Here is a 132,800-nt window from a genome sequence, read left to right as displayed (position 1 = left end):
CTGGGCTATTCAGACAGTTTTTCTGTAGCACGTATTCAGTACGAATCTGATCTTTCAGAATCCTGCAGGTGACCTTTTAATTAAAATAGCTCAGCAAGGGGTTTATGAAAAAACAAGTCCTGAGAACCTATAATTTAATGTCTATTCTGTGGTACCTATGGTCACTATGGTCTATTGAACTTGTTTTCATTCCACTGCAGTGAGACTTCCAAAACCTATCTTCTGTCCTGGGGTCTACATTAATTTTGTTACCTTGTCATTTTGTACTCAGACACAAACTGAAAAGGTCTGACCAGCAGCAGCTTTGAAGCCCACTGTCTAGATGAACTAGTGCTGTACAGTTTTCCAGTACTTGTGGAGCAGCAAACAGTTCTGATAAGTCATTGCCCAGACTATGCCAAGTTCCACGAGAAGATCTGCCCACATATTAAAGGTGGTATCAAACCCAGAACAACAAGAAGGGAGTGGCTAGCAACAGCATCTTTTCTTCCAAAACTTGTTGGACTGAGCTGAAAGAGTACATTGTCGCACCTGCACTAAGAGAAAGCATATCACCAATGCTGGGATAGCTAACAAACAAAAAAGCATCAGTTGTATTTGACAGTGTTTTGCTTAAACTGTAGTTTAATTATGCAGCACCAAAGGTTTAAGCTGCCTGTTCTCCTGTTAGCTATAGTAATAGTTAACAGTATTTCAGCCAGAGGAGTGAAAAATGAAGATAATAGAGAGGTCTCCGCACCTCTCGATACCAACACCAGCCTTTCCAATGTTACTAGCTCCACCAACGCTACTTTCCAGATTGTCACATGGAAATGGAATCATGTGAAGGACCAATACTTATTTGCTCTGTGGATTCTCGTGTGCTGGCTATGCAAATTTGGTAAGTGACTTTGCTTTCCAGTTTTTTTTTTCTCTAGGTGTGATATGCACCTGGTCAGCTATTAATGGGTCATCTCAGAAGGAGCTGATGTGGGACAATAGTGTTGTCGCTTGCAGTTGCCTACAAAAATGAACAGCTGTGAATACAGTGAGTACTAATTCTGTTTTTCAGTTACAATGCAGTTAATCTTAGAAGGTCATTTGGCAGTAACTGTTTCCAGAGCTCTCACTACCACCACACACACTTTAGAATTTCAGATTGTCATTTCCAAGTCTGTGTAGTGCTTTCCTAATGGTTGGAAGTGAGCACCCTATTTCATCAGGTAAAGGAAAACGATCTTTGCCCTGAAAAGAATTTAAAAACACTAGAAATCAGAATTTAGAATCATTGACTTCTATTGTAGCACCGGGTCAATTTGAAAAAGCCACATGTTTGTTTTTCACATCTAGGCAAGCACCTGCGGACACCAGCACACAGGGGAGAAGGAGAAAGTGCAGGCAGACTCCCATTTAAACACCTCACAGGAGGTATCTCCCCCTGCAGGTTCAACACGTCCCTCATTAACAGCACTGTAATCCAGCTAGGCTAGAAAAAACTCTAGTACATAAAGAGTTAAATGTAGGGAATAGGGACAAAAAGTTTCCTAATCATGGCTATCTACCTTCCAGTTTTCAAAGATTTAAGAAAGAACAAAGGGATAGGAAATAAGAAATAAGAGAATCCAAATGAATGAGTGGAGGGTGCCTAGTTCATCATGGATTTGTTTAGATTTTAGAAACTTATACCTGTACATCACAAAACATTGTCCCAGTGATAGTCTCAGTGTAGTCTAGACCAGTGGTTCTCAAACTTTTTGGACCAAGTACCACCCCTAATCCAACCAAAGCATCCAAGTACCACCTACAAGTCATCATCTCATAGGAACCCCAGAAATTCTCAATGACCAACATGAGCGTGTGTGTGCGCACACAATCACACACACACACATATAATAAATATTATAATAATAAACTTTATTTGATATAGCGCCTTTAAAGGTGGCTTCTCAAAGTGTTTTACAGGAAAAAAAAAACATTAACAACAACTAATAAAACAGCACCATTTCAGTGAGAGGGGTGAGCCTGTTTAGTTGAGCAAAGCAGAGGTGAATTAATTTTTCGAGCCTTGATACAATTTTTCGAGTCTAACAGATATTAAATCGTCAGGCATTTTCTTGACGGGAAAGGTCTCGCGGTGGATGTTGTAATGCGTACATTAATTTCTGGAGCAACCTCTCTAATTCGTGCAACTACACCGTTATGTCGGCTTGTCATTGCTCTAGCACCGTCTGTACAAACTCAGACGCATTTTATCCAGTCGAGGCCATTCTCTTCGATAAATTTATTCAGAAGCTGAAATATGTGCTCTCCTGTAGTTCCTGTTGGTAGCGGTTTACAGAACAGAAAGTCTTCATGGGACGTACCCTCAAACTCGTATCTAACGTAAACGAGCAAATTGACCAAATCGACTACAGACTCATCTAATTGCAGTGAAAAACATCTGCTCATCTTAACGCGCTCTATCGGTGTACGTTTGATATAATCCTTCATTTCAATAATTCTATGAATGACTGTGTCTTTCACGGGGAGGGGGGCAGCAGGTCGAGCTGTTTAGCAGCTTTTTCTCCAAACTTAATACGTGTCAGCTCTTTTGCCAACGGTAAATAAGGTTCTTGAAAATAGTGTAGCTTACCTGCTTTAGCAATCCGCAAGCTTGCATTTTTCCGCGTTTCCGTTTTTATTTCCGTATTTATTTAAAGTTTTTATTTCATGCGCATGGGAGCGAAACACAGAGACACTCGGTGTATTTTTCTCAAATTAGAACAGTTATTAAATATTTTTCTGGTATCACGCTTTCGTGTGCTCACAAGATTACCTGCGTTCGTAGCACGTATTTCTATGCATTCCTGTGTTTACAACGTTGGCATTGTTCCAAAATCACGCACATTCTCCTTTCTCCCTATTTGCTGGAGATACAGTAGCTTTTTTTAAATACAATTGGTCACTTGCATCCGTAGCACGCATTCCTATAGAGTGGTATAGAATTAGAGAGTTTCTCTTGTGTCCACTGAAGTATTAGCACGCAATGTATCGTAGTACATAGGCTGCGTATTCGACACGTATTAAAATACAAAATATGAAAACCCATCCCGATTTTTCAGCGCACACAACACAGTTCCAGGGTCATTTGGCATACCACCGGGCGGCACGCCACGTACCACTGCCGGTACGCGTACCACAGTTTGAGAACCACTGGTCTAGACTACTGTAGTCTCAGAAACCGTAGCTATTTGTGTGAAAAAGTCAGAGCTAAGATTGTATTATTAACATTGTATTATGTAAGTTTGACCTAGGACCTTTCATATGAAGGAACAAAGGCTTATACAGTATAATATTATCTAATATTTTTAGCTGTACCACAGCACATTGTAAGCTACAGTATCAGACACTAGAAAATAGTTATCTTTAGAGGTCAGGGACAAGCTATTTATTATCAGCATGGTGTTTTTGTTTAAAAAAACAGAAACTGAAATCTTTGTTTCAGGTCATCTTGTCTTTTTTAACTCTTCCTTAATAGAGTTTTATCTATTATTTAACCATACAGTTATGGTGTTACTGCACATTATTAAGATGAATGGATGATAGAACTTAAGAAAAAGGACTAATTACAACAGATGCACAAAAACATGAAAGAGAGGAGATCTTGGAAGAAAGACAAAAGAAAGACGAATTTAGGAAAGGGACCTCCTTAAACAAATTCTGAAGGCACGAAAAAGCACCTGACCAGGCTGTCACAGCGTAAACACTACTAAAATGTGAACTCACTAACATGTTCTGCAATTGGAATGTGCAATTGTAAAATGGATTAGTCAGTGTGCTAGATTTTAAGAGGAAGAGACCATCATGAGATAACATAATGTTAACATGAGAAGTACTGTAGAAGTGCTGTAAATGATAAAATACAAGTTAACATTAAAAAAGTTAAAACTAAATGAAGACAAGCCACACAAACCTGAAGATTGACTCCAAACAAAGCACTGCTATAATTAAACACTTGCAGGAAACTCAGAATTGTAGAGCAATCAATTTCTAAGTGATCATATAATAAACAAATGAAAGCAGAATTCAGCACTAACTGGAAAGAGGGAGTAATATGGCAATATACAGTACTGCAAATAACCATATGTTTAGAGGGGCATGTTAAAGGATACCTACTGTAGAGAGAACATGCCTGCAGATGACATTTAATCAGGACATAGTAGAGGACTCTCTTATACTATATATACACAGAATGTATCTTGTATTAAAGGAAGCACATACAGTACTGCAGTCCTTACTAACACGGCTGAATAGACCAGATGATCTAATCTGGATGTCCAAGTCTTGTTCAGATATACAGTAAGAATTATTTTCATTTTATTCCTGTCAAACAATTTGTTTTATGAATACTGTTAGTTTCAAAGATACTGTATATTGTTATGTTAAAAGAGTGCAGCTGAATGTCAGGTTGTACTGCATTACAACACAAAAAGCATTCAAAGTATTCATCCATCCATTTCCTAACAGCTGTATCCCATTCAGGGTCTGTCACGAAGCGTTTTTCAGGACCCTATGCAGACGATAGAATCAGGAAGGGAGTGCAACAAACACGGGGAAAGAAGACTAGGACAGGGCTGGTAGACGAACAGGGGGGTGTGTTGACGGTGCACTGGTGCTCGGGGGGGCATGGTCCAGGCAAAAGCATAGTTTTTAGGGGCTTATGATAGTGACAGGGTCATGGGAGAGCAGGCTCCTCTCTCAGCAATTAGTCAGCACAAAGCAGGATACACTCTGGACAGGACAGCAGCCCATTGCAGGGCACACATACAGACCCAAACACATAATAGTAATAGTGCACTACTGAGGTGGGACTCATTGTGTGTTCAAGGAACAGGAGAGAGCACAGCGGCAGGGACAGGAGCAGCCGAATTGGGCTTCCCAGCTGGCTGCAGGACCACCCCGTGCCTGTGAGGGTTGGGTTCCAGAGCTCCATATTTCTGAGACCGGGTGAGATGGAGAACATGCTCTTGGTGCGCGTGTAGGGAGAGTGGCAGGCCGTCGGCAGCCAATGGGAGTGCTGAGCATCTACACAAACAGACGTAGCACCAAGTCCAGCCAGGGAACTACGGAAGCTTGGCCAAAGTGTGGGACATAATCCAAGGTTCATAGAGAGTACAGAGCCGGGTAGACAAAGGGAGGTGATTCCTTAGGGAATCTGGAAGATAAGAGAACACCAAGCTGCAGGGAATCCGAGAGACGAGAGAATCTTAAGATGTAGGGAATCAGAGAGATGAGCGAATACCCAGCCATGGGGAATCTGAGAGACAAGAAGCTGCAAAGCAAGCAGAGGTTAGAGGACCAACAAGTGTAACTAGGGTGCAAGCCAGGGAAACACAGAAACCAAACTCGAGGGGCTCGGAGTCAAACACACTTACAGAGTCCTGAGCTCTGTCAGATCCAAGTATTTATTGTTCAAAGCACCAGGCACAGGCATGGGCATAAACCGCTTCCAGGTGCTCCCAGGCCCCAGTGGGTCCATTTCCGTGGCAACCAGTGCAGGGAGGCAGGAAGGTGATGGCGTAACCTGATGACGCAACACAGCTCGCTTGAACAACAGCCTGGGCAAACATTACACACACACTTTTTTCCCAGCAGCCAATAAACCTACCAGAATGTGTTTGAACTGTGGGAGGAAACCGGAGCACCTGGAGGAAACATACGAACTCCACACAGATAGCACCCTAGGAATTGAACCCAGGGCACCAGCATTGTGAGGCAGCCACACTAACCACTGTTCCACCATGCCATCCTTCACAGTATACAATTACTGAATTTTGAGTAGCATCATCTCATTAAAAAACACATGGAACTCAAGACTAATCAAACCATTAGATGCAGTGCATTATAACATACTCCCTAAAGGTTACAAAAAGTGTACAACTGTTGCATTAAAAATGTAAGGACAACATAACTCTTGCTGCAGTCTTTTTCATATATACTGTAAACATGTTTAAAGTTACATGTTTTAGGTTCACTATATGCTTTGACAAGGCCACAAACAGATATTTAGGAGAAATGGTCATGGACAAAATCTGCTGAGGTAACAGAGATATAAGCTGATACAGTTCCCACACTCCATGTGAGTATCCCTGCCCTCCTATTTAGACTCAATTATTTTGGGTAATGACTGTTATGTAAATATTTGGGGTTATTTTTTCAATACAGTTCAATGTTTTGATGCATTAAACCTTTGGGGAGTATATACAAATATTTTGGATACAAAGACAGATTCAAACAGAGACAATCCAAGGTCACAGATGAACAACTTGCAGTTCTCAGAAGAGACAACAACTACTATGTATTTTTTAAATTTATGGCTTAAACAAACTTCAAAAGTTAAACACCCTTTTTAGTGCCTTTCAGTTTGTACAACATTGGCAGGGTGCCTGAGGTGTAATGACAACAGGGTGGCCACTTGAGGTCTCCTGGGAGAAGGTGTCAAAGGCTAGACCTGGAAATCATTCCCTTTTTCTGACCAACAGATTGATTGGATTATTAATTGTTTGGAGGGTGGGGTTCGTACTAGGTGTTTGTCTTTGTGTAGAAGAGAAGGTTGAGTCAGTAGGGTGAACAAGAATAAAAGGAAGGTTATTGTGTTAGGTGCTGTAGTGTGTTTAGTAAGCAACAGAAGAAACCTAAACCACTCTTCCCTCTGACCCAGAATTCCCAATCCAATGCCAGTGTGGTGACTGTGATATTCAATTATGTATTTATTTTTTTTACTGTTTAAGTTTTTCTGTTTATTTGTGTGCTGAACCATTGGAATAAAAGCTGTAGCCTCCTCAACCTTTGGTTAATTATCACAGGTTATGGATCAGTCTGGTATCTAAGTAATAATTAGAAAGGTTACTAACAACTGTAGGCCATTTGACCCATCTGGCCCATTTGGCAGTAAGTAGCTAATTGTTCCAAGGATCCCATCCAGCTGTTCCTCTAATTTAACCAAAATATCAGCTGCACCACAAGGCTTGGTAGCTTGTTCCACACTCCCATAACCATTTGAGTAAAAACAATGCCTCCTATGTTTGTTTTAAATGCATTTTTTACTTCACATAGTTTCCACTTTAAAATTGTACACTATTATGAGGCCTAACTAGTGTATTGTACAAATCCAGCATAATATCCCTTGATGTGAATGATGCATTTTTGACTGTATAGCCTGACATTGATGGTCTTATACCTTATTGTCTTTTCTTTTGTTTTTTATTGCTTCTCCACATTGTCTGAAAGATGAAAGTGATAGGTCAACATAAACACCATCCCCATAAATTATCTTAAAGTTTCTTAGACAGCATACACTGTTAAAATCTGTGAACAGGGAAAGTAATTGCAAATAATTCTTTCTGTCTGGAGAATTAGTGACTACAATGTGGCCACTAAATGCCTTGCTTGGAAAGATAAATAGCCCTATCGATCATATGCTTCAGAATATCATTCTAAAAGGGTTCATAGCCTGCTGCTAATGCTGGAGCCTCAGGCCTCTGCCCAGTAGCACCCTGGGGATGTTCAAATATTTTAAGAGCTACATTTGACAGCTGTGCCACTACTTTCTTGCCTGATCAGAAGCTGAGCAGGGCTGGGCTTGCCATTCCGGGGATGGGAGAGACCCATTTCTGGGAAGGAAAACATGGGTTATGCTTTAGGTTGTACTAGTGGACCAGTAGGTGGCACTCTTTCCTTTGACCCAGAATTTCCAAACCAATGCCAGCATGATGACTGGGATATTAATTTGACTTTTTTTACTGTTTACTTTTTATCTGCTGCTGCTCAATATCTGACACATGTCAACCGGATGGGTGCTGTACTTCAGTGGTGAATTAAGTGTGTCCCTTTCTACTTGTAAATCACTTTGAAATACTTTCGGATGGAATGATCTATACAAATGCAGGCCTTATAATTATCCTTCTTATTTGTTCACAGGTGACTGAGAAAATTATTGGTTTTGTGGTGTTATTTAGTTGATGTAGTTCCCTGTTTCCTTTTTTGGACTGAAAATAACATTTCGGCAACACCACGCGTAGAATAGCAGCTGCCAGAAAATCATGGATAGTCGTGACAGTCTGGACATCTTGGTAGTCCTGGTTTTCTGTTATAAACTTCGCAAGCACACATCTTCCTCTCCTGCTCTCAGCTCTATTGATGATGTTGACCTCCCTTTCTCTACAATCATCACTTGTGCAAGAAAGAATCTAGGAACAGATTGGTCACTAGGTTGAGTATTACAGTACATCTATCGAGTCTTATGACATCTTAAAAGAACATATGAGAAAACCTTTTTTCAAAGTCGTTGAAGTAGAACACATATGGAAGCCCGTTTCCGCCAGGGAGTAAAAAAAAAACGCGCTATGGTATCTCAGAATTCCGACTTAGTAACTCAGAATTCCTACTTTATATCTCGTAATTGCAACTTTATATCTCACATTTGCGACTTTGATATAGCCCACATTTCATTGTCTGTCCTTTTGTTATTGTAACGGATTCGGGTTCTAGGGCTTGTGCCCTCTCCGCTCCCACCGTAGTTCGTGCCTCACTGCATTGGCTCGAACCCAGGTCTTGCCAGCTGAGATAAAGAAGACCTTCTTTTTTAAGTAAAAAAGGACAAACAATGGAAATATGTAAAAAGTATAAGTTTCAATAACAATAACAAAAGGACAGACAATGAAATGTGGGCTATTTCGAAGTCGCAAATGTGAAATAAAAAGTCGCAATTGCGAGATATAAAGTCGCAATTCTGAGTTTTTAAGTCGCAATTCTGAGATATAAAGTCGAAATTGCGAGATATCATAGGGCATTTTTTTTTTTTTACTCCCTGGGGGAAACGGGCTTCAATAAATAGCTGTTCTTCCCTGCTTCACACAAAAACTATGCTCAAAACTTTGCTGAAAGCAGTCAGGGAGTTTAAACAATCAAAAACTCAGGAATGCGAAACTCACAAAAATGGGAGAAACATGCAGACTCAAACCATGAACCGAACCAACAAGCTATAATCTGTGAGGGAGTTGCACTAACTCCAGCCTAAAATATAAATTAATATTATGTCTATTCAAAAAGTGGACATAAACATAAATTACATTATAACGCTTCTATAATGAAAAAAGAAAACACGAACTGCACCAATATTGCTTTGAGATATATTATGTTGATTTTCAGTTGAAAAATATATCTAAAAACTTTTTACAATGTCACCAGAAACAATGAGCATTAAACTATTCTGGATGAATGATTCAAGGTGCCCCTGACAGATTCCTACCTTGCTAGCATTTGTAAAAAAAAACATGTAAATCATTAAATATAGTTTCTGCATATTAAACTACAGCTAAAAATGTGTTCTATTTTAAATGCAGAACAGGACTGCGAGACTGCATATCATTAAGCACTCTATAAAACCATTTCTAATATTACTAAACCTATAACGTTTACTAAGACATATACTAAGAAACTACTGTATGGTTCTTGTGTGTTTGGTTTAATGTCGGGTACAATAATAACCAATCATGAAGTTTTGGGTATGACAATGTGAAATTCGTTTTATTTGTAATTATTTTTATGATATAATTTAAAGAAACATCGTTTGTGTGTAATATTAGCTCAATATGAAACCGGTTGATGAGCTGAATGATGAGGAAAGCAATGGCAGTGATGTTTTTTGTTACAGAATTTTGATATTTGACTTGTGTCCCTTAATCAGTTTTTTGTGTCCCTCAAACATTTTTTTTTATTGCGGTACAGAATGGACGAAATGGAAATTTGGACGTGCGGGAATGAAACCTAGTACAGTATTGTGTGGGAGGTCGTTACTTCAAAGTACTAACGGGGGAGCCTCCGGTGTCATAACCGGTACAAATTCCTAAGCAAAGAATAGGACACATTCTGGAGTTAGCCTAGCACACTGCGTTTCGTATTAACTTAAAACGGAAAGCCGACCTCTATACTTCAGGTGTTTAGCTTATTAAGTATAATCCAATACTTCAACATTATTGTACAATTCCTTTTGTTGTATACGGTAGATGCGATCCACAAATAAGACATTGTTAATTTATTTCACAGTTTATGTTGAGATTTAAAAAACAATACACCGGTCGGATGGAAAAGTCGACATACCTGACAATAGCATACTGTACGTAAGGCGTCAATCCTGAAATTCATACTGTATGGTGGTTACTAAAGCCACCTTTTCATTTTTCATTAAAAAGAACATTATTCGGAAAGCTCGTGTAACGCACTGTAAATAAGATTAAAAGTAACCTAAAAAATCCAGGTACCTCCGTCCCTACACCAACATTAACAACCATAAGATTAGAATCCTCACCTGCATCTTCTGTAATTACCAAACGCAAACCGATCTCTCGCTCTATAAGAACTTCTAACACTGGATCCAGTGTCTGGGCGTGGGTGAGGACTGAGACTCAACAGGAGCTATAGGAAACAGCGACAACTCAGATTAATTGTTTTGTCTGACGTACAGTACGATTTGTGTGCAATAATACCGCTATGCATCTTTATATTTTAGGTGAAAAACGGAAAATATCACATATCTATACCAGTCATTGGTGACATACGGGTGACCCTGTAAGGTACAGCATAACTAAAATCTTGCGGCGTACAATTTAGTTCGAAAAGGAGATATTCTAAATTCTGCACGAGTCGCTACACTTTTCCAAGCGTAAAAAATAAAGATGTGCAGGCATTCCAATTAATATTATTTGTTTTAATAATAGCTCTGTTCTTTTAAATCATATTCTCAAAACAAGCGCAGCACATGAATGAAGTCTGGTCCCCGTTTTACGATCCTGTCTTTCTTTTTGCTGTTAAGTCCCGCCTTCACCTCGAAGTTAGCATAAATAGCACTTTTGCAATATGCTTGTCCAACTAGCAGCATTGGTGCTCTCATCTGAATCAAACAGACCTGGCGGGCTTAACCTAGGGAGAGTAAAAGGCGAAGAAACTCCACTCCAAGTGCAAATTATTTATTCGTTTTAGCTGAAGAAAAGCTTAAAACTTAAACTTGGCAAACTAATGAAAGGCATAAACCACTGAAATAAAGAATGTGGGACCGAAGAGGGTAAAAGCAAAGTTATTTTGTGCTGTGGATTTGAAAGGCAGTTTAACATGCAGTGTAGCAAGTGGAATGTTTTTTTGGTGATACTTGTATTTGTGGTGCTAGCCATCCGTGGTTGTGGTGCACTAGTGGACAGGTCAAGACTGGAAGCCAGGGGAGTGAACCATAGCTCCGATGGACATCGCACATACCATGAGCCTGTGCTTTCTGGCTCCAATGCCAATGACACTGGAGCAGCCAGGCATTCTGCTGACGGTTTCCAGATTGTATCCTTCAAGTGGGATCATATTATGGTTCCCTACACCATTGTTCTCTGGATTCTGGTGGCTGCTATTGCCAAAATGGGTACGTAATGTTGATTTTTACAATGAGGTGAGATTTTTAAAAACCTTTTTATGCTGTTTTGTTTATAGTATATTCATTTTGTTATTAACCTTTCCCCCCATAGAAAGTATGTTGCTATATTTAAAAATGTTCAACTCATGCAATACCTGATATGGAGATCTTTGAAATCAGCTAATTTCTAAAATGCTTATGCATTTATACTTTATGTCTACACTTCCAGTTTTTTTGAGCAGTACTGATAGAAAGAGACAGTTACGTGAGAACTGCAATGTAAGAAAACGCTCTAAATGCAAGGAAGGCAAGGGAGTTCAGATACAGCCAACAAAAGCTGTTGAGGCCTTTGGTTTTGTCCTCATCAAGGAGGAGCCAAATGTTTCTCTAATGGGGACTGTGAGTGAGGATGTCACCTACAATATCTAAAGAAACATTCTCTCAATGCAACCAGCACTCCAAGAAGGTGGAAAGCCTTTATCCCATCAGAGAGACAATCAGGAGCAGTGTTGTGGGATTCGGGATGTGCTGCATTTGTATGCCTGCAATTGACTGCTACTGTATGTACTGTTACCAGTTTGGATAAACCAAGTGTGCTGGAGTGCTTTCATTGCCTGGTATCATAACACCCATTTTTGTAAAAACATACTATACATCCTCTTCTAAGTTGTCAATGCACTTCTTCCAGTTCTGATGAAGTCCCCTGGTTTGATTTTGTTCAACCCTTTGAGGATTTTGACTATTGAATCAGGCCCTCCTCTTGGTTTCTCCATTCAGGACTGAAAACATTCGATTGTATTAGCCTGTATGAGTAATGCATTTATGACCAGGGATTTTCCAGGTTACTCTTTTTATAAGTTGATTCCAGAGCAACAATATTTCATTTGTCATGTGGTGATTAAAATGATACAAAGTGTTCTAAATGATGTCTTACTAATGTATTGTACATTTTTAACAAACATTCCTTGATTTAAATTATATTAAACAAAATTGCACTGAAATCTGAGAATGGAATGTGAGAACTAAAAACAGGTGTCCACAAGCACAGAAGTGTCCAGCTCTGCTAACTGAAGGTTCTAGGAGCAGGTTAGAATGAAATGATTTACTTGCTACAGTATATAAAGTAAGAGAAGTGATCTTAGGTACAGGTCTATTATTAAACCTATTAAAACTATTAATCCTATTTTAGATCTTTAGGCTTCAGATCTAAATTCAACATACTGTATAGATTTGTTTTCAAAGTTACTTTGAAAGGACATCTCCATATTGTATGTAAAGGAAGTACTGTAGCAATGAAAAATAATAATAAAAAATACAGATCAGTCCTTAAATATATAAAAATACTTTATCCATTAATCATTTAACCATATCATGAAGCAATTCCATAACTTAGACTTGTGTGATTATTACTGGTTGATGCACAAGGTCCAATTCCTGGAACTAAAGGAGCAATTGAAACTTCAGTTAAACAATTAACTTAACTGTAGCATGCACGGAAGACATTTTCTAAATATAAATGACAAAAATCTGAGTAGTGGTACATTTGAAGCATCATAAAACAATATCTGCTGCTCGATTTCAATTTTGCCTATTTTTTCAAATCCACTGTTTCCCGTCCAACTAAAACACTGTATATCTAGACGTGATAGCTAGTTTCGATGGGCTGTTATTAATTGTCCTGTTCTTAATGGAGTGACGTCCCACCCAGGAGGAGAGTAATTTTACTTTTGGTTCCACAGTACTAGAGCTTCCAGGACAGAGTCCAGCTTGCAAAGAACCTCTTTAACACAATGGGTTGTTCGGAAAATAATCGCAACCGTGTAAGCTTGTAACATAATTTACTTTTTTACATATTAAACCTATTTTTGTACTTATCGATTTACACTTGTGTGACGCAGTGGCACAGTGGTTAGCCTTGCTGCCTCACAGCACTGGGAACCAGGGTGTAACTCCTGGAGTGCTATCTGAGTGCAGTTTGTATGTTCTCCCCATGTTCACAGGGTTTCCTCCCACAGTCCAAAGACATTCTGGTAGGTTAATTCGCTTCTGGGAAAATGAGCCCTAGTTCGAGTGGGTGTTTGAGTCTTTGTATGCACTGTGTTGGACTGGTGTTACCTGCCTGGCACCTGTTGCTTCCCTGCCACCCTGTACTGGATAAAGCTGTTAGAGAATGAATGGATGGATGGACAAATTCCAATTTAAATAAGTCAAAGTCAGATTTGTGTGTTGAACTGTGATTTATAATTTATACCATAAATGGCCACCTTTTGCTTGTAACCTTTTTTTTATTTCCAAATTAATGCAGCTGCATGATACCAGAAGGAAATCACAGTGTGTTGAGCAAAACATTTGATTGTTGACTTATTTGCTTATATAGTGGCTGAAGACTAACCTGAAGTTGGAATGGTCATTTGAGATATGTAAATGGAAAACTACTAAAAAGTAATATCCATCAGTCCAAGTGCATTCCTTGTAACTTTTCATGCAGGATTCTGGTTGATGAGGTGGAACTTTTGCCTCTAGATCATAGTGTCCTATACCTTAGTTTGGTGACAGGTGCCATCTTTGTATTGAGATGTGGAACTGAAGTCCTGTTTATTTGGTCATTTAAAAAATCCAGTTAGAGCTTCTACAGTATATGTTCGGGACTGTTCATTAGAGCTTCTACTGTATATGTAAAGCATTTTAGGTTCCTTTGAGATAAAAGGCACTATGGAAAAGTAAAGAATTACAGTAGTATTATTATTGAGTAGCACCATAATTCCAGCAAGGAACCCATATCACAGGCTAGGAAACAGTTCCCTTTAATAGCTGGACATATGAGAGCAATCCAGTGCATAAAAGACTGAGCGCTGAAGTACAAATTTCTGCAAGACAGGAGAAATGACCAGAACACAAACTTCATGGGACTCACTGCTGGCTTTGTTAATTTAGTTTTAACTACTTTTGTTACAAGACATTAACTTTTACTTGAGGCCTAGCACCTGTTATTGCTGGGCATGAGTTTTGGAACCAGAGAAGGAATTCACATTAGTATTAATGAGTGTACTTTTGTCATAGGTTGTAGAAGTAGAAACACAATCTTTCATGAGGCATCAGTATACAGTATAAAAAGCGTTCCTTATCAGCTAAAATCGATACATTTTTAATTTCTAAAACTTCTGTGTCATTTTTTTCAAGTAGGTAGCTGCGTCAGCATGCGCAGGCTGCCAAGGAACAGGTGAAGGTTTATTCCATGCTGAAAAGAGAAGAAGAGATACACAACGTGTGGGCTGTGAAGCCTTCTTCAGGTGTGAGAGAGGGAGGAAAATCGGCAGTTGACAAAGCAATAGAGAATAAAAGCTGGGAGTGGAGAGGAGGCGGGAGCAGGAGAGGAGCAGAGTCGACACTCAGGTGTGTGAGGTCGGGACAGGTGAAGAGAGGTGTGAAGTCGAATCCTCTCCATTCCATCCTCTCTATTCATTTGCAGGTTTCGACTTCTTCCATCTCTTCATCTCTCTCTACTTCACACCCCCTGAGAGTTGACTCTGCTTCTCTCCTGCTCCTGCCTCGTTCTCCTTCTCCCATGCTTTGTCAGCTGCCGATTCTCCTCTCTCTCTCTCTCACACCCAAAGAAGGCGCCACAGCTGAAACGTTGTGTTTCTTTTCTTCTCTTTTCAGCATGTTTGTCTCTGCCGGTAGAGCAGAAGAGCAGAGTCATGTGGTTCAGCATCTCTTTGTGTCATTTTTTTGCAATCTAAGTGTCAGGTACACAGCTAGGCTTTCATGAAGAATAGACCACACTCCGAGCAGATGGCAAACTGTCCTATCTGCCTTTAGACTGAGAAAAGCTGAGTAAATGCATATAAAGAGATGGTCATAAAATGTAAATGGACAATACTGTTTCCTGTTCATGTGGGCAATATTGTAGAACCATTTATTTGCTTTTAATGTGAAGTATTTAATCCCTGATGACCTGAAATATATTCTTCTTGATATTCATGATACAGTATGTCAATTAACGCTACTGTCCCTGTGAATGAGGTCAAGATCCCGAGGCATTGCCTGCAATTGTACCATGTATACCATGTATAGAGCATGTGGCATCACACAATTTAAAAAAGCAGAAATTTTGCCTCTGGCCTCAGAGGCTGCAACTCACCACGGCTGCAACTCAATGCAACATTCTTTTAGCAGCAGCTTTGGCATTTTAACATTTCCTGAAGATGCTACTGTATATACTGTAAAATCCTGCTGTTAATCTGTGGCTTAGCATATCAGCTATTCCCGATCTTTGTGTTATTTTACTGTACTTACATTTGATAATGTAGAACTGTTTTTGTTTTCTACGTCAGTTTGCAAAGGAAAGACTTTTTACAATTTTAGCCCACTCAATAAAAAGCTAGGAATTGCAAGTTTTGCATTCAACCAAAACTTCCTTCCTGCAGTCAAGATTGGTAAAGTGTTGTTAGTCTCAGATTTAATCATTTCCTTTTGAGAATAAACAAAACGTGCAATAAGGGTGGAAAATACAAAGTGTCTGCGTAAGAGCTAACACAGAAGACGTTAACAAACTTGCCAGTTAATTATACTCCTGGCTGAAGAGTGCCGCTGAAACTGGACACTTCCCGTCCTGAAAACAGTTGATCATTTACTCATTTCATAGCACTGTACGCTGCCACAGCAAATACTGACCCTGTCAGATGTTCCTTTTAGCAGCATTTTCTTTTTGCTGCAGAGCAGAATTTGCTCAAAACGTTTATAGACGTAGAAGGAAGCCAATCATGTTGGTTATAAAATAGAACAAAAAAATAAAAGTAACTTCATACAGATTTTTTTCTCCAATACAGGAGATTGGCAGGCTGACATATTGGAATAGATAGGTCAAACAGATGCAAATACTGTGTCGACGCTTGGTAGGGCTCAGCTATGGGCAAACATAAACTATAAGACTATGGTACTCAAATGAAAGACATTTGATCAAATCTAGCGTTGTAATTTTAGAAGGGGTTGTGGGATTAGAGGTGAATTTTAGACTTTTATCTAAAATGTCCCACTCTTGATGGTCCCAGCTCTAGTTCGATCCGGATCCTTCCTGCCTTTCATCTTTCTGCTCAACCGGCAGAGACATTTAAAGGTGTGAAACTAGCGCCCCTGACAGCAGCTGATTTTAAGATCTCCTTTTGATCTTAAAGTCTAAAATTATAGTCTCACCACGAGGCTTAAATTGTAGTCTGCCGTACCATCTCACCGGAATAGACAATCTCTGATCTCCTTTAACCTCTTTTATAGAGAGAAAACAGCCTGCAGCCACCTGGAGCCATTTTCTCTAATAACACAGGAAAACGCGCTACTAAACTTGATAGCGTTCTCTTGGTCTCTGGAGTATCCCTTTGTCGACCTCTAGCGGTCTAATCCGGTATTAATTTATTCCTCCACAGCCATTTTATGCAATACAGAATTGCGTTGGTGGTGGGGTCTATCCCCCTATTCCCCTAACCGGACAGCAACAGACACTAGAAGAATACCCTTGGATAGGACTCCAGTCCATCCAAGGCCACACACAGACACAAACATGCACACACTTACATCTGGGCTAGTTTTCCCAGAAGCCAATTAACCTACTAGTATGTTTTAGGACTATGGGAGGAAATCAGAGTACCTGGAGGAAAGCCACGTGAACACAGGGTGAATATACAAACTCCATGCAGATAACATTGGACTGCACCAGGCCCCAGTGCTGTGAGACATCATTGCTGAAATAGAACTATGGGGAAACTGCAGAGAGAACTGAGATCAGAGGCGACTTCTTTAGACAAAGAGTTGTGGGAGTCTGGAAAAAGCTACTCCATTATTAAATGTCCATATTCCAGTCTCTCATTATTTATATTGCTTGCTTTTTTAAGATTGAAGAACACATTAAAAAAGCATTGGAAAACTGAACTTTTCATGACATGGAAAAACATAAGATTAAGCAAATTTTCCTAGTGTTAGAAGTGATGACAGAACAGTTACACAGACATGCAGGAAACAGGGATTCCAGTGAAAGTAAAGCAAGTATTTCTTCAAGTTTAGCACATTGATTAATGATTAATCATAAAGAGAAGAGGTTGCAGTGCAGAACTAATAACCCAGCAGAACAAATAGAAAAGGCAATGTGAGAAAATGGTTAGTGGTCTGTCTGTATTGTATAATTTAGGGAATTTTGGCAGATTTGTACCAGAGTTCACGGTGGTATGCACTGTAGACAGGCTTTGAACTGTTGATTCTTTATTCCTGATCACTCCACCTTAAAATGTTTTTAACAGCAACAGCAAAATAATCTTTTAGATTTTAGTAGGTTTCTTGTAGTAATATCTTTGAAATGTGATAATCCCAGAATAAACTGTAAATAAGCACAAGTGATCACCTTCATTTGTTCCATAAGGTCTAGTTACTACAATCAAACTAATGTAGGATCTAATGTCTTTAATCTACTGGTGAACTATGGGTCCTTCACACTTGGTTTAACTTTATTACAGTGTGAGAGGATATGACAGAGACAAATGCGTCACTACCATTCATTTTAAATGCTGTTTAAACAGCTGATGTCATAATCCACTCTTGGCTTACTTAAGAATATTAGAAAGGTCGAGGTAGTCGTTTGGCCCGTCTATTTCACTTAGCTTTTTGTAGCCACTTGATTGAAATGTCTCATTCAGCAGTTTCTTGAAAAAAGGCAAGATATCAACTTCAACTTCAGCTTCTATGTGCATCTCCCTTTATTTTTCACTTCTATCCTCATGCTTGTGGTTCAGGTTTTAACAAAGTCCAATAGATGGATTAAATGCTTGAATCAGGTTCCCTTTTAAGGCATTCTGTGGCATTTCTAACTCGCTATTATATATTGCACATATACACTATATGTAAAAACATGTTTTTTAAAATATTCTGTTGAATTCAATTCCGCTCATCTGTTGTCTCATTAAACAACAGATATGAAAGCACTCTTACTGATGAAAGTGTTGGATCATGATGTTTTTTCCAAAATACAGCCTGGTCTCAACAGCGATCCAACTAGATAAATGGAAGAGGAAGGGGACACAAATTGTTCAGTTCTTAGTGGTGTATCTAGGTCAGGGTGTCTTTACTAAGGGCAGTAAATAATACTGGATACTGTTAGTTTGGGGTGTCAGTTCATTTCAGCCAATGAGTACATAAAAGCCATGTGGTGTCATTGTCATTAATACACATTTCTTGTCTCTCTCTTCCCTTTCAGTTTTAGGATTGAACCACAAAGTGACCAGCATCATCCCAGAGAGTGCCTTGTTAATTCTAATTGGTTTTGCCCTGGGTGGCATTATATGGGCAGCAGACAAAGCTCAGACCTTTACCCTGACTCCTATAGTCTTTTTCTTCTACCTCCTACCCCAAATTATTCTTGATGCTGGGTACTTCATGCCCAACAAGCTGTTCTTTGGAAATCTCGGTGCCATCCTTGTGTTTGCCATCATTGGCACCTGCTGGAATGCTGCCACACTTGGTTTATCACTGTGGGGCATTTACCTGGGTGGTATAATGGGTAAGTTTGTGTTCCTTGATGTATTTTCTTCCTGCCTGCTTAATTTCAGCTTGGCATACATTAAGAGGGTGAGAGAGATCCAAACAGAAACAGATTGGGGTAAATTATGAAAATATGTGGTTACATTTTACAAGCCAGAGGCACAAGAAAAATTCGTATCAGAGCTTAACAAATTGTGGTCTGGAAAATGTTGGCCTCAATAGTTTAGTAGGACACTGAAGAAGACCATGAAGAGAACAGGGATTATTTACACGGTAGAGAATGCAAACGGGAGCAGGATAAGGTAAAACACAGATAATGCTGAGCTGTCAATGCAAGTTGAGAAAGACACGAGATACTGTAGGAAGAAATATAGCTATGTGGGTCAAAACTATAGTCATTAGTTTAGTTATTACAGTATTGTAATAACAACAAGACTAGTAAGGAATAAAACAAAGTGTCTATTATAGACACAAATGGATCTATTATAAAAGAATAAGGAATTAAGTCTTCAGTGATTAGGAGGGGGGGTCTACGTGATTATGTTTCAAACAGTGAAGCAAACAAGCACTTAAATGATAGGAAAAAAAACAGTCCAAAAAGTCATAACTTTAAGGTGTTTAACAAAATAAGAAGTGAGCATTTTCAATAGCAATGAATTGCAAAATCCCAAAGTGAAACATTTCTAGTGAAATCTTACGGCTATGCTGATCAAATACTTGTTTGACTTACTTTTAGAACTAAAGATTTTTAAGGATTTGTCTAACCTCCAGTTTTAGATCTAGGGATTTACAAAAGACTGAGACTTTGTATCAAAGCAGCCAATAGGCTGGAAAGGGGTGTGATGCCCTAATGTCCTGTGGCATACTGTAAGGCTGGCACCCCCTTTTCTCTTCCTCCTTCAAGAGCAGAATCCTTGTTGTAGTAACATTCACAAATAATCAAAAATGCAAGATACTACTTATTAGTTTATCAGGTATTGTGTTTTTACCTTTCTATATTAAGAACCCCTTAATTGTTATCACACAAATCAAAGAGATCAACTAAAAATATCGAATTTAATTTTACTGCTGTCATACTGTTTTCATACTACATGCACTGTGAAGCCCTTTAAACTATGCAACAAATGTCAAAAATATTTACATTGTTCTTAGGTGTCAACTTCAATATCAGTGTGCTGGAGTTTCTCCTCTTTGGAAGCTTGATTTCCGCAGTGGACCCTGTGGCTGTAATAGCTGTCTTTGAAGAAGTTCATGTCAATGAAGTTTTATTCATTCTTGTCTTTGGGGAATCTCTTCTGAATGATGGTGTCACAGTGGTAAGACCTCCTGTCTGATTTCTAGAAGCCAGTACCATCTCAAGCTTTCACTATGGTGAATGTATTGCTGAAAGTTAGCCACAGATTCCAATGGTTCAACATGTCTTTAGATTGGACTATGAGTAAACCATGGAACAGTATACTGTATACTCAACAGACCTGAGAAGTGCTGAGGACTTAGTTTTTTTGTTCTACATTTACTATTGGCAGGGTCTGTGGAGTTTGGAATTAGTGAGTTTACAGTATATATTATACAGGAATACAACTTTGACGATTGTAAATACACAGTAGACAATGGTTGTGGAATATCACATTCACTGACTTTTAAACTAGAGTAGTGCAGTCAGAAAACTGTGACCAAAAGAAGCAAAGACCTGAAGTATACCAACTGGAAATGATTTGTTATTGAAGCAGGAAATGTACTTTGGAATACTCCAAGTTACAGTGTTTTCCTGACAAGAGACTTTTCATTGCATTTTCCAAGTACAACCCCTGTTTCACTCAGACTCAGGTGCTACAGATAGTAAAGACATCCCTCTCATGCTATGACTCTTCCATTCTTTTCTGTTACACAATTTTGCTAATGCCAGTGCCTTGCAAAAGTACTCAACCCCAAATATTGCTGACATTAAGCCTCTTTCAGCCTTAAAAGGGTAAATTTAGAATAATTAAAAAAAACATTCAAAAGATGTTAATCCATCATTTGCAATTCAGCAAAACAGGACATCACTCAGACTGTGTGATTACTTTTGCAAAAATTGTAATTGATCAGTAGAGGGATCGATACAGCAGTTGTACTTGCATTGACGTCATCAGTGATGTCTACAGTGATGTCATTGAGAGACACACTGCTCCTCCAGTAGGTTTTCACTCTCCTGTTAGCAGCTGTGGAGACGATTCATGAAGCTGTCACATGGCTGTATTGGAGGAGTGCATGAACAGGTCCTCATTTCTCTGTGAGGTACAGTAGTTATAACAATAAGCCAAGTAAATTAACAGCTGATGATTCCCAGCCCCATGGGTATTCAAATGGAAAACAATTGCCGATTCTAGGTTTTAAGAGGGGGCGTTTTTTTAATCTTTTTATTTTCCATTCGCACAACAGTTACCTCTCTCTTGAAATGACTGTTTTTTATAATTTATTCTAATTTATTCTTCAGGTGCTGTACAATGTATTTGACTCTTTCGTAACGATAGGAGGAGGTAATATTAATGCTGTGGAAATTGTCAAAGGAGTAGGTGAGAGACAATTTATGAGCACTGTACTTCCTATGCTCTGTTTTGTTTAAAATAAAAAACATGTTTTATTGTTTTATTGTATTTGTAGATATTTACTGTATTTTATGTGCATGAATAATTAACATTTTTAACATTTTAACAATTTTACCAAGAATTCAACAAAAAACCCTGACTGTATATTGAAGCTTGAGTTTACTGAAAGACTCAAACTCAAACTAATATGCAGTGAACAATACTAAACTTTACTTTACAATGCTTAACTATTACATGGAGGGTCACCTACTCCAAGGCAGAATATCTACCTCGTAAGGAAACGGGGACCATTACAATATTCTCTTTGCAAAATATTGGAATGTGATTTATTGCCTTTATTGAAGAGCTTTGAATATCCTACCGTGGTTCAATGATGAATAAGAAGAGTAAAGATAAGGCAAAATCGGACTGGCAAAGTCAATCTAAGTACCCCGTGCTGTTTATACAGTACATGTGTTATAAGAGGGGTAATAAATATGTCAAACACCATCTTTATAGTATCTTTGATGACTCAAACTCCACCATATTTAATATGCTAGTATTATGAATATGTTTTTACTGCACCAGGACCACAAATTGCTTTGCGCATTACTGTAGTACCTACTGTACAAATTATTTTAAAAAATTGTAATGTCCAAAAGTAAATTGAACATGTATTAAGCAATATTAATGCTTTCCTATATATAGTAATCAATTTTAAAATCTAAGATCTTGTGAATGCCAGATTTTTTCTAACCATTGAAAAATGAATTCTTATCTAAACAATGTGTGGAAATGTTATTCTACAGTATTTCAGATCACTTATCACGTTAGAAGGTGACTTTGCTAGCAGCAGTGTAGTGAATGTTTTGTTAATTCTGAAGAGAAGAGAGAGCATACTGTACTCACACAAATGCTGCTCTCTCTTTATTTGCTCAGTGTCTTTTTTAGTTGTGGCTCTTGGAGGAGCCTTAGTGGGAGTTGTTTTTGGAACACTGCTGTCCTTGCTGACCAGGTGGACAAAAAACGTTCAGATAATTGAACCTGGATTCATCTTTGTCATGGGATATCTGTCCTACCTCACTGCTGAAATGCTGTCTGTTTCAGATATCCTGGGGTAAGTATTAAAAATGGAAAATTCTGGCTTTTTATGAGGGTGTATTGTGGCATATTGTGAAAACTGAGTGTTCTACTTGCCATTCTTGGCTGTTCAAGGGTACAGTATCTGTCCCTCTGCCCTTGATTTTACAAAACATTAGCAACATTCTAAAAACAACTATTTTATTCACACCAGATGAAAGTTCTCCCACCAAAATGTTGTGCTCTTTCTTTTTAACTTTCAGAGTAGATCAATACTGTATGTCCTCCACTTGCCCCTTTGTCACACACTTACTGACACAGAAGGGTAATCTTTGCTATAGCTGTCACGGACATCCAAAGGGACTAACCGTGGAGAGCAGGAGAGCAGATAAAGACCCATCTGCATAGCGGCGGATAGGGAAAAAGGCCCGGGCTCGTTAGTGCAAAGAGTTCAGGAGTGCCGTATAGAAACCTATGCCCTCAGGTAGCGGACGTGGGGCGACCTGGTGCTAGGCGGGTCTCAGGACATCCGAACGTCAATGCTGAGCGAGGGCAGAGTGCAAGACCTGGAAATATATAGCCCAAGGGAAAGAGAGGGAGTGGAAGGGCAGCAGGCAGGAAACTAGGGACAGGACAGAGTAGGAGCGCCCTCAGGCTGCAGAGGGCGTGACAATAGCATCTTGCAAGCAACTCATGATGGTCTGTCCAGGCCGAAACAACAACAGGAAATCATTAACAACAGAAACTAATGCACATGAAATGGAAAACATGAAGTTGCATTAAATTCCTTATCTGTTTGTGCCTTTTGTTATTAGATTTCTGTGCTGTAGCAGACATTCATACTTCCTTTCTTAACAGTTAAATATCTTCAGAGATTCTGCCTTTTATTTTTTAGGATCACTTTTTGTGGCATTTGCTGTCAAAAGTATATCAATGCCAACATGGATGAGAGATCAGTTACCACTGTGAGATACACACTGAAGCTGATGGCCAACGGTTCTGAAACCATCATTTTTGTGTTCTTGGGAATCTCTGCAATAGATCCCAATATATGGGTTTGGGATACTGCCTTCATACTCCTCACCCTTGTCTTCATATTAGTCTACAGGTTTATAGGTAAGACAAATGAATAAAAATAAAAATATTTGGAAATTAAATGACTATATCTACCACAAGAAAGGAAAGTAAGTCTATTTAGTGGCCTGTTTAGGATTTTTAATAGAAACAATATCCTGTACATGACCAATCCATGTCAAAATGCACCAGAGAACATCATGGGTATCAGCCAAATCTTTTAATGCCTCTCTTGTAGAAAATGTCTTTTCATTTACTGTACATTGGTGAGACATTAAGTAGACTGGCTGATTATTTCATGGAACATGTCAGAGCAGGAGGATCAGAGATCTCTCCAAGCAAAGTCGTCCTCTATTTCATCACTACTGCCCATGATTGCACTGACCTATCTGCACCCTTTTACCAGGAGTCCAGGATTCCTACTCAAGCAAAACTCAAGATACCACCCATTATCCTTAGACTTGGTGCACACCTTCCAGCAGCTCTCAGTGATTTATATGAAGAGCTCCCAGTTCATTTATTGTATCACCCCCAGTTCTCTCTTTGTTTGGAGACTTTCTCTTCTGTTCTGTCCTTTGTTCCGCTCTTCATAAATTCCCTGCCACCTTCTTCTTGCTCCCTGACGCCTAATGAGGCTCAGCATTTGAAGTGATATGTTTTTCCTTCTTTCTTCTTTTCAGCCTGGAATTAATATCTGATCAATAGGCATTCTCCACTGAAGTTTTTTTAACCAAAGAGCAGTTCTCCAGGCAGTTAAAGACTCTCTTTTATTTATTTTCCTTTTGCGCACCACAGGTGTCTTCGTTTTGACGTGGATTTTAAACCGCCACAGGCTGGTGCCCTTGGGATTCATAGACCAGGTGGTCATGAGTTACGGGGGCTTGCGAGGAGGTGTGACATATGCCTTGGCAGTCATGTTGGATGCGGAAAAAATTCAAGCAAAAAATCTTTTCGTCAGCACCGCTCTCATCGTCGTGTACTTCACTGTCATCATACAGGTGAATGTGGCCTCGAAGAAAGTACTTTGCAAGTGTCTGTCCTAATGCTTCGAAAGCATCACGGAAAATAAGATCTTCTTGGTCAGCCAGCTGCCTTTTTTCTTTTAATTTTGTCTCATGAATGTGAACAACCTGTTGTACTGCACTTTAATACTCCCTACATTTCTTGGAAAGACACGGCCTCTCAAAAAGCTTCCGGGTGGTGCCTCCAAATGCTTAAATGGGTGTGGGAGAGATACTAGAATAACACAATGCCAATCAAGTGTCACGTCCTCTGTAGCCAGAGGGCGCTCCTACTCTGTCCCGTCCCTAGTTTCCTGCTTTGCTGTTCTTCCGGTTTCCCTCTTTCCTTGGGCTATATATTTCTGGGTCACTTATTCTGTCTCGCTCGGCATTGACGTTCGGATGTCCTGAGACCCGCCTAGCACCAGGTCGCCCCACGTCCGCTACCTGAGGGCATAGGTTTCTATACGGCACTCCAGAACTCTTTGCACTGGTGAGCCCGGGCTAACTCCTCGTTCCGCCGCCTCGCATAGGGTCTTTTTCGCTCTCCTGCCTCTCCACGGTTTGTCCCCTCTGACATCCGTGACATCAAGTCCTGCTGTTACCTTAACTGACTGTATCCATGGCATTATTTGTCTTATCAAGTCCTCATTTATGATGATGATCACATAGTACACAAATACAAGAAACCAGAAAGTAAGAGTACAGCAAACAACATACTGTATGTGATAATGAAAGCGTTAAATCACTATCAAGAACAATTATTAAAATGAGTTAAATTGAAAATATAATCAGGGAAAGTTCCTAAATTATTCATTTTTTCAAAAAACGTGCTCTTACCATAGATTTACTGATAGCAGAGTGCATCGGTATTTGGAGGCTGTTCTCTTTTTTAGAAGTGGTGTTGCAGCATTTGGCCAAAAAGTCAATGACCAGCTCCTTTCTTTTTAAAACATTTAAACTGCAATGTTATTTTTACATTTCGGGGTCATAAAGAATTAGCATTGATGAGTGCATATCCAACCACAATAAAAGTAAAATTTACACAGTAACTTGTAAAACCTCCAATTTACAGCACAAAATAAATGAAATTTCCAGGTATGCACAGTGCCATATTCTGCCATTCAGAACGAGGCAACAAAGCTATTTTGGTAGCGATTGCAAATATTTGCAATGATGTCTATGCCAGTGAGGGTTTGGAGTCTAAATTAAAAGCAGGGTCTTAAACCTGTACCTTAACTAAATACTTTAATGCTTTAAATTCATCTTATGTGTGCAGTCTTTGAGGTTTGAAGTCTCCCAAAAGTCAGGACAGCCTTTGTTCTGAGAGCTCTGATCTCTGTTGCAGGGTTTAACAATCAAACCGTTGGTGACCTGGCTGAAAGTGAAAAGGACTGAGCACAAAGATCCTCTGTTAATTGAAAAGCTGCAAAGCAGGGTAAGGCCTTTCACATCCTCTAGTTTAAGGACAACAAAAAACAGAAAATTTGAGTATTCTCTTTTTATTTTGTCCTAGGCCTTTGATCACATCCTTATTGCAATTGAAGATATTTCAGGACAAATTGGGCATAACTTTATGAGGGACAAGTAAGTAGTAAATTTTAAGCTTTTTAGAAAAAAAGATGCAGCAAAACCCGATTATTCTTCACCAATGTTAAAGCATACAGCACAAGAAGCAAAAATAAATTTAAAACAATTATACATTTATGAGGAAAATACAATGAACCTGAATAACTAAAAGGTGTAAATGATGGATGTATTAAAAGATGCAAATACAGTATATAGTGTGGGATAGCCACTATTCTGTAAGTAAACTAATTTAAAAGAGAATTTCTACAGTGTTTCTGCAATTCTATGTGTCTGTGTAGTGACAGATACAAGTATTGCCTGAACTCTCTGAAATCATCACTGCTTTTTGCTTTAACAAATCTCTATTTGACAACCATTAAGAAGATACAATTGATGCAAAAAATGATTTAGGGAATAACATGGATTCAAAAGAAGGGTACCAATACATTTATCTGCAGCTGGCCAAGTACTTAGGACAAGTAAAAGATTCTAAAAGGGCATTGGAAAATGTGAGGCAGGATGGCCCAAAACATCCTACTGAAAGTTGCAGACAGCAGTTTAGAGAATATGGCCCAGGATGAGTAATGACACTAGGGTTTTACTACTGAAGCTACAGCGGAGCCCTAACATTTTAAATAGTGAATTGTTCTTATTTTTGTTACTCAACACATAATAGGCTACAGTACTTATACATTTCAATGGTTATTCACAAAACAACTTGAGGTGTCTGACGGTTTAATGAAGTGGACGAATTTAAAAAGGTGTACCTTTCAGGTGGTTGCAGTTTGATGAGAAGTGGCTGAGCAGGGTACTGATGAAACCCTCTGCACGAAAGTCACAAGATTACATCTTCCACGTCTTCCACCAGCTTAATCTAAAAGATGCGGTCAGCTACGTGTCAGAGGTAAGACTGCAGTGAACAAAGAACAAATTGTGTATTAGAAAGTGAAGTGGATATTATGGCAACCAAATCTAAATATTGTACAGTAATAGTGAGTTGAAATAATTCCAAAGCCTGAAAGTTGCTAATGCTTTATATGGATTTATGACCATTATGTTTGCTAGGAAATAATTCAAGTTGTTTCACTTTGGTTGCACTAAGAAGTGCTTTCTTCTTGCTGGCTATGATTTGGCCTACTGTATATTCAACAATGTGCAAAAATGTTTCAGTGATGCATAGTGGCAGATTTGTAATCTTTTTGATCCAATGAAAAACTCAATTGTTTCTAACTCTTTATGAACTCATGTTAATTTAGTAAATTTGTGTTTGACTGTAGAAGGATAAATGTAAGATAGGTGACTCTTCCCTCACACATGCTTATTCCTGCTTGATTTGCAATTTTACACATTTCCAAGGACTTTCAGAAGAAGAGCAAAATGATTTTGAAGTAATCTTGCTTTTTTTACAGAAAGATTAAATGCTTCTTAGCTTTTCAATTAGCGGGTTAATTTTCATACAATACAAGTCAGTTTCTACGAGGGAGGTGGACAGCCACCCCAAATCTTTGTCTTCAGTGGAAAGAGACTCTCACTCTGCTGTAGTGACTTGCATGTTGATTTTGAGACAGGAACTACTGTCATTCATTTGTGTACTAGAGCAGGAGCTCTCAGTCCTGGGACTGGAGGCTTGTGCACTGCTGACTTCATTACTCAAATGAGGCCTTGAACAAAAAAACTTGCTTGATTGGAACATTTGGATTTTTTTCAAACTCCAAGGTTCAGAATTGTAATACTGGAAATGCAATAGTTAAAAAGCAACCTCTAATATGAGCTGGGAACAATCAGTTCAGATTAATCCTGTTATTACATCAGTTAAGGATTCGGTTATGTAACTAAGGGCCTAGCTGGAACAAAAACCAACAGGTGTGTACGCCTCCAGGACCAGGATTGGGAACCCCTATACAAGATGTATACTATTGCACAAAATGGGATTGCTAGGACACTGTTGTCATAACAGTGCTATTGTGAACCTCTTTACAGGAATAATCACTGCATTTACTGGATTAAGTTTACATCATAGAAGGCAAGTTCCATTGTTTTTCTAGTCAATTAGAAGTTGGTCATGTCCGCTATAGAAAGTGGAGGAATGAAGAGTGAAGAGATGGATTCTTTGTGTTGCCCAGAACATGAATACAGAATGGGCTATTTTACTTTTTATTCCACTAAAAAAGCCTTTTCATGTTTAGTTTGCCACTGCCATCACAATTCGCCCTTTCTCAGAATATTTGCAAAATCCAAGAGCTCGGCTTAATTGAAAGACCGATTTTGCCTTCTGTACATCTGGAAATCAGAGAAATTCTGAAATGAATACTTTTGTGTCTGACTGCACCTTGCTGGTTCACAGAACAAAATGGCCAGTGTCACGGACGTCCAAAGGGACTAACCGTGGGGAGCAGGAGAGCGGAAAAAGACCCATATGCATAGCGGCGAGACGGGAAAAAGGCCCGGGCTCATTGGTGCAAAGAGTTCAGGAATGCCGTATAGAAACCTATGCCCTCGGGGAGCGGACGTGGGGCGCCCTGGTGCTAGGCGGGTCTCAGGACATCCGAACGTCAATGCTGAGCGAGGACAGAGTGCAAGACCCGGAAACATATAGGCCAAGGGAAAGAGAGGGACCGGAAGGACAGCAGGCAGGAAACTAGGGACAGGACAGAGAAGGAGTGCCCTCTGGCTGCAGAGGGCGTGACAGTACCCCCCCCCCTTCATGGGCGGCTCCTGACGCCCATACAAATAAATAGAGACACAGAGAGCAGGGGGGACCAATAAGGAGGGGAAACCAGGAAGAAAAAATCAAAACAAAAGGCAAAAAACAAGAAAAAAAACCACAAAAACCCCGGGGAAAAATACCGCAGACTGGGCAATTGGCACGTTCACATTATAACGCTGATATCGGAGAGAGCAAGACCAGGAAGAGCCAGGCACGAAAACCCGCTCCAGACACAGAAGCTCGGAGTGATATCCAGCAATAAGAATGGAGGAACGGCAGAAAGCTTACCATTCTATCACTGATATCGGAGAGAGCAAGACCAGGAAGAGCCAGGCACGAAAACCCGCTCCAGACACAGAAGCTCGGAGTGATATCCAGTAATAAGAATAGGAAAGCCAGCTCAACATTCAATCACTAATATCGGAAAGAACAACCTGAGGAGAGCAAGGTACGAAAACCCGCTCACAGACACAGATGCTCGGAGAGATATCCAGCGATTAGAATAGAGGAACTGAGAAAAAAAAAAACAGCCCAGAGAACAAGAAAAAACTGCGGAAAAACAAAAAGCGCCGCTCGCGGGGTCGAAAAAAGGGCTCAGCATTCTGTCACGGACGTCCAAAGGGACTAACCGTGGGGAGCAGGAGAGCGGAAAAAGACCCATATGCGTAGCGGCGAGACGGGAAAAAGGCCCGGGCTCATTAGTGCAAAGAGTTCAGGAATGCCGTATAGAAACCTATGCCCTCAGGGAGCGGACGTGGGGCGCCCTGGTGCTAGGCGGGTCTCAGGACATCCGAACGTCAAAGCTGAGCCAGGACAGAGTGCAAGGCCCGGAAATATATAGCCCAAGGGAAAGAGAGGGACAGGAAGGACAGCAGGCAGGAAACTAGGGACAGGACAGAGAAGGAGCGCCCTCTGGCTGCAGAGGGCGTGACAGCCAGTCCCTGCATTCCAAGAGAGCAGCCTTCGGCCTCCTCCTTGTCTCAGTCCTGTGTCTTAAAGCAGGTTTTCCTCTCATGTTTAAGGGTGAGCGTCAAGGGTCACTGGCCTTCCTACGGTCTGAAAATGATGCAAACGTGGATTTTAACAGGAAGCGTCACTCAGCTATGTCAGTGATGGCGCCGGATTTGATCCACGATGATATCCCTGTGTCTGCAATCCTGTGAGTATAGGTTTCGCAATGTTGATAGAAAGGTTTTAGTGTGCTTGTTTCTGAAAAGATGTGTTAGAACAACCATTCCAAACCCAATCACTAGTGAGACCTAACTAAAAAAATAAATAATTTAATAAAATATAATAATAATAATAATAAATAAATAAGTCAAATAAATAAAATAAGTCATTTATTTTACTACATTCAACCCATAGTAGAAGTGAACCAGAAACTCTAATAATTGGGAACAAAGTAACACTTTTAAAAATAAATATTTGTGCTACAGTATCCATGGTAAGGATACTTGCCAGACTTCTTCTTTAACCACTAGATCATACATTTTCTATGCCCTTTTCAAGATTTTTAGAATTGTTTTATTTCAGTGGCTATACAGTGAAAACAAGCACATACTGCACTTTACTGTACTGTAGGTTACGAATCCTTTGAACTGTGCTTAGTTCTATATGAAGCTTCTTTTAATAGTACACTCTGCTGCAGTGGAAGACAAATAGCTATATAATACAGTGGCTCTTGGTTGCTCTTGGAAAAATGTCATGCTTTTCTGATTTTTGTTTTCTTGAAGGCGGAATCATGTCAGCTCCGTCTGTCTTGACATGCAAGCCATCGAGCTGCAGAGGAAGAGTGGCTGGGCCTCAGAGGATGTCAACACCCATCATGTCCTACATCAGCACCTGTACAAGGCCAGGAAGCAGGTAAGCTGTTGAATTGTTGCTTCAGAGAAGCAGCTTTTTTTCTTTTCTAGCTCTAAAACCTAATCCAGTAACTTCAACCACTCTGGCAAATAAACAGTACTTATTAGAAAATGCAGCATCTAACCAGAATCATCTTCCCCATTGGTATTCCTCTGCCTTTAGTTGAAGAGGGTACAGTACATTAGATAGGTTACCTGGTTCATGTGCTTAACTGAAGCAGCACGTTGTCTGATTACTAAAACAGAAACCTGTTTTTCCCTTATACCTGTAGAGATTGATCGGTCTGGCGTGGTTTCCTTTACTTTTTGGATCCTAAAATTGTTGGAAACTGAATATTGCTTATACTTTAGTCTGAGGTAATCAGTCTCAACTGACCTATTTTATTTACAATGCAGAGGTGACCAATTATATCCTACTGAGGTAATTTAAAATACTTAAAATAGTTGTTGTATTAATAAAAAAATGATTAAAATATGGAAAAACTGTTTGGAGGTTAAGGACATAAGGAAGGATGTGAATGAGAAGAAGCCATGTCTGTATTTAATAATTTTCATAGACTCGTACTTCAATAGTATGTTTCTCAAGTATGACCATCATTTTTCTGTTGGCTTTTTGTCCATCTGTTCTCAGTTCACTTGCCTGTTATTTCTGCCTCATTCCGTCATAATCCATCCATCTATTCTCTAACAGCTTTATCCAGTAGAGGGTCACAGGGGTGCCAGAGCCTAACCTAACAAGCAATTGGTGCAAGGCAGAATACGCTTTGGACAGGATGCCAGTACTGTACATTGCAGGGCACACACAGACACAAAAACACACTCACACTAAGACTGATCAATTTCCAGAAACCAGTTCACTTCCCAGTAGCCAGCAGCCATGTCACCCTGTAACTTACAATTGGCAGCCCACTGAAGCTAAGCAGGTGTGAGCCTGCTCAGTACCTGGATGGGAGACATCCTGTGAAAAACTAAGGTTGCTGCTGGAAGAGGTGTTAGTGAGGCCAGCAGGGGGCGCTCACCCTGCGGTCCATGTGGGTCCTAATGCCCCAGTATAGTGACGGGGACACTATGCTGTAAAAAAGCACCGTCTTTCGGATGAGACGTAAAACCGAGGTCCTTGCTCTCTGTGGTCATTAAAAATCCCAGGGTGTTTCTTGAAAAGAGTAGGGGTGTAAAACGGTATCCTGGCCAAATTTCCTATGCCTCCTAATAATCCCCCTCTATGAATTGGCTACATCACTTTGTTCCCCCCCCCCGACGGCAGGCGGAGCGACGCGCTGGTTGGAGTATTCTCGGTCGCATTTAATGGCAACGTCAGCTCAAAGATTTGGTTCAAACCACCAAATGGAGACATGCATGCCGACAAGCAGACCCTGCTGATGTGGGATTAACGCTAGGATGAGAGAGAGTTCACTTCCCAGTATGTCTTTTGGACTGTGAGGAAAAACAGGAGCGCCATGAGGACACCCATGCAAACACAGGAGAACATACAGACTCCATGCAGATTTAAGGATTGAAACTATAGATAAAAAATACAATATTATGCTATAGATATAATATGTCCATTTAATAATTGTCTATAATATTGCTTCAAATAGGGTAGATCAGAAAATAGAAAAAATAGCAATAAAAATAGAGAATTGAGAAAATCAGAAAATGACAGAGCGGATCAATCAATAATTAAAATAAATAATCATAACCCCCGACTTGTATAAATTAAGCCAAGAATATACTGTACCTGAGCGGTGGGTATAATTAGAGGGACATGAGTTCTTTGTTCTCTGGCACAGCTTTGATTAAAAAAGTAATAATTTAGGAACACTGGGTTAAAAAAATTGTTATTAACAATGGCAATACTCGCACTAACCTACACACAACATAAACAATGTACTGTACAAGTTAAGCTATTTACAAATTTACACACAAGGCTTCCAAGAGGCCTGTGTCCTGACCACCCAGAAACCCCCGATCTGCTATCCAGTATTTAAACACTTACTGTATATAAAGCCTACAAAGGACAAAATAATATAATTCTGTCTTCTAAACCAAGGAATATAACCCAAGGTGAAATACCTCTGTCTTTAAACCCAGATGCTACCAAATGAGTGGGAACCTATGTCCCTATTCTAAAAATGCAGCCACTAACCAGAAGAGACCATTTTTAACCGAGAGAGTCTTTCCACAGGAAATCAACAGTCATAACAACAACAGAACAACAAGCTGTCTTAATAAGGTTCAAATACTTAACTCAGATCTGGCCTTGATGATTCTCTTTTGTTTCTACCTGCCTGTTTTATGCTGTCCTCTTGGACTGTTAATCTTTTACCCAGAATTTAATTAAGGTAAACTAAAGCAAACTTTACGATTGTTTTTATCACTGAATCCCTGCATCTCAGCGAACATCTCCTTGCTTTGAAGCTGGAAATGTTGACACTAGCCAGGTGTTACTCATTGTGTCTAGATTCTTAAAGACACTTCATAACAATATAATCACTGCATTATATTATGGACACAATTTTCCAGATTATCTGTCAGATTATATTCTTCTTGTTTGAAAAGATTATAATGATAATAATAATTGAATAATTGCTTACACTTATATAGGGCTGTACAGATAATGGGGACTCCCCTCCACCACCACCAATGTGCAGCATCCACCTGGATGTCAATACAATTATGTCAATACAATTCTTTCCTCACTGGCAGTTTTACCACCAAGGTTAAGAAACAGACATGAAACTATCAATTTTTGCTTCTGGTTTCAGAAGTACTGTACATGATGGGAGGCATACCTAATGAATCCTTTGTGAACCACTGCTAACGATTTTCATCTGTATTTGGTTTAGCAGTCACAATTTCTGAAAAAAAGGTAACTTTATATTCCGTTCATGAGGAATAACAGCAACAAAGAATTAAAAGTATTGGCAAAATATTGAAAAATATTTGTTAAATGTTTATTCAATGTATTATTCATTTGGCTTACCCTGCTTGGCTGTGGGCCAGCCCCCTGACTGTAGGATGACGAAGTCAGGACCCTCCTGCAGAATGAGGAGTGACCAATGGGGAGCTGCACTGGTGGAGATGGGATTGAGGGGGGATGCAAAAGATGAATGAGAAGGAGAGAAGGGGCTTATGTATAGTATTTATAGTTTTTTTTATTTAGGAAATGATAACTTCAATATTTACAATTTAAGGCCACTTAGGAGAATTACACTATGCTCCTGTCATTGTTCCTGAATGTTTGTGATTAAAAAGCTTTTGAGACAAGTGTTTAAGAATAATGAACTGTCCATTTTATAAACCACATCAACTAGCTCCTGACCTTTTATTTGGCACTATACTATACACTGTACAGACATCAAGGTGGGATACTGTATGTTAACACTTTTTCTGTCTGCTTGGTTCAACCACAGCACAGACACCGGTATAGCAGACGTCACATCAGCACTAACAAAGATGAGAACGAAGTCCAAGAGATCTTCCAGCGCACCATGAGGCAGCGTCTTGAGTCCTTTAAGTCTGCCAAGATGGGGGTTGGCCAAAGCAAGAAAATTCAAAAACATCAAAGGAAGGATCACATGCAGAAGGTGAGGTTCAGCCATCCCATGATGCAGTGGTTTTAAGACTTTTTCAGCTTAGTACCTCCTTTGAAATTAGGACCGAATTTGTATTACATATGCACTAGTAAACATGGAATAACTTTCTACTACTAATAATAATAATCTTAACTACTGATTCGATGGGTTGGCCTGCATTTCAGAATTAAGGTTAACAAAGTAAAGTTAATGAAAGACAGTTTAACCCTTAAATCTCTCTCTGTATCCAGCTTTTGTTGATACGTTGTCTCAACTGCTGAGTGCAAAGAAACCAGCCTCACAGAGGAACGCTGTGGCAAAGGGCAAGAATGCTCTCAAGGCTACTGTAGGTTCTATAGGTCTGGGTATTCTTCCATTACTTGTACCCAGAAATCCAGGAGTGGTCTCCTTTTAAGTGTAACTGCAGTCCCCCATCAGACATCAACTCCAGCAGTTTTTCTTGTATCTTGAAATTGCTAAACTTCAGAACTCACTTCAAAAGGCCTAGTCAAAACTTTGCAGAGTGACAGCTAGCAAACTTCTGTGTGCAGGAGAAGCATCCCAATTCTATGCTCAGTTTTGTAAAAATGCCTGAATTCGTTGGGCAACCTTTAATGAAGTTAACTATTTTCACAGATTAATTCAGTACTGACAGGAGTTCTCCTGGCATATTTTAAGAGGCAAGGGCCTCTTGATGAATGCTATAGTGTACCCACGAAAACAGTGGGGCAAACTTCCTGATGTGAGCCTCAAAATCTTTGTTTCCCTGTCATTGACATAGTCCTGTCAGTACAAATTCCCCACACAGTGTTCCCTGTCAATGCTGTTATCTTTTTTGAAAATATCAATTAAATTAAAAATATCTTCTCCTATTGTACGGGTGGGAAGGTGCCAATTGTACCCTTAAATATGTAATAAACGTAAACCAAAAAATATACCAGATTTGCAAACTCTGTTGACTCATTAATTTGTGTTGAGTAAATTTGACACAAGTTGGCAAGTGAAATACTCCCATCTCCATTTTCTTTCGTGCAAAATGGAGGTTACGGAACAGCTTCTTTACAACACAGGTACTCAGTGTTCTAAACTTAATTGCACAGTGTAACAAAATTACACGATTTTCACCATTTCACGATTATCACCAAAACCCAATGTACTCAAGGAAACTAACAAAGGTTATTGTCCCATCCCCTTTCCCTCTTTCTTTGTTAAGTATCTCTCCCTTTGTTTGTTTTTCCTTGTGAGGATCATCCATTGTGACAAAACAGGAGTACCTCCACAATAAACAACCTCTAAGTGCAGTGTCAGTGCTCCATAAGCAGACACTGATATGGTATTTTTTGTGGAGAGACAGTTTGAAGTAATTTGGTATTTACTTTTTCAGCCATTATGGATTTTTTTTCACTCACCCCTACAGCTCAGCTTGCTTAACCCCTGGGGCTAAGAGTACCAAAGTTTGAACACCGCTGCCTTAATACATAGAAAAGAGGTTCAAACAATTGAAATGTTGAGATTGTAGGCTTTTGGTATTAAGAAATGAAATTTTGTTGTGATGCAATATTCCATGTTCCAATTCAATTCATTCATTCAATTCCAAAAATATCACCAGAAAGATCACACACAGAAGGTAAGCCTGGACCATCACTTGGTAATGTATATTTGAAATTAGAAATAAAGTGTTTTAGCTGCACAGATTTGATTTTAGGTTCTTGTCATAATAAAACAAGGTTCTATAATAAGGCCAAGTATGGCTCTGTTTTCTTTATCTTGATTGCCATGTAAGGAGACACTGTGTCACTTCTCATCCTTTCACTGTTCAGAATTAAATTGCTTTACTTTTCAATAAGAAATACAAAAATATATGATTTGTCATTATTTTCACAAATTGCCTAAAATCAAAATAAAGCATTAAGTATATGTATCCTTGCTAATACAGTACTTTTTAAAATGTTAAAGCTAAATAGAACTTAGATCTCAGTTATTGCATAACATATCACACAGAAAGTTAATCATGTAAAGTGCAAGAGATCACGTAATATGCAATGACAGACGCAAGTCAATCTTATTTAGCAATCACCTCAGCAATTAGTGATATGTATTTCAGGCAGATGAAATTTATTTTTAGCAAACATGGCCAAATTTCTCAGTGAGTACCAATTTATTTAGTGAAAGTACTGTACTAATGGGAAAGTTTATTGAAATAAACTATGCCGTTCTTTGTGTAAATTCCGTAGAGTTTCAGAAGAGAGTATTGAACTATCTGAACTTAACTGACCGACATTACCAACTTTAATCAAAAAACTACATAAAAGACACATAAGCATAATCTTTTCTTTCTTTTTTTTCCAGATGCCAAATGGAAAACCTTCAGACGTGTCTGCTGGGTGGTCATTTTCTTCTCAAGATGAAGGTAATGTTCAGTCTGCTATCTGGAAAATAGAATTGTGATCCTATTTGATTGATACCAGAATTGAAATATTAGCTATGACGAGATATCGTCAAATGAGATCTGTAGTTCCAACTATTACCACAAGTGGGAGCCGCAGCCTCCTTCAAAGTTTATGTACAGTAGTTGTTCTTCAGGAAACTGCATGTGCGGAATTAGGAAATGATAGACTTTATGACACGGGGTCTCCCTCATTGTTTAGAAAGGAAATAAAAATAATTAGGCACCCCAGGCCAAAATTAAACCAAGAACCAAATCACTGTGTGGCAACAGCACAAATGGTAATCCTATCCTGCCTCCTAAAGTGACATAATACAAGTAATATGTTACAGAAACAGTACAACTATTGTGTCCTTTCTGGTGAAGGTTTCGATTCCCTTTCCCCAGGAATTGAAAACCCAGCTTTCATGCCAGATGATGAGCTTCCTGCTCCTCTGAGGACTCCACCCTGGATGGCCAATGAAGACACCGTTGTGCCCTCACAGAGTGCCCGTGTGCATCTTCCCTGGACTCCAAATACCTTCCACCGGCTCGCCCCACTGAGGCTCAGCACCAGATCCACAGATTCATTTTTACTTGCAGATGTTCCAGCTGCTGATGAGAATCCTCAATAATTCAGACTTGATGTAGAATGAAAAGTACAAATGTCATGCTGTCTTCCACCAGGAAAACATGAGTTGGTTCTTCCTTGTCAAACCGTGTGGTAAAAACATCTTCCTCCTAATCTGTGAAACTGACTTTAGATTTTTATGTCTTATTCTTTTACATCATTTGCATTTAAGATATTTTTATCTTCTAGATCTCTAGAGCTCTTTCTTTGAGGATAGCAAAGTACATCTTATTATTTTGGTTTTAATAGGTCTTTGTTTGCATTACTTTGCCTTATCAATAATCTTCCTTCACTATGATGTGCAATAATCTCTAGGATATTAAAGAAATATTTTTAAAAATATAGATGAACAAATCCCTGAAAGGGAATTTTGTTACAAAACTATTATTTTTATGAAAAAGAGCTAAACTCTTGTAGGAAATTAATATTTATATTATGTTTTGTACAGACAAAATGGGTAGGTTTAAATATTTCTTATATATTAGTTTATCTACCATAGTCTGTGATCCCAAAATGGTTCCATATTAACTGTAAATCTTGAGAGAGGATAGGCTTAAATGGAAGTAAATTCAAAAGCAATCTGAGCACTAATTATTTGCATGATAACTAGTAAATGATGTTTATTAATCTGTAGAGTATAACAAAAACTGGCACAGAAACAACTACAATCCCAAGTCTGCCAGCTTGCCACCGTAGTTTTTTTTTAAATTTTAAGTGGACTGTCATGTACTGTCACGTACTTTCAGCCTTCCTCCAGGTTCATAATTCCCATGTGTCAGTCCCGTCTTGAGGAACACAGTACAGACTTTCTTTTGTAGGTCCTTCCTTAACTGTACTCACAAATGTTTATCACAATGCACTGTAATATTCAGCTCAATTAACTCTGTCGTCCATTTCTTGATCTTCACCAATGTATTCTATGTTTCCTGGCTGATCCTGTTTGGCCAGGGACTCCTCTCAGTAACAAACACCAACATCCCTGATGCATCAGCAGCCAAGTTTGCCTTTCTCTCACATTTCTCTAAGAGCACCTTCAGTCTGCTGAGGATAAGGTCAAGGGAGCACTCAGGACTCCCTCACCTGGGATGTGGATAGAAGGTATACTGCAACATGCCAGGTACCGCCCCAGTCCTCCAGTGCTAATAACTTCAATCATCCCTGTTCCTTAGCAGCATGCAACATCTCCTCTGGGGAACTGCCACACAGTGCACCTGTCTAGAACTGGAAAGCCCCTAATTCAATCTTCCCTTCCTCTCCCTTTTGATGCTTAGTCATTCAGACTAGCTCTGGTTCATTCTGCAGGTTTTCCTGATTTGCAGGTGCATATCCTTACATACTATTCAATTTTAATGCTGTGTAGTTACACATTTACTACTATAATAATATAATACTATTGTATTTCATGAAGTAAAAATGAAGATTAAAATGATCTTGACTATTTAATATTTGCAGTATCTAGGGCATTACTATACATTTTATAAAAACAAATTTTCTCTCTCTTAAATATTTACTCTCCTAGCTCACACGGTAATGCTGAACAACTGATCAGTTGAATTTTGTGACAAGAATTGAAAAGTACAAATGTTGTATTGTAATTTCTACCTGGGGTGAGGAGGCTGAAAATGCTGATCAGGTACTGTAAAATATGTCACTCAGATTATGTACTATATACTGATTCATATCAAAACAACACCATTAGCTGAAAAGAGGTCAGGAATTTCTAGGAACAAACCCAAGTTTAGTTGAGATATACATTGGCAAGAACTCTTAAAGTCTGCCTTTTTGAGAATGTTTGAACAGAAAAAATGTTGTATTACAAAACAGCTTTTGTTTTGTGTTTAGGATCTGTGGTAATTTATAAAACTGAAGCTGTGATTCTCTTGAGTTCTATACCTGTGAGCAGATGAATAAATTAAGTGTGTTACAGCACATGAAGTTGTCTTGTTTTTGTTCCTGAGTGAAATAAGACATTATTGTCAATATTTGACCAAGACTTCTAGTACTGACCTTGTTCAAATAACCACAGGATAGCCATGTTTGTACAAATGCAAAGCCAGCAGTCATTTGACTAAAATCATCCAGGATCAAACCCACTTGCTAGCCATTTCAGTTTTTAAGAACTGGGCCATGCATTGGGATAATGCATGTAATCTAATCTGAGATCTAATCAATGTAAAAAGACTAGTTTACACAGTCAAAGTAATCTCCCAGTATTGCACAATACAAGTAGTAAAAGAGTATTGACAGAAGTCTCCAGGTCTTGAACAGTGATGACATGCCATGGGGCCAGTAAGGACCAGTATTGGACCAGTTCAGAAGGTGACCATTATTCAGTCATGATTGCATGAATTCAAAATGACAATTTGTTGTCAGTTCAACCCAAAGTGCTTTTAAGGCTTGTTTACAGTAATTTAAACTGTTGTTATTCAGTGATTATTGTACCTTTTAAATGCAGGACAGCTCAGGTGTACAAAACAACAAAAAAACATAAAAAGAAAGGAATATTCCCTGCAGAAAAGATAGAAATTATGTCTTTTGCAGTGCTGCTTAGATTTATATGTCTGTTCATTTATTCATTGCTCAACCAAAAAATAAATATATGTCAAATCACTTCTCAACGTTTACTTGAACAATTTGCTTTCCTGCTTTAACAGATTTTTTGAGGGGAGGGAAGGCTGAATAAAATTAACCTGTTCACAAAATTACAATCCTTAAGTTTTTGGCCACTTTCTATCACAGAGAATCAAAAGTGTTAAAAAAACTAAATGGCACCATCTGCTGCTGGCTTCATAATCGGTATTGGTTAGATGATGAGAGTCATTTTTTAAATCCTTCTGGGATAATATCATGAAGAATAACAGAGTCATTTGTTTTCCGTTCTATATCGCTTGCTTGAATTAATTCTTGTCTTAGTGACTTACTATTAGGGCAGGCATAGTCACACAGTGACTAGCATTGCTTCTTCACAGATCTGGAGCCCTGCAGTAGGTCCTATTTCTGCTCTCTGTTTGGTGTTGGAACTCCCCTGTGACCCTGCATTGGATAAAGCGGTCAGAAAATGAATGGATCGATGATTAAAAAATACTGTGAACATAAAAGTTTTAAGTGCTCTGGCATCACTTTGCCTGGGGGAGTCTTGTGGTTACTCTGGGAGATAGATTTTCAATCTTTTCCAGACTATTTCAGTTTATGTACTGTATGGAAGAGTGGCTGACTATATTTTTGTCACAGTTTGTTATTATTGTCACTTTTTTAAATTGAATTTGTACACCACCACCAATAAAATTGAATTTTATTTTGTTAATGAGTGATAAAAGAAGTAAGGAGAAGACCCGGCTTTCAACAACAATGACAATATGCATTTTTTTAAAAAACTCCAAAGTTCCAAAAACTGAATTTAAGCTACAAAATAATCACAGTAAATTAACCTATTAAAACCATGGTCGTTAGGATAGTTTTAAAAATTCTGAGAGTCATTGAACCAAATAGACTGGGGCCTGATCTTCAGTAGAGTAAGATCTGAATCATTCAGTCACAGATTAATAACTGGTTTATGCTTATGCGGTGTGTTCTGAAGATAACAAGGAGCTAAACCACTCAGTGCCTTAAGCAATTTTCAGATGATGACAATTTAATGCTGATGCCGCGTGGTTTTAGAATGTGAGCTATTATACATTGGACATACTGTACTGAAGTCTATTTTATAAATTAATATTTACTGTGAGCATACAGAAAAATATATACTGTACATCAATGTTTTAGCATCAAATTGACACAACAAGGGCCATAGCCAAGCAATGATACATTGATGAAAAACCCTTTGTGGTATTTCAGTGTTTTTAACCCTGTTGAAGTCCACACAAAGAAGCTAAAACATTGAAAATGAACATACTGTACAAAATCAGCAATGGCCTGGTGTAGCCATAAGAACTTTATTACAACAAAATAACAAAATATATAAAACACGAATATGTGTATCAATTATAATAGTTTACTAGCTGAACATTTCACAGGACAAGTCGTCTGACCTTGATAGATCTAAATATTTCAAATATCAAGTCATTTAACCCTAAAATAGAGTCGTTTAGGAGAAGAAAAATCAGTCTCTAAAATCCCTTTAAGAGATGTTCTTAGATGCATATGTCTTATTAAAGCCCTTCATTTTAGCAGCTCCACATATTGCATCTGATATGTTGCTGATAATACAAGAAAAGCAAGATATATACAGTTTTAGGAGAAGAGGGCTGCATTCAGTATCTGAAAATGAAATATTTTCCTAACAAAACAAATATTATATAAAACTACATAAACCACAATAAAATAATTGTCAATTCAGTAGTCAAATTCTAATTAACAAACCAAGATAACAAATACAAAGACATGTATAATGAATACATTAGTGTTTGATACTTACATGCCTGGCTCAGGTAATGATAGCCCTGGCAGAAGAACTGCTGTGACAACAGGAATGAACTGGGGAGGAAGCTACACTGGTGCAGAGGGGGTGGAATGAGGAGTGCTAGGAGGTAATGGGTACCCAGCTAGTGTTTATACAGTACATACAGTAGGAGAGCTGAAGAATGAGATTTTAATTTGACCTCCTCCTGAACTTCTGTTTTAACAACTCCATTAATAATATAAACGTTATGAAGCAGAATGCATAGTACATAAAATCTGGAGTATTTGTCAATTAAAAAGTAAGTACTACCTGTGAAAATTGTCACATTAACCTTTCATTAACCTTTCAGGATATCAATTTGAGAGTTGCCAAAATAAATTAAACTGTTTTTGTTTATTTCTCCCTTACCAAATACTGTGATAAATGGTAAATGACATAAAGGTTATATTAACACAGCTTGAAAAATCAAAAATAAATATCAGTGGTCCCTGTACATTTATTTCTATGACATTGATATAGTGATACTCAGATTTAGTTTTCTGTGATTTGAAAAGGAGCAGAAAGATTTTCAATAGTTAATGTTTTTTTCCGTTGGGCAGGAACGAATGAGGATGGTCACTGTTAGTGGGAGCATCCGCCATTTGGAAGGAGTCTGTGGATCTTGCGCTGAGCCTCAGGGGGGTGAGGCGACTGAAGGTATTGGGAGACCAGGGAAGGTGAAGACGTGCACTCTGTGAGGGCACCACGGTGTCTTCTCTGGGCACCCAGGGTGGAGGCCTCAGGGAAGTAAGCTGATCTTCATCAGTAATGAACGCTGGGTTTTCAATTCCTGAGTGGTGGAAGAAAAAAATATACAATAAAAATAAATAAAAAATAAAACAATAATATATGACTCCTCCAACTAAGATCAATCTCAAAGCAGCTATATCACCCTTCAACTCACAACTGGCAACCCACTGAAGCTCAGCGGGTATGAGCCTGGACAGTACCTGGATGGGAGACCTGGGAAAACTAAGGTTGCTGCTGGAAGAGGTGCTAGTGGGGCCAGCAGTGGGTGCTCACACTGCGGTCCATGTGGGTCCTAATGCCACAGTATAGTGACGGGAACACTATACTGTAAAAAGGAACCATCCTTCGGATGAGACTTAAAACCAAGGTCCTTACTCTCTATGGTCATTAAAAATCTCAGGGCGTTTCTCGATAAGAGTAGGGGTGTAACCCCGGCGTCCTGACAAAATTTCCCATTGGTCCTTACCAATCATGGCCTCTTAATAATCCCCATCTATGAATTGGATTCATTACTCTGTTCTCCTCCCCACTAATAGCTGATGTGTGGGGAGCGTTCTGGTGCACTATGACGGTCTTACAGCCCTCAAGCACATGCTAGACAAACGCACAGTGCTTGATCCACTTACCCACACTCTAGTGCATCTTGCGGAATTGGTTCTCACACTAAATGCCTTCTCATTTAATAACATTTTTTATCAGCAAGTTAGTGGAGTCGCCATGGGCAACAGGATGGGACATAGCTAGGGCCCTCACCTGGGCCAAAAACAGCCCTTGGATCATCAACTTGACCAGGAACTCCCGGTCTCACAACCGCATTCCTTTGGTGCTTCCCTACCACTCTAACACACTTTCTATCCCCAGGACCATTATTAATAACTACTCCATTTTACAGGGTGATCCCTCCATCAGTACCCTTTTTTCTAACCTCCCAATCATCTCATACCGCCGACCACCCAATCTACGTAAACTTCTGGTTCACAGCTCCCCATCAGGCACTTTCCTCTGCAACAGAACTCGCTGCATCACCTGCAAATACATATCTAACAACACGCTCATTCAGGGCCCCTCAGGTCAATTCCGGATCACCCAGACGACATCCTGTACCTCCAGCAACCTCATTTACTGTATCTCCTGCACAAAATGCCCAGCTATCTATGTAGGGGAAACCAGAAGGAGACTAGGAGACCGCTTCAGAGAACATGTTAGGGCTGTGAAGATTAAAGATTTCTCCAATCCCATAGTTTCACACTGATCTCTCTGTCTCTGTTCTCAAAGAAGGGTTTCTCAACTCCCATAGCAGAAAAACAACAGAAACGAAACTCATCCTGAAACAAGGTTCACACCACCCCCCTTCTCTCAATGACCAACTTATTTTCGTGTAATCTTCTCTATTCTCATGCACGTTTTGACTTCACACCTCTCTTCACCCTTCTCCACTTTGCACTTCCTGAGTGGCCTTTCTGCCCCTCCTGCCTCCTCCCCTCTCCCAGCTTTTGTTCTCCTGTGCTATTTAATCTTTGCTGTCTGCCCTGTCTTTCTCACACCTGAAGAAGGCTTCACAGCTGAAACGTTGTGTATTCTCTTTTCTCTTTTCAGCATGGAATAAACCTATTACTTGTTCCTTTGCAAACTACGCATGCTGACGCAGCTACCCACCTGAAATTCCCAGCCATGGAATTAACACAATTGCAAAACCATGTGCATCCTAAGTAATATATGGAGTTAAACATATCTGCAGAATACACAGTGTTTAGTTTATGTTTGGAATCCCCTTTGTACCACCACGTGCTGCAGCCTTCAGCATAGGGCTATCTATCAATACGCTAGAGAAGTACAGTACCTTGATGCACTGGCAGCAGACAGACAGCAGCCCTGAAGTCAGACCTCTTTACCACAGCAGTGTGGCTTTAGAGCATTTGGAGAAATTACAAACACTTGTATGTTTTCTAATCTGTCACGGAGGTTATGTATTTTCTTTGCTAATGCAATCTACTGTACTATGAAAAGGTGGATTCCTACAGCCTTATTAGCTTCTTTACACTTTTGGTATTCCATTAAGCAAACATGGTACTCTGAAACAAATGGCATTGAACATTTCCCTGAATAAGTGAGTATTTAAGGGGACATCCACAAGGTGATAAAAGATGAGTCTATCTAATGAACTTAAATGATTTTTTTCTTGTCTTTCTGTACTAAGACTGGTATATTCTCCTTTCAACAGTTTGGATAGAACCTAATGGATGTGATAGTGGGATGAATTTATCAGAGTCTTTTTTAGTGTGACTCATTTAGCTGAGAGAACAGCAGCCTTTCCCACCTCACTATTACAAGGAATGAGCCAGGGAGATGCTGCAAGGGTGTACTGTAGATGGGGTTGTGGGAGGGGTGCAAAGGAAGTTCAGAAGCTGAGGTATACTATATAAGGTATATATATATTCTGTATTGTTACTGTTGGAGAGCAGAAGGGGAGATTTGAATCTAAAATTTCTCCTGAACATCTGTTATAAATTCCACAACATGAAACTATTTCATTTTTAGTGCCTCTGAATCTTTCAGTTCATACTAGAGGTCCTTCCTTAAACTTACAGTAACTACTTGTGCCAGGCTGATGATTGAATATTATCAGTTTTGTAGTCAAACTAATGGAAGCAGCAACAAAATAATTTATTAAAGCACTGTTGTCCAGCAATTTAAAAAGATCACAAACATATTATTTACCCCCAGATTCATTTTCTTCCTGAACAGTCCGCAGGGTTCCAGATGCTAAGAAGTGAATGCCACCTCCAGGCTGCTGAGTAACATCCACATTGGGGAAATCAAAATCTGAAAATGAATGAGATTTTCATTTTTTTTTTAGAAAAAGAGACAATGCATGAGATCCTGTTGAAATCCTTTGTCTTATTGTGAAGACACCAATGAGAGCTTCAGAATTATATTAATGAAGAATATTTCTCTGAAAAAGTTACAAAAGATTAAAGGACACAGGAAACCAAATTCAACATATAATACATTAATAAGAAATCATCAGGGAGCAAAATGCACTACATTAGCATCTCATGATAATGCAGCTGGACCACCATTGCAAACAATGATGGCAAAGACACAACCATCCTATCCACCAAGTTAGCTTTCTTCCATTTATTAACCACTTTCTCCAATTCAGGATTGTGAGGGAGCTGGAGCTTATTGACACAGTCACAGACACACACACAATTTCACCTAGGGCCAGTTTTCCTACCATGTTTTTGGTGTTATGTTTTGCCCCAGCATTAATAATCCCTGTGCCACCATGCCCCCAGAATATTTGATATCAATAAAAATATATTTTTATATAAAATATAATAATTCATATTAGATAGATTTTTCTGTCTTTGTAAATACAAGCTTTATCCTATAAAATATTATTTATTTTATATTTAGGTAAAATATTTCTGTTTTATATTGAATATCCCATTACCTTCTTCTTGAAAAGAAAACGAGCGGTTAGGACTCTCCACTGGTGGTGTTCTGATCTGCACCATGAAAAAAAGGAAAAGGTATAATTTGACGTGCTCTCATATGGCAACTAGTGGTAACTGATAGGACACAAAGGGTGCAAGTGGTATTCTAAAGCAAGTCTGGAGAGCCAGAACACTGAGAAGGACTGTTTTTACTTGTGAGAAAATGAGATTATTGAGTATAAGGCAATCTTTTGGTGCTTGGCCATTGTCATCTGTTGGGATTGGATATACAGTACATGTTAAACAAATGTCTGTCCTTGTCCTTACTTTACAAAAATCCCTGCAAGTGTATGAACACATACATATACACAAGTGTATGCAAGTGTACAGTATGTGTTCTAAAGTGCAGACAAATAGACTTTCCTACTGTACAATACAGTTCCTGTGAGGAAGGAGTCTTCAACCCTGGCCCTGGAGATCCAGCAGGTTTTGTAGGCAGTGTTTAAATCATACATTTCTAAAGGTTAGGAACAATTTAACCCATGACCAATTAGACAATTTAGTGATCATTTGGAATAAAAATCTTTCAGCCCTTAAGGATCAGAGTTCCCTTCATTGAAATATTACTTCTTTAATCGATCACTTGCTTAGACTAGTGTTCCTAATCTTTAAATAATAGGCAATTTAGGGTGACCTATAAGAATAACAGGACTGGTGCTCTCTAGGACCTGTGTTGGTGACTCCTTGTCTAATGGAATAAAATAATTTATTCAGACATGGATTATTCACAACTGCATTGTTTAACACCAAAAGCTTAGAATTATGGGATGGCTGAACCTTACTTTCTGCATGTGATCCTTCCTTTGATGTTTTTGAATTTTCTTGCTTTGGCTGACCCCCATCTTGGCAGACTTAAAGGACTCAAGACGTCGCTTCATGGTTCGCTGGAAGATTTCTTGGACTTCGTTCTCATCTTTATTGGGAACACTGTTGCTTCTGCTAAACCTGTTTCTGGGCTGAGGTCAAACAGAAAAGGAAACTATAATAGCACTCAGTATAGACGTTTGAGTCTAATTGCTGAATTAAGTATCCATAATGCATAGTTATAACAAATAGAATGGCCCTATAATTTCTAATGGTTTAATTCTTTTTTCATTTATCAATAAAACTCAAGGAGATTATTGTTTGGTTTTTAATACAGTATCTAGAAGGATGTATTTTGGGGGAAAATCTTTTATATATAAAAACTAGTCTAAAAGGAACACAGACAAAAACATATTACAGTGATGACCCTGAGAAACCATCGTAATAATGTAAACAATGTAAACAATTGTTAGTTTTTTACAATTCAGTGTGGCACAATATTATGTTGAATACAGAACCATATATATTATATTTTGAATAATCAATGGCTTAAACACTTTATGAAATTGTATTGTATTGAAACAATACTCTGGTAGTTGCTCTCTATTAGTTTTCCTTTTACTTGAGAAAGACAGACTGCATAATATTGACACATTAAAACCAAGAGCTCCTCTGTTCTGTTATATTTGAAAACCTGGCATAATCATTTGCTGTAGCTGCTTTTGGAATCTGCCTGTCGAAAGATTATGCTTGTCTGTAGCACAGGAGTGTAGCTGACCTGCTTCCTGGACTTGTAGAGGTGCTGCTGGATAATGTGATGGGTGTCCATGTCCTCTCTGTGACGACCAGTCTTCTGCCAGAGGTCCAAGGCTTGCATGTCCAGGCACACGGAACTGATGTTATCCCGTCTGCAAGAACAGAAAACACTCAGCCTTATTCTTGTCGACATAAAGAAATGCCTGCATGATCAAAAATCACAATACAAGACACTGCATTATTAGCCCTGTTGACAGGTTGTCAACGTAATAGAAAGAAAAGAAGAAAAAGCAAAATTTAGAAGATACAAAAAAAGTCTGTCTTTTTAAAATGTATTCTCTTCTGAAATAAAGCAGCAAACAGTGAATTCCAAGTTGTTAAGTACTGTATATATTTCATTTTCAAAGTGTTATTAGTGAGTTGACAGTGCTCTTAGCTTCTTGGTTACTCCCAAAGGGATCTTAATTGTTTTGCCAAACAATGAAATAAATTGTTTTTATGGCTTTTGGGGGCAACTATTTAAAAGGATTTGTTGCTGGAATGATTAAAAAAATCTTTTTGACAGGAAGTATATCGAATGTTATAACCTGGTACTTACAGAAAAGAAGATACCGATGCATCTTCAGGTGTCATCTTAGATATAATCTCTGAAACCTTTGAACTCAGGTTCTTGTTAAAGTCTACATTTGCATCACTTTCAGACCGTAGGAAGGCCAGTGATCCTTGGTGTTCACCCTTAAACACAAGAGGAAATCTTGCTTTAAGACAGGGTGAAGGAGCGAGGGAAGGTGCACAAGTAATCCGATACAGAAAAACATACTGTATTGCTGCACGATTTTAGATTTCTGTTCTGTTCATAACCCTGTGTCCATCCTTCCTATAGCCACATTTGCTCTAACAACATGAATATTTTCACTTTAAATAAACATTTAACCTACTGTAGACAAGAATACAGAATCAGAAAGCTTAGGGTAAATATCCAAAAGACTAGTGTGTATTTTCTTAACAAAATACTTAGGTTAAGTATTAGTTAGGTCTGGATTCTTGACAAAAGGATTAGCTCTTTGACTGTGGAACATGTGCAGAGTTGAGCCACAATATTTCCCCTCCACATATTATTTCAAGGAGTTTTTGGACTTGGCAAATTGCTCAAATGTGGGCTCCGACTCATGTAATGCCCATATTGTATGAAATCAATACCACCTTGCCTCAGAAACAGTGTATGAAAGACATGTGCATTGATGATTGATTTTGAGATTGATCTTCACACAATTTAAAAAAGCACTACCACAGCCACTCCATACAGGTGATTAGTTTGTACATATTAATCTATAATTCTGATATGGTAGCATAGTACTGTATATCACCTACAGTACAGTACAAAAATATTTTCAGATTACCTACCCTTTTAGATATCTAGAATTTTTCAGGTCATTGCCAGCGCAATTCAGAATGTTATTTTTATTACCTCTGAGACATAGCTGACAGCATCCTGAACATTTAGGTGATGGTACACACTGAAGAGATAATCCCTTGACTTTCGTACAGAAGGTTTTATCAGCAACCAACACAGCCATTTCTCATCGAACTGCGTCCATCTGAAAAGAACAGCCACATGGAGGATTGTGAAAACCTTTGAAGTCTTTAAAACAGTCCAAAAGCTTGAGACGTTCTCATACTGTATGTCATACTGTATGTGCTCACACTCAGTAGAACACTTTTCGAAAGTGTTTTATCTGTCCCAAAACTTTTCAGCTTGATATGGGATTTTATTTTACCCTCATAGCATTTGAAAGATTGTGGATCCTACAGTACTTAGATAGTTCATGTGAGGGCTAAATTGTATATTGTATATTCTGTTGTTTTGTCGGTTTTCCAACTAAGTCTCACAGAGTTTTGAAGTCAGTATCCAGGATTATTCCACCGGTGCGTAATTGGTTTAGGATCCAGCACAAAAGCAGGCTGGACATGAAGTTTGCCCCAGTTTGAAGCAGGACGTCTTGCCATAGTGTTAAGAGTTTAACCTGTGACTACTGTATGCAGTACTGTATTTTGCTTAGAATACAAAAGAAAGACAGTCTTCAATTTAAAAAAACCTCCTGAACGCTTTCTGCTCTTACTTCCTTTATGCTGCTCATTTAGTTGCCTCATAATCTCCTTTAGTCCAACAATCCTGGTTGTGTTCATGTTAATAAGCATTTACTATACAGTATGTCTATAGTAGAACTTAGAAATAAAAAAATACTTAACAATACACTACAATTTCAACATGCAAAAACCAATGAGAAGCTTCAAAAAGTAAGGAAATTTAGCTTAGGTGACTTTAATTGGAAAACAGGCATTATAAATTAATATGTTTGTGGAAGAAGTAAAGCCCTTTTACTTTTTAAAATTTCTTTCAGAGAAGAAATAAAACTTTCAATTGTGTAAGTCACAGAGGATTTGTTTCTGTCACACAATGCTGCAATTATCTTCTTAACAAAGGTAATGCATGTTCTCAACTTTGAAATATTAAAAGTATTTTGTTCTTCAAAACAAAAAGCATTTTAGTATTGTCATGCTGCTTTCCTGTAATGAACGGTTTCATTTTTCTTCTCAAAATGAAAATATTCTCTTACTTCTCCTTGAAATAGTTATTGCCGAACTGTCCAGAAATATCTTCGATTCCAACAAGAATGTGGTCAAACAGCTTTAAAAAAAACAAACAGCAAATGTTCAGGTGAAACATTAAAAATGATCAAATATTTTTATATATATTTGCTGATACAATAAGTTCGTGAAGTAAAAGGCCTTACCCTGCTTTGCAGTTTTTCAACTAGCAGAGGATCTTTGGGCTGACTCCTCTTCACTCTCAGCCAGGTCACCAACGGTTTGATCAGTACTCCCTGCAACAAGTATCAGAGGGATGAGAGTGACCGTCTTGCTCACGTTTTCTTAAGCAAAAGTTATTTTTGTGATCTGTAGCATAAGGCACATACACACTAGCTTACCAAGATCAATTGGCTACTGACATTTTCTGTTTAAGGATATTAATACATTATTTACCTTTACTTATATGATACATATTATATATACTACTTTATACATCTATTTCCTATTTGAACTTGAAATCTGTTATAAAACAAATCTCAATTATTTTATTCATAAATATCATTAAATGTACTGTATTCATTTAATTATTAAATATAATAAAAATTACTTTAGAAATCAATATAAATTCTTCAATTAGTTTACCCTTTACTAGCACTTTAAGTATTATTATTATATAACATATACAGTATAGATGTTTATAATAAGTCATGATATACAGAGAGGTGCTGATAAAGTATTGTTAGTGCACTCCTTCAACACACAGAATGGGTGAAGAATTCCAGTACAACTCAATCATATCTGAGACCACGCTGCACTCCCACAGACGCTTGAGTCCTACTCATTTTAATTTGGAATGCACTGACCTGTAGCATGACAGTGAAGTACACGACGATGAGAGTAGTGCTGATGAAAAGATTCTTCTCCTTCACTTTTGCGTCGTCCAGAAGGAACGCCAAGCCATATACCACCCCACCCCGCAGACCACCGTAGCCCATGACCACTTGGTCAATGATGCTTAAGGGAATCAGTCGGAACTGGTTTAACATCCATGTCATGACAAAGACACCTGCAACACAGAGGGCCCACAGTGTGAGCAGGTATATAGGAATCATTGATTGCCCTTGACATTGTTACTATCTGTTAAAATTCTGTGTTACATGCTTGCCATGTATAAATGTATTTATGCCTTTTTTCTATAGACCACTCCATACCCAGTCAGGAGTCATGTCTTTGACTGGTAGCCGCAGTACTATTTGAAAAACTAAACACTGCTTTATTAGTTTTAATTAATCTTTTTGTATCTATTCTTCTTCTGGGACGTTTTAGACTGTATTATACTACTCTGTATTTTCTATTTTATTCCACTCCAAATCCAGTTGCTCAATGGAAACTAGAGCTAGTACTCTACCTTTTTCCCATGTAGTCTCACACATTATCAAAATTTTACTAATATTGAAAAATATATGTGAACTTCTTACCTATATACCTGAAAACTACCATGAAGAAAACCGTGAGCAGGATAAAACCTGTATTCCACTTCCAGATATGAGTATCTATTGCAGAAACTCCCAGAAAGAAGAAGAGGATGGTTTCAGATCCATTGGCAAATGCTTTCATAGCAGATCGGACAGTGGTGACCGAGCTCTCATCCATGTTAGCCATGACGTACTTATGGCAGAAGACGCCATAAAAAGTAATCCTAAAATATAAAAGTTTTTTTAAGTGAAAGTTACAAAATGCACATAATCGTCCCTGATTCACAAAATATAAATGCAGCCCTGTCTTGCATACTTTAAAATGATCAAGTACCTATCCATTTCCACATTGCTTCTTACTGTATGTCTGGCCAGGGTCTCAGTAACCTAGATACTAACCTGGTTACTCAAGATATCAGTAGGTATTAGGATTCAAGATGGGACCACACGTTTGGCAGGGCATTAGTCTATCTCAAGACTAAAATACACAGAGATAATTAAGAATTTCCAAGATGAGTGGAAACCAGAGCACCTGAAGAAAACCCACAAGAAAATGGAAAGGACCTATTTCTACAAGCATGTTCTTGGCCTCAAAGAGACCTAAGGCCTACAGGTACCTCACAACACTAACCTCCAAGTCATTGTGCTTGAGAAACATGAGTTTGACATAGAGTGCAGATAAAACGTTTGTGAAGGTCTGAGAAGACCTCAGAAAAAGAGTAGTTGGTTACAAAACCACATCTAAACCTATCCACAGTTAGACAGATGGAAAATATTCAAGACCATGGTGATGCCATTCAGGACCAGTCATTCTGCCAAGATCACCACAAGAACACCCTAGAAAAGCATCCAGAAAATCACAAAGAAGTAACATCTAAGGATCTGCAGACCTCTCTCATGGTGGCTAATGCCAGTGTTCATGACTCAACCATCAGCGAGAGACCTTTCAGGAATGGTTTTCATGCGACAAAATTCAGGAAGAAATCATTGCTTTCTTAATTCATTGCTCTCTAAGTTTCTTAAAATTTGCCAAAAATCACCTGGACAATCTGCAAGACCACCCGAAGCATATTCTTTGGACAGTCAATAGTTTTCTGGCCACAATGAGAAATATTTTGTGTGATAAAAAACTATATAATGTCTTCCAACAGACGAAACTTGTCACACTCATGAAGCATGGTGAGGGAGTGCCATGGTTTGGGACTGTGTTGGTGCCTCGGGACGTGGAACAGCTTGCCATTATCGACGGAACCACAAATTTGTCATTGTAATAGAAAATTTGGGAGGGGGGTAAAGATTGTTGCACTTTCATTGCACTTCAGTGAAGTTACTACCTGTGCAGACACATCTTTCTTTGATTTTATTTTAATCAGTAAAAATTTCCATTGTCTATTTGCAAACTACTCTCATAAAGAACACAACAGCATGGAGATACATAGATAAAAAAAGGGAAGTTTGAAGTCAGAGATCCTTATTTTAAAATGATCTTTCATGTCTGTTGCAACACATAAGACAATTTGAAAAACTGAAAATAAAATTTATTTGAGACATGTGTGATAAGTAAGACATTTAAAAACTCACGAAAGGATAGCGGATAGAGACAGCATCTCTGCAGTGAGGTAGGCAAGGTATCCCATGACGAAGACATAACCCGGTTCGATGATCTGAACATTTTTGGTGATCCTCGTCAGTAAGGAGATCAGTATTCCAAAGCAAACTCCGATTATGGTTCCACCACAGGCAACAACAAAGAAGGACACTGAATTGAAGGAAGAAACAGAATAAAAATTGTAGATGATTATTTCAGAACAAGTGTGAAATTCAGTTACCTTGACGCCTTAGACTTGTACTGCAGAATGTTTTATCTGAAAAGATCAATTTGTGAATGAGATGATGTAATAAATAATGCCATCATCCATCAATTGTCTAACCACTTCATCCAATCCAGAGTCGTGGGTGAGCCATAAATTGTCCAGGCAAGTAACAGGCACAAGGCGAGATACACACTGGATAGCATGCCAGTCCATTGTAGGGCACACACAGACACAGACTTGCACACACTCACACCAAGGATAATTTTTCTGGAAGCCAATTAACCTACGGGTACTGTATGCCTTTGTACTAAACATGAACACCTGGAGGAAACCCACATAAATACAGGAAGAACATACAAACTCAATGCAGATAGCACCCCAAGTCCGGAGTTGAACCCAGAACCCCAGGGGGCTGGGGCCAACCACTGTGCCACTGTGCCACCCATGATGTCATCATAAAAATTATAATACAGATGTTAATTGTTGTGTATTGCGTAGGGCATAAAAAAGCATTAAAAACTAGGACTATAATGCACAGGAATTCAGCCTCACCTATGCCTTTGATAATATCTGCAGCCTGGATGTTTTCAGCTCCCATCTTTACAAAAGTGTCAAACACATTATAAAGGACCTGAAGACAAAGGTAGAAAGGCATTATAGTATAAAGCAAAATTCATGTCAAATTAGAAACAATCTACACCAGGACTTCAAGAAAGCTGGGCCCCATGACAAGCATGAATATCACCATATACTGTTGTACTTGTTTTTGTATTTAATTGTCTTCGATCATTTCCATTTTTTACTATTTTAAAACATTTTTCAGCATTTAAAAAGATGGAAATAACTAATGCTAACTAATGATGAATTTTGGTTTTGTGAAAATATTGTGGTTTTCTGCAAAGCAAAGTGGGTACTTACCACTGTTACACCATCATTAAGGAGAGACTCCCCAAAGACAATGATATAAAGAACTTCGTTGACATGTACTTGTTCAAATACAGCAATTACAGCAACAGGATCAACTGCCGAAAGCAAACTTCCAAACAGAAGAAAATCTAGTAGAGTAATGTCGAGAGTACCTAAAAATAATCAGTGCACAAGTGATATTTATTACATATTACATTAGAAGTCCTTTCTACAGATATTTTTATTTAAAATACATCCCATGCATGGCAAACTATCAAAACAACACAAAAGAAATAAATGAATGAGAAATGCTTACTGTATATGGAAAATCTTTTTTCAATATAAACTGAATATAGCATTTCTGGGTGATCTGTTAACTATGCATGTCGAATGTAGTCTTGTTAAAGTACAATTTCATATTGCAAAAGCTTTGTTTTTATTTTTTAAACTATCAATTAAAAAAAAACAGGTAAAGTTCCTCATTCAAAGAACACCTTAAGTCACAAAAATAAGACAGCTGTTTTAACTAGTCTGAAAAACATAATGAAAATATTAATGTGAATAATAAACAGATGATATCAAGTATGATAACACTTGTTTTGAGAACTTGTATAATAAGAACTTGTTTTATATGCTGCATTCGGATCAAACATCAATTTCTATTTTTAATACATTTATGTACTGTAGGTGAAGTGTAGACCTCATTTGGATTTTAATATGTGATTTCATTGCAAGTACACTTCTGAAATTAGCAGTTCTGATGTAAAAAAATAAATATCTTTATTACATTGTAAAGTCATTAACATTTAATGTCATTCAGTTTATTGAAACATCTCCAGTTCTTCCAAGGTGTATAGTAAAGATGATCAGAGGTCCTAATCATTAAAAAATGTATTTCACTAATCAAGTAATCTCAAACTGTGTGAAGAGGAGTCAACATGAAGCATTTTTGTCACATTTGGTGTTCAGTGAAGGCTATAGCCAGTCACATAAATGAAAAATAGTGAAAAATTGTTCATACTGTATGTATCATCTGTATTGTCATGGGAGTGGACAGCTGTGAACTGTTATTTATAAGTAAACATGACAATTTCAGATTTTGCCCACCCCTCTTCATCCTACATCTAACAATTGTGATTCTGTGAAATGATGCAAAATGTAGTATAGAGCACTTGGAAATATTTTATTGGTTTTGACAATTTACCAAAAAATCCCTAAGGGCAGCTTTAATACATCCATGCACACTGGGAATCTGGACCTCAAACTTACCCATTGCTCCTCCCAGGTAGCAACCCCACAGCGCCAAACCAATTGTACCAGCCGCCCAGCAGGTACCAACAACAGCAAACAGGAGGATGGCGCCCATGTTTCCGAAGAACAGCTTGTTGGGCATGTGATAGCCTGTCTCCAGGATGATTTGTGGCAGGATGTAGTAGAAAAAGGTCCTTGGTAACAGGTAGAACGTAGGAGCTTTGTCAGCTCCCCATATAATGCCTCCAAATATGAAGCCACACGTAATCAGCAGAGCACTTTCTGGGATATATTGTGTCACTCGGTGGTCCAGTTCAATTACTAGAACAGCAGAGAGAAAAAAATACTTCTTATAACACGGCTGAAATGTTGTGTTTTCTTTCTTCTCTTTTCAGCATGGAGTAAACCTATTCCTTGTTCCTACTTATTATAACAGTCTGTCAGTACAGTGACATACCCTTTAGCCCTGGCATACAGTATATCTGGGTGCACTGGGTGGACAGATATCTTTTTGTAACTTACTGAACATGTTCACGTATTATAGATAATTTTTCACTGGTGTCCTGTACAATTTCCAAGCACAGCATCCAAATTTAACTTCAAATCTACAGTGTTAATTCTGTATCCTTTTAAGGTCTGTTAACCTTTTTATTATTTCACTCTATTGCCTAAAATAAGTAAATGATATCAACATAGACAACTCATTATCTTGAATGCCTACCCCAGTTTCAAACTTATTATTTTATGAAGAACTTTATCAAATGCTCTCTGAAAATCTAATTATTCCATATGCTTTTCTCTGTTAGTATCCATTATTTCTGTTGCTTGTTCTTAGCAACCTGAGATTATTTCTTAATTATTAATAATAATTACTAATAATTCCTTACACTTATACAGTGCTTTTAATTATTAGAAATAAACAAGACATACATTTTAAATCAATGTTGGGTATCTTTTAAAATGTTATTACTATGCAGGTGATCCTGTATAGTAATAACTATAGTTCACTACAACGTATGATGTAGTGAAGACATCTACTTTTCATGTAGTTTGCAGACAAGGCGTTTATTTATTTAATTTGACAGCTTTCCATTGATATTTAATTTATTTTCTCTTATTTTTTTTTGTTTTAAATGGGTTTATATGGATTAAATGGTATTTTGCCTCAGTTTTTTCATGGAAAATTGTTGTTGTTATTATTAAATAATGTATTAGATTACAAAGACAGATTTCCTAAAAAAATGCACTACGTACAGTATGTGAAAAGCAGTATCGCATTTCACAAATTAACTGTACTGTAATTGTTACAATTGTGTCATAGAGAGAGTGATGTAATGAGAGTTACATCATTACCTAGCATATTCCAGAAATATGTTCTAGAATGAGTAATGCAACTAAGAAGTAAAGACATAACACAGTACTGTAGGTGGGCTCTGTTGAACACAATAAACAATTAAATTTAGTCCGTCACATTCTCTGAATAATTTTCAATTGAAGGAGTTTTTATTTGTCACTACAGTGATGTCAAGAGGTCTTTATCATTGACATGCATATATTTAAGTAATTGACTTCACATACTTCATCAATGCAATATTAATATCCTAAATACTGTAACATATGGAATAGTGTGTTCAAATCATGGGTTCATTTACCTTTTCTATAGTTTAAAAATAGCCTTTTCTTCATTGTGCTTACAGTTGCCGTGTTTTGTCTTGTATATATTATGTACTGTATATAAATATAAAATATTTATAGGCTATATAAAATAATAATTTATTCTGATACTGTATCAACAAACCATATTGAAATGTGCTGATTGATATTTTCAAGCAAAGTCATATTTAAAACAGAATTCACAGTCATAATTCTAATGACATTGCCAAAGGCTTTTGTGAGATACAAACAGCTCCAGAGGTACTAATACCTGCAAAAACAGTCTGTCAGTACAGACATGTATAACATTTTACCATTACTATTTTACCATTTACTGTATGTGTTATATGACAAATAACATGACGAAATCACATACCGAGTTTGCATAGCCAGGCCACCAAAATCCACAAAGCCACCAGGTAAGGTTCCATGACATGCTCCCATTTAAAGGTCACAATCTGGAAGGTGTTGATACCGACTGCTGTTGCGTTGCCATTTCCAGTCTGTTCATTTCTTGTCGAAGAGTAGGTACCATTGGGATTCCGGCTTCCTCTTAGTGTGTCACTGTCTACCAATGTCTCACAGCAAGCTAGAACTAAAAGAACAACTGTCAGTTTTAATCGTTGGAGTTCCATTATACAGCTCTTGTTAATTAACTACTTAATCAGTGAATGCAATTCAGTGTCTTTGTTATTCTCCTGTTGTGCCTTCAGTTGTCTTGATCTCTCATCATCTTGTCAACTTTTGTCAATGATAGATTTTCCAGCTTCTGTCATTTGTCATGTCCCTGAGTTACAGTATGAAAAACCTGTCTGAGTGATTCTTCAGCTTAATACCACAAATAGCAGAACAGGCAGTGGTGTTACTGGTCACCCCATTGAGCCAACTGGCCTTTTTATACCACAGGTAAATGTAGGCGGGGCTTTGTCTTCAGAGGCATTGTGGATAGAGAGGACAGCCTTATCAGTGCTGTGTTTACTGTGCAACCACACACGAAAATTGCCTTTTCAAAGACGCAGAATATTACCGTCTCCAAATCTCACAGTAAATAAGGAAGGACAAGCAGGAATATAATTTAATATTTCATCAAGCAAGCCTGTCTTTAAAGCAAAGTACTTGTAGACAAAAATGAAGCAGTTTAATTTTACTCTGCTTTATCTTAATAATATGTGAATATATTATTGATTTGGAGAAAGCTTGGAGTGTTATACTGTATATTAGACATGGAAAATAAAATGACTGATTTAAAATTTAAATTGTTCTTCAAGGTTATAAGCAAATCATGTTAATGGATATAATAAGAAGTAATCAAATGATTTTTGATCCTGTTTCCCATATTTCTAAATTTAAATTATTAAGCAAAACGTTATTTATATTTAAAATAACACAGATTGTGATGATGTCTGCAGAAACAATTATAGTATCACAGCATTAATATTTAAAACACATTTTGAACGATCTAAATTAAATTATGATAATACAGTGTATGAAAAATAAGGGGCTTTCTGCAGGTTCATTATGAGCTATATACAGAAAAACAGAATCAGTTCAGCTTTTCACACTGTATTGCTTGCTCTCATCTATGGCCTTTTAGATAAGACCTCATTGTAAACAATCCAGATTTAGGCTTAATGATCTATGAAATAAAATTCTGGTACTCTAATGACACCTGTAAACACTTGGCATATGACTTCAGCTGACATTATGTTTTCACCATATTTATTTTTTTGAGACTGATGAGAAATTTTCAAAACAGGGAGAGTACTTTACTGGTATGTCAAAATCCAGTAAAAATGGCTGTGAGAGTGAGAGAAGAGCTGTGAAGTTAAGCCATTTAATGTCATAGCACTGAAATATTTTTACAGAAGGTGTATCTTAATTTACATAAAACAATCATACAGTATGTTAATAAAGACTGAAATGGAAGAACAAGAGATTCAGATTCACTTCCTGGTTTTGATGTTTCCTCCAACCTGAGCTGTCAATTAAACAGTTAACCAAATTACACAGGATTTTACTTAAGGACTCTTTTAGTTAATTACTCAAAACATTCACTTCATTAAAGATACAGTTACTTACAGTATAACGCACCTCAAAGCCTAGGATTTAAAATAATGCCGTGAAAAGTTAGATGTGGAATCAGACTCCAAGGATGCCTTTATCATCTTAAATTAGAATCCAGTAATTGCACAGCTATAATGTATAAGGATTTATATCCCTAAACCCTCAATCTTACTTTTTGGTGGGAACTTTGAATCAGAATTTGAAAAGATAAATGTATTTTAGCAAAGCAATTAATGGTGGTTCTCATGTTACTAGTGATAATACCACTGATCAATGGCCTTTTAAACTGGATGGATGGAAAGAAGTTTAGGAGCAAGCAACGTCGGAATAAAACAAAACCCTTAACGGAATTAAATTATGATACAGTTTTCTTGTGAATTTTGTAGTATTGCAGTAGATCCCGCTCCTTTTACATATTTATTTTGGTTTCAATTCAGGTATTTGTGTAGTTCTTTCAGTTCAGTTACTGTATGATGCAGCCTATTGATTATTTTGTATTTAATTACAGAGATTACAGGTATGGAAATTTAAAATACAAGACAATGATTTTGCCATAAAGGTCAGGATATGAAATTTGTTTGAACAAACTGAAAATTAATTCAATTTCACAGAAACTGAAATGTAAAGATGAGAAGGGAAAATTGGTACTGTAGGTATCATTAATGATGGAAAAAAACACACAGTAAAGAAAGCTTCAATTTTTATTTCGATTTTGCTTTTAAAAATGAAAAAGGTGGCTTGTGAGTAAAACGAAAAGAAAAAAAAACAAAATGAAAATAAAGAAAGTTCTTCAAAGATACATAATAGAAGAGATGTCACAAACATTTGTGCTTTTCACAAAACAAAGATTAGTCATTATAATAATAAACAGACTGATATTCACCAGCCATGTGATACAGGTTTTAGGCTGTTACAACCATACTATTTAAAAACTGATGACAAAAAACAAAACAAAATTCACACAATCCTACATAACAATCCTGTAGTTACTTAAAACAAACCAGCAGGTGTAATTCTTAAAACTTTGAGCGTACTGCGTACATAATTCTTCAACACATTTTGTTGTTACTCTTTGCACTGGAAGGTTGCAGACTGTCGCTTGCTCTTTCCCAAGCAGCCCAATGTAGGATGCACTTACTAGAAACCAATATGTCTGGAAACAAGACTAGCTCCATGTATTTTCCTAAAATGGGATCTATATGTTGTGAGCAAAGCATAAGTAGAAGGTGGTCTTTGCCTCACTAAGATTGCTGTAGTGTAATATCCATCCTTCACCTGGGTAAAAGTGTGAGCATCCTTGAATAAATATTTAAATTCAATTCAATTCAAAATACTTTAAGCATTTTAAGTAGCAGGCAGTACAGCATACAGTATAACACATAACAAATAAAACAACGTTACATACTGTACAAAAAACGTACAGTACATAACTAAAAACAGATAAGGGACCATAAAATGATAGAAAGTAAAAGTGTAATATTATGAAATATTTAAGACAGTAAGTAACAGTGTGTAATATTGGGTGATATACAGTATAAGAAGGTATGTAACAGTGTGTAATATTTAAGAAGGTAATTAAATTCAATTAAATTGATGATAAGTGATACTACGTCTTTTACAGTTTCTTTATCAAAGCCTTTAACTGGATAAACATCAAATGGAAAATGAAGCAAAGACTTTTTATCTAGATTGTACTGTTTATGGGATGAAAAAGTGTTTGACAAAGCCAACTTCCAGATGAACGCTCTGCAGAACTATGTTTAAAGCAATCACTGGAAATGTCAGAATATGTATTTATTTAAAAATTTTCACAACTATGCGGACAACAGATAAGTTTATAAAATTAAAATAAGCAGTACTGTAGTTCCAGTTTCCCTGAAGTATCTGCAAAATACTTTATATAATGTAGCAGCTCCCCACCCTTAGTAATCCCTAATTTTGTTTTTTGGTGGACTGTGGGGCCTTTGTAACTTGCTTTCTGGGGGAGGGGGTCCTCATTGGGTGCTTACAGTCTACGCAATGACATTTTGTACATTTATTTTATAGTTCTATATAATTACACTTACCAATCCTAGTTGAATGATCTCTAATTGTGCCCAGTGACAGGTTATTGTACTCAGAAATCAAGTCAGTGAGGGAACAGGACAGCAAGGAAAGGTTTGCATTAAGTAACAAGATACAGGGCTTAACATCTAACCCTCATTTAAAATAAACACAAACACAACACTTAAATGTATCCCCAAATTATAGCAGACGCATTATCTCATGTTCAAACATCTTGAAAATGCATCGAACTCAGTGCTAATGAATACTAGCCATTACCTTGTCAGTTTTGAACTCTTTATACTTAACCAAACTCATTAATGTCTGATGCATAGCTAGTTAAGGGATTGTACAATGAGTTACTGTACTTAAAAAAACAACAACAATTTAACAAAAAGTTGGTAATTAACCTCAAATTTCAATATTATTACAATTTGAATTTCATTAGATCTGCCCATATTCATGTAGATTTCCTCAGGGTGCTACTGTTTCCTTTCACAGGGAAAAGACATACTGGTAGGTTAATTAGCTTCTTGGAAAATTGGCCTTGGTGTGAGTGTGTGCGTTTGTGTCTGTATATGCCCTGTGATTGAATGGCATTCCATCCAGCATATATTCTGCCTTGCTCCAGTTGCTTGCCGACTCCCCTGCAACCCTGAATTGAAGCAGCTAGAAAATGGATATACTTGTACTGACTTAGCAACTTTTGCCATGTCTGTTTCCTGGAATGACTACTGTCAGGCTCTACAATTATAGGAGGAGTGCGTTATATGATATTCAGAAGTAAAGTATAAACTCTCACTTCCTTGTTACTTGTTTGTATGTAAACACCATAATACATTATTTTGACTTTGTGCTGTCATTGTTTTCTGTTGCATTTGGATAAGTGATTTTGAAGACAATATACAGATTAGATTTTTAGACTGTATTATACTGCATTGTATGCAAGTGTAATCACAAAGTCTGCTTTTTGGAAGTGTGACATAGGGAGAGTATGTACTGTAAAGAAAGTTCAAAATATTTTTTGGTGGTACAGACTGGATTCTAAAACAATATTTCCTTTTTTTTTTCTTTCTGCAAATTTGAAAAAAGGTTTATGGTAGAACATTTCCATTTTATATCCACTCATTGAGTAATATTCGGCTGTCTTAAAGCATTTGTACAAAGATGTGTGTCTGTCTGCAGATCAATAAATCAACAAGTTGATGCAGATCAATTTGTTTATACCACTAGACATGCCCTGATACAATCTTGACACCGGCAAGCAGGAATGTTTCAAGGTTTATAGGTACAATACTGTATAAAGAAATGCCCTCTTCTGCACAGTTCAGTACATAGGAAACCAGGAGATGAAAACCCTTTATTTTCGGTTACTCACAATCAGTAATCTTTTCCTGTACCCCACAGCACCCCACAAGCCCCACAGTTATTTGTGATGCCGTGAAGTCCGCTATGCCTTAAAGCAGAGGTAGCATTCACTGGAGCAGAGGATCTTAGTCAGAAAAGGTGAGACACAGTTTCTTGACATGCACTACGATTTACTGCTGCAAAGCCTAGCCAATGTAAGGTCACCCTAGCCTGGCTGCCCTTGACCAATTGTGTGCCAGTGGTCACAGACTCAAACAAATGACATCTCAAGTACTACAGGAGAGCCCCTGAATCAGTTGTTACATTTCTGAACCCTACGTACGCTAAACTTTAAAGGTTTCCTACTATGAGCTAATAGGATAGGGTATTATAAGCTCCAAAATGGAGTCAGATCTGTAGGTCCCGCTTAGTGCCTCATGACAAGCTACGGGATACTGTACTCCCCCTTTCTCTTCACCTGAAGTCGCTGTCCCTTAGTCTTTCCCTGGTGAATAGCACCTTTTTCTATGACTAAAAGGGCGATGAACCCTCTACCTTTGTGAAGCTGCAAACCTGCCTTCAGTTCATTCTCTGTTGCCATCCTCTGCCGAACAGGGGTCGAGCTGATTCGCCACAACAGTGTATACCATAGCTGAGCCTGTTTTATATGAAACAATGTGCATTTTTATCTCTCCAATGGGAGACAGAATAATAATAATAATAATAATAATTGCTTACACTTATATAGTGCTTTTCTGGACACTCCACTCAAAGTGCTTTACAGGTAATGGGGACTCCCCTCCACCACCACCAATGTGCAGCATCCAGAATGAGTAATTCAGGTTCTGAAGTCAAAACATGTCTTATAAAATCATTGTTGTTCATATTTTCAATTAACAAACACACCCTTTGATTACATTTCTTTGTATATACCTTAGCCGTCTCAGATGATATTCCCTTTTTGAAACAAAATGGTTTGAAAGCCTTTTTTATTTCAGTTAATAAACAGACTAGCTTTTAAAAGGTAAAGATGCTTTTCCATCTGTACCGGAACATCCCTCACATGGCTGAGTATGGTGACCAGGACAGATGCTGAATTGAGATCCAGACTAATTTTGTCATTAAAGCTCATACAGTATATTGCTGACTGTTAAAAGAGGTGTTTTAACCTCACTGGTCAAGCTAAATTTCACTCTGGACTTTCATAATTTGCCTAGAACAATATGACTGATACTTTGTCATTTCTCCACCTGGCCTGCTGTTGTAGTGAGGTTGCTGGTACATTACTGTACGTGTTGTGTTACACCTTCCTACGTGTAAAGTGCTTTGGGATTCTTTGGATGAAAAAAGCACCATACAAATGTTATGTTATTGAGTACACTCCTGCCAGTCTTAGTTTGTGTCACATAAATTGAAAACAGTTCATAGAATTACAGCAGTTTCCTTAAGTACAAGGACAGTTTAAGGAAATTGTGCCTGTCCGGACTAGCGAAAACCAAATGAGTTCACATAAAAGTTAAAACCATGAAGGAGGCTTGCAAAGTCAACCTGCATCACTTCCAGCTAAGGATAGAATACTTAAATAGAACAGGTTACAGGAAAGGAATCCAGGAGCTATGTAAGCACAGCTCAGGGGGAGTTACAAACAGAGTGATAAACTAAAGACTAAAGAATTTGCTGATTGATTTAGAATGGAAACTATAAAAATAACTGTTTTGAATAAGTACTTATGGGGTAATTTTCAAATTTTCTTTTGACCCAGACATTAGAAAGACCTTGAAGACGGGAGCTTCCCTCTTCTGTCCTTTCACTGCTTTCTTTTTCTCCTTTCCATTCACTTTTCACACTCCTGGTTTCTTTTTTTTGTTGTTGCTTCTCCTTTCTTCCTCTTTTTATGTTAATATTTTATGTTAATATTAATGTTTAGGTTCCAGGTCTGCCATACCATGATGATTTCACATTCACATTTGTTCATTATTGTCTGTGGTACCAATGTAATATTATTTTGTCTTCAATAAACTAATTGAACATAAATTGTTCTAAGAATAAATTACAAAATCTGTGTACATGAAAAAATTGTAATTAAGGAAGACAAGACAATTGGACAAGCTGTTGACGGCCTCTGAGTTATGGATGCCACATGACATCCAAGCTCATCATATCAGTGTTTAATGGAGCTCAAGTCTGTTGAACAGGTCATCATACTTTGACATCAACCATGTGTTGTTCTGCGGGGATATTGTCATGTCAGGATACGTCCACAGGAAGGGCAGCAGGTGAGGTTTCAGGACTTGTTCAGTGTAGCGCCATGCAATCATGTTGCCATCAATCGCTACTTCAATCACTGTGGTCCGACATGAAGTGGCCTATCAGTGACATTGTACTGGGACGCGATCTGTTGTCAAGCAAGAAATTGTTGTCTGTAAACACTCCAGGTGGCAAGCAACAATGCACTGATTAAGGTCCTGATCTTATAACATTGCATCTTTACCAGAGTGTGAAACCCACATTCTGACACATCCTCTTCAGACAGTCATGATAAAGGAATTTGATTGACTCAATCCAGTGACCAATTTATGCATGATTTTATTGAGGGGCAACTCTTAAAACTGGCTCTGACTCAGAAGCCTTACCTCTCAACTACACTGTCTTGCTTTTCATCATAATTATGATGTTTATCTTAGTTATCTATTGGGCAGGAAAGGTTCTAGTGTAGTACTTTCTAAAATATTTGAAACATCTTGCAAATACTGTACTATATATTTTTACCGTAATACAATGCATAGTTAGCCATTATATAAGCTCCTTATTTGTAAGATAACAGACATAATTCACTTAACGATGATGACATAGTTATTACAAGGATACATCACTTCAATTTTTTTTGCTCTAACATTGCTACAGCACATGTATTAGGAAGGAAATAATTTACCATAGAGCAAAACGCTAGGAAATTTCAGCTAGGCAACTTGTTTCAGCTAGGCAACTCATTACAAAACTAAGGAGCATTTTAGGTGCCTGTTTTCTCTATAAGCAAATGTACTATTTATCTGCCAGTACTGAGGGCAATTTCCAATCAAAAGACACATGACAAACACGGTCATATGTGTTATGTGTGTTTTCACCCTTTCTAATGGTGTTTAGACTGACTATGCAAGTGCCAGTATACTGTATTTGAACATTCTGTTCTTTATTATCCCTAAAGTCATGGGATACACTAAAGAGCAGAACACTCAGATATCAATGGCTGCTAATGACCTTTGTATTTCCCAAACAAAACAGAACAAGCTGGGGAGATTAAGTATGATTGCATATTCATTTCTTTCCTAGACTCGGCTACATTTTTAAAAGGGAGTACTCTTGCAGGTATTTAAGGTATGTGTGGGGAGAAGTGTTTTGTTTCGGAATAATGAAAATAGCTTTACAAATGTGATGCCAAGCCTCCAGTTGTTACTAATTTCTCAGTTATGGCACCATAGCCCTATTTGTTCCATCAATTCTGAAATTTAAACTTTCACAAGGAAGTTTGCGATTAACATTTCAAAACTCACTTATGATAAATATTAATGTTACTGCAGTCAGTAATCTCTCCAAGATCAGTTACTTTACAGTATTTGCAGCTACTTTAATAATATTTTATAAATAAGCCGATCAGAGATCTTCAATAAACCGTTTTGAAGTGATAACTGAATAAAGAGATACTCAAATACTTCTCTTGGAAATATTTTAACACACAGGTGTTAAACTTCAACAAACCTAAAGCAATTTGCAAAATCATGTTGATAGAAGCAACCTGATGATTTGCACTCTTGTCAGCTGAAATGCAGATTCAGTGTCAGTGTGTTTCGTAAAAAAAAAGCACTCTACACTTGTCAAGAGCAGACACATAGTAAAAATAAGGGCAGCTGAACTGTAAATGTTTAACACAACAGTAAATGAGTGATGAGTTTCAAGGGCTCGTTAAGGTGAATCAAAATGTGAATCTTCTTTACTGATTGAAGGAAAAACAGTCGTTTTTAAATCATATTAGACATTACAGGAATATTTGCTATTACTCTTATATTGTCCATATTAAGGTTTTTCACTGTCCAGGCTGGAAACTTCAGGGTTTAAATTAGGTTCTCATTAATTTTCCTTGCTTTACAAAGAAATCACTTCCATCCAGGGGAGTTACAGTATGAGCCTTATTAAATAAGAAATTCCTGAAGATTGTACTAGGGATTTACAATAAGTACAATAACTGATTAAGATCCCCTTAAAACACAATTTGTCTTCTTAGCCAAATATTTATGTCAATACAGTGCAGGAATTAAGATCAAGGGTGAAATGAAAGCCGTAAGATTGTCGATGGATGAGATAAATCAAGATTTAATTTGGTGCAGTGGCTCCAAATCTTGATCCTGGTCTGAACTACTTCTGTGATTTTGTGGTTTATATGCCATCTGCATTGTAAGGCTTACTCATGCTAGGTGATGGTTTAGATATCCAGAAATTGGTATAGGATTGATAACTAACTCAATCCAACTTTGAGAGCTCAAGGTATTTTTTTTAAATAAAGATATTTAAGCTCTTTAGTCAGTCGGAATGAAGTCAAGGTGAGACACAGGCCATCCTAGAGCAGAATTACCAACTTCTGGTTTGTTGTGTTCCTGACTAAACCAACACTTTTAATATTTGCAGTTTCCAAGCTGATATATGGAAAGACTCTTCTGTTTTCTTCTAGCATGATGCTGGGTTTAGGGCTTAACCTCAAATTCTGAAATTAGTCATTTATGGAATGCAGATGGCCACCAACATGACTGCAAACTGAGCTTATTAGAGTAATGTCCTTTGTTTCCCTTAGGTTATAATAGTTTAGCACTAAAGGAGTCAACGTCTGAACAACGCCTTTTCATTTACTAAACAAAACGTACTGTATATGATGGATCAAAGGGAGGTGAAGTATGACTCTGCATTTTCAATGTCCTGTTCAGTTCAGTTGTGCCTGTTTACCTGCATGGTGTAAAGGTATCTAAAGTATGAGAAGGTTACAGATTGTAGATAGTGCATAATGTGGAAAAGCTCGTAAAAAACAGCTTTAGAAGTGAATGGGATTTGTTTAAATGGCTTTTTGTGATTGTTTTCAATTAATAAAATTATAGTAGACTTGCGTTTTATGCTAAATATTTTATGCGAAATTCATGTATACGTTGTCGACAATGAAAAAATAAATGAAAAATCAAATAATCCAGGGAATTTCACAAATTTAAATCCTGGCCAAAGTTCCCATTGGCCCTTACCAATCGTGGCCTCCTAATCATCCCCATCTATGAATTGGCTTCATTACTCTGCTCTCCTTCCCACTGATAGCTGGTGTATGGTGAGTGTTCTGGCACACTATGGCTGCCGTCGCATCATCCAGGTGGAGCTACACATTGGTGGTGGTGGAGGGGATTCCCCATTACCTGTAAAGCGCTTTGAGTGGAGTGTCCAGAAAAGCGCTATATAAGTGTAAGCAATTATTATTATACTTTATTATTATTTTATTTATTACTATATTATTATTATACTACATACATATACTAATACACCTACGATTGATTTTACTTGTTTAAGAGAGGTAAATAGGAGGGTCTAAGGGGGGTGTTGTGATTATATGAGATTTTGGGTTATACGCACTATGTCGGGAACCTAACCACTGCATAAAATGCGAGTCTACTGTAGTCTCAGTTAATCAGTTACAAAACATTTCAGGTATTTTCTTTTGTAAAATCACTGTACTCAAGATGTAAAAAAATGTATACCAATATGAAGGCTTGTCTTATCCATCACAGCACTATTGAAGAACTATTTTAGTTCTCTTCAAGCATTCTCTGTAAAATTTAGTCAAAGCCTGCGTTGAGAAACACGCCATACTGCATACTGTAATAACCAAAACAATAGGTTCACTTTCCAGGTTAACTAAGGCACAAATTTCTAGATTCATTAAGAGAAGCCAAGTGCTACAGTAGATTTGTATAAGTAGGTCACCAATTACACCTGTCAAATATCTAGTCTGATAAAAGCATTTATCATTTATCATTTATTTATAAAAGCATTAAAACAAATATACAGCACATGAAAAATCAGGTACAGTACCTGAAATTAGATTAAATATAGAGGCCCTGGGGTATTTTTTCTAGAACAGGTATATGAAATATGTAACGTAGCATGCACAATAATTATTGCACTGCATGTTCACACATAAACAAGCAAGCACATGATAGGATTGATCCCTGCACTGAGTATTGCGTACAAGCCTGCTCTATGTAATTCATTGTAAGTGCAAATTTAGTCCTTCCTTTCCTGACGTAATGATCAGTCAGGCTGTCAATTTCTGAAGCCATTCAATTTGTATTCAATACAGTAGCTTAGACTGAAAATATTTGATGCCTGAACACAGCATAAATGTGAAATAGAGCTCCACAAGAATGTCTACAATGTCAGAGTTGTTTTAAGTTTAGACTAGGTCAATAAAAGTCTCAGGTGAATGGTGTGCATCAGGCCTACTGTACTGTATGTCACAACTTGACCATGACGAGCATGGTGCAGAAAGCAGAGGAGAGTTGACTGAACCTGCACCAGGTGGGTTAGAGTCAGCTAGGGTTTCCTCAGCTTGCCAAAGAACAACAACAACTCCTCTAGTTAGCTGTGAGCATGCAGGGTTAACGGTGAAAGCTGCACTAGTCCTTCATCTGATCCGTAACTCTGCAGTTTGTCCCATGGGTGGTATGAATAAAAATGCAGTTTACATTAGCTTCCTTAATTAGTTTTGTTCTGAAACATGTAAAATAAATTTAGAATTATTTTTGGGAGCTGAAAACAAAATCGAAAGAACTCTCAAAAAATATAATCACAAACATAGTTAAAAGAGAACCAGTGTTCAATTACAAACAACATCTTCAATGCTTAATGCTAACCAGTTTCTCATGTGCTTTAGGACTTATGTGAACAATACAGTGCTGTACATGTGTTTGGCTATTTAGAGACTTTGAGGTTTAATTATATAAGCTTTGGTGCTCACCTTCCTTTCCATAATTTGTACATTGTATGTTTAACAAACTAATGATTTTTCCATTAAGCGATACTGTCCCTTATTTCGAACATGTTGACAAATAAAACAGGTTCCCTTGAAGGCCAGACTTTTCTGAAACAAATGCTAACCCTACTTTCTAGCACTGAAGTGAACTCAATTTTTGAGACAGTCAAGGGTAAAAAGGACAAATAAATAAAGGAACCAGTTTTAGTTCAGTGAATACCTGTTCTGTAGCCCATGGTTTACATTTGAAACATGGTTTAAGCTTTAGCTATAATTATAACTGTTTCATTGGACTGTTCCTAGTTTTAGATAAATGAAAGGTGCTACTGACCTCAGAATCACTTTGAGGTCAATCTATGTCTTTGCAACTCAAGGGCATGAGTTTAGGAAACCACCATAATATAATACTTTGTAAGAGACCACTTTGAAGCATGAATTGCTTTTTGTGTGATCTCCCATTAAAAATTACTTCTGTCATTGCTGAATGGATTTTTATTTATACATTTGTTATACTTTTAAACATATTGCATACACTGCATACTATATATACAGGTAGTTATTATTATGAAGCTGATGTTTTTTACCCAAAGTTACATTACAGTAGGTGCTGCACTATAAGGCTAGATTTAGTGGGTGCTCATATACAGTATATATGTATTGTATTTTGGGATCCAATGGAATTACATGTTCTGTATAAATGCAATTAATTCATTCATTAATAAAGTTACAAAAACTAATTTGAGCTAAATGCAAATAGTGAACATATTGTTACGGGTTGAGGTACTGTAGATGACAATGGAGGTCTCTAAGAATTAGACACAATGGGTAATACCTAACTAGTTCAGGTGGGTAGCTGCGTCAGCATGCATAGGCTGCAAAGGAACAAGTAATAGGTTTATTCCATGGTGAAAAGAGAAGAAAGAAAACACAACGGTTTGGCCGTGAAACCTTCTTCAGGCATTTTTCACATCTCCATGGCCGAAACCTTGTGTTTTCTTTCTTCTCTTTTCAGCATGGAGCAAACCTATTACTTGTTTCTTTGCATACCTAACTAGTGTCACTAGAGCTTCAAAGCAGTTCCTAGACCTTCAAAGCAAAGGGGATGTTTGGTGAGATGTACTGAAGGGGTCCAGATCCTGTGATCAATGCAATCAAAGTTTGCCTTGGTTTACTTTAGTTAATTACATTCTGGACAAATGATTAATTGTCAATCAACAGCCCAGAAAAAACCCCAGATAAAATCAGATCAGGAGAAGAGAAAAGGGTGAGAAAAGAAGGACAGGCCATAAGCAAGAGAGGAGTCAAGAGGAGTTGGAACCTGAAGCTTGTGCCAGATGAGGGTTCCTATGTCATGATCATCAGAAAAGTATCTGAACTTTGCTAGAGAAAGCTTGCTATGACAGCAAGCATATTACCCTGCAACTGGCAGTCCACTGAAGCTAAGCAGGTGTGAGCCTGGTCAGTATCTGTATGGGAGACCTCTTGGGAAAAACTAAGGTTGCAGCTGGAAGTGATGTTAGTGGGACCGGCAGGGAGCGCTCACCCTGTGGTCTATGTGGTTCCTAGTGCCCTAGTATAGTGACAGGGACACAATACTGTAAAAAGGCGCCACGTTTTGGATGAGACATAAAACTGAGGTCCTGACTCTCTGTGACCTTAAAAATCCCAAGGCGTTTCTCGAAAAGAGTAGGGGTGTGACCCCGGCATCCTGGCCAAATTTCCTATTGGTCTTTATCAATCATGGCCTCCTAATAATCCCTATTGTGAATGGTCATTTTCACTCTGTTCTCCTCCCTACTGATAGCTGATGTGTGGTGAGCGTTCTGGTGCACTATGGCTGCTGTCACGTCATGCAGGTGGCACCTGTACATCGGTGGTGGTGGAGGGGATCCCCATTACCTGTAAAGTGCTTTGGGTGGAGTGTCCAGTGAAGTGCTATACTGTATAAGTGTAAGGAATTATTATTATTATTATTATTATTATTATTGTTATGTGTTTTTAGGGAATCTGAGTCAAGAATACTACGGTAAAAGATGTTCTTTCCTGCTTGGGGGTGTTATTTTTTATTAGGGAGATAGGCTCCCATTTATTTTGTGGCATCTGGGTTTGCAGAGAAAGAGATTTAACTGCAGGTTGTATTGCATTTATTTTAGAGAGCAGCTTAGGCATTATGTGATAGTCAAATACTTGGTAGCAGCCTGGGTTTTGGGTGATTAGGATGTTAGGCCTCTGGATCGCCTTGTCTGTAAAACTTAGAAATACAGTCATTTGTGTGCTGTACGTTTATGTTGTGTGTAGTGTAATGATTATATTGTCATTGTTAATAAACATCTGTCTAACCAAGTGTGTCTGGATTTTTACATTGTTCACCAGAGATCTGCAAGAGGACGAAGAATTTACTTGCCTCTAACTGTACCAACTGTTCGGTTATATTCTGGATAAATTATTTCCATTTTTTTTTCGACTCATTCTCAAGTGTCATGACCTCTGATGCACAATTTATGTCATTTGCGCATGTCACTATAAGGTATTATACATGTTGTGCATAATAAGGATATGCATCTACTGTAAGAAACCTCTGGTGCTATTTTTACCAATGGCTTTAACAGTACATAGGTACAGTACATTCTGTTTAGGAAAAACTCCCCTTTCAATACTGTGAATTTGCATTCTTTGAAGTTTTACTCCCTGTACTGTTCAAGTCTATTTTATCTATGCGTTATCAATGAAGACCTTACTGCTATGAGCCACTGCAAGTGGGAAATCACATTATTTGCATTCCATTGAATGGACTTTTGTAAAACTCCTACACCTCATTTCCCGTCATAATCAGACCCTGAAAACAAGCCAACCTTTCCTCCCTGTCCTTTCTGCCCCACTCCTGTTGTCAGTCAACACATCCTCTTTCCAAGAATGTCTATTGATTAATTCGACCCTAAGTTATTTTTCTTACTATTGTGTTTTCCTCCATCATGATCTCCAGTTTCCTCCCACAAACATTTTTTTAATTCCCAGATAAAAGGGGTCTATACTCATAGACCAGAAAAAATGACCAGTCGTTGGAACCCAGCCTGACTGTAACTGGAAATGGAGTGCTGAAGGCAGATACATGATTTAGTGGAATTCTTTGAAACTAGATGGTTCCCCAGTAGGAAATACCCACATACTATAGCAAAAGCCTCTGGACAAATGTTAGTATTTGTTTTGGCTAGAGGTTTTACATATACTGTATACAGGCCATCATATAGTATACAACCTGCAATTGTGTATATGAAAAAAAGAGATTAACAAACAGTGTTGGGGAACTGCAATTATAATAATACATACACATTCTTCATGTCAAACCAACAAGATTGACAATGCAACATTGTGTTTCATTGGACAAAAAGAGATTAACACTATATAGCTACAGTATATTGTCTACTCTCTGGGAATCACTGGTACAAAATCAGTTTGCCTCCTATTTGGCTAAAGAGCTAGTTAATAAATTTTCATTATTTTAAATCTGATTTGATCCCATTTCTACAGGGTGTTCCACTAGCTTCTGTGCTTGGAACTTTACTATTTGTTATTTACATGTTGCCTCTTGATCACATTATTCACTATCAAGGTATTCTTCTGCCTGCCTGAGCCTGAAATAGACACTCTACAGTATATGCCTTTATGTCCTCAAAATTAGACTAATGTAGTGCTTTGCAAGTGTTTTTACTAAGCTAATATACAGTATAGTACAGGCTTCAGTGTGTCCAGAGTTCTGTGACTTGTGAGCTGATTGAAATTACTCAGCATGATGTGTAACTCTTGTCCTCTGTAAATAACAATGTCCCTCTTTGAAGTTTACAGTAATATTTAATTTTTGACTGCTCACGTCCAAGCTCATGTTTCCAATTCCAGATTATTTTAAGGGTTTATTCCTTGATTACAGTCCAGATCGTAATCTAAGATCTGTTAATTCAGGCCTTCTTACTCAGCAGGAAACATAGCTGCACACAATGGGGCAATAAAAACTCCCTCTTGTGTGGCAACACATCAGTAGAACCCGTTGGCCAACTCCATTAGAGATCCATTATGTCCATATTTTTTATAACTCTCTTAAATACCAGGAATTACACTGATGCTTTTAATGCATAAATTTAGTTTTACTCTTTGTTATCCATCTGTCCATTTTCTAACCGCTTTATCTAATTCAGTGCTGTGGAGGAGCCAGAGCCTATCCCTGCAAGCAATGAGAGCAAAGGCAGGACATACCCTTGGTGGGAAGCCAGTCCATCACAGGACACACACAGACACAAACACGCACACCCTCACACCATGGTCAGTGTTTCCAGGAGCCATTTCACCTACAGGTAGCAGTACAGTATGTCTTTGGACTGTGTGAGGAAACTGTAGGAAACCCATGAACATACAAACTCCACACAGATAGCACCCCAGGAATTGAACCCAGGGCCCCAGCACTCCAAGGCAGTAATGTAAACCACTAAAACACCATGCCGCCCACTCTAGGTTATTTTTTATCAATTTACAGTGCTCTTTTTCTTCTTACTTCTGGTACTGTAGGTGTATTCTGTTTGAATTCTGTAAGTGTGTGCTGTTTTACAAAACTTAGTTTTTCAAAAACAGGTGTCTGATTGAAATTCTTGTGTACCCATCTATGACTTATTCATCCAGCTCTCAGCCTCACGTTTTAAACTGTAAGCTTTATGACAGGGCTTCAGTGAAATGCAAATTCCAAACTTAAGTAACATCCATGAAGAGTAATGAACAATTTCCATTAATACTCGGCAAACAACATCAAATTATGGGCCAGCTCCCTCTGGAAATCCCACCGATCTTCAAAGAACATTATGAACCATGAATCAGAGAAACAGGAGGAAGTGCATCAACCTTCGGATAAGTCAGCATGACCAGGGTTTATGGCTTGCAGTTTAGCTTTAGGAGATCGGGTTTGAAGCAACCGTTTGGCATGCTAGGGAGACTTGGAAACTTCCAACCATTGTCACACACTGGGAATGCATTTTAAAAAGGATAATGCATAATCCGCTCTCTAAATACCAGTAATAGAATTCATACACGTGCAAACCAGTGATTAAAACTTGTGTATTTCTGTTACTAGCTATATGTACTGTAGCTAGGTGTCATGTTCATAAGTGACTATAAATGCTTTAAAATCTTGATACTGTCAAGATACTGTCATTGTCTGTAGAAACACAATCAAGATAATCAAACAACTTTTAGTATGTAATCGTTAATCAAACTAATTAATGAAAAGCAGCACACTCATTCATATGCATAATTACTGTAAATTCTTGACAGATTCAAGATTTCAAATTTTATTTTTGCTTTTTAGTAATAATGACAGTAATCTTATAGTATTAAAAGACCTGATAGATAAGAAGCGTAGTTATCAATATTCTACTATGTACTTTCAAGGAAATCAACTACTTGAATACACACATACTGTTTATACTGTATATATAACTTAGAAAAGTTTCCCCAGTGCTTTTACATATGAATGCAAGCAAGATATCATTAATACAGCAGACACTTTATGTTTTTATTTTGTTTTAGTGGTTTCTGTAACAAAAATTCAAGGTATAAAACCTGGTTACTTTTTCCAAGTACATAAACATTTTTCTGTATGAAAACATGTTTTGAATGGCCATGAAAATCGGACTTTTTTTCAAACAGAAAAGGGCCTGAAAATGAGTCACCTGAAACTGCTCCTTAAGAAGTGGTGTCACGTTCTCAGCCTTTGAACTGCTTTCACCTGTCACCCTTGCAGGCCTGTTTGCTTTTAAATTCTGCCCCTGTGGAGACTGAGTGACGTGACCCATGCTTTTTTCTTGGTTTACATGCAGCCATTGGGTCCTTCTCTGAGATCAAGATTGCTAAATATAACTGATCTCTAGGGTCTCATTTCAAAAAGGACAACAGCAGGGTGTCACACCTCTCAGGTTACGTACGAAAGTGCATGATTTCTTTTGCTAATGAACAAACAGAAAATTACCAAAGACGGGACTTCTTTTAAGAGGTTCCAAGAAATCAATCTCAACAACATGGCCGGGCAGTGAGGTCCAATTACAAGTTCCAATTGCTAAGGTTTTTTCTATTCTCATGCCTAATTACATTTTTTCTTGTATGTTAACTTTCATTTTAATTTTTAACCTGAGGTCCTTTTGTAACTGGATCTTGAAAACATCCAGAGGATGCTTTTCAGGCACCACAGCACTTGTGTCAAAATCCTTTGTAATTTATTCTTTGTAATATTTATCCTGCCTCTGTTTGAAATGCTTTCCAGACCAGGGATTAATCTGATCTCTCTTCTTTGTACTGTTTCAGGACCAACAATGCTTTTTGAATTAAAAAAATGATTTTTTTTTGTTCAATTCACTTCATATTTTTATTTTACTGAACTCAGGTTTAGCATGTCTGAGAAACTTTCCAGTGACTCATAGAGAGGAATGAGAAAGTGCAATAATGTAAATGAAGGCAAGCAGATTGTTTTGCTAAATACTGGACAAAACTTTATCAATCCCGAAGGACAGGTTCCATAAAGGTGGTTGCATTGTTTTGTAGCTAGCTGCTCCTCACCAGACAAGAGCTGAAACACATTTAAAATAAGGGTACTTTTTTCTGTTCAGCAGTTGATGACACAACAGTACGGGAGTAACAAGATCAAAGGTTTTGTTAAAGTGGATACAAAATGTGACCCTGACCAGTTTCCACAAATCAGGCATGTGATTACAGGTTATACAGTCGTTTCTGTTATTCCACTGTATTTACCTTCTTTCCATCTTGTGGTTTCTATTGAGGGCATCTCTTGAGGACAAGTTTTCCCAAGAACACACCAGTCTCCACCAATGATTCAAATTCATCAGCATTCAATAAGCATCCATGACTTGTCTTTACTCAGTATTCCCACAGGACAATAAGAAAAGGAAGCTGGTTGGCATCATGGGACAAAACAGCTGGGCAATGGGCTCTTCCCATACTGTACTGTATATGTACTGTATCATCTGTCAATTGTTATGGGATGTCTGCAGAAAATATGGATTTTGGTTGAGAAAATGAACATACAGTATGAGCATTCTCATAGATCCAGATTTCAGAAGTGTTTAGACATATGCAATATTCATTGAATAAAATAATTTAATAAAAACAGAGATAGATAAAGTTTCACCTGCATTTCTTTACCACTGTGCGTGTTGTGATTAAGTTGTGTACAGTTTTAAGTGTACAGTACATACAGTACAGTAAAGGGGATTGGTTTACAAGATTGTCAGACAATGAAAGTTAGCTGAGTACCAAGTTAGGGTGTGACTTACAGTATGTATTTTCCCATTTTATGTTATTAGACTTTCAGGCAGTGACTAGAAAGCTCATTGAAAATGTAACAATTTTTACTTTCAAAACTACATACAGGACAGGTGTACAGAGACAGACATGCCATTTAATGGGTTCTGTGTGTTCCACAATGGTGGTATGGCACATGTACTCCAAAATCCTTTTGAACTGCAACACTGAATGGTTAAAACTTGACCTAATTAAAACCTTAAGCTTTGTAAATGTTGCCCATGAATAGTCATTACACTAATTTTTGGCCCTAATGTGGTTGTAAATCATGCTATAGACTATTACACAAACTGATCATGTTAAACTCTGCACATGGGTAGTGTCACTTGTTGGAAGTTTCAGTTCTTTTCAGAGATTTCAGAGTCAGATTTTTGAACAATTACAGTATGTCGCAATGCTTTGATTTCGACACACTGCTGAAAAAGTCTGTTTTCACCTAATCATTGACCTGAAACAAAATGTGAAAGCATTTTTGGCTGTACAGTAAATAGCCTCATACTCATGAAATGCTATTTGTGATCTCTGGCTCCCTCCTGTGGAAACAGGCAGACATTTTAAGAAAGTTAACAAGGTAGAAACTTTTCCGTGTATTAAACAGTTGTTAACTCTCACACATCTACTTGGCATTCCAGCAAATGTGATAAACAAATCTTTGTGTGAAATGTAGTAAAAAACATCTCCAAAATATTTAAATAAGTCAGAGATTCTTTTGTTTTTGCTATCTATTTTTAGGGCACATATTTTTAAAAAATTCAAATGGGTTAGACAACATTTATAGGTAGTCAGAACGAGGCTGGACTTTAAATACCTGTATAAGGTAAGTCAGTTGAACCTGACCTACAAGAACCTAAGTGAGGCACATTATGGCAGGAGTGGTTAGAGCATCTTGAAAAAACCTCATCATATCTCAGAAGCTGAGTGTTACCACTTAACTCATCATTAAGGTCTGATCCTTACAGTGTAAACATAAGTAGTCTGAGCCTAGAATATGTATGCCAAAAGTTAGCTGTGATCTTAAAACCCCCAAGCTACAGTATGCTATTGTAAGTGTGGGCTAGATTTGACCAGAGTATCCTTTGCTTTCCAAGGTCCCAGTATATTGACACAGAGGACTGTATCATAGGCCTTTTACAAAGAAACACACCACCAGTGTCTTCACTGACATCTCCTGAAAATCTTCTATGTATTAAAATAAGAATTTTAAGCTTTTTCTAATTATTTTTTTCTAATTATTTTAATTAATAAACACATGGAAAGTTCTGTCCTGATAAAAATTTAAGAACTATTACACATTTTGCCAATTTTTTTAACCTCCTAATACAAAAAAAGACTTATGTGTACTGAAGGTCTATAGCTGACCAATTTATTCTAGATATGATTTTCTGTATGCATATTTTATCTTCATTCAACCTTCTTTCTATACTCTGTATCCAAGGAATTTACAATATTTTTTTCATCACTTCTCCAAATATGCCGAAGTCTAGGACAATGATCAATCAGTACTATACAACTTATACTTAGACAACACATCACTCTTTAGGATATGCTGTACCGTAATACAATACAGTAATACAGTACCCGTATCCAAAAAAGCATGAGAGTGATTTTAGTTGTTCCACAGGAGGGAGCCAAAGACCCATAATGCTATGGGGTCAGAGAAATTTGCAGTTCAGTGATATGAAACACACAGCATGAATATGAAAATAGCCATGGTCCACTGTAGTTACACACTGAAAGGTGAATTTGTCTCCATTTGAAATTATGCAATTAAAGACAATTTTAAAAGCTTCTAAAAACATAGCAAGTACTGAAATAATACAAATACTTGACAAAGCATTGACGTTTCACCCAAATTAGACTGACACACTAAAGGAGAAAATGAACCACACACTTTTTCCCATAGTACCAATACAATATTACAATATAGTAGTGTAGAGCGCCTCATGCTTCTCACAAACACTGCATCAGATAAATTGCTAATGTAGTACAAACCTGACAGGGAGCAACTGTTATTTTTCCTTCACCAGTGAGGAATCTGAGACTCCCAAACCTGGGAAACCTGAGCCCATCACTTCAGGAGCTGTGTCTGCACCACCGTGCAAAGGATTCTGGGCTACTTGTTCTGTGAGCTCTAATGTAAGGGATTTAAACATTTGGACAATGCTAGGAAAATGTTTCAGGGGCAGCTTTGAATAATAAAATTGTAGAACTACAACTCAATCTGCAGTTCATGCCAGTTTGCAAGATTAAATGATGTTCACCAATCTCACGACTTTCATACACGTCTGAAAAGTCCAAAACCTTCCTTTGCAATCTTTATCAGACCAGCTAATTGTACCTATTTATCCAGAAATAAGAAGCAGGATTTTTCACTTTAAAATAACAAGAACTGATTTATCCATTGATCCGTTGATAGCTTCATGCATGGATTGATCTATGGACAGAAGTTAAAAGCCCGTACTCTGTAAAGCAGTAGCACTGTTGGCTGTTTAAAGTATCAAGTGTAGTTATTTGACTACAGACTGATCTTTTATTCATTTATTCATTCAGCTGTTCTGTACGGTTCTCCAAATAGAGTGATTGGAGGAAGCAGTAAAGCAGCAAATGTTTTCTACAGCTGTGCTTTCTATGTGCTTTCTTTGTAAATTGATGACGCTTCTGAATAAGAGATACCTGTAAGCATAAAGTAACAGATGCAGGTGGATAATGTTCAGTATATGAATCTTTTTGAGTATGAGTATTTTCTGTCCAAACTACCATTATTTTGTTTTTGGAGGATGTGAATACTTTTTACAATAGCTGTATATGGCAGTTCGCGTTACACAGACAGCTGGACACCAGACTTACTGAATGTAAATGTGAATGTAACTACTAATAAGGAAATTGTAAATGTTTAATTAATGTGTGGAAATGTGTAATAATGAATACATTTTCACTTTTGCTTCAGTGTGTTTGCCAAATATCTACCCCCTGTAATAAATTGCATGGGTCACAGTAATGCACTAATTCATTGCAGAAAACAGGTAAGTTTCTGTTATCACCTCTAGATGTATGTACCACTCATTCATCCTAGAAATGTGGTTAAAAGACTCCAGTTGGCACCAGCTGTGGCCAGTCTAATTAATCATGGCCAGTTCCTCAAGTGATGAAGAGATTGTCATTCCACAGCAGTTGTACGATGAATAGATGTATGGATTGATAAGTTTTAAAACAACCTTTATTTGCAGTAAGTTCTTTAATCATTTAGAAAAAATCAGGTTTATCCACACCCCAACTCCCACCCATATTCCACCACAAAATATGTCGTGGAAACACTCTCTCCCTGACTCCCCACACAATCTAACACCAATCCCCCCAAAATCTAACAATCACTCATAACTTGCATGCTAGTGCTTTCTTTTAAAATAAAATCTTGCTAGGTTTTTTTAATAGAAAACATGTTTCTGCTCCACTCTCCCATAGACCATCCAGCAGAGTGAAGAGGGGAAGGTCAAACTTGTTAACCTTTCTATTGACAAAGAGAGCATCAAGTTTAGCCAACATGCAATTTTCTACAGCAAAAGCACACAAACAAAATTCCCTAAACACCTTTAGAAGTGTGCACAAAGGGCAAAGTACACACAACACACCACATGTGTCAGTCAGCACTCTCACTCTGCTTTCACACAATCCTGATTTGAGCTGTGCAAATGGCTCACCTTCAGGCTTGTAAAGATGACCTCTGTGCTCATCTGTGTAAATCTGCCCAAGATCAGTTCCAAGATTATCCCTTGCTGTGTAATTATTATAGTGCTATGTGGAATGGGGAACAATGCTCTTTGACAAAATTGATTGAAAGTTTTTTTTAATTAAGAGACAGTAAATTTAAGTTTGTATTTTCAGGCTTTTGAGCAAAATATCTCTTAAATTTAGATTTTGAAAGAAAGCTATTTGGTATCATTTTCAGTTCTCTAAAAAAATCTTGCAGTGTTTGCTAATTTTTGATGGACTTTTCATGGAAATAAAAACTATTAACCCAATGCCATTCATATTGGCAACTTTGTAAAATTAGGTAATAAAAATGGTGGATTATTTCATTTTGTCCGTTTTTATTTCAGTTTGGAGACATGGATCCGGCTCCTTTTTACAAACTAAACAGTGGCTTGGCTCCCCTGGTAGAGGAACAAATATTTAATTGCTCCGAAAACATGGCTGCTATCTGTATTTGTGGCCAAATGTTGTTTATTAACATTTAATTCTGCATCAACCGAGCGATTGGCTGCTGTCTTCTTGAATCAACATTTCTTAAAAAGACAGAAATCAATTTCTTATGTTGACAAAAAAATAGCTTCATAATGACTTATTAGTAAAGAAAACCTAAATATACACACTACATTGAATGTATATACCGATCTACATTCTGGCAAGACCACAAAGTGAGGATTATGAAGTTTCTTTTTGATCCAAATGTTACAATACCACTAACACGCACGCACACACAAAGCACTTGTGTGTTTTGGACGCAGTGCAAAGCCAGGTTTTGTATAGAATGTCATGAAGCAGGAATGCGGAAGGAGAGGCGGGAAGAACACAGTCCATTTGTTCTTTAAGCAGGGCAACGGTCTTAACCTCCTGTCTTGGTCTCCAGGGGCTGTTTCCAGCTCCATCCACGCGTTAGGCAGAAGGACTGTCAAAGCTAACAATCGCAGAGCTCACTCGCTTCAGCTGAGCATCTCGCGGAGAGAGGACCTTTCTAATGAGGCAGGTGCAGCTCAGCTAGATCAAACAAGAAGAGGGAGCGAAGAATGTAAACTGTAGGAAATCCGAGGAGCTCGGGGTTAAGACGAGATTTTAGAAAGGCACGCCGATGAAGCACGGAGTGGGGTTTATACTTAAGCTCCCCAAAACCCCCAGAGCAAATCCTTCCATGACCATTTACCTAGTGATTTCCAAACAACAAAATTGGACAGCCATGCATATTTTTGTCTAAATATATTCAAAATATTTTAACTTGTGAAAGCGATCATTTCTGACAGGCGTTCACTGATTTAACAAAATCAGAAACATTGTATTAGGAATCATTGAAAATACTAATTTTTCCTAGCAAAACTGATTATTAGTTATGGTTGGCTGTTAGCCCACTCTTAAAATGTCTTGCTCAGTTAAGGGAACTCGGGATCAGCATTTCTGATTCGATTGAAGCATCTTTGCAAATGTGAGTTTAACAGCAAATTTAAAATATTAAATAGAAGCAACATGAAAGAAATCAATATTTACTTTTGCAGGTACAGTAGATAGTATCACAGTATCCCAGGGATGTTCCAAGCAGCTGCACCAATTCAAGTAGTCTTACAAACTAAATGCATTTTTTTTCTGCAGATTGCATTGTTTTGCAGCATGAACACATGATCTCACACTGGCATCCAGAAGTATTAATACCATATTGGGCATTATTGTTCAATGACATTCTTGAAATGTCTCATAGTCACGTATCTGTTTATTATATCCTTTTCTAAGCTGCCCTTACATAGATTAGAATGATTTCTACTGTATATCCTAGTGACAGCTCTCATAATACTGTAGAAAGAACAGTGAGATATTTAATATGCCATAAAGACATGTTTGAAATTGAGAAAAGTGTGGATTTCATCACAAGAAACTCAGCAAACTGTTCAGAAGTATAGTTGTGCTGGACGTGTTTGGGATCGATATTGATATTGAAATTATTATTTTCCTGAGGATTAACATTGCTAAAAAGCACATAAAATTCCATATCAGCACAGATACATAGCTGTTTGTTTCAGAAAACTGCTTTCTTCAAAGGCCAATTTTCCAGCAACGACTCTCCAGGGTGCACTGTAGATAGATTTGTTTTTCTTTTTAATGACGAGCTCTGTTGCCAAATCCCTGCCTATCGATCACTGTTTTGCCTACTGCAAAGTCATAGGTGTCCTTTCATTTTCTCACAACTGGTAAGTAGCTAAGTCAGCTCTGACATGCTTCTTTTAAGCCCAATAAAAAAAAATACTTTAAAATATACTATAAATATAAAAATATAATACAATTCCCTTGAACCAGAATTGTATGTTTGGCAGTTAGTATTTATTTCTTTTTAGGAATATCATCACACTTAATTCCTGGAACACTGGTGAGTGAGGCAGATTATTTGCAGGAATACAGTATATATGATCGGCTCTCAGTCTTGAATGAGCTTCTAATTAGATTCTGGTACTTAGCCTTTTTGCAGTTTGATTGCTTCTATTTTAGTGACTGACTCCAGGATTTTTGTACACAATTAAATCTCCATGATTTTCTTTATTTCAGCTATACTTCCCTATCTGCAGGGAAAGTACACAGTGCCATAAATGTCTGGAATTATTCTTTGCATTGCTTTTCACAACTGTTTTCTATTTTTGTCACCTGGTGGCCAAAATGTCACAACTTTTTAAGTGTTGTTACACACATATGAACAATTACTGTATGAGGATCTGCATGAGTGGACTTTACTGGCAGAGTTTAGGATATCCGTCTGGTTTAAACCTATGCTTGGAGTGCCCAACAGGCCCCGTTCATCAAAGCTGTAAGTTTTAAACCACTATCACAATAAATAAAGGATTGTACTTAATTGTCCAAATGCTGCTTGAATAGGTTTGGGAAACTGTAGGAATGCCAATTATATGTTCTACCTAATGTAACTATTAAAACTTTGAACATTGCTGGTCATGAACTGGACAAGGCAAATTCAACAGTAAGTTTTTTTGATGGTAGGGAACTGTTTGAAATAGAGTATTAGATGGGGCATCTGGGTGTACAATATGTTGACAATTGTACAGTAATGAAATTATTGAGGCTTTAGCTTTCCAGGCTAGCATGACAGTATATCCTTTATGATTATTCCCTCTTCTTTGTCCTCATACACAAAAGAAAAAACATTGGCATCTCTTATTTTGCAAAGCTTTTGGGTTCCTACAGTATGTTAAGCAAAACTCTTTCCACAATAATGGGTGCTACTCAGGTATTTGAATGGCATTTACCGTATCATTGATGTCAACCAAAAAGAAAATGATGCATTTCCTGTTTAGGGGAAAAAGAGGGAAAACAGATTCTTTCATTGGGCAATCCCGTATTTGAACAATACAGAATGTACTGCACAGACTGTGAACAGGTTGCATTATTTCAAAAGCTTTGCCCCAGTAATACGATACTGCCTGACCTTAAAAGTGTCAGACATCTTGCATACCACAGGCTGTTTCATAAAGTACAATAACTTCCTAGTATTCTTGGACTAGTAAAGCCGGAGCCATGCAAATCCTGTTTTCTTCGCATTGCTTCCTGAGTGTGAATGCAATCAGTCTGCCGCTGTAACCATGGTAGTCAGCTCACAAGCAGTGCTGCTGCTGAGCAGCTCCTTTGGGATAAACACATTCATTATTGACAACCTCCCAAGGTTTTTGTACTGTAAAAAAAGAGCTGAAGTAACATCATAACATCTTGCAAACAGGTGTTCAGGTCTGAGGGCTGTGTGGGCTCACCTGCAGATGTGGTCTACTGTTTGACAGACATTCTGAGGTCAACCTGCATGGGGTCAGTTTCAAAAACCTTTTTCTTTTAGCGATGCATCGTTCTGAAATATCAGCAAAAGATTTATTTTTTTTTCCCGTGGCTATTGAACTTCATGATTTCAGCAAAAGGAGTTTTAATGTCTGCTTCAGAGAAGAATAGAAATCTCTTTTAAGTAATGTTGTAAAGGCTGTTATAAAGAAAAGAAAAGAGTGAATGTTTGTGATTTAGACATTCATTGAATTGAATTGACCGACACAAAAATGGGTGCAACAAACTTGACGATACCATCAGTTTGGTTTTAGTATTAACTGTAATTTTAAAGCATATTTTACCATCTATCTGGATGTCTCAGTGTTCTCTTTAGTATTGAGTGATTTTTCTCCCATGACCAATGCAAATCCTAATAAAAACGCAAAGAATTAAATAAATGAAATCGAGTATATTTCAATAACCTGGGTGCTGCTTTGTAGAAGAAACAGAGAGAAGGCAATGATGTCAATATATGATATGTGATGCAATAAATCGAAATCTTAAATTACTTGTCACTGCAGATCTGTCAGCCATCACTGAGCCTCATAGCTAATTATTGTGCATGAGAAGAGGGAGGAAAACATGCTTTTTAAATTTTTAAATTTGATGGCAGGCAAATTACAGACTAAATGCAGGCATGATGAAATGGATCTTACAGTAAAAGATTTGGATTTAATGACGTACCCTCAAATTATTTTCTTGCAAATTCTGAATATCTGTTAAAAACTAAGAGGAATATAAAAAAGACTTCCATAAAAATGATACTCAAATCTTTCCCAAAATGTTTAGTTAAACTGATAGGAGGAATTTATGTGAATTCTTGACTCACCTAGGAGCATCAAGATGGATTAGTAACTTTGCCAGGTGGAATGCAGATTGCTGGGAAACTGTATCTCCTTCACTGGAGAACTCCAGTCAGCACACAGAAACAGATTGATATACGGGGTATAGTCCGTCTACATGTACCGGGTATGTCAAATGTAAATTTTACCTAGTGCCATAGTGCACACCTACAGTGCATCAAGTATCGGACATTGCTGCCTACTATGAAGAGGAAGCAATTGGTAGGATTGGCTGACCAAGGAAAGCTCTTGACCTGTTCTATGTCTTAACCTCAACAGCTTTCTCTGACTCAAAGTAATGTCCCAAACTAAATGAACTGAAGCTCTTTAGCCTTGAACAGAGATGACTATGAGGGAATTTGATCCAGACATTGGACTTCTTCAACATCAACAGTGAAACGTGGACCCAAGCACATATACTGTAGTAAATGGAAATTACAAGGAGCTGCATGTAACAAAAAAGACAAACAAAAAAAAATATTAAATTTATTGGAGTGTGGAACAAGCTTGCCAGTCATGTTGTTGAAGCTGATACCATGACTTTTTTCCAAGATGGGCCAATTACATACTAAAAAACTGAATACATTTCTGTAGATGGACTGAATGGTCTCTTCTCATTAGCAAATGTTTTTGAAGGAAGCCAGTGTATTGACTTCAACAATGTGACCGGGTAGCTTGTTTCAGATTCACAAAACCCTTTGCAAGTGCCTCCTATTCTCTATTTTAAACACACTTTTAAATACAAGTGTTCACTTACCAGTAGGTCCTCTGATTAATTCTGGTTTAATTAAAGACACATGACAAAACGTATTATTCTCTCATCAGAATCCTCACCCTTATCAAAAATTATGCAATACAATAAACATTTTAAGAAGGTTCTGATAAGGTTGCCATCAAACACATATACTGGACATTTTTACAAAAAGCCTGTTATTGTTACAGGTCCATGATTTAAATGAAAACAAAGTCATCAGTTGCTAAATCCCTGATAGCAATTCAGGGGAAAATAAAACTCATTATTTGAATAATTTCCAAAAGTCATTAAGAATAATAACTTTCCTCTTCCCTTGTTGACCCTATGCTGTGTCATGCAACTTAGCATTCTGAAGAAACAAAGCCTGGTTAACTGGCTAGCTTAGTTAAACTGACAACTTAAATTTTAAGTAGCCACCAGACTGATCTCAATTGTTAAGTGCATTGCAGTAATTTCTAAATAGCTATCTGTTCTGGTACTTTTAGATATTTTTTTTACTCATTCCTTCATCTGTGGTTGGCCTTAAATATGGCTAAAATATACAATGTTATCATTCCTAATGTCTTAAGTAATGACTCAGGAATGCAAAAGCTTTTCCTTTCAGACTGCATTGCTAAGATGTGTAGTGTGAATGTCCGACAGCAAGTTGCTATGATTTTGATACTGTCAGGAAGTGGGGGTTAATGAGCCTGCTGATAACTAAGACATTCTCTGACATTGCAGTTCAGAGGAAGAAGAAATTGACTCTTTTCCCAGTATGTTTCTTTAAAATTCAGTGAGGACTTTTATCTAGAACTTTCATAACCACATTTCTCAATCCATGTAGTTAACATCCCATATCGTTAATGAAACATTTACAGTAGCTCTTGGAACTTCAAGAACCTATAAAGAGACATTGAATTTAGACTTCTGCCCTGGAAATTGTTTCCAAATGTATTTTGTTTAGACTGCTTAGTGTTTGGGGAATCCAAAATCATTGTGCATTATGCATGTTGAAGTGGATTCACCACATTCATCTATTGCTCTAAAGAAGCTTGCCGACAGCAATGTGCTTTATGCAGTTATACGGGGTGATTTGTCTGCTCCAGAGTCTGATTATATGCACTTCTGCTAATCACCTTTGACAATCATCCCTACAGTACATCATTCACTTGATCAACTTTTCCATTTTTTCTCTGAGCTCAGCAGCTACTGAAGCCACATTTCTTAATAGCTGAATTCTGTACTTTCTTGGCAAGAAACACACATCTGCAAAAATGATTCAGGTAGTGCCTCACAGTGTCAGAAGAACAGAGGAACTGCCAGTATTGACCATGTTTGTTCCTGTACTACATTAAAACTGTAGATTCGTCATACAACCTACTGTACAATCAGCTGAGTATCTGATGCAACCGTAACAAAACACACTGCACACTTACTGTACTTTACACCCTTTTCACTAAACCTCAGCAAGTTGTTGGGAATTTCCATCCCCTGTCATGTATTTTCAGATATTGAAAGTGCTGTAAACTTTCTTAGACTTTGGTCCTGGTGATTGTCAGCAATAGCACCACATGAGTTTCTCTTTGTCCATACTAGTGAATATGACAACTTCAGTCTCTACTTAAAGCATCTCTAATTCTCAGTTTTATGTCCTGTTTCTTTTTAATAAAAGTTTAACTACTTCAGGTACCATTTAACAACTCACAGTACAACTGTGCAAGAGGTGTCATCTACTGTATACTATTATCTCCTCAAACAAAACATCATCATTCTACTTTAATAACACCTATCATTACAACATACACTGTACTGTATCAACTTATACATATATACTGTTTTCATTAAATGTTTTTTAATTAGCCTCCAGAAATTTTATTGGTCCTAACAGTAGTTATCCTTCATGCTACTGTTGTTAAAACAATAATCTTCATAGGTTTTTATGTTTAAACAGCATCAAAAGCTGAATTGACAGTGATATTGGCATTCAGCAGTGGTTTCATTACATCATTCCCCCAATAAAGAAAACATCCCCTCTAAGATTAAATTCTTCCCCCATGCTTGCAGGATTGTGTAGGATATGCTCATGATTTTCATCAAGAAACATGCAGGCACAATCTCCAGGATTTTCTTGCTCAGGTTTACTGGAATGTTAGAACTCCATTGTTTGTTTAATTAATCTCTGTGGATTTACACCATTGTGGTTTTGACAGCTGAGAAAACTTTGGTTTAATTTGCAGACCTACTCTGAATAATACAATATTTTCAGTTTCCTGCTGCAAAGTTTTGTTGTCATTGGGTCTTCAGATTTTCCTTTTGGTTAAAGCTGTAACTTGCGACAGTTTTTTTTCAAATGGCCAAATGGACCTAAACAAATTATGTTCTTAACACAGAGTCAGGACATACTGACATTACACTTACAGTACCTCAATAGCCCCAATGAAACTATTATGATCTTGTCAAGTATCAAAAGTATGGCTGTGCCCTGTCGTGAGTGGTGTTGGAGTGCTGGAGGAAAGTGGAAGGAGCTCTTCCCCCATGACCGTAATTTCCAATCCAATGCCCAAGTATGCTGTCTGGGACTCTGTGACCTGCCAAAAAAATTCAGTTCAGTTGGTGAATCAATTTCTCTCTTCTCCACCACTGAATCTGCTGTTTAGTGGGGCTGCTGGTGTAGAATTTCTGTCATGTCTTACCCAGGTGGGGGGTGCACTCAAGTGGTGATTAAAGTGAGTCCCTTCCTGTCTGTGAAGTGTTTTGGGATAAAACACTTAGAAAGTAATAAATGCAGGAAATTATTTTTATGATGATGATACTGTGGCAGGAAAATAATTAAAATCACAGAGTTTAAGGTTGATTTTGGGTTCAGGTGTCTTTCTGCTTGAACATATTCCCTGAAGACTGACTGGCCATTTCAGGTAGCATGTGAGAGCAGGGAGGAGATCTCCCAATATGATTGTTTCCCATTTGAATAATAATAATTGCTTACACTTACATAGGGCTTTTCTGGACACTCAACTCAAAGCACTCTACAGGTAAATGGGGACTCCCCTCCACTACCACCAATGTGCAGCCCCACCTTTACTTTGCTAACCATACTGACCTTTCTGTCTGTCTGCATATTTTCTCATGGATTCAAAGACTTCTACTCCACATAGAAATCAGAAATCAAAATTAACCTTAAAATAGATTCCCACATACTCCCAGTACTAAATTATTTAATTCTCACCAAAATGAATCTCACCACAATTACAGATCATATAAGGCTCTTCATGGCACTTGGCACTTCAGTACCTGTCCGACTTACTATCGTCCTACTCTCTACCTCACAACCTTCTTTCATCTAATTCTGGTCTCCTGTCTGTCCCCCAAGCCTGTTTCCATTCTATGGGTAACAAAGCCTTCTCCTGTTATGCCTCAAAGCTATGGAATTTGATCCCTAAGGATATCAGAGAGTCACCTTCTCTGAGCACTTTCAAATCAAGACTCAAAACCTTATTTAGCAGGACTTTTATTGAACTGGTTCTGTCTGCCCCTTTGCTTTCCTACTGTAATCAAAACCTCTAATTAAATTGTGTGATTCTGCTGTCTTCTCTCATAGTGTACATTTTTGCTGTAAAGTGCATTGATAATCCACTTTAAAGGTAATATATTAAATCAAGTTATTATTATTAACATTAATTAATTAACATTAATTCCATCATGGTATTTAACATGAATTCTGTTGTACAAATCAGGGCCAGCTTTAGGATTACTTGAGCTGTGAAGGGTATTTGTGATTCTGAGAATTTCTGTGTAAATTCTGTTATGAAAGGAAGAACATATAAAGTGTGCCAATTCCCGAAGTTCACCATACTGTAAGTATTACAGTTTATGGCGTGCGACTGAGGTACATGCGGTTTTATGCTTTTTAAAATCTCAGATGAAACATGACTACAGAATCCCCTATACGTCCCATGCCATATTTAACAGTGAACTTGTATACAGCTTGACACTTACAGTATGAGGGTGAGGACGCAATATAAAATCATGAGTAGACAGCACACTGATATCTTATTTTTTCTTTTCATCATGTTCTGTTGTTGCAGTGGGTATTTGTACTCATAGGTGTGGCAAATTCCTCAGGCTATGCAACAATTTGAGAAGCATTTTGCCAGAATGTATTGTACACTTTCCTGTCAAGCAAAAATGTCTAATACTATGCTAATAACAGTTTTTGGAGTTTCTGCACACTACTAAAGTAAGTAAAGTAAACATCCTGAAAACCTTGTGCTGTTTTTTCACATTGGTTGTACATTAGTTGCATTAAAAACACACAAGGCTGAAATGTCCACCAATCTGCCACTCACATTGGAGCAGAAACATCAAATATCTCTACTTCCCTGTAAAACTTTGTTTTGCCTTCATCAGTCCAACTCTTGCATACTGTAGCTGCAATCCCATCAGTGGCTTGGGTTCAGAAGATTGCAAAAAGAATGTGGTATCTAATTCAGATAAGCAAGATAAATGTGACATTTAATGTGTCTGCCTGTTCAAAACAGACATTGCATGTTGTCTTCATTATTAGAAGACAATCAATCCCCTCACATTTTTAACTTCTACAAAGCTCTGCTCCTCTGAACATCACTTTTTAATATAACAAGGATTAGATTAATCATAATTTGCAATATTTTATAGAAATGAGAAATTCTGCGTTTTCATATAATTGCTAAACAGTCAACATTAATTAATCTACCTTGTGTTCATAATTCAGTCAGTTGTTAAGCTCTGTCTCTGTTCTGTACATCACAAAGTATTACACAGTTAGCAACTGAGGGCCCTGTTGCTTGTCTACACTCACTGAGCTTAGCCTCCTTAATTTGTCTCTCAAATGCAGCACAATTTTGTGCTTCTTATCAGGTCAAATCAAAAATGGTTTGAACATAATGCAACAGCTAAAGAGGGTGGAAGAATAAAGCCACAGTGAACAACAGCTTTTTTAGATTTTCATCCTATTACAGTACATATTTCCCTAGACAATTTGGGGTTTTTTTGGAATTAGCCCCCAGTGGTTGCTCTTTTCCTAATAATCTGCTTAATTTTACTTAATCACACTAATTACACAAATGATTTTTACGAATTACACAAATGTACCAATTTGTATTCTGGGGAACAAAACCCAAGATGGTACTGGAAAGGAAACATCAAGGAAAATCAGAAAAAAAGTGAACAGTATTTCTGAAAATACTGTAGTTGTCTATCAATTTTCCTTTCATGGTAGTAAAGGACATAAGGAAGGTTGCAAATGAGAGGTCATTGAGTCTTTCTAGCTCATTTGGTTGCAAACAGCTGATTGATCGGAGGATTTCTTTTATTTGTTAAAAGATGTCTGGACATTGGCTTTAACAACATGGATGGCACACTTCCAGACCACCACATCCTGTTGTGTAAACAAATACCTTCTATTCTAGTCTGAATTGTGTTCCACAGTAGATTCTAAAGAAATCCACTGTGTTGACCTTTCTTGAGAATTTTGAACACTTGAGCTGAGTCTCCTCGTAGTGTTCTCTGTTTAAGACTAAAAAAAGCTCAATTCTTTATTTGTTAATGTAGGGCATTCCTTTATGTCCGGGAACGTCATTTGTAGTTGATATAATTGGACAGGCTGGCTCTTTCATTCCTTGAGAAAACCAGACAAACATTTTTCACATTCATTTAACTGTCTCATCCTGAAATGGGAATGGAAATCATTTTTCTAGGAAAGGAAAAAAATGATTTCTGAAATTATTTAAAGTACTGTGTACATTAGACACAAGACAACTCAGCATGGAATCACAACATATTTAGCTACCCTGTAGATTGCTTCAGGCCATAGGGTTTGGACAGCAATCATCTCTTCACTGCCTGAAAAGCCTAGAATTCTGAAAGAGCACTTCGTATTTTAAAATGTCCTTTTGCCATGGGACAAATAAAACCACCAGCAACAATAGTTACAATGTTCAAAAATTCAAAAGATTGTGGAATTTAATTTATTTGGGAAGTTCTAATTTAATGGACAGAAAAGAATAGTAAAATGTAAATAGTAAAATACTCCTGCATGTGATACAACTACTGTAGATCTCCAACATTGTCAAAATGTCCAAGCATGAGATACTGTACTGCCTCAGAACTGGTCTGCCAGAGAACTTTAAATCCGAGTACTGTCAAGAGAAATTGTGAACCTTTTTGTTTTGGAAATATGCTGACTGCAAAAGAATGTTATTTTTCTTATTTTTTTTTGTATGTGTCCTTTTAAATCTGACACAAATCTTATCTGGAGGCACTCTTTTACCCATAGTGTGGTGTGAGTATTGGATTAACTTATTACTACAAAAGGTTAGATGGGCTGAATGGCTACCTCTCATTGCTAACTCTTCTTATGTTTTTATGTGTGTACCTATACTACTCATTTGGTTCTATCTCTCAGTAATCCCAGAGCCTAGGAACAGTTACAGTACTAAGTATGAATCCATATTGAACTTCCTCTCCAAATGGGACAATTCGCAATAGCCAGATTGTAGACAGAGAGTTCCTGTCTAACCCACATGTCTTTAGGAGATGGAATAAAGTCATAGGACCTAGTGAAAACCTACATGAGCAGATGAAAGCTGGGATCAGGCCCTTGAGCTGTGAGGCTCTAGTGCCAACCACGATACCACCATTCACCCCGGTATCCAAATACTTCAGGTTTCATGCTTCAGATTCTTGAGAAATAATGGAGTTTTACTCATATCTCACAACCACAATTTATACATCATCAAGTATTGAACATGGGACTGAATAAGAATCAAATGACAATAAAATGACTTCATCTCCTGTGAAGGAAATAACAGAAATCACCTTGTAACCAAAAAAGCAGTTATTTGTTTTAATTATTAACCCTGAGAGAAGAAGAAACCATTTTTCAGTTTGGCAACCCTGCTGTAATGATAGGGACACAAGGGTTTTCATTTTCCCTCAGTGGTTGTAACATCACAGGTTAGAGGTTTAACAAGAAGTCACATGACAGCTATGTGATATCTTAATTCAGATTATCAAAGGGTTACTGGAATTGTTTTTTGATCTCTAATTGTATACATAACCAAGAGAGGAACAATCCTGAAAGCCACAGAGTTTTTAAACCAAAGAGTCTCAATTTGATGTTACAAAAAACATAGTAAAGTGAAGCCAAACCTCAGAAGTCACAAATCTCTAAGTTTCTAACAGGTATTGAATTTCATTACAGACATAGCTGCCAAGAAAACACTGAGAATCACACTATCGTTCTGCACTATTTTGGCATTCCTTATTTGTTTAATAGTCTCTCATGCCTCTACCTGCCTTCTCTTTAAAACTCACAGTGCCATGATGGCATGGACGAGCTCTGAGTGGTGACAGATGTAATTCTTGAAGATCAGGGAGGACATACGTACAGTGCTATGTAGCAATCTGGAAAGCACCTTCTTTTACCCTCCAGAAAAAAATGTTTTGCTGACATTGTGGTGCCATTCACCTTAGGTTATAATCACATTTCTTGTTTGTAAAATCTAGCCCAAATAACACTCAAAATGTTTCATTTACAGTACTTAATCCACACAGGTTAACAAATTCACTTTCACAGTGATAACGTGGAGATCCATTTGTTCAGCAGGGACTTTTGTAGGGGCCTCACTCACTGCGCTGGGGCCCTGGGTTCAATTCCTGGGGTGCTATTACGCATTGAGTTTGTAAGTTCTCTCCATGTTTAAATGGGTTGCTTCTGGGTGCTCCGTTTTACTACCACAGTGCAAAGACATGTTGGTAGGTTAATTAGCTTCTGGGAAAATTGGTCCTGGTGTGAGTGTGTGTTTATGTACTGTGTGTGTGTGCCCCATGATAGACTGGTATCCCATCCAGGGTGTATCCTGTCTTGCACCTGTTGGCTTGACAGGATAGGCTCTGGCTCCCCTGCAGCCCTGTACTCAATAAAGTAGGGTGAAGACGGATGGATGGAATTTGCAGGGTATTTAATAGATTGTTTCATTGCTTCCCCTGATTTTGCAGACTTCTCTTCCAGTGTTACCAAGAAAGGAGAATTTCCTGTTTTCAAGAAGGGGCCTCTGGAAGCTTGTCTCCTTTCTAGGGAATGTCTTTTCTTTTTGAAGTGCATGCAGTGCACTGTATAACCCAGGAGACACATATTCACCCCATCCAATATTGGAAACTGAGCATGAGTCAATGCTTAGTACAGTATGTTCCCATTTAATGTTATAAGCTTTCAAGACTAATATGAAATTCTCTTTAAAACATCTTTTTTTTACATTGCTTACTGAGGAAGAGACTTCCCCAGTATTACTGATGTATTTTTTGTTAAATCTACCATACATTTCATGCTAACGTTCTGTAACATTGATCTGGATGAATGAAAACATAGTCTACAATGTGGTAGTACTAGAGCCACAGTACAAGCTAAATCTGGTAGCAATTTCAGTTATTGCACAAGATACAGTAGGTATCTTTACTCACTGTTTGGTGTGATACCAATATATTTACTAGCCAATAAAAATCTGTTTTACTCTGGTCTGGATGAAACAAAAGGTTTGACTCACTTGCCAATTGCAAATTCCAAATGCAGAAAGCTGCCATGAAACAGTGAACTTTGAATGTGTCTTTCATACTGTATGTGGGAGGAACTTTTTGCTGACTTCAGTACTTGAAACATAATTATAATACTTTTTGTAGTGTGAACTACATCACTACTTAAAAAAACAACATGTGCTATGATATACAGTAAAACACGAAGCTCAACGAGAAGATTTTTAATTGGAAGCGTTCTTTCGGGACCCTATGCAGACAACACAATCCGGGGATAAGTGAGGATAACACGGGGAAAAAAGCATGCAGGGGTCAGGAATGAAAACGGGGGGCGTGTCCATGGTGCGCAGGTGTTCAGGGGGGTGAGTCCGGGGCAAACGATCCAAAACAGAGTCCAATGGGAAATCCAAGACGAGGCAAAAGTCCAAAGCTGGGCGGTCCATCTAAGGCGAAGACAAACAGGATTAAAAACCGGAGTGGGATCTGGTGGAGGGTCAGGGGGGAACAAGGGGGGAACGGGACCAGGAGCTCCAGATCCCGGACTCGCTTGGTACGGGAACCAATGCAGAGCCCGGAACAGAGTGAGCATCTGGCTTAAGTAGGGAGGCAGGAACAGGGGGCAGGCGCACGGAAAATCAACACGGAAGTGAAAGAGCCGGAGCGCCCTTAAGGGGGAGGGACTACAATCGTGACACACTGCTCATGATCTCATGCCCTTGTCTGTAGAAGACTGTAATTACTGCTCCCTAGTGAACCAGCTACTGACTCATAGTCAGCTCTGAGTGCAAATGGTTTCGACAACGGTCTCTGTTACAGTTATGATTCTAGGACCACGCTGTGAAAAGAAACAGGGTGGGTCTCATCCGTTTTTCCTCTCGGATGATGCTACGGCTGATGTCATGCTTAATAATATTTAAAGAGGTGCATGAGTGAACATACTTTATCATTCCAAACATCTCCAATCCCCTTCCCTGCTACCAGCCTTCACATGCTTACGCAGAAGGGAGAAGCTGGTAATGGAGAGAAGAAGATCTGAGAAAAATGGTCTGGATATTTCTTCCAACTCTCTTTTTCACATGCAGCTACAGGTTTAGTGTCTTAATGTCTGAATCACACATTTAAGGTGGAGAATTTCTGTGTCTAGACTGCATCCACCAAAAATAGTTCTCCCAGGTCTGTGAATAATATATTCAATTTATATAAACTAAAAATATAAATATGAATTAATATAAATATATAAAAAAGTCTTATACAGCAGCAAATGTCTTGATTGATGTTTTGTCAATGATATACCCTATTTTTACTTTAAAATGAATTTATTTGCAGAGTTACTTTCGTATTTCTATTTTGTCCTAGAAAATACCATAGTACTTTACATACGGGGTGTGTGTGTGGGGGTGGGACTTTATCCCCCACTGGAATGCTGTGCCCCCACCTGGATGACAAGTATAACACAACCAATCAGGAAGAGAAATGAGAAATGGAATTAATCCAGCTCTGGCTATGTATGTGATTTTTGTGTTAATAGATTTACCCTGGAATGACCTGCTGACAAATATACACCCTTATATTTGCATTTTTATCATTTTTTTGAGACAGGAACCAAAAGCAATGAGAAGTTGGCTGCAGTAATGGATTTAACCGCATTCATACAAATATTGCATAGTGTGCATGCCTGTTGCTTACGCAACATTCTTTCTTACAGTGATGAGTGAAAATATTTTTATTAACCATCATGTTTTTAACCGGGTGATCTTCCATGCAGCTGGTTTCCAAGGCGAAACAGTCATAACAGAGGCAAGGCCAGTGAAAAGGAGATGTACACACCCCATGCAAATTCTGAGGTCCTAAAACAAGTTAACCTTATTTTCTCACATAGCTTTGTGGCAGTTATCATCAGTTTGACTTATATTCTTGTGGTTTTGTTTACACTTCTTTTACAGAGCATTAATAAAAAATGACAAGGTATCAGACATCTAACACCGTCAGAGTCAGTGGTACAGCATTGTAGCAACCACAGGTTTTGCAGTTGTCAACATTTTAAACCTGTAAATTTACATTATTTCACCCTGTATTATGAGGTTTACAAACTTTAATTTTCTTAAAGCAGGTGAAATTTTGTGTTACAAAGTCACTAATGTTTCCAATTTAAAGGTTGTTGCTGTTTTATTTTTTCTGGGATAGATGAAAGAGATGACCTACAGTACAACATTTACTTGTAGAAAAGCATGATTTTTTTCAAATCTAGCGTGACAGGAGTGCGAGAGGGCAGTGACTCCTGACCAATGGAGATTCTTGTCTGGACCTCATTGCTCACAGCATTCTGGGTAATGTGGTTGAGACAAGGACCCCCATCTTGTTTGGAGTCACTGCCCTCCCACAGAGTGGGGCATAAATACTCAGGAAAACCCAAAGGAACAAGCCAGCTGGGATCGTTTGTAGGCAGCAGAGTGGAGAGGTGATATGGGTTTTGTAATGTAAAGGTCATGAGTTTGAATTACAAGTGAGATAGTGCTGTTGAGTACATATAATACCATACGCTGCTCTTGCTTAAGTGGAGTATCCAGTATTCAGCTGTATAAATGGGTACTAATGTATACCACATTGGATGAAATACACATGTCCACGTATATTTTCCACATTCAGAAACTCGTTATGTTCCTGTTTACATCATGCACATCTCAAGATGTGACACAGGCAGGGGACTGGCTGCTGACAGAATGCTACTGCTTGCATGCAGTCCTAATGTATAGTGTTTTGGTTCAGTTCTCCAAGAGTGCTTTAATAATTATTTGATACGGACTCCACACAAATTTCTCAATCGATATCATCTCATTTAGTAATGCTTTAATGTTCAATGCTCTCTGGGCATAAAGTACCCGTCCAGCTTTGTCCCATTAATTACATTTAGGGTTTTCATGTTCTTTTCTCTAAATGAAATTTCATCTACATGCGATGCTCCCCTGTAACAATGCAGTGAACTCGGATCAAAACAAAATACTGTATACTGCAGTAAAATATTGCTAAAAGCAAAAATGCTAAGGTAAAATTTCTTCTGCAGAAATGTGGGATTTCATCTTTACCTTTCAGCTGTTGATATGTTGGGTTGCACTCTCCCCATGTCTGTTTTCTTCAAAGAAAGGAAAAATTCCAGTAACATCAGAAATTATGGAGTTAATATACACCTTGAAACTAAATCATGTGAAGACCCTAAACACATTTTAGCCAAGCTTACAGTACATCTATATTTCATAGAAAACAATACAGCTGTTCAAATGTTTGTGTGCAAAATAGTACTGCAGAAGAGGTGCATTCCAGAAGATTCCAGTTATTTAGAACAATAATCTAAATCTACTGGGAGAAGGGAAGGCAGGCATTTACGGTAGAAGTCTGCTTTAATATGAGACTAGTGTGAAGATTTTCTAGTTTCCTAATCTCTGCAATTGAGAACAAACTCTCGTCTAGCGTTATCACAGAAGACATAACTTCCTTTACAAAGCACAAAGCAAAACTTGGACCCCTTAAGCCTGCCTTAACATTTGTATGCTTATCACAAGTAAAAACATATCCTCTTGGGGCTGATCGCCTTGCTGTTCAAGTGTTGTGTTCGATTCTGCTGTCCATTAAAAAGAATGAAACTCAAGGACCACATGAGTCATTCTGTTTTGCAATCAAACAGAACACTGTGATGCTTTTAAAAATTTAGAGTTCAAAATCAGCTGACTAACCACTTGGCTGATATTACATGATCTTCTTCCGAGATGTGAAGTGTCAGAGATGTCATAGGAGTGATTTAAATCATCTTCACTTTCCTGTTATTACGAAGTTCTTGCCTCCTATATGCTTTTTGTACGTGCTGTACGTGCCTTCTGTTGTTGTTTCTGCTAGGAGTATGTTCCAAACTTAACATCTTAAGGACTCTATTAAAAATACAAATAAAACCACCATCTATATACACTTCTTCCTCTATTTCATTATGTGTCCAACGATAATAATTTATTCATTGCTTATAGTGCATTCTGGCAAAATTGAAGTCAGAATAGTGATATCTAAGCATGGTAAGAGATAATATTGTATTAAAGTTGAAATCATTCACACCCAAGAATGGAAGTTAAAGTGATAAATCACGTACTCAGTCCAGTGCTTAGTCTATCTGTTTTACCTATGCAAATGATACCTTATTTCAAATAAACACAACCTTTTTGTCCCTAAAGAAACTCAGGACCCCATGGGTACAGTATATGGCTTTTTAGCTGCATTTTTCTAATACACAGTAATTACGTTTACGTACTGTAGATGGAGTTAAACAAAAACATTGCTCATGCAGAATGCTGCAAGGGGGTTTTGGTAAAAGAGGTAAGAGCACAATTATCACTTACAGCATCAACCTGGTTTTCTGTGGAGGGCTTCCATCCCAGTACTGGCCAGGCTGTGCTCAGGGCTGATGGTTTTGGATAGCTAGGTCCATCATGGTAGGGCAAGAGAGCAGCAGGAGAGAACACATACTGTACAGTAGCTGTATAGAGACACAGAGATAATGATAACTCTATAATAAGGAAGTGGAATTTGATTAAACTTTGTGAATTTCTGAAAGGAGACTGTTGTTCAACACATATAGTGCAATATGTTTTTTAAATTATTGGGTTTTTTTTTTGTCCTTTTGCTGTGGCTAAATTTAGAAAATGGCATAAAAAGACAACTCCTCTACATTTCGTCCCTTTCAGAAAGAAAGCTGCAACACACTATACTGTAGTGCAAAAGTCTGTCTCTACATTGTTTTACTTCTTGCACTCTGTTTTTCATTCCATAGGCAGACAATTGTATAGAGACTAACCGTTTTGTATTAAGGTCACAGTAATAATGACGAGATCTGTATTTTGTTGCAGAAAAAATAACCTTTTATTGTAGCTTTATGGATGGGCAACATAAAAAAAATTAGTAAATTAGATTTTAGTTAAAGGTGATGAATTGCAGTAGCTGCTACAAAACTTCATTGTGGGATTTGCCTTGTGCTTTTATGATTAGATTTTGACTTTTTTTCTCAGTGTAAATTAAAGACTGTTAATTGGCTTCCTGGCTGACCTAAACTTATTAATGTCAATTAAACAGTCCCTCCAGGAATTCGCGATCTTGCGATCGCAAGACTTAATGCAAGTTCAATCAATCCCCGCATTATTTGCTCGGTCAACTCGCAAAAAAAAAACCATCCTTCAATCCAGAGCCATTTTCATGAACCCGGCCTGGCCCAATCAAATTCATTAACACACCGTTCACGTGTTCAAATTTCTTGCTATATTTTCACATTTCACGTTCATGTCAGAAATGCACTCTCGGTCCCATTTACCAACAAAAAAAAACAGCCAAAGATCGTGCGAAACGATTCCCCCAATGTTTTGCATGAGAGTGGGGGTAAACTTTTTTTTGTACTCCGTGCAATATTGTGTTGGAACACAAACGAAAATCGTCAATCAAATGTCACTTTTCTACAAGAGAATGATTACTGAACCTACAAACCAGAAACAAACAACCGTGGTGCAGGCTGCTGCGTCGATGTCTATTGCTAGTACCGAAAGAACTAAGGTGAGTGAGAAATACTTTTCATGTAAATCATTCAAAATCTATTTAACGTAATTAATTAGTTGAAAGGCAATTAGGCGGCAGATGTGTGTGTGTGTGTACGTCCATGTGTGCGCTTGTGTATGAATCAATTATTTTACCTACTGTAAATGGGTATATGTGTAATTTATTTTGTGTTTAGATTTGTGAAGAATGGTTCTCCATCAGCACAACTGTCAACATTCCACTCTCAAAGAGCAATCATCCTGTAATGAGGACATTTTTGAAGGAAAGGGGTGTCAATAGAGGTGCCATACCTGGTGTTCACCAGCTTCAAGAGAAATAGTAGAGGGCAGTCTGCGACAGAAAAGGAATCGCTGAAGGCAAGACTGCTACTGTGATATTTGATGAGACTCCAGATGTAGAGGGGAGATGTGTGCTGAATATTCTCTTGGCACCACTAAAGAAGGATGAGTCTGGGAGGGTCTTGGCCTACCTTGCAGACACTGTTTTGCAGTGGGACTTTTGTGATGCATAAAGTAGAGGAAGATTCCGCAAATGACCTTGAGTTTTTCAGGTTTATTGCGGTCAACTATCTGAAAGTTTTTGTTCACGTACTGTATGCCAGCAGAAGGTTAATGATGGGGAAAAAAACTTTTTAATTTTTTTAACATATGCTCTTCTATGAGCTTGTTTAAAGTTCTAACTTTTTGTTTCTTACTGTGTTGAGAAAAAAATGAAGATTAAACAAATATAATTTGTGGTTTTTGTAGTTCAGGTGGGTAGCTGTGTCAGCATGCATAGGCTGCAAAGGAACAAGTAATAGGTTTATTCCATGCTAATTTGCATTTTTGTTTTCCTTAGCCTTCTGTTTGCATACTTATTGCATAATCACTTCTATGTGGCTAAAACATTTACAGATGTACTGATTACGCATAATGACTATTGTTGAATTCTTTTGAAAAATCACCTTTTTCACGTTGACATACAGTTTTCTCATTATTTCCCGCAATTTTACCACAAAATAACACAAAAAAATGCTGCAAACGGCATCTCAATTTTTGAAAAATGCCGCTGCAAATTCAGTCATTTTGGGCCGCAATAATCACAAAAGAAGCCTGCAAGTTCCTGGTGTGACTGATTTAAATGTGTTATAGTATGTACTGTAATAGCAGAAACAGTAGAGTAATTTGTTGATTGTGTCTAAGGTGCCTTTTGCTCAGAAGTGTTCAGGAAGTGTAATTAGGAGCAAATTATATTTTCATTTATTTTGCAATTCATGAGGAAATATAATGGATGCCAGAAAAAGGATTGTAGTCACTTGTTTAAGAGTGATGAGTAACTAAAACTTCTGTAATCTAAAAAAAACCAAAACTAAATTCAATAATTTTTGCTCAAAAACACGAGAAGCTAAACAATTGGGCAGTGGAGTGTCTGACTCCACAGCTTCTAAAACCAAAAGTCTTATCCTGCATGATTTTTTTTTTTTCATGAAACAGAATAATTTAAAATGGAATGGGTATGCAGATGGGATTTTCCGTGGTTTGCAGAAAACCTATCCCACTTATTGTTCTAATTCATAAAACTCGCCATAAAAGGATTAAACAAAATATGACCACCAGAGTTAGACTACAGCCTTTTAAGGACAATCATATGGAGAAAGACAGAGCTTATCTGTCAGTTTCATTCTGGACATCCTCAATCACTGAGTCATGAAACTGAGAGTGCCGAAGGAACACTGTCGCTGCCTTGCCTCAGTAGGCAGACTTTCCAAAAATATCTTTAACAGGCTTAATTTAGTTTTCTTTCATGGGAATTTTAGAATTGGAGCTAAAATATTCTGTTGATAGCAGGAACTACCAAAATACTTTGTGGGGAACATATCTTTCTTGCCTTTGTTTTCCTTCCTTATCCTTTAATATGTAGGCCAGCCAAACAAGGAATAAAATTAATCGCACCTTTTGAAAATACTTTGTTGGCAGTGTCCAATTACACTCAATCCCAGTTTGAAGTAAACATTTTTCTTACAAAAATAAAGAGCCACATTAGAAAGACAGATTTCACACCTCAGAAGCTGTTGAAATCCACCTGATGGAGCTGGGTACTGGTTAGGAACCACTGTAATAATGTTGCAAAGGGACAACTAAAGGTGTATTCCATTCTGAAAAGAGAAGAAAGGAAACGCAACGTTTCGAAGAAGGCTCCACAGCCGAAACGTTGTTACATTTCGTCTCTTTTCAACATGGAATAAAGTTTACTTGTTCCTTTGCAGCCTACGCATGCTGAAGCAGCTACCTACTTCAACTATTGTAATAATGTTGTTCTTTTCCAGGGGTACTTCAGTGAGCCTTGAATTTTGTAGTTCAGCTGATGTTTGTATCATGTTGAGAGAAAAGACAACTAACCAGCAAATAAAAATAAAAATCAATTATTGATTGCAAAACCTCCTTGTTAGCATTGAGTAGTGATACTTCTATCACAACGGCTGTAAAAGATGAGAACCTGCAAAATATATAATGTATGTTCACATCAACAGGCTCTCTTCAGACTGTAGGTCATCACTTGTAATTTCCATATTGTCATACATATGTTGACCCTGTCCCTTGAGAAATGTTTTATCGGACATGGACAATGTTTTGCCATAGTGTCTTATTGTGGTGGCATTGCCCACTGCAATCATTTTCATTGCTAATGGCTTAAATATGCTCCGACATAAGAATGATGAGAAATGGGGCTGAAGAACTTAATACCATACAATATTAACTGAGACTGGTGGGGTTGTCCTGTTGAGTTGTGGTAGAGGCTGGCAACAACAGACAGCAATCATATACTGTACATAGGCAGTCTTTTTTTATCTTGTCGATGGAGATAAACTGGAGCTGATAAACTATGGAACAATTAACTTCAAAAGTTTTAGCTACCTGAATATGTCATGAATGTGCAAATGAAGGAGTTTAAATTGCTTTGATCCTTTCCCTGAATTGCCTGTAATATTTTAGTAACTCTTGTCAAAGGTGCAAAATAGACCTCCTGAAAAGTGAAACAACAGTAGCTGGCTCATTTTTCTTTCATTACTTTGGCAAAACAAAATTGCTTTCTGTTTGTATTATTTTCACCTGTCTGGTGGAATAAGTTGGTGGTTTCTAATATGCCTTTTAAAACCGAAATTAACAGTGACACACATGCTGTACTTTTATAAGGAGAAAGTGAGATGTGAGCTTGTGAAACAATATGCCTTACTGTCTGAGTCTGATTGCCACATGGAGAATCCAGAGCCTTTACCTTTTGTGAACTTCCAGATGACAGTTTCAGATTCATGGCTGCAAGATAAATAATATAATAATTTCTAATAGTTAACCAAAAGAAATTCCCACCTCTTGGCTTGGAGAGCCACAGATTCTAAGAAGCCTTAAGAATGAGGAAAATCTGCTAACCTTCTGCAAATAAGACGATAATTCTTAAAGTTATCTGAATTGAGTCAAGATATTACTGTTGTTCATTTGCAGAAGGTTTAGCTTACTGTAAATTCCTTAGCAGGTTGTTTGGGACAATTCCAATCAACAAAGAAAGAAAGCTTTTATATAAACAAACTGATTCTGTTGTGCTGAAGAGGCCATGCACTCTCCATAACAAGTTTGTGCAGAGCACCATTGTGCTTTAAGAAAACATTTCAGCATATATGAGAAGATCAGTTTCTTTTCCCCTATTGCCCTTGTAACCAAACTACGTATTGTCGACAGTATCAGTTCCACCCATGTGGTTGACTTGCATTTTAAATATTACTTTTGGAAATATGTAAAACAAGAGAATAATAACAATATTCTGGCCTGAGTGAACAATAGGTAGCACAAACTTTATGAAAACTCAAGATCCTTGTGTGTTCTGGCAGACTCAATCATACAGATAATGATCTCGCCCTAGATCTACAAGTTTTTATAAGTATTTGATAGCTGACAGGTGATGGTAGCTCATTTATCTTTGTCAACAGCATACAAGTTTCTCATCATAAACTAAAAATTCTGCGTGGAACTTGGCTATTAGAGAGGTGTATAAGGACAACCAGGAGGAAAATGTCTACATCGAGGCTCCAGCCTGGAAGGAGACAGAGAGCTCCAGAGGGAAGGTTATTATCAACAGATTGGGCTGGCTTAAATGCTTGTAGGACTCTGTGAACAAGAGAGGCTTGAGAAAATGCAGCTTGGGCTGTACTGAGGGGCATCACAGGTGCTGGACAGGCGAGTTTGTTTTTCAGGCTTAATGGGGTTGAACTGCGCTACTGATGAACCATGTTGGCCACCGGAACCAGGGTTGACTGGAGGCATTGGTGCCTGGAGGAGAGGGGCTGTGTACCCTTTCCCTACAGCGAAGAGTGAGAAGCGTCTAGATGACACAGTTTCAGTCTCGAGCACACCTTCGGTCTCACTATAGGCAGAGGGATGTGCAGTCTGGGGGGGAGTGAGAGGAGTAACGCAGAAAACAAATTGCCAACACTCTCTAAGTGTTGGTTATTTAAGAAACAAAAAGTAATGACACTGAACAAGTTTTGTACAATTCATTCCATGGAAAAATCAACCCTTTCAAGACTGGTCTGCTTGACAACTCCTCACTCTGACAAATTTCATTCTGGACTCCATTCAGCCTCTTCCCATTGATTGTCTTAATGTACAGTATGAACAATTAGGTGATTTAAGCACAGTTTCAGGGCACATAGTGAAGGTTTTAATTATCCCCTGTCACCAAGCTTGTGTTTGTGGTGGTATTGTCTTTAAAGGTAATGGGTTTTTAATAAACGTAACAGTTCAGTACCTGATGAGGAGGAGCTCCTCGACTGGAAAAAATGTAAATGTGTCCTAGTATATTTTTACATTCCTGCAAATCCGTTAGAGTTTGAATGTTGATTTTGCAGTGCAGCTGCCTTTCTTTGTTTTTGGGTTACAAGTTCTTTCCCCTGTAACCTTTTGGTCATACCTCCTCATAGAAAATATCTATAAATGAGTGAACCGATACTGCAACAGTTAGTCATCCTGTCCTCTTGACAATAAACAAAAGGAATGAGTAATTACCAGCCCCAAGACTCCCTGACATCTTCTTTTGAACTCGGGTATATTTCAGTCTCTCCCATTTACTTTTCCAAGGGTATCATCACTGGCACTGTGGGATTGATACTACAGAGATGTCAGGCTAGGCCCTTTAAAAAAACACACTTTTCAATGTACTCCACAACAGGTGTGACCGATCATTTGGTCTTTACTGAACATCAGTTGCTTTTGAGTTGTTGCCACTGTTACTTTAAAAAGAACAATCGATCCTGGTTGTTTAAGCACTTATACAGTAAGTAACTAATAATGATCCTTGCATGGACATAAGGTTTTCTGTAGACATATAAATTACACTCAGTTTAATAATGCCCCAAATCTACACATCTTTCAGGAAATTCACATGCCTAACATTACGTACAGTATTTAAACTGTATGTGACCTAGGTGAGATGTAGTTAAGTGTGTTCAGGTTTTTCAGAATAATCCTATCAATTGACATTTTGAAGAAAATTAATTCCAAAGTAATATGCTATTTAAGTATTTTATTATTGTACCTCCTTTTTTGTTCCTGTAACACACACAATCATATACAGTACAAACAACAAAAAACATTCTTCATCTGTCTAAAACGCATGCATTAATATCATATGAGTTTATATCAAAATAAAGTGTTTAGAGCATTTGAAATGTAAATCTGGATTTTGTGAATATACAGTACTGTATATTAGGATGAAAGAAAGATATTTCGCCAGTGAGAGTTTTTCATGTGTATTAGAATGAAATCACATACTGTAGGTAAAAATGTATTTTATTTTTCCTGCTGATCATATCACTCAGCTTAGGAAGTGGTGTTTTTACAAAATGTTTATACCTACTGATGCAGTATATGAGACGTGAATGCTAATACAGTGGTTACAAACACAGGCAATATGGTTCAACAAGGGTGGGTAGGTTGATGTTACTCAGAAGTCTCATACTTGCACTATGAGAATGTGAAAAATGACAGAATGAAAGCAGCTCACAAAAGCCAGTTTGCAAATCAACCCTCGATAAAACAGTCAAAATCAGGGCCTGACCTTGGCTTAAGGGAACTACTGTAGGTGACTGCCTAGAGCCCTGAGGCACGGCCAGCGCAACCTTTTTGAGCCCTAGGCAAGATCTTGAAGAGGTACCCCTCAAGATCAGAATTTGCATTCACACTACTCTTATCAGCTCCCATCCCAAACTTATTTTACTATTTAGAACAATTTAAAAACAGTAAATGAATTGTATAACTAGAAAAAATATCAGCCAGCCTTGAAGAACATATTATAATTAACTTCCAAACAAGAACAAGAAAGGCACATTTTACAAAGTTAATATCGAAATGTCTCCATGTTATTGTTAACATGGAAAGTAATAACGTGAAACGTGAATCTGTTCACTTCATAGTAAAACTCCTCAAGTAGTCTACGTGTCTTTCTAGAAAATGTGGCTTGTCTTCCATTGGCTAGTTACATGGGTATTACAGACTCAAAACCAAATGAAATACAATTGCATTATTATAGTGACTTGATTTGGTGCACCTCTGTTCTGAGATTACTTGTCCTGCTCTACTTTTCTGCACTTCCCTTTTCAGTGCCTGATGGGTATGTCCTTTTGGAGGATGATGATCGTTTACTAGGTCCATCTTCATGATTTTAATTTAAAACATTTACAACATAGTTTGCAACATCAGTAAAGGTCACTTGTAATGTCTGATCACATGTTGGATCTAGTTAAAGATGAATAAGACTGATCACATCACAACATTTACTACTTTCTGAAATTAAACAAACAAGCATTCAGTGTAGCAGCAGCTGAAATCGCTCTGATGTTGATGTCGTCTTTCGGAGAAGTTGAGAATCATTTACTACATCGGTAGTGACATACTGTAAACTACTATACTTGGAGTCACAACTAATAATATTATAATTTATAATTAACGCATTTTAACAGTCTAAATTATCACAGCAGCAACAGAAAGAAACACTGGAAGGAATTTATGACTCACATTTGAATGATTAAAAAAAATAAGTTGTGTTGCACGTTGTAAATAGTAATAACTTCGAGCCAACTAGACAGAATAATCACTTACTGTAGTATTCAAACAAGCAATAATGAAGATCACGAGCTTCATTTACCAATGAAGACAGACAGTTTTAATACTTAAATGGGTAATACTTACAGTACTTAAAGCATGCATTGAATATAATTCACATTTAAATATACCACCATAGTTTCACCTGGCAAAGGTAAGAGCACGTCTTCCAAAATATCTTCCGACTGCCGGAAATACATTCATGAATAATTTTAAATGGAAAGGTTACAGTTATGTTAATATTGGAAAGAATGTTTGTGTGTTGGGGAGGGGATGTGAAAAGCACACAAGGTAAGCAGTACACATCAAAATATATTCGTTTGCAGTACACATAGTCTAGCATAAGTAATCAACAGACTTGTTAGAAATATTAATGTTTCAAATGGATACTAGAGCATTTACCTAGTGCTCTTCACTCTGCGTCCTTTATAGCCACAGACCTGTGTCTTTTAAAGTTATACAGTAGCTTTAAAATGTCAGAACTCAAACTGCTTACTGTCCATTGATTTGAAAATGGCTGTAATTAAGACCTATTAAGGAGAAAATACCACTCTATCACACTCAGTTCTTTGGCTAGGAGATGACACAAAGTGAATGGAATGCAGTTTTTAGTGGCATTAGTTGGGGAAAAAAAACTTCCCTTCAGCAAGACTCTCACTTGAGCGACAGTGAGAACAACACAGTGCTCCAGGGAAAACAAGAGAGGAGCTAGGTTTACTCTTTAGTTACCTTTTACACATTGAGATTAGTTCAGCTTACTCTTCATTATTCTTAAATGTAATGAAAAACTAATTGAAATCCTAAACTCTACACAGGACAGATTTGATAACACTCTTACTTCTCTAGCAAAAAAAAATGTCCTCTGCTCTCTGCACAGACAAGATGAACCGATAACTAGCAGTTAACTAACACATCATCATTATCCAGGAAAGCTCATCCAAAGGATAAAAATGCAGAACATGCTACAAAGAATACTGCAAGTATTTCAAGTAAAAAGCTGACTTATCAAAATCAAAGCTAATGTGATTATAATTTCACCATTTCACTTAGTCTAAGGAAAAAGTTGTTTCAAAAAGGTGGATGCAAACATAACATAAACATAACAAACATAAAATATACAACTGTAACACTTTTTTGAGAGTCAGATGGAGAGGAATGATTTTGACTGGTTAAAATTACTTAAGGCCTCTCCTTGCATTTTAAGAGGATTAAGAGCAACTTTCTTACATTCAGACCCAAATATCTTTAATATAAGTGACTGTATACACTGAAATTTGGTAAATGGCAATTATTTATTTTAATATTCTGTAAGAACTTTAAACTTATTTTTTGCATTTTGATGCTTACTAATTTCATTGTTGTTTTAACATTATCTAATAAGTTATAACATTCAACAAATACTTTTTACAAGAAACAAGAAAAGTGGCCATCAGATTGGAGTCTGTATGAACCCAGCAGCTGCATACCAAAATTAAAAAAAAAACATTCAAAGACCAGAGTGATTTCTGACGCTACAGTTTTCAGGGCAGCCAGGAACAGAACAGACCTTTTCTTTGTATAAAGTTTATCACAGCATTCCCATCTCCTTGACTTTTAAACTTTAATTCTTCTCAGAACTTTTCTGGTATTTTTACAAGTGATTTGCAGATTTATACAACTGATCAGAAATTATTTGTGCCCTACTGTAAGAACATTTTGGTTTTATTTAGAACAGAGAGAGAAAGCCTTATCTATAGAGCTACAGGAGTGTTTCTGAAGTTCCTGTTATTACAATCACATACTGTATCAGTGCCTTCGATAGAGTTGATTCCTAAAATGAACTTGGCCTCACTTGGAATTTAGCTTTCTTTACCAAACAATTAGAATTGTGTAAACATCTATGGCAAAATCATTGTTTTTATTATAGTCCTAGCTAACAGCTCTCACATTGTGTTTAGACTTCAAAAACAATGAGCAGCAGCAATTAAAGGAATTTTTCCAACAGCCTTCTAGAGGTTGGAACATTATTGGAAATAATTCATGCAGGAGGATGAAGCTGGCTCCGACTCCCAACAGTTCTAAAAAAAATCATCCCTTCTTTGTGGTTGTAATCAAGAAGTAAAGTAGAATGCTGAACTTGTAGCTGCTGAAGGCTTTGTGGGGAAAAAATGTTTTTCTTTTTCGGATTCTGAGTAACCTTCTGAAAGGTTCCAGGGCTAAAGCTACTCTGGGATTTATTATTAGGTTTCCTCTCAAACCTCCATGCCTAGTACATGGCATGCCAAGTTGCAGGTTCTGATATTCATGACAGAAGCAGACCTAGCAAAGGATTGGGGGATCATGGCAAAACTGGAATAAGGCACAATGTCTTCTTTTTTGTAATTGGAACCTCTTCCTTGCTTGCTAAGATTTTACGCATGATTATTTATGGCTTGTTTGACTACTTTGATTAGATGTTTTATACAAATGTCATAGGATGGCTAATTGTCCTATGATTGTTTTATTTTACTGTTTACAGTATGACATTTGGACCAAATGGGAATGTTTGGCTTTATACCAGAGAGTAGAGTTTGCTGAAGTACAGTACTAAGGAGAAACTTCTATGCTTACAGATCACCTGTGGATAGTATTATACTGTATATGCTATTTGATTTTTTGTTTTGTATCCTGGTCATACTGTATGTAGGGAAGTGGGGCTGATGTTTTTATTCATTTGTCCACTGTAAACTGGAATGGTTTGTCTTGAATTAAGGAGACTGTACTAAAGACAGAACATCCTTTATGGCTTGGGTCAAATCTGGAAAGATTATGATCACAATATGTCAAGAATATATTCCCAAAAGGCTTTAAAGACAAACCAGTGAAAACCAATAAGATTAAGAGTTTGTTAATGTTTTACTGGAGTTTTGAAACTAATTTTTCTGTGGGAGAATTGGTGCAGGCATTTGGCAAACAAAACGAAAGGCAGAGGAGGAAACAAGAGTAGCGGACCTTCTCTCCAGTGGGTGCATTCGAGGTTTATAACCCTTCATTTACTAGGAAGTGCAGAAGTTTCCTTAAGCAAGCTGGGTATTTAGTGCTTCCTGTAACAAAACAACACACTTCTGAAATGGCAAAGGCAACACGCTTATTCCAGAGGTTTCCAGACATTGTTCTTCTTTTCATCATTTATAAAAAGAATCTGAAAGTAGGTTTCAAAAGCCAATGGTGCCGTGTGCTGACTGTGAGAAAGGGAGAAGGCGAGTCGAACACACACGCGTATGCAGACACACCCATACATATGCACAGATGTAAACACACACTCACTCAATTGCCTGCAGTACGCCAAGCCCATTTGATATTTCCAAAGCCAAACCCAGGTCGATTAGGAGGTCACATGAAAATCCAGTAACAACTTTGCCCAAGTCTTCTAGCTATTAAATGTATACTGTAAATATAAATGGATAAAAAGGTTATCTAATAAAAGCTTATTCTGAGTTTTGGAGGATAAGGGTATTGGAAAATAGAAAAAGTCTATATCCCTTAAATCTCTACATACTGTATACAAACACTACAATTTCTTTATTTGAAAAATCAGCTTGTTTTGTCAAACAGAATGGTTTAATAGGAATTCTGAAAGCATAAACATGAAAATGATCATTTATTTGCTGTAATCTTGGCTTGCTACTCTGTAAGTAGATTCTGTCAATTACATGGGTTGCTGTCTATGGTAAATTGGAAAAGAGAATACAAATAATCGCAGAATATGAGATTGTCTTTTTGAGATTCGGTCCATTCCGTTGTGAGTAATTGTTAGAGTGTAAATGCTGACAAGACTTTGAGATTTTTATCCGTAGATGCTAGTTTACAGTAGCAGAAATGTATAATAATTACTTGAAATTCCTAAGATATGATTAAATCTTTTGCTTATTATATTATAAATGTATTATAATTGTAACTTAACTTTCTCTGCGATGCCTTGAATTTTACAGATTTATGTAACATTAAAAAACAGATTTAAAGTATAGAAAGTTGCACAAATTTACGTGACCTTTAAAAATAAGCTTCTTCATTATTTCAGCTTTCAGCTTTCATAGACCCTGACAATGAAACCCAACACTGATTTCATTCCTGGGTGTTAAAAAAGAAAGGCATTTAAGAAGTGCAATTTCACATTTTAATTTCTGTTATTAGGGTTGGAATATAGATCTGCAAAAAGATTCTGACATTCCTTAATATGCACAGACAAGAAGAATGATAACTGCAATGGAGATGGGTCAATTACTGTGTGCATACAGAAATATAATGCCGAGGGAATGTAAAAGAGGAAATAATGTAAGGGTAATTTTCATGAGAACACGGCAGGGTGACGAAAGAAGAGTGCAACCAGCATGAATATTCACTGGGATAGGAGTGTGATACAAACTAAAGTTGAGTGACAGAAAGCTTAAAGCAGGGGCTTTCAATCCTGGTCTAGAAAGGTTTCTGCGTCTGCAGATGAGCCATTTCAACTAATTATTAGCTTAATTATTGGCAACTAATTATTGGTTTGATTCTTTACAGCTTTATTGTACCCGATTAATACTGGGCATATGAGTCCAGGATTGTTCACTTTTTTTTTTTTAATTGCTAACAGCATTTTCAGGTCTACAGCCAAGAGTTTTTAAACTCAATGGTTCATACCTGATGAAAAGTGAACAAAGAAAAAAAAAACTTGTTTAGCTCTGGAGCTTCTTGTGTGGGAGCAATGAGGGAAAAGCGTGAGAAAGGAGGACAAAAAGAGAAAGTGAGAATGGGTAGGGGATGTGAGAAATTGGGTTCAAAGAGATGTGAATCTTGGGGACAAACTTCTGGGGAACTGTGGAATGCAGAAATCTGTAAATGAAGGGAGAGAGTTTAGGACCAAATTAGTCAATAGTGAGGTGTGAACCTAGTTTAAAGGGTGGTTGTATGTTGTGATGTCTTTGTGAAAGATGGAGAAGGGGAAAAATCAGTGTAATAATGATTGTTACAGGTAAAATGGGGTAAATCCATTGGTAAATCTGAGCTTTGATCCTCACTGCTCTGTCAAATGTTTCCAGAAACTGTTGGCCAGTCTGTTTTCTGTTTTGTCAATGTAAATGTCATGTCACTTCTGCACTACAGGCTGCTGCCTCCTAGGATCAGGTCAGAACTGGACAGTATGATATGACAGTATGATATGATATGGCAGTATGGCAGGAGGTATGATATGGAGATGTTTTCCTGAAGAAATATTCCAGCAAGATTATAGCAAAGTGTGTTTTCTATTGCATTTTCTTCTACATTTTTACATTGAATAACATTGTTATGAATTAAATGTAAGAATGTGTTATAATGGATTAAATCTGTTTTCTTTTTCCAGTGTGCAGAATTGATCTTTCCTAGCCTGATGAAAACTTCTGAGTGTATTACATAAACTTTATTTAAACTGTGTTTATCAGCACAATTATGCATCCTGTGTGTGTTCATTTTCTACACTGAAATGCACTGAGGTGCATTCTTGATATTACACACTACCTTTCCAGTTTTAACAGATGAGCGTCATGAGAGAATACTTGTTTGGTTCAGATTCCCTCAGTTTTCTTTTACCTATTTTGTTTCTGGTTGAGATGAACTTATTGTCGATTTAAGTCAATGGAATTAATCATGTACAGAGGATTTCTCTTTCTGTTACTGACCTCTATCTTCTCCCTGTTCAAAAAACATCCGGTGGAGAATGCAAGAAAGGGTACAAGAGTTCAGACACATTCCTGATGCTGACACTCTGAATAGGCTTATCTTATTGCCAGCGACAATCTGCTCCCTGAAGACAGACAAGCATGACTTAAAAGTATTTTAATGTTTCCTTTAATTGTGTGGATGCTCGAAGCAATAAAGAAGGCCAAAGAGACCTTGACAAAAACGTGAATATTATATTTCAAGAAAACCAGACTACATCTTTCATAAACTTGTAATTGGCTTTAACATTCAAGGTTCCTGCAGAAAAATGCAAAGATACAAGTTAAAGGTCATCCATCATTGCTCGCACATTTGACTGCACTGTCTTATTTCTGCCATGTGTTATGAAAGGTTAAATATACCTATTGGTGCTAAACTCAGGGACATTAAAGAAGAAAGCGATTATGGATCAGTTACAGTGGGGACATGCATTTTATATTTAACTTTGAAAAAGTTAACATTTAATGTAGACAAGGAAAGTGTTTCCTGTGTAGCTAGCTTAAACATTAACCTAAAACACAATATACGATGGGTAGCAAGGAGCTTCAAAAGGTAATCAATCGATGAAAAGACTTTGCTCTTTATGTTAACAGATCGTTTTCCTTTTCTAGACAATGTAGGGAATCAATAAACAAGGAAAAGAACATGTAAGGAAAAATACAGTAGTTGAAAGCACAGAATTTAAATCAAGGGATCTTATCAAGGGATAATTAACTAAGACTATTTGGAATACTGTGCTCAATTTTGCTCTCCGCAAAATCAGATGTTAATCAAATGTAACTCAAAATACAGGTATTTCCGCAGTTAAAGGGTGTAACTGTAAATACCTTGAATTTAGTCAAGCACTGCTGCTTTATCTTTAAATTACAGTACATCACTTTAAAATATTTTCATGAGCTTCACATTATAAACAATACAGTATAATTATCCTTTATAAGATCTCTTATTTATGATGCTTCAATGCTTAAAGTTAATAAAAAAACAAACTGTATACAACTGCAAACCATCTACGCTACATAATTCTTCAATGACACAATTACTTAAGAGATCTGAACCATGATTTCCAGCTTGGAAGAGCTACTATCATTCTCTCAAGTTATTATGCTGGCTGTGGGTGGAGACAAATACCTGAATAACTGCACACCTCTTCCTGTGTTGGAACGCTACACGAACTGTAAAAGCACGTGAAATGAGATAATAGGGAATTAATAATAAAAGAAATAGTAAACATTTAAATTAATATTTCATGCAGATTTTCTATATTAGAGAATGTCTCTAACATACCCATGGATTGGAAGAAGCTCTGCTTGTACTGAGTAATATTGACATACTGTAACTGCCAGTGATGTTCCAGGGTTAGTAATCAATACCTTACCAGTTCTTTATGGTATTTCTCTTATTGTACTCAAGGAAATAAGAAATGTTATTTTTATGGACCCTTAGCAAGAATATCTCAACTCTCAGATGTAATAGTACCACTATCTATTGGAGATCTGCAGAGGTACAGTAACTCCAGCTCATAAAAAAAGCTATAAAGTAGTTTTGCTTCAGTTACAGGTAAGATTTTGGGAATGATAAAGCTAAATGAGAAGAAGATGTACTGTAGAAAATAATCACATTTTAAGAAACAGCCACCATGTATTTAGACAAGAAAGATCTCGTTTAGCTAAATTGCTGCAAAAAAACCCAACAGAATGCCCTAGTATATACTGTAGGAAAGCCTGTGGTATTTAACTAAATCCAGGTATGTTATGCTTACATTTTGGTCACCACATCACAAAAACAATACAGTCTTAGAGCAAACAACATGAATGGTTTGTGGTCTCAGGGGATTGCCACATATGGACAGTTTAAGAGAGGTAAAGCTCTTCAGTCTAAAACAAAGGACAGAAGATTTGATTCAAGCATAAAAGATCCTGAGTGGAAGTAATGGGTTAACTCGTGGGCTTATTCCACACTCGGCAATGAAACAAAGACACTGGGTCACAATTGAAAACAAAAAGAGAATACATTTAAAAGAGAAAACAGGAAATGTTTTATGGCACAAAGAATTGTGAGTCTGCAGATCAGGCTTCCCATGCATGTGGATGAGTCCCAAACTCTGGACACTTTTTTAAGAAACGACTGGATTAAATTTTAGTTTTACTATTACCAAATGAGAAAAATAAGCCAAATGGCTTATTCTCATGTGTATCCTTTCTTATGTTTTTAAAACTCTGTTAACGGCACTCCTGAACTTTGATTTCATACTATGCTGTGCTTTACTAACAAATTTAAGTTGAACAAAACTGGCATTTTAAGCTACTAAGCTAAAACATTTGCTTAGTAATACAATAAAATCAGATGCTACGATATTTTGAAAAATAAAATGTTATATGTAGCTACTGTATTTCCAACAGCTTTGATCCACACAAAATGTGAACTGTTTAACATTCCACAATAACATTCTGTTACATATTAGCCTTCTGTCTCACAATTCTTGATGGGTTCTTTGGGAACCCATTAATTTCAGGAAATCTAGAGATGCTTCATAGGCCTAAATGGCACAGAAAAAAATCGATGCTTTCTAGATTTCTATATTATTTCTCATTTAAGACTTTCAAATAGCAAATACTTTTATTGCTATGGAATTGTCTCAAAGCAAGAATGTCTTTGATCAGAACCAAATCTAAGTATGCCAATCTTTGCACCCACACTTAGAAAGATAGAAGCAATGCACATGCCCTGCATTACATATGGCCCCAGTTACTGTACATTGTTGGAGACCTCAGTATTTATGAGATTAGTATCAAAGAGACTTGAAGTGGCACCCCATGGGAAATGTGGGGCAGTGAATCTAACTACTATATATTTCTCTACGTACAGTACAATGAGGGATAAAACTGGAACAAGTATTTCAAGAAAAGATCATTTTATCTATTATTTGCTAAGTAAAGTCTGAGTTGGAAGATTGTATACTGTAATTGCAGGTGGGTAGCTGCGTCAGCATGCGTAGGCTGCAGAGGAACAAGTAATAGGTTTATTCCATGCTGGAAAAAAGAAGAAAGAGAACACAACGTTTCGGCCATGGAGCCTTCTTCAGGTGTGAGAGAGACAGGGCAGTAGGCAAAGGTAAAGTAGCGGGAGAACAAAGGTTGGGAGGGAGGAGGAGTGAGAGGCGGGAGCAGGGGACAGAAAGAGAGGCCAATCAAGAGGTGTGAAGTCAGAATGGGTGCAGAGAGGTGTGAAATGAAACTTCCAATGAATGGAGAAAATTTAAAAGAACAGTAGTCTGTCGTTAAGAGAAGGGAGAATGTGTGATCCTAGCTGCAGAATAATTTTGGTTTTCAGTGGTCTTTCTGATGTATGAGTTCGGAAAACCGTCTTTGAGAACACAGACGGAGAGATTAGAGTGGTCGTGGCCGTCAGTAGTCATACGTCATACTGTAATTGCATACTTTATTGTGTATATAGTTTTTGTTACACAGCATTTATTTTACTATTATGTAGTTTTATAAGAGATGGCAAGTGTTCCTAAATTGCTAGTACAGTATAAATGTTGTTACACAGTGAAAATGCATTATATCAATCTTTTACCTTTACATAGCTCTGAAAAAAATAGTATTCTGGTGCTGAATGGGAAATGCCTGGCTGAGATGTACAACATAGAGTCCTGTGGATTGCAGTTGTTTCTAGAGAGAATATGAGAGTTTTTTGTTAGTTTGTTTCACTTTAATGTCACGGGCTCTCAGACCAATGTCATGGCAACAATGGGAGGTTATAAGATTCATACAGTACTGCTGTGCAAATGGAGACTTTTAATTATGTAACACCAGATAAGTTAAATCTTTTTCTTATCTTCACTTTCAGCTGTCAGCAGTTCGAAGATGATGTGTGATGAAAAAGGGAGTTTTTCCAAAGTGTCACTTTTGTTTTGGCATAGTATAACAACTCTCAAACTTAATTCTTCCTGATTGTATCGTCACTAAAGTGAATTTGGTTTACTGAGCGTCAAGCTCTGGCTCCATACCATCTGTCATCCCTGTTCGTTCAAGGTCTCTGCTTTAGCCCTGTTGCCTTTCAATGTGAACGTTTTCCATCAATATTGCGATTACAGTGATAAAACCCGTCTGTCAATGATTCTGCCTCCAGCCATACATAATAGAGTCATTAAGCGTGCTGCTAGTTTGTGTCTGTCATGTGAGGGTGATGTTCTTACACACAGTTGGGAGGCAGTGCCTTGCGTGAGTGAAACAGGGAGAGATCTCTTTTGTTGTAACAAGTAGATTACAGTTAAGACTCTCCTGTTCATGCTATCAGAGTTCGTGCCAATTCTAGGCATTTTTGTAAGACATTAGCTGTCCCAAACTTCTCTAGATGTTACTCATAGTGTTTACTGTTTAATCTAGCTCCTATATACAGTATGTACTGTAGTTTATTCTTATCTGTGTGAAAATAGGAAATACAGAGTTTTTCAAGCACAGCAGTGTACAGAGTGATGAGCTAAAAGGTTTAGGTTTTCAATTCTAGTTGTGGCAATGCAGTTGTGAGTAAGGTACTGTGAGGTGTACTGCATAAATGTGTACACATTCAAAAATGTTAACCATACAAAATAATAATATGAAATACGGTATGTTACTAGACAAAAAATGAGTAAAAAATTGAGTCTATTAAAGATCCAAGGACATTGATTAAGTCAATCCAACTGGCCTTTTCAGAAACAACAGTGAAACCACAGGACAGAGGTGGAATTTACAAGCAAGTGCTTTTAAAACTGAGAACATGAGACACTTCTTCATGCAAAGCGTTGAAGATTATGGAACAAGCTACCCAGCCATGTTGTTGAAATTGATACCCTAGCTTTTTTAAAGAAGAGTCTGGATGACACCCTGAGCGTCACTCAGCTACTACCAACCAAATGAGCCCCTTTAGCTCTTAACCTCTTGTTTTTTCTTATGTTCAAGAAAACAAAGGATATTTTCAATTTGCCTAGTGTCTTTACTGTAGTTTACTGTATTCTTTAGATAAGAATGTAGTTAACAATCTGCAACAACAAACTACTCTGTTCTTTTTGTTTTCCTGATTCTTTTCTTTAAACAAATAGAAAAAGTGTAAGAAGGAACATTATTTTTTATGTGGAACATGACCTTTTGTATTGTTATGCAATGTTCTTTTTATAAAATTCCAAGCAGAAAGGGGAGGAATGATGGTGAGGTACTGTAGTGAGGTACTGTACTGATGGTGAGGTATTGCTGCCTCATACTTCAATGATCCTGGTTTCAATTACAGCCTTGGGCATCTGTATGGGGTCTTGCTGGGCTCTCCAGTTTTCTCTCAACTTACAAATGACATCCTGAATACTGTACATTTTATTAGCATAATTGGGACAATGTGAGCTTCCAGTTCCTTCTTGTGCTACAAGTTTCCAGTACAAACTCCAACATGCCATAATCCTTTCTGGTATAAGCAGTTTACTGCTGTCAGGTAGTTGTGTGCAGAATGTATTGAGAAACGTCCTCATTGAATCAAAAGAGAAGAGGCATGATATTTGCAAAAGTTTAAGTTTATGGACATTCCATCTCCAGGAATTTCTTGAGACCTGCCTTTTAATTTGGAATTTATTATGTGAATGTCAGAGACAGATTTGTCATTCCACATTTTTCCGTGCAATTTCAAACATGGAATGTTTTAACTGTGAACAATGGCTCAGTGCTCTGTCATTGCACATGATTACAGGTGTGATGCTGAGACTGAAGAAAGGCAAGGAGATAGTACCCTTCCTGCAAGTAGTTAAGAGCCTAACAATGGCACACCCTCAGTCTCTTTGATTTTCTAAAGCTTTTCAGCAGAAATATCTGTAAGCTTTTTCACTGATGCGAGTTGCTTCCCAGGTGTCCTGTTTTTCTGTGCCTCTTTTTTCAAAAGAGTCCTTAACCCTTCATTTTTGCTATTGTCCTTGTTTTCTGTTTGTGCCTTTAACCTAGCAGACAACTTTCGGGTTCACCGCCTCGTGAAAAAAAAGGTGGCAATTAGAGGGAAAGAAAGAGACTTTTCAGCAGGACCGTTCTTGTCACTGTGTGAATTTGGATTCTGTTCATTAAATCCACAAGGATGAAGGCCTGAAGAGTGATAGATTATCCCGAATGGGCATATGGTGCTAGGACCTGGAAAAGCTTTACACCGGAATGTTTCCTCCTGTTTTCCTAAGGGAAAGACCTCAAATCTCTAAACATGCTACTATACTGTAGGAAACAGACTGTTAAGAGCAGAGTGATGGGACTCAGAGCATCTACAGTACCTTCCATGCCTAATTTAACACATCTGCCCTCATCTGTGGGTCATTCTCTCTTTAGCAATTATTGGTCCCAAACAAGCAAGGCTATTTATTCATTATATTGGGTTGTATAAAAATGTCCCTTGAAATTTATTAAGTAAAGGAAACACTGTAAAATGCTTGACATTTTCCCAACAAAAACTAGGCATTTTGCTTTACAGTTATTTGCATTATTATAATGTGTAATACTTCAGTGCTCACTATGGATAAATCTGCGCATTTCCTTTTAAAACTCTAAAAGAGAAAGTGAGCGCTTTCCAATGGAGCGAATTCGGTAAAAGGTATGGATATTTACCACATGATTTTCTGACTTCAATCATTCGTGTCTGATTATTTAATAATTACTTAAATATTATTATCCATGCTACAAGAACACAATGTTTGCGCTGCAATAAATCTGTGTTTACAGACCTCAGAGGCACTGATAGCAGAGTGGAACTTGATTTCAATGCACAGTAAAAGGTGTCTAACAGTATAATGAGAACAGGATAAATTCCACAGCAATGCAAATAAAAAATGTGGCTGGATAAACTGTATACTGCAAATTAAATGCGATGTCATTAAAAAAGCCAAACAAAATACCAGTTAAAAGGAATTGGTAACAGATTATGAAATCATTAGTTCACTGACCCAGAATACAACAGAAGAGGTGGGTTATGAGCACACGGTCATGTGTTACCAAGATTAGGCAGGGCAATATGAAATACACTCCCTGTGAACAGGCTGTGAATGTATATAACTTGTACATTACTGTGTAAATGTCAACACAGATAAGAATGGAAATTGCAAACGCAGAAGTGTAAACAATAACAAAAGAGTCTTCCTATGTTTCACTACAGGTTTTTGTTGTGAAGATGCTGCCTGATTTGTAAATGTCATGCTGTACGCAGATACTGTACATTTCATGTTTCTAAGGTGAGTGATTTATAGTTAATGATACATTTGCCTTTCTTTAGGTCGTCTGGTTAGCTTTGCACACAGAATGAAAATAAGGGTATCTTATATTAAAAAAGTAATGTTGGTCCACTTCACGTTCATAAAAATCAGTGGTTTAACATGACATACTGTACAGTAAACCTGTTTCTGTCACTGCAGTATCTTGCAAACCTTACTTAAAATCCTTGCAAATTGCACCTTTTGATCTACACCTTTTTTCTAACATGGCTGTACTATAGTTTTACACAGCTTATGATGCATGCACTTGAAAGGTATTTGATACTATACCTTTAGCCTTCATAAAGCGACAATTCTAATACTGATTTGTGCAAACCAGGTTTGAACACAAACACTATTGCATTTTGCTATTAATTCCATAATAGTCTACAAACCAAAATTAAACCTTTTAATGGAGTTTGTAATGAATGTTCAGAAAGGATGACAACAACCAAGTTCAATCAGACCCGGCTGTCAGTAATTAGCAATCACTCCTGATGTCATTTCCTGTCCTAAAACACTGTAAATACTCTAAGTCATGCCCTCACATACGTCTTTTTGCATCTCACCTCCACCCCATCTCCACTTCTGCAGCTGCCCCTTTGTCACTCCTCACTCTGCATGGGGGTCCCAGTCTCCTAGTCATGTGGTCTGGAGGTTAGCCCTCAGCCAGGCAGGGTAAACCACATTTTGAGGAAAAACTCCATAATCCTTTCATGACACTTTATACTTGTGCGTTATTGGAATACAATAACTGAACGCTGCAATATACAAAAGTCAAATATGTCAGAAAAAAAAGTTGCAGAAAGGAGAAAATTATTACTTGTCTTAAAATTGTCTTAAAATCCAGCACTGAGCACAAAAATTGCATAAGTAACGCGGGAATGCTAACCCTAACCCTAGCTGGGGTTTCTATAGAGAAATCCTGCATTCTGTCTCTGAAGGCCTCAAGTCATCAGATTTGAAAATGTTCCTCAAACTAAAGCATATGAGTCTCAGAACAATCAAAGCTATTGAAAAATGCACGTTGAATATTATCGTCATCAATAATGTCTTCTTTAGGCAAATTTTCAATGAGCTGGAAAATGCTGTAAACATGGGTATTGACAATGAGCGCACATTTCAGGCCAGGATAAGGTTTGGGTTACAAGAACCATTAAATGTGCACTCCAGTTATACATCTAATTCTACGTTAATTGACAAAATTAAGAGAGTTTACCCTGTAGAACCATTTTTTAAACAACTTTTGACCATACTCAGTTTTGGAGTTCAATTACTGAACGCTGCAATATACAACATAGGCAGCCAAAACTCTCCGAAAAAAAAGTTGCAGATACAGTATGACGAAAATATCACTCATCCTAAAGTTCCCTTGGGACCCAAAATCCAGAACAGAGTGTAAAAAGTGCATAAGTAACGCAGGAATGCTAACCCTAACCCTAACTGGGGTTTCTATAGAGAAATCCTGCATTCTGTCTCTGAAGGCCTTAAGTCATCAGATTTGAAAATGTTTCTCAAACTAAAACATATGAGTCTCAGAACAATCAAAACTATTGAAAAATGCACTTGGATAATTATCGTCATCAATAATGTCTTCTTTAGGCAAATTTTGAATGAGCTGGAAAATGCTGTTAACATGGGTATTGACAATGAGCGCACATTTCAGGCCAGGATAGGGGTAGGGTTACAAGAATCTTTAAATGTTGACTCCAGTTATACATCTAGTTCTGTGTTAATTGACAAAATGTAAGAGTGCTTACGCAGTAGAACCATTTTTCAAACAAATTTTGACCATACTCAGTTTTGGAATGTAATTGCTGGACATTGCAAAATACAACATAGGCAGCCAAAACTCTCCAAAACAATGTTGCAGATACTGTAGGAAGAAATTATCACTCATCCTACAGTTCCCTTGGGACCCAAAATCCAGCACTGAGCGTTAAAGTTGTCTACGGAATGCTTAGATGGTAACCCTAATCCTAGCTGGGGTTTAAACAGAGCAATCCTGTATTCTGTCTCTGAAGGCCGCCCGTCATCGGATTTGAAAATGTTCCTCAAACTAAAACATATGAGTCTCAAAACATATGAGTCTCAAAACAATCAAAGTCATTGAAAAAAGCACATGGAAACTTATTGTCTTCAATACTGTGTCTTCTGATCAAGTTTTCAATGAGAGGGAAAATGGTGTAAAAACAGTTATTGACATGAGCACATTGAAAATGTTCCTCATACCAAAACATATACTGTATGCCGCAAAACAATCAAAGCCAGTGATAAAAGCACTTGGAAAATTAGGGTCATCAATAATGTGTGCAAATTTTGGGAAAATGAGCTGGAAAATGCTGTAAAAATGGTTATTGACATGAGCGCACATTTCAGGCCAGTCTAGGGTTCGGGTTACACGAGCCATTAAATGTTGACTCCAGTTATGCATCTAATTTCCTGTTAATTGAGAAAATTAAGAGAGTTTACCCAGTAGAATTGTTTTTTATACAACTTTTGATCTAACTCAGATTTTGAATATAATTGCTGAATGCTTCAATATACAACATAGGCAGTAACAAATCTTTGAAAGAAAAGTTGCAGATAGGAGCAAATTATCACACATCCTAAAGTTCCCTTGAGGCCGATCATCTACCACTGAGCGTTCCAGTTATCTAAGCAATGTGGGAATGCAAACCCTAACCCTAGCTGGGGTTTCCACTGTTACCAACTGCTTCCTCCAAAGGTATATCCAAAAACTGCATGGCAGCATTAATAAATGATAATCAAGTTGAGTAGCTATGTTAGAACCATTTTTTTTTACTTTACAATTTTGTCTTAGTATTAAGGCTGTTGGCATTATGATTGTAGATTATGTAACAGCCCAAAATAGTCGAGATAACCGGAAACAAGATGTTGATAATTCAGCTGAATCTTTTATTGATATGGAATGTTTCTAAACATACTTTACCATTTTTTATGCACTAACCCATCACTCTTTTCAAGGTAGGCCAGTTTTTGACATTTGATCTTTTGACTGGTTTCTTTGAAAATGTTGTTTGTAAAGAAGGTATACCTATGTTTTTAAGTGTTTGGGTTTAAAAATGCTACTGTTGCTTATAGTTAAAAAAATCTGTAAAGTTCCTGCAGACACACATTGGTATACCGTCTCATACCATTCAATTTCAAGTACTGCATCTTAATGTGTCTAGTCGGATTTGTGTAACAAAATAAATACATATATTTGTAAACACATAAAAAACATTTCAAGAGTACGCTTTCATAAGTCAAACATGGTCTAGCACACAAGAGCAGCAGCAAGAGCAGTCATTTCTTCTGTTAATTTTATTGTCTCAAAGAGCTTGGTGTCAGATCAGATCAGATCACTTTATTAGCCATATACAATTTCTTGCATTAGGAATTAGTCTTTTTGCATACCCCAGCTTGCTCTCCATGAGACACACAGACAAACAGACGGGGAGAGAAGCTTGGGGTCAGAGCGCAGGGTCAGCCATTGTATAGCGCCCCTGGAGCAGTTGGAGTTAAGGGCCTTGCTCAGGGGTCCTACAGAGTAGGATTCCTCTGCTGGCCGCGGGATTTGAACCGGCAACCTTCCGGCCACAGGCACAGATCCTTAGCCACAGTACCACATGTTACTGGCATTGTGCCACTTTTTAAAAAAAGTTGAATTATTATAAAAGAATCTAGAGAGAATGTTACCCCAGGAGGACTGTGAGTAATATACGGTGTAGGAAGGGTATTTATTTTAAAAAATATTTTACTGCACTGTATTTCCATTTTCCTAAACAGTGTCAAGTTTAGAACAGACACTTTATTGTTGAGAACACTTGTTATATTATTGAGATTGCCTGATTTTTATAATGAAGCACATGATTTTTTCAGGTCATTTAGCAATTATCCATTTAAAAATGATGTGACTGCTATGTAAAACATACATTTGTGAGTTAAATATGCACTAATTGTTAGCCCTGTGAAGAAAGTATGAAAGATGTATGGGGATGTGGGGCAGTTTGCCATGTAAAGATGGGACTGGAAGGGTGTACTAACAATGGGATCGCCACAAGGGGCCGCCAAAACGAACCGCTCTGCAAATCTGTTGATCACTGTAATTACATTATTTTGTAAAGGAATTTTCACACTGTGTGATCAGTTTGGGTCCTGGAGAGCCCCAGTCCTGACAATTGTGGAAGATTCCATTGTGAATAATTAAAGGAATTGTAAAATCATATAATTTAGATATTATTCAGAACTAAAATCTTAAGAACTGTTCAGTTTTCCAAGAATTTGTTTAAATAAACAGATTACGCACACGATTCATCATTATCTAACAAGTAATCTTTAAAAACAAGTGACCTACTCTATAAGACAAACCAGACTGGGGTTCTATAGGACTAGACTTGCTAGATCAAGATGTAAAAAAAGGGCATTGTTCCTAAGAGAAGAAACTGTCTCCTCCAGTTCAGGTAGAGGTCAGTGGGAGTTGAGTTTTATTATTGTAAAGTCATTTGTGTGTTTCAACAGAAACAAAGCCAAGAAACTGCTTGTACATATCCACAATGCCCGTCATAAGGCAATAATCTTCCACAGGGAGCTACTAAAAGACACAAATGCTCAGGTATCATTTTTTGATATACTGTACCTGACAAGCAGTTTGCCCTCAGAAGCAGAAAGTGTAAGAAACAGGATAGTTTACTTAGACTGTACTTACTGTATTACTGTATGCTGCAAAGCATCTAAAATAACCAGGTAAGGCAAACAACTCTTTATCGAATGCTTTGCTTCAAACTGTTAGTGGAGTTACTTGTGCTATTTCTTTAAATGCTATTATGAGGACTGCTGAAAAATTCGGATTAAATGGTAGTTTAACATTTAGTTTCACTGGAGTGGTGAAATTCAAATAAAGTAGCTAAAATTATCATTCTAATTCTGGGTATTGTCTAAGTGTAGGCATAGCACTATCTGTTACCCAATAAATGCAGCTCAAGGCAAGTTCAGATGTATGGTTTTCAGGAATGATTTAGCACAATAGGCATGCAGTACTTCTGTGGGTGGAAATCCCTCTCATGGCTTGTTTTTTTAAATTAAAATCTTCTACGTAAGACTTGGTAGCTGTAGCATTGGAAGCAGTTCAGTAATCCTAAACAGACTATGTTTCCCAAAACATTCTTTTAGCATGTCTGTTGTTCTGCTGTCTCCACAATTAAATAGAACAAGTAAATGGAATCCTGTAAGAAAATGGGTGCTTACTTTTTTCCAAAAACACCAGAGCGATGCCTGCAAAACCTAACTTCATAATCTACATTTAAAACACAGTGACACGAGGACAGACATTAGATTTATTAAGGATGGAAGGTATTGTTGATGGAATAAATCTGCACAAGTGTTTTGTTTGCGTGAAATCGGAGGACCTGAGATTTGCGTGAGGTCCTTTATGCAAATAACTTACACCACAGATGTAGAGCAGTGCTTCACAAGTAAAAAATATATACTGTATGACAGCTGAAGTTTCAGTTCTGTTTCTTAGATGAAAAAGCTGCAGCTGAATGTATTTTTTAGGTTTGAATTGCATGACATTGTACTGTATCCCGCGTTTGATTTAGGAATAGCTGCTATCCATCTTTATCACTTGCTGAAATGTGACTAACCTTAGTCTCTAACAGTATGAAAAAATGCTGCTCTTAAATGTATTGTTCATAACACATTTCAGAAGAACAAAATGGACGAATGTATAGTTATTTTCTTGCAGTTGTGTAGTGTTTTTTCATCCTAAAGTCTTATCTGTACTTTGTGTGTATTATATACAGTTTAAATTGAAGACCAGGGAGAAATGAAGAACTTTTTTAAAAAATGGTTCTTAACCTTGAGGCATGTTATATGACTTCTGTACCTGCTGTCATGTTTTATGGAGCCATTTTAATTACTACATTATTTCTTTTGAGCTGTGAGGAAAATGCTAATTAGAGATTATATTAGGATTAATTTTAGAGCGTAGAAATGATGTTTCAAATGCTTTGAAAGGGATACTATGATCTATACATACCACATATCCTAAAACAAGTAATTATGTGCAATTTAAATCTGACAGTGGTGCCACAGTATTAATCAAAAGTGATTTTGAGTAAGTGATGCATTCGTAGCAAAAACATTAAGGATTCTCTCCTAACACATTTAATGTTTTTATATGCGTTTTAACTTAGTTGTAATGCTTTGGAAGTCTAAAAAATCTCATTACTATGATTCATGTGGTTCCTAGTGAGGAATTAGAATCTCCAATCTATTACTGACACCTCCATACTCTTGAAAGCCAAACCAAGAAGTCTTTTCTGGGGCTTAGAGGGTGCTTGGGCATAACTTTGAATTACAGTGCTTCAGCAAACTTTGTTTCTTGTCATAAACTTGATTATTTTACACATTTCTGTGCTGCTGGTAGAATTAATTGTCCTTACAAGCTGGAAGTTTCCAGTACTCCTTAGGAACTCCAATGAACAGCAGAACTGAATCACTTGACTTTTCATTCAAATCAATTCTCATTTCCCACCATTGAAAGGTTGGTTACTGCCCACTTTGAAGTACAGTATTCCTTGTCTAACACTATAAGCATTAGTTACAACTGAATACCATGCTTGGCTTGCAGAGGTTATATGCTCGCACCTGACCATTCAACCTGGCGAAGATTCACAGAGGCTCCACTGTAGTGGCAGGCCCTTGGAACAGCATCTGGTGAGGCTATGACCATGGAATGGAATGACCACTGACAAGTATCTGGATGAAGGTAATGGGATGGTTCCTGAATTGGAGCAGACATAGTTGGTTGGGTCAGAGGCAGAGGGTAGTGGAAAGCAGCCCTAAATGTGCTTTATGGCCAAAATGTAGACCAATACATCTAAATTTAACTACGGGTATTTGGCAGGGCAGACTACTGTACTGCCCTGTTGGGTAAAGTAGCTGTAGTGCTGCTCACTTGAGCTGTGTGATTGAATAACAGTAAGGCCAGTGACTGCCTTCAGCATGCAGACAGTCATTGTACAGCCAGTCATTTAGCCACTAGGGCTGTAGACTTCAGCAATGAATGGCCTCAGCTCAGCTGTTTCAGACTCCACAGAGGAAAGACCAGTTAAGTCAGAACAAATTGTCAATTTATGAACGCAGTCCTTGTTATACTCAACCATGCTTGGCAGGAGTACATGACGGCCCACAGTATAATAAGACCTATATCTCACATAAGGATCCTTGCTATTATTTACCTTACTGTTTGGCTGGACAAAAAGATCTGCAGATGTTTTTTTCTGTTTTGGGAAACCCACCTGGTCAGAAGACGAGTGGACTTCCATAGGAAAGATCATGATCAGTAAGATCTATAAGAAAGAACAGTTCAGATATATGACAAGTTAAGGGACACATGGCACAGCTTTTTGGGCTTTGCAAAGATGTCACAATGTCTATACAAGTGAGGTTAGTTTGTCATGTACTGACCTCTATGCAAACTGCAAATTCAGGAACATCCCTTTGTGAATATGCAGGTGGAAACCTTATTAAGTGTTTAACTGATAACAATATTAAGAGGGTGAAGTCAAAGGACAGTTTGTCTGACTGGAAAGGTACTGATATGAAACATCTGGTATTGGATTTAAGAGAGCAGACAGAAAGATGGCTGATAAAGCAATGGCTTTTGTCCAACACAGAGCTTTGTTTTACTGCATCATGCAGTCACAAAGCATTAAGATATGTGTACTGTGATACCACAGTCTTGTATTTGCAAATGACAACAACCAGGTAAAAACACTCTCTAACAAGGTAGCTTTAAAAACTATCTACTGTTTTTTTTAATGTAAAGACTGGTAGTATTATAGACCTGCCAGATACTGTCTAACCTCACAATCAGGTCACAGCAAGTTCAGCGACTACAGTACCTTAAAGACATCAACACCTCTTGCATAAAAAACATATGTGACATTTTGGGTCCCTGCCAGTGCAGTCTGTTGGCAGTCAATGCATTGCGTTTGCCAGTGTTTTTAGCTATTTCAAAACAATTATGTACAATTATAAGTTGTGACTGCATATAACTCTGCCTTTGCTGTTGATGTTCTCGCCTGAGTTGATTTTCTGGCCTGTGTTCACATGTGCAACAGAACCCTGGAACAGAACAGCGGCTGAATGACAGTTACAACAGTTGTACCTTCTTTTACCTTCTGGTGAACTTTGAGTTACAATTCAACTGCAATTATATTATCGTGATTTTTTTTTTATAATACAAATTGGCAAAAGAGACCAATGTGTTTAGGGCTCAATTATTCCCTTTGATTAAACTATCACATTATCATCCATTACAATGTTTTATTGCTTCACCAGTCTTTTCCCCCATATAAAAAATACTCCCTTGTTTTACTTGTCAACAGCCTGTGCTGTTCTGAGGCATGTATAAATGCTTTCTGTTCTAGGATCTGAAACATCTGATTACATCTCATGTTTTATTGCATCCACAATACACTTTCCTTAACTTAAATTTTTTCTATGAACAGTTCCTGGAAAATACCTTTGAATTGTTGCTTTGATACATTGTGGTATTTTATTACTGACACATTTTGTATACAGTACAGTATATATACAGTACAGTAGTACTTAAGTCACTCCAGACTTCAAATGTCTCTAGGCCTTTTCATACAGTAGGTGTAATATCTAGTCCTGCAGTTTGCCTAGGTGTGGTTCTTATTAACTCTAGAAGTATTGCAAAGGTGTCTAAACATGTCACTCATGAGAACCAAATTAGAGCTAGAAACAGCTAAGTCTGTTTAATTTAGGAGAAACACTTTCCTTTCTTTGGAAATGATAGCCAATTTGACTGCTGCACTCTCATGTTTATTATTTCTTCTGTGAGTTTTCCCCTTCTTTTTGCAGCACTTCTAGTCAACAACATTAATGAGACAGGTGGGTCTGTCAAAGGAATTCTAGTCCGCTGCCTCAAACAGTTCAAAGGGGATTTTCCAGATACTTTATTTGTACAGTACAGGTTCCAACTCGGTGCTTGTACATGGGAATATTCCCATGGTGAGAACAATACATGAATGTCCTACAAATACAGCTATTACTAAACTTGTACAGTATGAAATACCTGTGTCTGGGAGAACTTAAATACCATTTTCTGTTCTTAGTCTTTGTACTGTACCTGAAAGTTCCACAGTTGTTTTAAACAAATGTATGGGGATGAGGAAGTGTTATATATTCATAAATAGGTAGCAATGTTTTTCTTACTACTAATTTTCATTCAGTATTATTAGGTTATGGGTTTTATAGCATTTATGTTCTTTTAATGATGGCTGAATCACCTGTATTGAACTTTTTTTTGGTTTGCTATACAGTACTGGAAGACGACGGGCATAACTCCTTCATGGGTCAAAGGGACATAAAACCGTTATTATTTTGTATTGTATTTGGCTTTGCCTGCACAGAGATTAGATAGGACTTGGTAGTTTTAATTTGCATACAGACAGAATGGGAGTCCAGGTAATTGAGTAATTGGTTCTAGTGTTCATGATTTTCCTGTTAGAACTGTGTGTAGTATAGAACTTGGGGGTGGTGTCTCGCCCCACAGCAGGGTGACTGTGGGATGGTGCAGAAGGAATGGCTCTTGAACGGACTTTTGCTGGGTCTCAGTTGAAGATTAGTTAATGAAGTGGGAGTTGAGCAAAATTTCCATTTCTTTCTCTTTTTCACCCAACATGAGCCCTTAAGTGCTACATTTCTTTTAATAGACTATTCAAGAAAGTACAGCAGTTTTTTTTTTAAACATATAGCCAGCATTATGTGTAACACAGCTACAGTATATCACTCTGCAACTCAGCCTGGTCAGTACCTGGATGGGAGACCTCCTGAGAAAGCGAAGGTTGCTGCTGGAAGAGGTGTTAGTGGGACCGCTCGCCTTGTGGTCTGTGTAGATACCAATGTCCCACTATAGCAATGGGGACACTATACAGTAAAAAAGGTGCTCTTTGGCTGAAGGTGCATCATCCACGTGTTACGATCCGGAAGAAGGACCCTATGCAGAATCCTCAGAACTCGATAGTACAAGTAGAAGTTTATCCAGAAACGTGGGTCAGGAGGTCAGACCAGGGTCAAAAACCAGTAAATCCACAAAGAAAGTTCAGGGGAGAGAGATGAAAAACCGTAAGTTGACAAAGGAAGCAGAGTCCAAACCAGAGAGATCCACAATAACCAAGTTGAGAGCCAGAAGACAAAGTCAGAAACAAGCCAGGGGTCAGAACTGAAAACCTAGAAATCTTGTGGGGAGGGAACAGGAAACAATGCTGCTCTAGCTAGGTAAAACCCCATACTGAGCAAGGAGTGGAGTGTCAGGCTGGTTTAAGTAGGCAGGTGGAAGAAGGTATGTCTGATTAGTTAATTGGAACGAGTTGATTTAAGTAGGTTTAAGTAGGCAGGTGGAAGAAGGTATGTCTGATTAGTTAATTGGAATGAGTTGATTGAGGGCGGTGAGTTCTCCGGGGACGTGACGTAACACCACATGGGTTCTAGTCCATTGGCAGTAGTGGCAGGAACTCCCCATGACCTGTAAAGCTCTTTGAATGGAGTGTTCAGATCCTATAGGTTTAAAGATCATTACTATCGTAACAGCCATGGTCAGAGGTACATGTAGGATTGGATTTCTTTCCTTCTTTCCTTTCATTCTGTCCTTTGTCCAGCACAACACCCAGCCTCCATCCCTCGTCCTGTTTCTTTAGAGCTTCTTGATCAAAACTCCTCAACTGTTTCAACATTCTTATACAGTATACAGTAAATGGCATCAAGGCTAATGCAATGTCCTCAAAACAATAGTTGGCGGGCATGGTAGGTTTATTTCCTGCTGTTCTGGGCTTGTATACTAATACAATAATGTATACCCTGAGATGAAAAGATGGCTTTGAGACTATGGGTCAGACTTCCATAAAGATGTGCATTCCTAACTTGTTAGTCTCTCCAGTGTCAGCAGAAAGAGTTTGTTCCTCATTGTTATTAGAAATAACTGTCACCATGGTATAAATAATTTCCATTCCTTAGTTTATGTTTCATGTTCCAGAAGCTATTTACAGTATTAATTTAGCTTTTGAATTGGAGAATGTTCCTACAAGAGTTGAATGTCAGGAGAAATAAAAAAAGCCAACACTGTAACTTAATAATCATGCAACGTATAATTTTACTTTTACAAAGTGTGCAGTGAACAAAATGTACCTACGAGCAACATGTTTAGGAATGCTAACCTTTAATCACTATTTATAGAAGACAAAAAAGATGGCATTTATTTACTAGCAACCTCATAACAAAATTAAGCTTTGGGTCTTGAGAACAGCACTTTAATGCCTTATGAAAAATATCTTGCAAAAATGTAACAGTACTAGTACTTTTTCTGTAATGTATATGAAATATAATTTATGTCAACATTTAACGAAGAGAACATTCTGTACATTTTAATCTACCAGCATGCATCTCGTAGCTCACCCAGTAAAGGCACTTATTTGTAGGTCAGGTTGAGTTTTATAATTTAAATATTATTAAATTGTTATTGTGAGTCTACGTTCAAGTCACACCAGTCTGGTGATTTCCTGAATTGGTGTATCACAGAGAGCTGCATCAGTTCTCCAGCCGATGCCCAATACCCTGCAGACATTGGAGTTCGTGATCTGAGAAATGAGTGGCTTGGCATTGAAGTTCTGCAGGACATCACACAGTACAGTATACCCATCCCCCTAAAGGAGGTGCAAGAGTCATAACTCCGAGTCTTGTTGAGTAATAACTGTATATATAAATAAGAGGGTTTTAAAAATAAAATCTGCAAAACCAAATTAAAATATAAAAAGTCAGACACTGTAAATGAGAAGAGGGTTGTTTTGAGGCTGAATTCTTTTTCAAGAGAGTCCAATTCAATATTTTATTGTACTCTGGAATGCTTGGAAAGCATTGGAAAAATCACTCATTGCACACTTTTGTTTAGTATATTGGTAATTCCTTTTCAAAAATGTGTAACGGGATACATGTTACAAGAGGAGATTCCTTTGCCAATGTGTGTAGATGTCTCTTCCTGAATTTTTCTGCAATAGTCCTATTAAAATTTGATTTAGTGCAATGGGGATAATTGATTGAACAGTTTGAAGCCTGAAAAAATGTCTTTAATTAAAAGATTCTCAGTGCAGTGGTTCACAATACTCC

At 37.5% G+C, this 132,800-nt stretch overlaps 2 protein-coding genes across 2 annotated transcripts; one reads left to right on the top strand and one right to left on the bottom strand.

Annotated features, from left to right (window-relative positions):
- The first annotated feature begins 11,127 nt into the window (after positions 1–11,127).
- LOC148822870 (sodium/hydrogen exchanger 3-like) lies at positions 11,128–37,429 on the top strand. The gene is made up of 15 exons (XM_088928546.1): positions 11,128–11,422; positions 18,651–18,953; positions 20,087–20,250; positions 21,411–21,489; positions 22,441–22,618; positions 23,477–23,697; positions 24,451–24,653; positions 26,005–26,094; positions 26,173–26,243; positions 27,000–27,129; positions 29,955–30,091; positions 30,666–30,795; positions 34,208–34,381; positions 36,719–36,779; positions 37,203–37,429. The coding sequence occupies exons 1-15, from the start codon at positions 11,128–11,130 to the stop codon at positions 37,427–37,429; spliced, it is 2,463 nt and encodes an 820-aa protein (XP_088784672.1).
- Positions 37,430–41,343: 3,914 nt separating this feature from the next.
- Positions 41,344–58,244, bottom strand: LOC148822869 (sodium/hydrogen exchanger 3-like). Its single transcript, XM_088928545.1, has 16 exons — positions 57,741–58,244; positions 55,730–56,032; positions 54,473–54,633; positions 54,107–54,185; positions 53,322–53,499; positions 51,744–51,964; positions 51,129–51,331; positions 50,469–50,558; positions 50,292–50,362; positions 49,142–49,271; positions 48,272–48,408; positions 47,696–47,825; positions 46,896–47,069; positions 46,071–46,125; positions 45,332–45,436; positions 41,344–42,653 (listed from the first exon to the last, which is right to left on the bottom strand). The coding sequence occupies exons 1-16, from the start codon at positions 57,997–57,999 to the stop codon at positions 42,400–42,402; spliced, it is 2,550 nt and encodes an 849-aa protein (XP_088784671.1). The 5' UTR covers positions 58,000–58,244; the 3' UTR covers positions 41,344–42,399.
- Between the last annotated feature and the right edge of the window lie 74,556 nt (positions 58,245–132,800).

Source organism: Atractosteus spatula, chromosome 12, assembly GCF_055471065.1.
Source record: "Atractosteus spatula isolate fAtrSpa1 chromosome 12, fAtrSpa1.hap1, whole genome shotgun sequence".
Lineage (NCBI taxonomy): Eukaryota > Metazoa > Chordata > Actinopteri > Semionotiformes > Lepisosteidae > Atractosteus > Atractosteus spatula.
This window is presented reverse-complemented; position numbering and strand designations above follow the sequence as displayed.

Coding starts and splice junctions, on each gene's coding strand:
- LOC148822869 (XM_088928545.1), bottom strand. CDS start 57,999: ATGGAACTCCAACGATTAAAACTGACAGTTGTTCTTTTAGTTCTAGCT. Junction 47,070..47,695: donor TCTACAAGTCCAGGAAGCAG/GTCAGCTACACT, acceptor GTTTGACCTCAG/CCCAGAAACAGGTTTAGCAG. Junction 46,126..46,895: donor GGAAGGATCACATGCAGAAA/GTAAGGTTCAGC, acceptor TTCATGGTGCAG/ATCAGAACACCACCAGTGGA.
- LOC148822870 (XM_088928546.1), top strand. CDS start 11,128: ATGCAGTGTAGCAAGTGGAATGTTTTTTTGGTGATACTTGTATTTGTG. Junction 18,954..20,086: donor TTACCTGGGTGGTATAATGG/GTAAGTTTGTGT, acceptor CATTGTTCTTAG/GTGTCAACTTCAATATCAGT. Junction 20,251..21,410: donor TGAATGATGGTGTCACAGTG/GTAAGACCTCCT, acceptor TTTATTCTTCAG/GTGCTGTACAATGTATTTGA.